Below are 110,224 nucleotides of genomic sequence, written 5' to 3' on the forward strand. Positions count from 1 at the left end.
CACTTCCCAGCAGAAGGGTTGGAGCCAGACACTGAGATAAGGGGCTTGTTTTCTAAGGGCCCGGAATTCGGTGGAGATTGAGGGTCAGGGCCGGAGGGCACTGGCGCTGGCAGGAGGAAGCGGGGCGGGGTTAGGGCATAGTGAGCCTTTCGTTGGGGCCCCAGACCCTATGGGGACTTGCAATTTCCACCCTTTCGGGATGGCTCTGCAGGCACAGGGGGAGAGGTGGAGAGCTCCAGTTGTTGGGCCCCATCTCCACCCCTGCTCCCTTCTCCTTCAGGGCCTCAAACGTTCCAGCTGCCTCCTACCCCAATCCTTTGCCCATGCTGTTCTCTCTGCCCAGAACACTCTCTCCCCTCTGCCTTTGTCTGATTAACACCTTAATGTCTTCAAAGCTCAGCCCAATCACTGCTTTCTCCAGGAAGCCTGCCCTGATGCCTCAGCCAGGTCCAATGCAGCTTCTCCCAGCACCAACAGGCAGCATCCTGTCCCCATCCCGAGGACCTGACCTCCAAGGGCAGGCTGCTTTGCTCTCCTTTATCCCCAGACCCAACCCGGAGCAGACACATGGCAGAAGTCCGATGAAGGTCAGTGTCTGAGAGTCCTCTTTGCTGAGGGGTGCCCTGATCAGAGGCGTGGGTGCCTCTTCTGGTGACCTTCAGCCCCTCAGGACCGACTTCCTCCTGTGAGGAAGAGACATCTGTGGCCCACACTCTGGGAAGGGGAGCTGCTGAGTGGGGCTGGGCACTCAGAGGGAGGCCTGTCCTCCCTGAGTGAGGGAAGGTCACCCTGCAGGAGGCCCAGTCCAGGCTGTCAGGCTGCACCCCACAGCAGCACGAAGGCCCAGGGCCCTGGACTGTGACCAGTAACCATGGTAGAGCAGTAGGAGAGCAAGCACGCATACACGGTACCCACTACCAGCCAGGCACCAGGGCCAGCAGGAGAAGCCTTAAGTCGTCAAATCCTCAACAGCACATTTTGCATTTAAGGAGACTGAGGCACGGAGAGGTTAACTGAGCTGTCCAAAGCCACACATCTGGTAAGTTGGGACTTGAGTCAGTCGGGTCCTTTTACCACTACCTCGCATGGCCCTGGGTGGAGGCAGTCCACCCGTCAAGGGCCGGGGGTATGGAGAAGGGGGTTCTCCAGGCACCCCTCTAATTCCACCTCCATCTGAAGTCGGACGCTCAGATGGGTTGCACCATCTTTGTGTCCCTCTGCCTGGCACCTAGGCGATGCCTGACACCAGTGGGTGCTCAATAAATCTGTACTGAAAAAAGTAGATAATGGGAAGCTAGTTTTTAGGGGCAACGTAACACAGTGGTTCAGAGCTGCACGCTCCTCGCCAAGTTCATTAGCTCTGTGTGTCTCAGTTTCCCCATCTGTAAAACGTGATGAAAAGAGTACTTGTCTCCTAAGAGCTGTCTAGAGACTTTACTGCGTTCACACTTGTAAAGTGCCTGGGACAGTGCGGGGCACACGGTAAAAAGCACATGAGCGTCTGCTCTATAAAAACTTGCCTGGTTTCGGTTTCTTCTTGGGTAAGCAGAACCCTTCCTCGCCCTCATCCCTGGTTCGCGCGTCGCAGACCGCGACGAAGGTCGTACTACAACTCCCAGCATGCCGCGGGGGCCCTCTCCCGGACTTGCGCGGTGCCGGCCGTGACGAAGGCCGAACTACAACTCCCAGCGTGCCGCGGAGCCGTCCCGCCAGCCACGGTCGGCCGCGGCCGAATTTCGGAAAGTCCTGCTGCTCGGATCCCGCCGCTCCCGGTCGCCTTCGCCGGGGAGGTCGGGGCGGGGGAGCCGAGCGCTGCCCCCGCCATGCTCCGCAGACTGGCCCGGGCTGCGACCTAGCAGCAGGGGGCCCTCTGGGCGCGGGGATCTGGGAGCCAGGCGGGGATCCCGACGCACGTGGTGGACCTGCGCAGCGACACGGTTACCAAGCCCGGGCCGGCCATGAGGCGCTCCATGGCCGAGGCGGTTGTGGGGAACGACGACTACGGCGAGGACCCCACCGTCCGCGGTGAGCCCGGCGTGCAGGCCGGGGCCGGGGGTCCTCGCGGCGACCCCAGTGCGCTGTCCATGGTGCTGGCGGGGGGAGAGGTGGCCCGGGACCCGGGGTGGCGGCTCAGCTGCAGGCTAGGCATTGCGCTTGGCGTCCTTGCGGCTCAGTCTGACGCATCACTCGAGAGCCTGTTAGAAATGTAGATTCTCGGCCCCCACACCGGACCTCCTGAGCCAGAATCTGCAAGTTAAAACAGGATCGCCGGGTGACTTGTGTGCTCATTAAAGTGTGGCCCCACTGCCCGATGAGATGGGTGTTATCTCATCTTGCAGAGGAGGGCTCCGAGCAGCTGAGCCAGGCACTCAAGTTCCCATACCGAATAAATGGCAAAACAGGACTTGAACCCAGGTCTTACTCTAGCACCGTTAGCTATTGTCCTGCACCCACCACCTTCCCACATGAAGACAAAGAGAAAACCCACCTAGAAAAAGGGATTCTCCACAGGCTGCATCCCCCCGCCCCCCAGGAGTGGGTTCTAAAAACCTAGGGAGTGTTTTCAAGATGGTGACTGGTGCCGCCACCCTGGGTTGAGAGTTGCTGCCTTAGTGAACCATTGCTATTGCTGGAGTGTGTAGGACCGTCAGCTGTGCCAGGGGCAAGCCTGAGGGTTACCACTTGAGCCCTGAGGGCCTGGATGTGGGGTCAGGTGGTGATGGGGCTGATCATGCATCCAGCAGACACCCACTTTTGCCTGGAACTTCAAAGATGCTGACCCACTGCTCAGCAGGCCACCTGATGCATAGACAGTCACCCCCACTGAAGTGAGGGAGGTGCTGGGGTTAACGTGCATCCACAGAGAGTGCCTTGGGGACTGGCAGGTGGGGACATGGGACTCACAGGAAATGGAGACTTTGTGGAGGAACCTCTTAAAAGATGAGTGAAGTGCTCCACCCCCAACTCTGGGCAGGGAAGGGAGTGCTGGCTCACCGGGCAGGGGAACTGCAGAAGCAGAAGCAGAGTGGTGCAAAAGGTGTCTGGGATATGGATGGGGAATGGGGCTGGAGTGGGTGTGCAGGAGAGCATTCCTGTCCCTGGAGGGGAGGCAGAAGGCAGATCCCCCCCGGTCTTGAATGTCACGGCAAAGGCTTCATACTGTATGCCACAGGCAGAGGGAAGCCACAGTGAGCTGTAAAGCCGGAGCCGGAAGTCCCGCCCCCTCCATCCCCCCAGAGTCTCCTCCAGTCCTTCTGTTCTGGGAGAGGAAGTCAGCAGAGAAACCGCAGGGCCCCACCTGCAAGGGACTGATGGGAAAGGAAGTGAGACAGGTGTGAGGTCTGGGTGGGACAGGAGGGTTCAAACCACAGAGTTTCAGTGTGTGTGGGGAGAACATGGCCCAGGAGGAGGCGGGGTACAGAGGGTCGACTGAGGGGCCCCTGGACCCAGATGTGCAGCCACCAAGATCACAGGCTGCAGCTGGCAGACCAGGGCTGGCGTCCTGCTTGGGTACTCACCACAGCCTTGGGCAAGATGCCCTCATCCGGACAAAGGGCTCATGGGATCGGCAAAGAGAGGAATTTGAAAAGTGCCATTGTTGATGTGACCCCCCCCCCCGCCACGCCCCCATCCCTTCCCACCTCAGAGCTTCAGGCCACGGCTGCGGAACTGCTCGGGGTGGAGCGAACCCTGTTCGTTCCCACAAACACCATGGCCAACCTCATCTCTGGTGAGCGCGGGGCGACTTCCATTTGCCCTCCAGGCCCTCCCTCCATGCTTCTCCCTTTTGTGCTGGGGGCTGTGACAATGTCAGTGGGGCTCTGAGCCATCTGGAACCTGTAACCACACCCTCCTCTCACCCCTTCCTGCCTGGGGGGGTCCTGCACTGAACTTCGTGACTTCCCAGCATGCTGCCACACCTTTGTAAATTGCTCCTTTATCAAATACTCCGGATTCCCAGGGTGCGTGTGCCCTCTGTTTCCTGCTAGGGCCTGACTGGTGCCCGTGCCCTGGGCTGCTTATTCCCCAAACAGCAGCATCGTGGCTGGCTTCCCCACGCAGGAGATACCCTGCAGGTGGGCTGCAGGGCACAGGGGTGTAGGGTGTGCAGCGCCCAGTGATCCACAGGGTCACCGTCTTAGACTTGTGGACTTAGTGGGATGGTTTTCCAGCACATGGCAGGAAGGTGTCTTGAAGGGGCGCTCTTTCCTAACTGGCATAAGGCACTTGGGAGTTAGCTGTGGCCTTGGGGGTCAGTCCGGCTGAGCTGGTTGGGGACAGATGGGCCCCATGGGACTCGGTGCCAACGCTGTCCCCCACCCCATCTACCTTAGTGATGTATCACTGCCAGCGCCGGGGCTCCCCACTCCTCCTTGGGCAGGAGTGCCACCTCCACGTCCAGGCGCAGGGCGGGGTGGATCAGGTAAGGGCCCAGCACCGCTCGCCCGGGGCCAGCACAGGATGCTCAGCAGGTGGGGTGAGAACCTGCCTCCCAGGCACCAAGTTGGGACCTGCAGAGGGAGAAATGGTGGCCTCTCCAGGGAAGGCAGTAAGGAGAGCCATTCCCAGATTGACCACACAGGGGCGGGCTCGGCTCAGGCCAGTCGGTTTGCTGGCTGTGCTTGTAACCCTGCTGCCCCCTAGTGGGAACCCAGAGCACTGGGCGCTTAGGGAGGAGGGACTGCAGCCTCTCAAGCAAACATGGTGCCTTCAGTCCTCCCCCACCCTTAGCTGGGATGTCTATGCCCACGTCCACAGCACAGGGGGAAGGCTTCACGGCCCAGAGCTGGGGAGGAGCAGACAGGACAGGGGTAGGAGGTGCTGCTGGACCCCTGGACCTCATCCTTTGCACGCCCACACCCGCAGATCGCTGGGGCGCACTCCCACCCCCTCCCAGACCTGCCCCATGGTACCCTGGACCTGGCTGAGCTGGAGGGGCTGGTTGCACGGAGCCTTGGGAGCCGCTCCCACCCGGTCTGTGAGCTCATTTGCCTGGAGGACGCCCACAGCAGCTCAGGGGGCCGGGTGCTCCCCATCGAGTGCCTATGCCAGCTAAGCCTGGCCCCGCCACTGTGCCCCCACCACTAGCCAGCTGCTGGCTTTCTGTCCCTCAGGCCCCTCTCCTGGGGTTTAGTCCCCTCTGATACATGCCTGGGTGCCCATCAGTGGCCGGAACTGCTGTAGGAGACATAGGTGCGGTTCTAGGCGCAGATGCAAAGGGAATTATTGCCCCAGTGCCCAAGCTTTTCTCCAAAGAGCAGAGACCCAGTCCTCAGGGAGGCGAGTCCCCAAGCAGCACCACCTTGGTCGGTTTTAGGGCCAGGGTGCGAGGGCTGGGCTCTGCCGCTCTCCCCTGCGAGAACTTGAGCACTAACTAACCCTCCAGACCTATTCCTCACCTGGGAAACGGGACTGAGGGCATCCTTCCAATAGGGTTGCGGTGAGGCTTCAGTAAGATGAGGCATTCATCGCTTGGCCCACAGTGAGCCCGCCATAAACAGGAGATAAAACCCTTATCCTCGGGCTTCCCTGGTGGCGCAGTGGTTGAGAGTCCACCTGCCAGTGCAGGGGATGCAGGTTCGTGCCCCGGTCCAGGAGGATCCCACATGCCACAGAGCGGCTGGCCCCGTGAGCCATGGCTGCTGGGCCTGCGTGTCCGGAGCCTGTGCTCCGCAACAGGAGGGGCCACGCAATGAGAGGCCCGAGTACCACCAAAAATAAAAAAAAGAAGAAAAGAAAACCCTTATCCTCGACCCCCTTTCACAGAGGACAGCCTCAGGCCCAGGCCCAGAGTGACTGCTCGGGTGCCAGATGGCCAAGCTTGTCACCAGCCAGCTCTCCTGACTCAAACCCCTCATGCTTCCTCAAGGACACAAGCCCAGTGATCCTCCAGTGATCTGGAGACCCATCCTCCCTCTGCCCCTCCCCCCAGCCTGGCCCTCTGACCCCTCCTGCCTCTCACCCCCAGGTGCACCTGCTGGCCCAGAGCTATGGGGTCCAGGTTCACCTGGATGGGGCCCGGTTGATGAATGCCGCGGTGGCTCTGTGCATGCCCCCTGCCCGCATCGTGGAGCACTGTGATTCTGTGTCTCTCTGTTTCTCCAAGGTAGGGAAGCCGCTGGGCCGCCCCCGAAACAGGAGGGTAGAGATGCCCACAGCAAGAGGCCGAGTTGGGTCCCCGAGCTCCTATGTTGGCAGCTGCTCACGCTGGGCCCCTCTAACCCCCTCCCCCTGATGAGGCCACAGTGTCGCCCATCCCTGTCCCTTTTGCCCCCTCCAGAGCCCCGAGGACAGAGATGCACCCCCATGGGCAGGCAGGCAGGACTCTCCTCTCTTCCCCCAGGGCCTCGGCGCACCAGTGGGGGCCCTGGGTGGGGGACCCAAGGGCTTCACTGAAGAAGCCTGGCGCCTCCAGAAGGCCCTGGGTGGGGGGATGTGCCAGGCGGGGGTGCTGGCCGCAGCTGCCCTGGTGGGACTGACTGATGCTGAGGAGGTGTTGCTGAAGGACCACCAGAACGCCCAGAGGTTTGCCAGAGGTGCCTGGGCACCCCCCACTTCCCTTTGGCCCCAGGGGTGTGCCTTGGGGGTCCCCTGTAGCCGGGCCCAAACCCCCAGCAGGTGTGCATCCTTCCAACTCTAGAAGGTGAAGGTTAGCCGCTGAACCAGCAGGGGTGGGATCCAGGTGGTCTATGCTTTACCAGGCCACGACCGTGCAGGTCCTAGACCAGTAGGCACCCAGTGCGTGTTAGTAATTTTCTACAGGATCCCGCAGAATGTAGCCTTTAACTTGGGTTGAGTCCTCACAACAACCCCACGATGTCCCCACTTTACAGATGAGGAAACCTAGACCCCAAGAGGTTAACGGATTTGTCCAAGGTCACGGAGCTGAAAAGTAGCAGAGACAAGCCTGCCCATGTTAGGAATAAGACTCCCTCTTTTCTTCCCACTACAGTTGGGCTGTCCTCTGCCTTTCCTGGGGTGACATGGCTGGAGTGGTAGGGATAGTGGTGGGGTACTGGGGTCGGGCTCCACTTACCACAGGACCTGGGCTCAGGAACTGGCATCCCCTGTCTGCTCCGTGGATCTCACCACCGGAGGTGAGGTGAAGGTGGATGGGCTGCCGCCCGAGGAGCTGTGCCAGCGCCTGCAGACCATGAGCGCTGACGAGGTGGCCCAGACTGGCCACGCAGTGCGTGTGCTGCTGTTCCCTGGACTGAGCGGTCAGTGCGAGCCGTGCGGCACCGCGACATCTCTGCACAGGACACCAAGCTGGCGCTGGGAAAGTGGGCGTTCGTGCTGAGGGCCCTGAGGATGGGGTGACGGACCCTGTGCCCTGGGTGGGACGGAGGGAGGTGGGGAGTGGAGGTGTCCCCAGGGAGTGGGTGGGAAGAGAGGCAGTAAAACAACACCCCTGTCATCCACTGGTCTCCTTGGACCCCTTCACTTCCATGACACATGGGGTGAGGCCTTCCACCTGTTCACCCAGCAAACCTCGCGTACCCCTGTGTCCAGGACAGGGGCCCAAGCATGCAAGGACAGGTGGGACCCCATGCTGGCTCTCCCAGCACAGCCCAGGAGGCAGCCACATGGCTCATGAGAGCATCTTGGGGACTTGCAGGAGGAAGCATGAGAGGACACAGAAATGGACACTGGTATTGGGTGGCCTAGTAGGGGGCTGGGGCTTTATCTTGCAGTCATCTCATCTGTATTTACCTTTTTTTTTTTGCGGTATGCGGGCCTCTCACTGTTGTGGCCTCTCCCGTTGCGGAGCACAGGCTCCGGACGCACAGGCTCAGCGGCCATGGCTCACGGGCCCAGCCGCTCCGCGGCATGTGGGATCTTCCCGGACCGGGGCACGAACCCGTGTCCCCTGCATCGGCAGGCGGACTCTCAACCCCTGCGCCACCAGGGAAGCCCCTGTATTTACCTTTTTAAACAGTAAAATTTTTGTGCTTATGAAATAATATGTCATTGCTGCACATAATTTGGGACAGGATCTCCTTTCTAGCAGCTCCTGGGGTAATTTAATTTAGGCAGACTCAGTGGTTAAGACCACCGTCCTGCTGAAGTCAACAAGAAAACCTGGACAAAATATATGTTTAAAAACCGCCTAAGAATAACCACTGTTAACATTTTTGCGTATTTCTTTCTGGATATATACATACGTATGTATATATATGAATCTGTGAATGTGTGTACGGATTTTTTTAAATAGGGGAAACAGGCCATCACATCAGTGCTGTAGAAAGCCCTTAGTAGGAATCATAGGAGGAGGACTAGCTTTGTGAGGGTAGAGGATGCTTCAGTTTAAGAGTGGTGTTTTAGCCCTGGTGCACAAGTAGTTAGAAGTGGTTGGAAGTGTAGGCATGGTGCTCAGGAGAGGGCCTGGGCTGGAAGCATGACGGTGAATGTGAGTGACATGAGGAGAGAAGGCATCTGGCGGGCCAAAGAGGCTGAAGCTGAGGACCCTCCTTCTTTGCCTCCCTCATTTAAAAAAAATTAATTATTTATTTATTTATATCGTTTTGCCACACTGCACGGCACGTGGGATCTTAGTTCCCTGATCAGGGATCGAACCCAGGCCCCCTGCAGTGGAAGTGCAGAGTCTTAACCACTGGACTACCAGGGAAGTCCCTGCCTCCTTCCCTTAGAAGAATCTAGATCTATGTATACTCTGGGAGATGCAGCTCCTGGGGTTCCCCAAGGCCCCAGAACCACTCTCCTGTGCTTGAGGGGTGACAATAATACAGAGAATCAGAAGAAAGCCAGCAACTCTAAGCCTCTGCAGGGTCTCCTGCCCTGCCCTGCAAAATGTGTACTGTAGTCGTTACCCATTGCTTGGTAACAGACTACCCCCAAACAGCAATAATCCTTCATTACTTCGCATAGTTTCTGTGGTCCAGGAATTAGGGAGAGGCTTAGCTGAGCAGTTGTGGGAGTTCTTGGAGCTACTCAGGAAGTTGCAGTCAAGACCCTTCCTGCCAATGCAGGGAACACGGGTTCGAGCCCTCGTCCGGGAAGATCCCACATGCCGCGGAGCAACTAAGCCCGTGCGCCACAACTACTGAGCCTGCGCTCTAGAGCCAGCGAGCCACAACTACTGAAGCCCGCACGCCTAGAGCCCGTGCTCCACAACAAAAGAAGCCACCACAATGAGAAGCCCGCGCACCACAACGAAGAGTAGCTCCCGTTCGCCACAACTATTGAAAGCCTGCGCGCGGCAACGAAGACCCAACACAGACAATAATTAATTAATTAATTTAAAAAAAAAGACCTGGGCTAGGAGCTAGAGTGAACGTGAAACACCCATTGTGGACTTTGGCCAGTCAGAGACTGAGGCTTGCCTGGGCTGGCCTCACTGAGTCATGGACAGGTCTGTTCTAGAAGCAGGGGAGGGGCAAGTGCCCCTTCTCTCCACCCTCCCTCAGGGAGTTCTAGGATCCCAGGGCCACCCATGTGTGTCTGTTCCAGTGTCCATGCCTGGAGCCCCAGCCTGTCTGCAGTCAGAGAGGCCCAGGGTTAAACTCTCCCACACCCCGACCCCCAGCAAACCCACACGAGAAGCCCTGTGTGAGAGGATGGAGAGGTCAGGTAAGAGCCTCCCAAGCTGAGAGGACCTGCCCACAAAGCCAGACCCTGGATCCAACATGAGGCCCCAGGAGTCATCCCTGCCTGTGCTGACCAGAAATAAGAAGGAGCTCAATGCGTCTGCCGAAGACGACTCTGGATGGACGGACACACAGACCACACACAGGATGTCTCTCTCTGGATGGATAGACAGACACATAGGATGTCTCTGGATGGACACACAAACACACACACACACACACACACACACAGCTGGTAACAGGGTTTCCCTGCACTGTTTGTAAGCCATGGGCATGTATTATCTATTCTAAAAAGTTTTAAGAGAGTAAAGGTTTAACTGCACACAGAACGAGCTGATTTCTTTAAGGACAAATTGACACAATGTTAAATGCTTAAAACACCAGTAGGAAGGGAGGCCCCCACTTAACCCCCAAGCTATTTGTCCCTCAGTGGGACTCCCTTGATGCCCCCAGAGCTTCCTGTAACTTCCCAAGCAATAAAGGGAGACGGGGGGGAGGGGGAAGACCGAGGCACAAGAGAGGCCGCTGTGGACGCCCCAGCACACACCCCAGACTCAGGAGGGCCCTGAACCTGAAACGAAGGCCAAGGAGGGCTTCAGGTACTGCCCAGCATGGCAGGAGAGGAGCCTCAGCCTCCCTAGACCACGATGACCAGCGTGGGCGGGCCGACCACCTTCCCGTCTGTCTGGCCTCAGAGGAGCACCAGGCCTGGGTGTGCCTCCATTCAAGGAGCCTGCAGTCAGAACTCCAGGCTCTGGCCTCTGCCACCCTGGGTGGCCCCCACCCCTCCTGGCTGAGAAGCCCCTCCCTCTCCACCCTGGCATGGCTCCCCCGCCCCATAGGACTTCCACACCTGCTTGTTCAGGGGCCCACACGGCCCTGGCAATCACAGACATTCCCCAGGGAGCTGCAGACCAGGATCGGGTCCTGGAGCGCCGGCCCCTCAGAAGGAGCAGCGGCACCAGGGCGGGGACAAAGGCCTGAAAACAGGGGGAACAAAGGCATGTCCAGCCCCCTGAGCTCCCCCTGCACCTGCACATCCGAGGGGTCGCCCCAGTCCTCAGTCCCCTCCCCAGCAACGCCTGCCCTGGGGAGGGGCAGGGAGAGGACAGAATAGAGGCCCGCGTGGGCACGGGCTCTGCTATCTGCTCTGGGGTGATCTGGGCCTGTCTTCCTTCCGTGAGATGGGTGAATGGGACCTGCTGTGAAGGGTGATTGGGAGACTGGACGAGCAGAGTGGACGAGCGGGCAGCACTCAGCACGGCGCCTGGCACGGGGGGTGTCTGCCGGGTACCTGCTTCTCTCTCGAACTGCCCCCTCCTGAGGACTGGGGTAGCTTTTCCGCCTGACTCAGGTACCTAGGAACGGGGGCAGCTGTGGCACACCAGGACTGACAGGGAGCGGCGAGCACAGGCCATGGTCTCAAGAGGCCAGGAGGCCCGCTGACCTCCCAGGAGCAGCACCCTCACACGACCACCACAAGCCGGCCCTCGGCCCTTCGCTGCTGCTTCTTTCTGGGACTCGACCTTTCTCACCTCTAAAAGGAGGCTAAACCACTTAGGCCCTAAAGAAACAACAGAGCAGAGGAGCCCCCCAAACATCAGGCAAGAGAAGTCTGGATTCTCAACTCTGCTCTCAGCCCCCTGCTCACCCCAAGGCCACCCCTCCCAGCCAGGACTCCAGCCAGGCCTTCAGAACCGAGCCCCCAGCCTCCTTCCCGGGGCCTCTCAGGGCCGGGCTCTGACCACCCAATCTCAGGAGATGCACAGGGAAACCGAGCCCCTGTGCCATGACCTGCCTGCCTGGGACTCAGACGCCCACAGAGTGGGGGGCGCCCGGCTGCTGGCTTAGGCTGAGGGCTCGAGCCTCTGTGACCAGGAGGATGCCGCTGAGTGTCTCTAAGGGACAGGAGCCCCAGGCCAGGGCCACAGACCAGCCAAAGCTGATGCAGATGTCCTGCACGTGTCGGGGGCCGTCCTGGCGGGCCGTCTCAGCAAAGGCCAGGTGTGAGTAGCTGATGTAGGTGCTGACCCCTGTCAGGGTCAGGGCGCCTGGGGGTGCAGAGTGACCACTCAGCGCGTCTGCCTGCTGGGGGCGCCTGCCCTGCCTGGGCCCCTGGCCAAGGTGGGTGTGCAGACACAGCCTCGGAAGCTTCTGCCCACTGGCCTTTGGGGAAAATGGAGGCTCCGATTCAGTCCTCAAACCTCAGGACCTCACTCCACAAAACCGCCTTGCAAACAGTACAGCCTACACCCCCAATACATGGTCCCTACTCACATAACTGCTTCCACATATACAGCACCCTCCCATACCCCCTGGAGTTCCCAACACACACACACACACACACACACACACACACACACACACACGTACGTGGCCAGTGACCTGTACTGGCAGCCGGGAAGGGTTGGGGGAGCTCTGAGCCAGGCCCCTGACCTGCACTTCCGTCCCCTGTTCCTCACAGCTCCCCCTCCCCACTTTACTGGGCCCCAGCCTCCCCTCCTGGCCCTAGCTCAGTGTACCTCTTTCCAGAGGCCCTCTCCCCTCCCCAGGTCTGAGTTTCAGCCCCTTCCTATAACTCCTGTTATAACCCCTGTCCTTCACCAGACGGGGATGCCCTCCTCCTCCGACCCTGCATCTCCGCACAAAGGAAGAAGACTGGCTTTGCACATAGTGCCTGGTGACCCTGGAGGGTCAGGGGCAAGCAACGAGCTGGGCACTGGGACACCTGCCTGTCCACCCAGGCTCAGAGGGACCAGCCCAGAGAGTCAGCCCCTGTCCCACAGCTGCAGGCTGACGTCAGGGCCTGCCCTTGGTGCCCACTGTAGGGAATGTACGGTGCTCCCTCGGGACACTGCCCAGCCACAGCAAGAGGCTGACCAGATCTGACCTTCAGGGCCAGGTCTGGATCTCACTGGGACCCAGAGAAGGGACAGAGCCTGGGGTGATGGCTGTGGAACTCATCACCCCAGGCCCTGTCCGTCCCCAGCTCCCTAGCTCAGGACCCAGCCAGTGTCATGCGGGAGCTCTCTGTGTCCCTCCCTTTTCTTGCAGTGATGATGGTGATGGGGAGGGTTGGGGTGATCTGGCCTCACACAGGTCCCCTTGGTGTGACATTCCTGTCTCAGAGCCCCCAGAGCTGGTGCATTTGCCAGCACTGGCCTCACCTGGGCCACCTGTGCGGGCTCCTGACGGTGATGTCAGTGATGTCAGATGATCCATTTCCACCGGGTGCCCGCCATGCAAGGAAAGCAGAGGTGCAGCCAGTGTGGCCTCTGAGCAGTGGAGCAGACCGGGTGTTCTTGGAACCAGGCCCACTGCCGGCTCGCCCTCGGAGCCAGAGGAGCGCCCCCTAGCAGCTGCCTGCAGACCCTCCCTCCGCCCACCGGCCAGTGCCTTGGTTCCAAGCGCAATACCAATTCAATACAAATTCCTCCTGCTCTCATTCTCTACACCAAACACCCAGGCTGCTGGTGCCCCTGGCAACTGGCACCTACTCCCTCCTGACCAAGGCCTCCCAAAGGGCCCAGCAGCCCCTGGGGAGGACGCAGGCCTGCCCAGGAGGGAGCCCCAGGCCGTTGTGTTCTGGTCCTCGTGCCACAGCCCTGACAGTGGAGCTGGCCCAGGACATCAGACTCGGCTCAGGGCTGGTCCTGGATGGAAGGGGTCACTGAGGACTGACCCTGAGGAGCCTCCAACCCACGGTCAGCGACAGCCAGCCGTGGGCAGCTGGGGACAGCGGGTGGGTGGCTGGCTGGGGCAGACAGCACCGAAAGGCAGTGAAGAGGACTCCAGGACAAGCTTCCTGCTGAGCTCGGGGAATCCTCGGACATCTCAGCAGGAAGATGCGACCCGAGTGCCTGCAACGCTGTGTCCCTGAGGGAGGGCTCGGCCCAGAGCCTGTGGGCTAGATGTACGCCAGCTCATGCACTGTTACTAGTTGCAGTCTGGGCCTGGCTTGGGGTCACTGCCAAGGACTCCAAGGTCCCGTCTCACCCTGTCTGGCAGATGCCAACCCCCCTGCCTGCACTGCCCCCTCACCACGGTGATCTGGGAAGGACAGGGAACAGGTGCGGGTTGGTCCGCCACCCCTCGTGCAGGTCCAGCGGGGCAGTTCCTGGGACCCCTCAGAGATCCTCGTTCCTCCTGCGCCTGGAAGCTCAACCCTGGGGCTCCCTGGCCCCAGTCCCTGGCTCTGGGTTCACAATCAGAATCCCTGCCCCTACACAGTCTCCAGCACCACCCAGGGCGCCCCCACCTGCTGCAGCTCAACGGCCAGGGTGGGCCCCCAGGCTCAGAGCAGCGGGGTTGGGGGCGTAGGGGATGGGGCAGCAGGAGAGGCAGCACCCCACTGCCAGGAGCTGCGGCCCTCACAGCCCCCAGACTCACCCCCCAACAAGAAGCGGCAGCCCATGAAGAGCAGCCGGGGGAGGCTCTGGGCCGGGGAGCCGAGGAGGCCACGGATCCGGCCGCACACGACAAGGACAAGGCTCAGGGGCAGGACCACCACGAGGGCTCAGCACAGCGCTGCCGGGAGAGGGGGTTCAGGGAGCAGGAGGGAACCCGGACCGGCCCCCCAAGGAAAGCCCAGCTGAGTACTGCAGAGCCTTGTCTGCCTGGAGGTCCTCCTTCGTAGGACGCTCGGGACTGTCTTGGCCTTGGCCAGAGGAGGAGCTGGGCCATCCGATTCCCTCTGATGTCTCCACGGTAACCACCTGACCCTCCCAGGGGCCACCCCTTGTCCTGGCACAGCCTTCCTGAGGCCCAGGGCGAGGGAGGCTTCCCAGTACCCTCCCCAACCTCCCAGGCTTCTCTGGGGCAGCAGAGACGTGCCCCCAACTCACCAGGTGGGAGATGCCCACCGGGTAGACCCATTTGGAAACATAAAGGAGAGTCAAGAAGGGGCATAGGGAGGGCAGGACAGGCTGGGGGTCGGGCGCCTGTGGTCACAAGCCAATAGCAGAGCATGGGGGCTGAGGCCAGTCATGGGGTTTTTCAGATACATATGGCAATGTCCTCTGGGCAACAAAGGGTCCAGCTGGAAGCAGTTCTGTGGGTCTAGGATGAGGGGGTTCTGAGCCTTGCCTGGAGATTAAGGAAGGATGGGGAAATGCTTGCCACACCAGCACTCACAGATGAGGTGCCGCACCAAGGTCGAGGCATCCAGGCTCTCAGTGGCAAAGGGGTCAATCAGGGGGATGCAGCTGTTCTGCCCTAAAAAGCAGAAAGAACGCAAAACCTGGTGGGCTGGACCCACCCTGTACTTCTCAGAGATAGGTGGCCTGCAGGTTCTCACCCCCAACCAGAGCCGAGGGCCCCGAGAGGTGGCCACAGGGCCCCATCAGGTTCTCTCCTGCCACTTGGAGTTGAGGCCCCAAACGGGTTTGGACGGCTCAAGACCTTTTGTTTGTTTATTTAATGTACAAATAAGACCTACGTGGATGCCTGTCGAAAAGTTTCAAACACTGCAGAGAGGCTGCCCTCAGGCCTCCCTTGGGCCTGCTCACACGTGGAAGCCAGGCTTTGCCTGCACAGGAAAGGGGCCCTCTGACTCTCGCACACACGGGCACACACGCGTGCACACATGCAAGTCGGGAGAGCCTCGGAGGCTTAGGCTGCCTGTGGGGCGGCTGTAAACTGCACTGTCCTTCCTCCCCGGCAGCTCCGAGGAAGGCGCTGTGTCACACACACACTGACCTTGCTCACATACATGTGCACACTCGTTTACTCATGCTCACGCACATCCCTGCCACCCTGTGCACGCCCTGTGCAGGGGAAGGTCCCCAGGCTGGCCCCAGCTTGGCGAGGCCCGCAGCTGGGGTGCGTGTGGAAGCCCACTGCCTCTCCCCACCCCTCGCCGAAGAAAGCCCTCCCCGCTCCTGCCCGGGTCTGAAGCCACGCGGTGCTCCGGTTTTCCGCCCTGTGTGTCAGGCCATCGGGGGTATGGGAACAGGGGCCCTGCGCCACAGCCCTGGCTGTGCCTGACAGGGACCGGGGCTGATGGGGTGACCAGACCGAGCCCTGGACGGTAATAAAGAAACAACTCCCAGTCACTGGGTTGAGGAACCCTGTCCTTGCCAGGGCCCCAGCTCCCCACACCTGGACCTCCCTCCTGCACACTGGCTCCCAGCTCAACCCCAGGACCCCTGCAGACAAGTGACAAGAACAGCAGCTGAGCACCCCTGGGTGCTGGGCCTGCCCGTGTCTCCCCTCCCTAATTCCTCCCACCCCGAGCCCTGCATCCAGAGAGGCATCATTTTCTCCCCATCTGACAGATCAGAACTTGGAGGTTGAGGGACAAGGTCCCAGGTCACCCAGCAGTGTCCTGCCATCTACCAAGTGATGTGCCATCACTTCTAACGCAAGACAGGCCCCCAAAGGGTGAGGCCAAGGGACTGTCAAGGGTTCCTGCTCTGGAAGGCTCTTGGGGTCCTTATGGGGCCACCCAGTGCCCCCCTTTTCACTTCCCACCCTTGGCTAGGCCCTGAGCCAGAGTCCCTTCCTCCTCCGGCCAGACTGTCACCAAGACAGTTGGGGGAAAGGTGTGCCCGAGAGACCCCCTTGTGGGCAGACAGGCAGGGGATGGGGCAGCCTCTCAGAGCTGCTCTGGGAGGAGGGGGTGTGGCCCCTGGGTCTGAGGGGAAGGGGTCACACGGGGGAGGGGCAGCCGGTACGGTACCTTCGCAGATGCGCCAGAGCCGCGGGTGGGAGGGTGGCCGCTGTGGTTGCCTGCGTCCGCCACCTGCAGGAGGTACTGGTCGCTGGCCACGGCGGCACCAGCAGTGCAAAGCTGAGCAGCGCGCCCAGCTGGGCCTTGCGGGTCCGGGGTGCAGGGACCGGAGCGGAGTCGGGTATGGGGGAGAAGAGGGAGCCAGAGGGTGAGGGGGAGCACGGGAAGCTGGCACTTAGGGGGTGGAGAGAGCCAAAAGTGGGGGGAGAGGGCGTTCTGGAACCTGGGGGAGTAGGGCCAGGGAGAAGGGCTGGGGGGCACTTGGTGAGCAGGGCCGGGGAGGGGGCGCTGGGAACGGGGAGTGGGGAGCCGAGCGGCAGGCGGGCACTCCCGGGGCTCTTTTGAGTGCAGTGCCCCTCCAGTTCGTCGGGAACTCCCACCTGTCGGTGATCGCGTGATAGCCCGCCCAGCTTGCCCCTGAGCTGTGTTCAAACGCCAGCATCCCCAGCGAGCTGGCTGCTGGCTGTGGGTCCCTGGGCAAATTTCTTAATTTCTCTGACCCTCCGGTTCTTCAGCGCCCAGATGGCCGGCTGAGGAGGGAGGGTGGGGCCTGAAATGGCCTGCGCGGGGGCTCAGCAGGCGGCCTGAATGGTGGGAGGCAGCCCGCCACCACCCCGTGCACACACATACTGGGGCACTCGGCTGCTGGTTGGCCCTGCGTCCTGGTCTTCATCAGTCTCCATGACCAAGCACCAGAGGTGATGATGAACTGGGTGGGCTGGTGAGGGGCTACAGAAGGAAGGTGTCTTGCTTCCTTTTAGCTCCAATTACAAATGCCAAGTGAGGCAAGGCCAGCCTCTGCCTGTCCATCATTCACGCACAAACATAAACGAAGCTTCTCCTAGGACAGGTGTCAGGTGCTAGTGGGGTGGCAGGCAGAGGGGCCCCCACCAGAAGCATGCCTGTGACATGTGTGGGACAGACAGGCCGGGGCTGTCACAGTGAGGCTCTCGGGTTCAATCTTGGGAGACGGGAGGGCCTCCTTCCCAGGTCCCTGGACTGTGCATTGCTGTCCCCCTCCCCTGATGCAGGGCAGAGACGGGGGTCAGAGGCCTCACTGAGGGTGAAACTTCTCAGACGAGCAGCTTCTCGACTTAGGGTCATCCCAGGGCTCTCATTTCCAAGTGTTTGGTTTTCTCAGCCCCCTTTTCTCTACCAGGTTCTTCTAGGTTTGAGGAATATAATCAGGAAGTGAAAGCGGTCCTAGCAAAGTTACTGAAACCATACTTCCATTCAGACAGAGAGGCATGCAACAGTGTGGTACCATGCAGGCCACGCGTCATCCTCACGCCACACCCAAGACAGGCTTGGGGCACGCGGCGGGGTTGGGGTGGGAGTGACCCTAGCTGTGGCAGTCTCAGTACCCTCTTTCCTGACAGCCCTCCCCCAGCCCCTGCTCCGGAAGCTGGGTGCCAGCCAGGGGCCCTCCTCTCTCAGGGGGTAGTGGGCCTGGAAGGTGAAAGAATCCAGGAGGCAGACAGAGAAAAGCAGGTGCTCAGGGAGTAGCAGCCATCTACAAAGGCAGGGCGGCAGGTGGTGGTGGGAGTGGGGAGGAGGGGAGAGTGGGGTGGAGCTGGAAAAGCAGGTAATGACCCTAACACACACCTCACAATATGACAGAGATGGACACTGCTTCTGTGTGTGTTTAAGCTACGATCGTGACTGTGTTTAGGGAGAACTAGAGGAACCCTGTGGCTGCACGCTCCACACGCTTCCTCCCAGTGCCCCTGCCTCTCTGCCCGAGCTTGTTTGAAAGGGTCTCCTTTGCACCCATAAAACTTAAACAGAGCAGGATTCAGCTGTCAGGGCCAGCGACAAGTGCTGTTTGAGGCCACTGTGCCTCCAGAGCCCCATGTCTCTGTAGAGGAACAGACATGTATCCTGCTCACGTTGCAGTGTAGATGGCCGGGTGAGCAGTCTACTCCCTATTGCTTTAAAGCCCTGGTTCAGGGTTTTAAACCCTAGATGTGTAAGTCAGAGCCACTGATTGCATTGTCCCCAGACAGTGGGTACTGGTCCTTGAGAGGCTACTTGGATGAATTCCGCCAATCTACTTCTCTTGAGATGGATCCAAATTATACCGTAGCCCAGTGAAAAGGTACCGCTTAGAATGACCCACTATTTTTCATTATTCATCCTCCTTTCATCAATTTGCAATCCAGAACTTGTGAGCACCAAGCCTGTCACCAGGCTGTCAGGACCTCTTCAAAGCCAGCATCAGACCACTACCACCAAAATCAGGGGCAGGCGTGATCTTTGATGGAAGAAATCCCAATTACATGTGACAAAAGAGGGCTGCAGCCAAGCCTCTTTCCTTTAAACTTACACTGAACTAACTCACAGAAGCTGAAAGAACAGGATGCCGGAGTCCAGTGACAGGCTTCCTGCTCCAGGCCGACGACGCCATAAATGGCCTCCATCGCAGGACTGGGAAACAGCTGAAACCACTGGCGAAATTACTGTGAGAGCAGCTCAGCACCAGCTATACTACAACTAATCTCACCACATTTGGCAAACATCCTCCAACAGAAAATGAACTTTCCTAAGTCACCCTTCCCGACAGGTCAACTCCTTCACTCAGGGTGCATTATGAAGCGAATTCATCCTGGTAGACTCTTCCGGTCAAAACCAATCCTTCTAAAGGGTTCTCGAATGATTGGGGTCACAGGTGGGAAGCACTGATGTGCGGGGCGGCAGCCGCATGGCTGGTCGCACTCATCCCCCAGGACTCACAGGCCTATGGGGGGCTCATTGTGGCCGCCTTGACAGGCTTTGCTAAGAGGGAAACGGGAGCAAGCCACCCCTCCCCCTCATCACAGAATGCACCTGCTGTCCCCAGAATGGACCCTCCCGTCCCCTCTGCCTGGCACATCTTTCCCTTCCTCATCCATCTGGCAGCCTCCTCCTCGTTCCTGACAAGCAGGATGCTCTGATAGCTCCTTGTCATCTTCTTGGTGCTCCACGGACACACTCATATGGCTACCAGGTGGCCTGTATCTTCCCACCATTCAGAGAACAAGGAACCCGTGAGCTCACTGCAGGAGGCTTCAAGCCCTGGACATAGCACCTGGCGAACAACAGGTGCTCAAGTGTCTGAGTGAACAGATGGACAAACGTCACCACCTTGGAGATCAGGTGGAAAACTGCCACAGAAACCTAGGCCCCAGTTTTGTCCCAGCCAGCTGAAAGCCGGCTCAAATGCTGTAGGCTGGGCCAGTGGAGAGAAAACCTACAGCTCAGTTGGCTCTTTGCTTCAAGAGCTAGATTCACCCAGGGCGAGACAGGAACTCCCTGGCGATGGTAAGCCTGGCTCAGAGTTCGCTGGGCTGTACCGCTCACCTCCTCTCAACTCAGGCCTTAGATGCCAAGCGACTCCAGACGCTGTACTGTAGTTATGACAGGAGAGGTTGGGCAAAGAGTACACAGAAACCCTGTTCTAGCTTTACGACTTCCTGTGAAACTTAGTTCAAAATAAAAAGTTAAAACTTGTACAGTGAGGATCCATGGAAGCCTCAGCAGGCAGGTGTCAGTTTACATGAGGGCCTTTGTGACAAAGCTGTCTGAAAAACGGAATGGGGACGGTTTACAGCACTAGCCGCCTGGGGTCAGGCTGTTGCCAAAAGCCATCCCCCGCTGCACCCCCTCAAGGCTGGGCACTGTCATTAGACAGTGAGGGCCCAGCTTTGGGGATAGACAGCCTGGATTCAAATTCCAACCTGAATGCTTACTAGTTGTATGATCTTGGACAAGCTATTTCACCTCTTTACAAATCTCCATTTCTGCATCTAAAAAATGGGGGTAAGATCACATGAGACTTTACTGGCAATTGTTATTTCTTTTTAAGTGAGTACAACCTGCAAAGGATGGTCAGCATCCCAAGGGAGTGGCAACCTGCAGCCAATGGCTGACTGGCTGGCGCTCCATCTTTCCCAGCGCTGAGAATGGAAGATCCCCATTCCCCAGGCTGCCCACAGGCTCTGACCATGTCACACCTGACACCATTAACCACCAGTTACAACCCTTCCAGACTCCCTCCGACGTGGAGAACCTGAGAGGCAGACACATATTCGAGAGAAGGTTGAGGCTGTTGCCCTTAGCAAGGGTCTTAGACTTCATTAATAGATGTCTAGGAAACTTCCTGACGCTGGCGGCCATTAAGGTCCAGCAATAAATATGGTTTTTAGAACAAAAGTTTCTAGAAGAGGAAATGTGTAAGATGGTCTGAGCGGTCGGCCCCAGCTTTGCCTTGCTCCACAGCACAGCCCGACAAAGCCGAGAACTGCAGCAATACCCACTGTGCAAAGGAAACTGAGCGCAAAAACATTTTCTCAGCTTCTCTACAAAGCCAGTTTGTAAGGACCAGTTATTAAAGTGAAGTATCCATTTACAGATTGGCACAAATATCAAAAATAAGCAGCTGAGATGAATATAAAGGCGGGAGTGCTTTTTCCCCCATAACAAAAACCTCTGCAATATTCTCCAAACTTGGAGGGAAAAATTCATTTTACTCTCTGACTGAGATGTGGCAGAAAAACCTAAGTCTGAGGTGCATTTTTCATAGCCGGTTTATACATGGAATGAGTCCAGATGACACAAACAAATGGTTCTGGGTTCAAGTGGCTCTTGCAGAGGAGGCCAAGGCTGGCTCTGTCTCTCTGCGAGGACTCATTCCCCCCTGCAACCGCTGGGGCGGGAAGGATCAGTTGGCAGGCTAAGAAGGGACCACCACCAAAAGCCAACAATATTTTAAAAGCCCAGTAGGGTCTGCAGTGTTTGAAATGAAATAGTTTCTATCCTTGGCAACTACCAAGATGACCCCCAGAGGTTTCCAGTAGGACAGTAACAATCCACCCTGCAGCTTAACTTTGTGAAGGAGGATGAAATTAGATCTATCATCTTAACATCAGGCCTCAGCCCTGTGTGAGCCGGCCTCGGGGAGGAGAGCAGGGTACCCGTGCGGAGGTGGTGATGTGGAGAATGTGGCACAGACGTGGAGCAATGGAGACACAGCCATTCAGGGCTGACAGACCGCCTGCAGCGGCCCACCAAGTCTCCACAGCTCTGAGCCAAGTCATTTAGAAGGGATTCAGGCCACTGCCCTGTTCTCGGGGAGGAGCAGCCAGTGTGCGCCCTCCGCCTCACCAGAGCTGGCTAACTGTGCAGCGATTTCGTAAATGACAGTTGCTGCTAGATATCTCCTGCTACTTTACTTTGTCTCCAAATCCATCTCAAATTCACACTGGTGCCCCCAGTGACTAAGAAAGGCTTTGTGCTTACTTTTAATTGTAGTTTGTCCTGTTCTGTGAAATAATAATTCAAACAAACAAAAAAAAGAAAACAACATTGCAGAATGCTGTGCAGAGGGGCTGAGGGCTTTGTCTCAATTCCTCTCCTCCTCAAATGAAAACCATGTTGCTACAATAAAAAAAGCCAGCTGAGGCAACAAGGTTCTAGGATCCCCACATCACTGGTGAGGAAACTGCAGCTCCGATTCAACAGGCGCCAGTCCCAAGCCCACAAGGCAAGCACACCGCTGGAGGGCACAGTTAGGGCCCGGAGTGGGTGTCCCACATGCCTTTTTTACAACTGCTCCAACCCTCTGCTTAGTCCGTGCTGGTGTTGAAACTCAAGTACCACTGAATTTGTGATCTTGCAAGACTGCAGACAACATAAACGACTCATCTATGTTTTTAAGAAGTTTCCCCCAAAGACGTTTTCCAATCCACTTTTTAATTTATTCCTTTAGGAAGATGCACATCAGAGAGAGACAGTGGAATTATCAGCTGCCTAATCCACATCATTAATGGGAAGTAGCTATTTGAAGAGTATTAGAAATATTAAGAACAGGAACTCCTTCCTTGGATTTTTCATCCCACCCCTGCCTGCTGTGTCCATGGATGATCGCTGGTCCAGAGCAAAACTTCCCAGGAAGAATCCCCTCTGTGTGCCCTGCTAACTAAAGAGGAAGAAGCAGTGAGCCAGGCTTCTGGAAAGTTCCTTGTCTGGCACAAAGGACAACCTTCTCCTCGTCTACTATAGAGAAATGTTGCAAACTTTCCATGTGCCACTGGAGGTGAAGAAGTACCTTCAGCTGCCCTCAAAAGCAGGAGGCCAGCTCTACTCTCAGACATCAGTCCTTCTGCATCCCCTCCACCCCCAGCCGCTCATGCTACAGTCATGGAAAGGGCTCTTACACAGATCAAGTCCAGAGGCAGAGTCTAGGGTCTAATCCCATAGCTCCCCCTTGTAAACCTGAAAATCACAAGATGGGATGGCGAGGGACACCTCACACACAGGGCACTTTCAGAGGCGTGGCAGGGATGGGTCTGTACAATCCACCTGGGAGGAAGGGAGCTGCTGAGACACCACAGACCTGATGGGGTAAAAAGGTATGGTCACAGGACCTGCAGACGTCAACGTGAGATAATACAGAGCACCTGGAACATGAGAAGTGCACACGATAAATGGAGATTATTATGCAAATGAAATTTAAAATGGCATTCTTAATCCTGTTTGTCCAGTCACAATGGACCAATGATCACATTCACACATCGCATCTCAGCTGGACAGCCAGTCGTCAGTGTGAAGCCCAGACAGGTCACTGTAAAAGGGCTCTACCCACGTGGACAAACTTCTCCCCTCACCCTAAGTCCGGGAATCAGTAAAGCAAACACTACCCAAGAGAAAAAGAGAATCCATCGCTGTGCTTAGCACCAGCTGTACAACAGAAACAGCCCCCGGGCACCGCCTTCAGGAAAAACCCCAAAAATACAGGTGAATATTCTAATTTCAAAATGCTGATGTTCTCCTTTCCTAAGGCACAGTTAAGAGGCCCCAGAGGCAAGCTGGTCATGCTGAGGGCTGTGCCTTGGAAAGGATGTGTCTGTGTCCCTGCGGGGCAGTGACGGTGGGGATGGCGTCACTCCGAGGCAGCTAGCTGCTCAATGGCACAGCGGACTTTCTTTGCAGTTTCTTCAAATTCTTTCTGTTTATTGTTGGTTTCCTTTGCCTGGAAATAAAGAATAGACAAATGAAACTGAAGCTCTAGGCATGCTCGAATAGAGATGCCCAGCTATATGGGGTAAATGTCCTCATTCACCTCATCTGCCTCTCTCTCTCTCTCTCTTTTTTTTCGGCCATGCCGCTCAGCTTGTGGGATCTCAGTTCCCCGATCAGGGATCAAACCAAGGCCCCAACAGTGAAAGCGCCGAGTCCTAACCACTGAACCGCTGGGGAATTCTCCTCAACTAGCTCTAATTTGAGCTGTCCCACAATAATTATAATAGAAAACACTGATGGACCGCTTTGCTTGTACCAAGCACCATTCTACCTGCTCCACACACCCTAACTCACTCACTGCTCCACGTCCCCATGAGGTAGGTGCACCTTTATCCCATTACACAGATGAGGACACCGAGGTCCACAGCAGCATCCAGCTCAGGGGTACCAGCTAGTCTGTGGCAGAGCCCTGCTCTTCCCCACTCCTCTACGTTGCCTCTGAAGCTCGCACAGAAAGTCCGAAGCCCTCCTCTTGTTCACTTCAACAGACGCCGCCAAGCATCAGTGTGCTCCTCAAACAGAGAAACCTTCCCACCTGCAGCAGCTCTCTAAACCTGGCTTCCAACCTTTCATTCTGCTAAGTGTTCTCTCCAGGGGGACAAAATGACCATCACATCAACAAATCCAGAAACCTCCTCCCTAATTTTCACTCTCCTGATTTCTCTGCCACATTAAAAAACAAACAATAGACTTTTATTGGGTTAAATGTTTTCTAATAAGAAAAACAATAGAGGTAACTTGTTTTCAAAAGAAGGTGGCAGCGATGAAGTAGCAGGAGCAGAGAGCACGTGGTGCACTCCAGGGTCACACCCTGAGCCCCGGCTCTACCTCAGCCGCACACGTGCCCAGCGTCAGGCTCAGGTGGCTGCCTGACCAGTGGTCCTGTCGAACTGACCAGCAGCATCTCAATTAAATGCAGGGTCTCAGAAATTCACAGCATCACGACAAACAACACTTGTTCCTCGTTTTCAGTATTTGTAAACTGCAACACGTAATTATCTCACCTGGATAAACGTTTGCCTTACAGCTGTGTGCTGCAATCCCATAGCTGACTTAATAAATGGTTTAAAAGTTCAGCTCCCAACTTATTTCCACCCCGTGGTACAGTCGAGGTCCGCACGCCATCCCACCCCCAGGAGCGATGTACCCTAGAGGGGCCATCCAGGAGCTCTAGCAGGAAGCAGACAGGCCTCTGGTTATGCCCATTCCCTGCACTCTGACCCCAAACCTTACTGTCCACATCCATTCACATGCAAATGTGCCTAGGGACACAAGGGGACCTGAATTTTTATATCAGTGATAAATTATTTGCAACAAACCTCAAAATTGGGTGTCACTCTAGAGCAGCCCTGTCCAACAGAATTTTTTGCAATGATGAAAATGTTCAATTATCTGCACCGTCCAGTAGTCACTGGCCACATGTCGCTAATGAGCAGATAAAATGCTGCTAGTGCCACTGAAGGACTGAATTCTAAATTTTCTTTGATTTCCTTTTCTTTCTTTTTTTCGGCTGTGCCGCGTGGCTTGCAGGATCTTAGTTCCCCGACCAGGGATCGAACCTGTGCCCTTGGCAGTGAAAGCACAGAGTCCCAACCACTGGACTGCCAGGGAATTCCCCCCAAATATATACATTTTAAAATGATCTGGGGGACTTCTCACAGCTTTCTCACAACTGTTCCTGAAGTACACAAAGCTTGTCTTTCACCTAGAACAGGACTGGCAAACTACGCCCTGTGGGACACATCCATCCAGCCCATGACCCGTTCTTTTTTTTTTTTTCCATGACCCGTTCTTAACCCAAGGCTAAGAATGCTTTTTACATTTTTAAATACTTGTGGAAAAAAACAAAGAAAGAATAATCTCTAACAGAAACTCTGTGGCCCACGAAGGCTAAATACTTACCGTCTGTGGCACTTCACAGAAAACGAGCTGACCCCTAATCTCGAAGGCCCTCCCTAGCCCCCTTCCCAATTCCAGCCCTGCAGTTCCCAAGACCTCCATCGAATACACCGCTTTACTGACCACTGATTTCTTCTCACTTCCTGAAAAAATTTTCAATTTTGTCCTTAGCATTTAAAAGGTACCATATTACACAGAATTATTTCTATTGATCTCTAAAAAGGAATACGATTTTCAAGCGGAAAAGGACCTCAGAAACCACAGGAGTCTATCCTCCATTTTACAGCAAGGAAACTACGACCAAGACTGGCCTAAACTCACAAAGTCTGTGAGTGGCAGAGACAACTGGTACATCTGGACTCCCTGCCCAGGGCTTTGCTAAAAATAGATTAAATACCTGAATATTTACTCTCTGTAGAGCTGCCAGATTTAGCACATAAAGATAGAGCCTGCTCAGTTAAATGTGAACATCATATAAACGAGTAATTTTTTAGTAAACAGCCATACAAAATGTGAGATATACTAAAAAAATTACTCGTTGTGTACCTGAAATTCAGACTTAACTGGGAGTCCTGGTTTTCTCTGGTAACCTTAATTCTCTACAGCCCGGGCTACTTGGGAGCTGCCTCTTTGTGGACTCACTGTTTCACTCTTCCAACAACCCAGTGCAAGAGCCTAAGCTCGCCTGCAGAAATCCCTTCAAGGTCCAGCAGGACTGGTGCCTCTTTCTCCCAACACACAAAATGCCCCTTTCCCAATATGCTCTCTACTCTGTGTCCCCAAACCCTCTGTTCCCACCAGTGCTAACACATGAACACACCCTGTATAAATGAGCTACCATCTCAGTTGTCACTAAAGGCAGAAATGCCAGCCTAGCCATCACATGTCCCACCACCAGAGGTAACCGCACACTGAGGACACCTCTACTCAGGGGATACGTTTTTCTCTCTGCACAACCCCAGGGCCACACTCCAGGACAGATGCTTTTCTATGCTGTTATATCGACACACACACACATCAGAGGGGCTCAGAAAGTGCTTACTGAGGAAAAGCGTCTATGCAGTGCTTGTGACGGGCTAGGGAGTTTAGCACTAAAGATGCTGAACGGGATTTGCGCTTGCTTCTTATTCCCAGTAATACATACAATTTTGTTCTTGGCTCTTTCTTTATCCAGTTTTAAAAATTCGCTGAGGGTTAATTCTTCAAACTGCTTCTTGACAGAAAGGAAAGCACAACCAGATGAATGCTTTTTATGTTCTTCTCTAGAAAAAGCAACACACGAGCACGTCAACAGAGAAAATTCAGGTGAAGGGAGAAAGGCAAGTTTGTTACCACCAGCCCCCTCCCCACCTCACAGACACACACTGCTCTGCTTCAGGAGCAGGGTGTGAAGTCTGAAGTGGACGGAACCAGGGCAGGACCCACATTCCCACACAACTTGTCTCAGCACCTTCTTGCTCTGTGGACTCCCCCCAGCCCCACCCATATCCTGTGGCTGATGTAGTCTACCTGGAGTCTTTTAGCAATTAGAAGGAAAAGTGTTACAGAGTATAAATCCAAAGGTATCACATGTCAAAGCCCTTAAAATCCTTCAGGAACCATTTGCAGTTGTCTCATTTCACTCGAATTATTACATAATCTGTTGGTTTGGAAAAAGGGCACCACTGACCCAGTTTCTCCAGTGAATTCCTCTGCCTCATACCATCATTCTGTGCATTCGGAATTATCCCTGCTAGCGGACAGCACTATAACGAGAACAGTCTGGGGAATTCCCTGGTGCTCCAGTGGTTAGGACTCCACACTTTCACTGCTGAGGGCCCAGGTTCAACCCCTGGTTGGGGAACTAAGATCCCGCAAGCCCGCGCGGCACGGCCAAATAAAAACCAAAACAAAACCAGAACAGGCTGGAAGAACACCCAGCCACGCAAATTCCAAAAGGACAGCCAATAGTAACTATAATCTGAAAATATTATAGCACTTGGAAATTCACTCCCAAGAATACAACCAATATTTCCCCAGTGATACCTGGTATGATCACCATATCATCCCAGTCAATACTGGGTCATGAGAGCAAACACATTAGGGAAAACAGCAACACTCTTCTTGCCAAGAAGAGAAACAACTCCGGTGATTCTCTACGGGGAAAAAAAGTTCAAGCTGTGGAAGCAATTGATTCTGACAGGAGAGAAAACGGTGCGGGGAAAATGTGGCATTACATTACAGGAATATTGTTGTCTGTATGAATATATGCACACAATAAAAAAGAAAACTAGATGCCCTAAAGAACAAAATCTAAAACAAAACTGAGTGTACTATTTTAAGGGGTGGTTTTTGTGCTGTATGAATTAATAGTTCAATAAAGCTTCAGGGATTCCCTGGTGGCACAGTGGTTAAGAATCCGCCTGCCAGTGCAGGGGACATGGATTTGAACCCTGGTCCCGGAAGATCCCACATGCCGCGGAACATCTAAGCCCGTGTCGCACAACTACTGAGCCTGCACTCTAGAGCCCGTGAGCCACAACTACTGAGGCCCACGTGCCACAACTACTGAGGCCCACGTGCCACAACTACTGAGCCCACGACCCACAACTACTGAGCCCGCCTGCCACAACTACAGAAGACCGTGCGCCTAGAGCCCGTGCTCTGCAACAAGAGAAGCCACCGTAATGAGAAGCCCTCACCGCAACAAAGAGTAGCCACCGCTTGACGCAACTAGAGAAAGCCTGCGTGCAGCAACGAAGACCCAACACAGCCAAAAACAAATAAATAAATTTATAAAAAAAAAAGCTTCAGATTTAAAACCTCTTAACAAGAAAGGCACCTGGACATCCCTAGGTCACAACAGGATCTGCTCCAGTATTTCTGTCTAACCGGAAAGGTATCAAGCACCTACAAGAATGAGCCTTTCTTCAACACTCCACCCAGGAGGACATTCGGCCAAATCAGATTTGATTAGGTTGAAAGCTTCACCAAGGTGCCAGCAGAGACTCATCCTTTACAGCAGCTGTTTAGGGCACAAACGAGGCTGGAAAGCCACAGGTCCTTCAATAATACTTCGAAATTTAGATGTTTTTTTGTGGGGGCCCAAGTCAAAACAAACGGTCCTATGGACATATATACACTACCAAACGTAAGGTAGATAGCTAGTGGGAAGCAGCTGCATAGCACAGGGAGATCAGCTCGGTGCTTTGTGACCGCCTGGAGGGGTGGGATAGGGAGGGTGGGAGGGAGACGCAAGAGGGAAGAGATATGGGAACATATGTATATGTATAACTGATTCACTTTGTTATAAAGCAGAACCTAACACACCATTGTAAAGCAATTATACTCCAATAAAGATGTAACAATAAATAAATAAAAACAAGGAACAAACGGTCCTGATGGAACTGGGGAACCCCGGAAGCCCAGCGAGGCTGGCCTGAGGGACTTACATAGGGTCGTCATCTGGCTCCCAGCCTTCCAACTCCTTGAAGCAGAAGAAACACTGAGCCAAGTCGGGCTCGTTCTCAGTTGGACAGTGGATGAAGCCGGCCGCGGCCATCTGCAAAGGAGAGCTCGGCTCAGGCCCCAGTGCGGAGAGGTTCCCCCGAGTTCCGGGAGGCCACAGAGGGGCTAGAGCCCGCAGAAGGGGTCGCCCCAGGGGCCCGGGAACCCACAGAGGGACCGGAGCGCGCGGGAGGGGTCGCCCTGGGGGCCCACAGAGGGGCCGGGGCCCGCGGGAGGGGTCGCCTCAGGGGCTGGGGCGGGGCTCTGGGGGCGGGGCGGGCTTGGGGGCTCCGGGAGGCCGCGCGGACTCACTCGCTCCGGGGTGCAGGCGCAGCCCTCCAAGAAGGGCCAGTTCTTAAATGTGGAGACACGATGGTCCTTGAGGTAGAGCTGCCAGGCCGGGGGCAACAACGGGGTACTCATCCCGCCGCCGCCGAGCGGTGCCGCGATTCAAATCCGGCGGTTGTCAGCCGCCGCGGGGCATGTCGGGAACGCGCCGCCCGCGGCCTTCTGGGAAATGGGAAGCTGGGCGGCGCGGGGTATGCTGGGAGTTGTAGTCCTCCCGCCACATGTCTCTGCTTCTGCTCACCAGGCACCGACCCAACACCGCCCCGCGCTTACTCCCATCCCAGCTGCTTGCAAACAGTGGTAGGAAGAGGAGTGGAGAATGGGCCGAAGTCCCTGTGATAGTTTCATGGAGTGGCACCTGCCGAGCACAAATGGATTAAGCCCTTTCAGCGTGCAAACTGTTATTGTTTTTGTGCCAGCTTCCTCAGCCAGCCCTTGTGCCGTCCGGGTTGGAACATGTGCTGAGGCACGTCCATCTAGAGGCCACGCATCCATCCTCCAGGGGAAAGATTTCACATAGATGAAGTACACAGCTAAACCTCCACCCTTGCTGGAGTGAGCTGTTCACTCGTCTCTTTTATCAAGTCTTTTCACTGAAGCTTCCTGGAAGTCCAGAAATTGACCCTTGGAGCTTTGTTCTTCCTTTTCCACCAGAATTCCTCAGGAGTTAGATATCCCTTCTAAGTCCCTGCCCCAAACAGACGTGCGGGTGGGGGTCAACAGAAGTGAAGCAATGTGTGGAAACAATGCCCACTGCCCTCCAGTCAGGAGACCTGGGTGTCCTATCAGGGAGGTGGATTGTTATGTGACTCCAGGAAGTGAACAGCCCTAGGACAATCCGCCTGGATAATAGAAATGAGAGCCCAGGGAGCAGGCACCTTCCTGTAGGCACAGCCAGACTGGGTTCAGAGCAGGCCTGTGTAGCTGGTGCCTAGCCTCATGAGACGCCCCAGCCTTCCAGCTCTATGAACCTGACTTTAAGTGGTTTTTATAGAGGTTTCACAGGCTTGGTTGATCAAATCATTGGCCTTTGGTGATTAATTGAATCACCAGCTCCTCTCCACTCTCTGAAGATGGGGAGGGTGGGGCTGAAAGCTCCAAGCTTCTAATGAAGGCTTGGTCTTTATGGCCACCAGCCCCAGCCAGAAGCATTTAGGGGTTGCTCATTAGAACAAAAGACACTCCTATCACTCTGGAGATTCCAAAGGTTTTTTAGGAGCTGTGTGCCAGGAATCGGGGACAAAGACCAAAAATATATTTATCACAAAGGCAAATTTGCATTTTTATGTGAACTTTCTGGATTTTCAAATAGTTGGCAACAAATCCTGATGGATAGTGTGATGATCAGACAAAACTGTTTTGAGATCATAAAACATCAATGCTAGATATTACCTTATGGCCATCTAGTCTCACCAAAACTTTTGTGAACACATTTTTCCTCTACTGTAAGAGTGACACATCAATGCTGTAAAAGCAAAAATCATGCAATGGGAAGGAAGTCTTCCTCTCCCCAAAGACCTCTAGCAGAAAGAAACTTTTCAGCAGTTTCTATGTATACTTCCAGGTGTGTGTGTGTGTGTGTGTGTGTGTGTGTGTGTGTGTGTTCATACACCACTTGGCATCCTGTCTTTTCAGGTAACAGCACATCTCAGCTTTATCAGCACCTAGAGATCTCAACATGTTTTATAATATCTGCATCGTGTTTATTGGATGGTCTACCCTAATTCCAATTAACAAATTTCCCATTGGGTATCTCCATTTTTTTTTTTTTTTTGCTATTACGAATTGTACTACAGCAAACAGACACACAAACATGTACAACTATGCCTGTAGCATAAACATCTGCAAGCAGGATTGCTGGGAAAGTGTGTGTGTGTCTTTCAACATTTTTTAATATTGCCAACCTGTCCTCACAATCATCAGACCAGGACACGGTTTGCTCTGCCATCTTGTCTGGGTGGATGTTGACCCTGCCTTTTTCATCCTAGGATATTTTAATCAGAGTTCTACCAATACTGATAGCATCTGCATAAAAATATATATCTTCCAGGGAACTCCCTCGCAGTCCAGTGGTTAGGACTCTGCGCTTTCACTGCCGAGGGCACAGGTTCAATCCCTGGTGGCGTGGCCAATAAATAAATAAATAAAAATATATATCTTCTGGATCAAACACCATCAAGTCAACGTATTTCTGTGATTCATTTTCTATTTGGCACCAACATATACCAACTTTTACCATTTAAATTTTTATTTTACTGAAAACTTCAGCTGCTTAGGTCTTTTCCATAAGGTTTTTTTTTTTTTCCAATTATCTATTTTTGTCTGCGTTGGGTCTTTGTGGGTTTTTTTGTTTTGTTTTGTTTTTTGCGGTACGTGGGCCTCTCACTGTTGTGGCCTCTCCTGTTGCGGAGCACAGGCTCCAGACGCGCAGGCTCAGCGGCCATGGCTCACGGACCCAGCCGCTCCGCGGCATGTGGGATCTTCCCGGACTGGGGCATGAACCCGTGTCCCCTGCATCGGCAGGCGGACTCTCAACCAGTGCGCCACCAGGGAAGCCCCAGCTTGTTTTATACATAATAGTTTATACCTCTTAATCTCCTGCCCCTATCTTGCCCCTCTCAAATTCCTTCTCCCCACTGGTAACCACTAGGTTGCTCTCTAGATCTGTTAGTCTCTTTTTTTAATATTAACTAATTTGTTTTACTGTTTAGATTCCACAGATAAGTGATAACACACAGTATTTGTCTTCCTCTGACTCATTTCACTTATGCCCTCCAAGTCCATCTATGTTGCTGAAAATGGCAAATTTTCATTCTTTTTTTATAGCTGAGTAGTATTCCATTCTGTCTATGTGTGTGTGTGTATATATCACATCTTCTTTATCCAGTCATCTGTTGTTGGACACTTAGGTTGCTTCCATATCTTGGCAATTGTAAATAATGCTGTTGTGAACATTGGGGTGCATGTATCTTTTCGAATTAATGTTTTCATTTGCTTCAGGTATACATCCAGGAGTGGAATTGCTGGGTCATATGGTAATACTATTTTCAGTTTTTTGAGGAATCTCCATACTGTTTTCCACAGTCGCTGTACCAATTCACATTCCCACCAACAGTGTAGGAGGATTCCCTTTTCTCCACAGCCTTGCCAACATTTGTTTGTGGTCTTCTTGATGATGGCCATCCTGACAGGTGTGAGGTGATACCTCACTGTGGTTTTGATTTGCATTTCCCTGATGATTAGTGATGTTGAGCATCTTTTCATGTGCCTGTTGGCCCTCTGTATATCTTCTTTGGAAAAATGTCTATTCAGTTCTTCTGCGCATTTTTTAATAGGCTTGTTTGTCTTTATGATGTTGAGTTGTATGAGCTGTTTATATATTTTGGATATTAACCCCTTACCCATCATATCATTTACAAATATTTTCTCCCATTCAGTAGGTCGTCTTTTCATTTTGTTGATGGTTTTCTTTGCTGTGCAAAAGTTTTAAATGTAATTAGGTCCCATTAGGGTTTTTTTGCCTCATTACATTCTTATCCTAAAAGATCCAAATAATCCAGATGAAGCCAAAACACCCCCTCCTTGTGTTCCCGACGCCACTTCCCTCCCCGGAGGGGAGCAGAGGTGTTAGGTGTGGCGCCTCCCCAAACTTTTTCTCTGCATTTACACACTCGTGTGCACACACAGAAACATGTCATTTTGTGAGTATTAGGTAATGCTGTTGAGATGGTACTATATTGTATCGTTGAGCATCTTGCTCTTTGTCAGGTAACAGTATGTCTTGGAGATGTCCCCCATTATAAACACAGACCTCGGACTTCCCTGGTGGCGCAGTGGTTGAGAGTCCGCCTGCCGATGCAGGGGACGCGGGTTCATGCCCCGGTCCGGGAAGATCCCACATGTCGCGGAGCAGCTGGGCCCGTGAGCTATGGCCGCTGAGCCTGCGCGTCCGGAGCCTGTGCTCCGCAACGGGAGAGGCCACAACAGTGAGAGGCTCGCATACCGCAAAAGAAACAAAAAACAAAAAACCACAGACCTCTTTCTAATGATGGTCGGCTGCTCGGATGTACTTACTCCCTACTGATGAATATTCAGGCTATTACCTATTTTCGCTATAATCAATCATTCTTGAACTGCTAGCTATTCAGAGTGGGCGAGAGAGGGGTGTGGTGGATGGTGGGTGGACCCAGCTGGCTCCTTGGGAACTGAATGCACACACACCCCTGTGTGTGGGGGGGAGTGGCAGAGGAAGTGTGTTCTACCTGTGGATGTCACTGTCCTGTCAGTCAAGGTGTTAACCCCAAGGATAAAATCCCAGGGCTTTCCGGGATGAATCCAGACGTCAGGTAGAGCCCAGGACAGAGTAGACAAAGGAGTGAAACAAAAACACAGAACAAAAACTGGTTTGGGGAGCTCTTACTCTTCATTTTGGTTGGGAGTTGTCACTTTTGTTTCACCCTCTCAGCAGACTGTGGGCCAGATTCTGGGTATCACACATGGCGTGGACCTGGGCCAGACTTTCCCTGGAACCCGCTCGATCCAGGCCAGGGGCAGGCCATGGAGATTTGTACTCGTGTCCAGAGCAGTGAGGGGAATGGACCCTGGCCGGGGTGGGTGGACAAACAGAGGCGCTGCTGGGCACAGGGAAAACTGAGGCCGGCAAGAATGGGAAGCAGTCGGGCTCTTGGGAGAAGTTTCACAAGTCGGGGTGCATGCTGGTGGCGGGGGTTCTGGTGTCATCAGGACTCCTGGAAGATTGTTTTCAAAATAATCTGCAGCAGGAGGGAAAAATACAAAAGCTCCAGAGTTGGAGAGGCTCTTGTGAGGATCTCTTGGGAGGAATTTGATTAAAGAAACAGGCTACATTTTCGATCACAGAAACGTAATTTAAATGAGTCCTTTCCCACCTCTCATTTGAAATGTCGCCCACTCATTGACCGTTTTTGTATGACCCATGAGCTGAGAATGGCTTTACATTTTTAAACAGTTGGAAAAAAAAAATCAAAAAAAGAATACTTTTGTGACATGTAAAAATTCCATAAAATTCAAATTTCTGCATCCATAAGTACACTTTTATTGGAGCAAAGCCACATTTAGTCACCTGTGAATTGTTTCTGGCGGCTTCTGAGCAACAGTGGCAGAGTTGGGTAGTTCTGTCACAGACCATATGGCCCTCCAAATCTAAAATATTTATTAGGTTTCTTTAAGAGATGTCATTTATTGGGGGCTTGTTTTTCCCCAGTTAAAAAAAAAGTAATACATGTTCATGGTACAAAACTGATTTTTTAAATCCATTGTAACACCACTGGTAAACGTTTTTTGCGGATGCATATATATGCCTCTAAGGGCCTAGCTACCTATGTATCATAAAACTAGGAAGATACTAGGCCAGTTAATTTTTGTGGTTTTGCTCTTACCTCTGAAGCAATTTGACATGTCCTAACTAATTTTCACAAACTTCACTCTGTTACCTGATTATATCATAATTTAACCTCATTAGACATTTAGGTGATTTCCAAGTTTAGAACATTAATAGAGCTACAGAGACTATCTTTCTGTGTTTCTCTGATTATCCTGAAGACAAATTCCAAGCAGCAGAATTACTGGGTCAGTGGGTTTGGGTCCACATTGCCAGGCTGTACTCCCGAAGCATCAGGCCAACGTGTGCTCCACGGGATGGGGGAGGCCCACTTCACTGTGTCTTCACCAGCATTAGGCACTATTATAACTAGAATATTTCCCGTGAGAGGTGGGAAAGGACTCATTTCCAGTTACATTTCTTTCTTTCTTTTTTTTTTTTTAAAGACTTTTTGGATGCGGACCACTTTTAAAGTCTTTATTGAATCTGTTACAATATTGCTTCTGTTTTATGTTTTGGTTTTTTGGCTGTGAGACATGTGGGATCTTAGCTCCCCGACCAGGAATTGAACCTGCACCCCCTACATTGGAAGGCGAAGTCTTAACCACTAGACCACCAGGGAAGTCCCATTTCAGTTACATTTCTATGATCACTAATGCAGCTTACTTTTCCCCCATGTTTACTGGCCATATATATTTCTTTTTGAATTATCACTTATTTTTTGTCCATTTTTTCTATTTATTTCTGTTCTTAAAGAGAAATAGACATGCTCTTATTAAGTGGTACAAACTATTGACACTATGTATAAAATAAATAAGCTACAAGGTTATATTGTACAGCACAGGGAATATAGCCAATATTTTATAATATCTTTAAATGGAGTATAGGCTATATAAAAATATTAAATCACTATGTTACACACCTGAAACTAATATAATATTGTAAATCAACTAAATTTCAATTTAAAAAAAGAACTGTTCTTATTGATTTGAAAGTGCTCTTTGTGTGGTAAGGATATTAACTATGTGAATTAAAACTGAACGCTATAAAAGCCTAATGGAGGGACTTCCCTGGTGGCACAGTGGTGAAGAATCCACCTGCCAATGCAGGGGACACGCCTTCAAGCCCCGGTCCAGGAAGATCCCACATGCCGCGGAGCAACTAAGCCCGTATACCACAACTACTGAGCCTGCGTTCTAGAGCCTGTGAGACACAACTAATGAGCCTGCATGCCACAACTACTGAAGCCAGCGTGCTACAACTACTGACCAGCGCGCTTAGAGCCCATGCTCCACAACAAGAGAAGCTGCCACAATTAGAAGCCCATGCACTGCAACGAAGATCCAATGCAGCCAAAAGTAAATAAATAATTAAAAAAAATATTTTAAAAAAACGTCCTATTGAGGTGGCAGCTAATTGGGAGTGGGGGGAGGGGGAATTGGAGGAAGGTGGTAAAAGGTACAAACTTCCAGTTGTAAGCTAAATAAGCACTAGGGATGCAATGTACAACATGATAAATTTAATTAACACGGCTCTATGTTACATATGAAAGTTAAGAGTAAATCCTAAGAGTTCTCATCACAAGGGAAAAATATTTTTTTCTTTTTCTTTTCTTTTGTATCTGTGAGATGATGGATGTTCACTAAACCTATTGTGGTTCATTTCATGATGTTTGTAAGTCAAATCGTTATGCTGTACACCTTAAACTTATACAGTGCTGTATGTCAATTATATCTCAATAAAACTGGAGGAAAAAGAAATATTAAAAAAAAAAAGTAAAGTTAATCAGGTACCCACTTTCCCAGGAAAAAAAAGTAGTGACTGTATATTTTCCGGGTCCATGGCAAATATTTTCCCCAATCTAGCCTTTGACTTTTTTCAAATAATTTTTTCAGTTGAAGTATAGTCAGGACTTCCCTGGTGGGCCAGTGGTTAAGACTCCATGCTCCCAATGCAGGGGGCCCAGGTTTGATCCCTGGTCAGGAAACTAGATCCCACATGCCGCAACTAAGAGCATGCATGCCGCAAGTAAGACCTGGTGCAGCCAATAAATAAGTAAAATTTTTTTAAATAAATAAATAAATTGAAATATGGTTGATTTACAATGTTTCAGGTATACAGTAAAGTGATTAAGTTATATATATATAATATATATTTTTTTCAAATTCTTTTCCAATATAGGTTATTACAAGATATTAAATATAGTTCCCCATGCTATACAGTAGGTCTTTGTTGGTCTTCTATTTCATATATAGTAGTGTGTATAGGTTAAACCCAAATTCCTAATTTATGCCCCCCGCTTCCCCTTTGGTAACCATACGTTTGTTTTCTATGTCTGTGAGTCTATTTCTGTTTTGTAAATAAGTTCATTTGTATCATTTTTTCTTTTAATTTGTTTTTTTAATATAGTTTTTGGCTGCGTTGGGTCTTCATTGCTGTGCACAGGCTTTCTCTAGTTGTGGCGAGCGGGGGCCATTCTTCGTTGTGGTGCGCGGGCTTCTCATTGTGGTGGCTTCTCTTGTTTTGGATCATGGGCTCTAGGCGCGCGAGCTTCAGTAGCTGTGGCACATGGGCTCAGTAGTGTGGCGCATGGGCTTAGTTGCTCTGCATGGGCTTAGCTGCTCCACAACATGTGGGATCCTCCTGGACTAGGGATCAAACTCCTGTCCCCTTCATTGGCAGGCAGATTCTTAACCACTGCACCACCAGGGAAGTCCCTGTATCATTTGTTAAGATTCCACATAATAAGTGATATCATGAGATATTTGTCTTTCTCTGTCTCATTTACTTCAGTTAGTATGATAATCTCTAGATCCATCCATGTTGCTGCAAATGGCATTATTTCATTCTTTTTTATGGCTGACTAATATATATATACCACATCTTTATCCATTCATCTGTTGATGGACATTTAGGTTGCTTCTTGGCTATTATAAATAGTGCCGTTATGAACACTGGGGTGCATATATCTTTTTGAATTATAGTTTTCTCCAGGTATATGCCCAGAAGTAGGATTGCTGGATCATATGGAAACTCTATTTTTAGTTTTTTAAGGAACGTCCACGCTGTTCTACATAGTGGCTGTATCAATTTACATTCGCACCAACAGTGTAGGAAGGTTCCTTTTCATCCTTAGACTTTTTTTTTTTTGCGGTACGTGGGCCTCTCGCTGTTGTGGCCTCTCCCGTTGCGGAGCACAGGCTCCGGACGCGCAGGCTCAGCAGCCATAGCTCACGGGTCCAGCCACTCCGCGGCATGTGGGATCTTCCCAGACCGGGGCACGAACCCCTGTCCCCTGCATCGGCAGGCGGACTCATAACAACTGCGCCACCAGGGAAGCCCCATCCTTAGACTTTTAAAAGGATTCTCCACATTAAAATTGTAATAAACATGTGGCCAACTCCATCCCTCCTTTCCCAACGGAGTTGGTGTTGCTTTAATGCTTACACACAAACAAGCTAATACTTTCTTGTACCTGCCTGTCCCCATCCACACCAGAGCCCCATGCAGATCCCACCTGTGTGCCCAGGACCAGCCTCTGCAGATCACCTGGGGCTGTTTCAGAGGGAGGTGAAGTACAGGAAGCAAGCGTGGCATTCAATCCCTATCGTCAAGTCCCCCAACCTCCTGGATGCCAAAGAGCCAGCGAGGTGACTCCCCATGCCCCCTGCCTGGCCACCTCGCCTTATGTGTAGGGGCTACAGCAGGATGCATTCTGTCCACGGTGAAGGGATGCACCCTACCTGGGTGAGCACGTAGTCCTTCTGGGTTAGGTTCCAAAGGATTTCAAAGTGATCCACATCATGGAGCTCTTCAAAGGAGGCTTTCCACCCTCCTCGGCGCAGAGTCTGAGTAGGAGAAACGAGGGAAGAGGAAGCATTAGCCTGCGGGGGGTGGGGGGAGAGGGGCTCTCGCAGCTGCCTGGCACATACCAGGTGCTAAGTATTTATTGAAGAAATGACTGGTACCGTGGGGTCCGTTTGGGTGAAATAAACAGGAAGATAATAAGACTGCATGACCCTCAACCTCGAGCCAAGAGCGGGGTGCTGGGGGTACCTGATAAAGTTCCCTGGACTGTCGGTGGAATTCGGGGCTGTCGTGTTGGCCCACAGTCACCAGGATGCGGCAGGCTGGATCCACAGGCTGTGTCGGGGCTGTCTGCAGGTGCCACTGTGGGCTGTTCCTTTGAGCAACCTCCCTGGTGCAGGGAGAAAGTGTGGTCAGGACAGGGAGCAGCCTTTGCTGCACCCCTGGCCCTCCTCGCAGGCTGCAGGCCAGCTGGGGGACGAGGAGACAAGTGACTCACAGGGTTGTGAGGAGAGAGGCATTCTCAGAGGTGTGCATGACAGGCTCCAGGTCATAGATCCCGCTCACCAGGAAGAAGCCTGTGAAGGTAAGGAACAGTCACAGAGCCAGGCTGCGGGTGGGGCAAGGTGGGGCCAGCCCGCCTCCAGGGCCAGTGGGGCAAGGCCAGGGTAAGGGGCAGAGAAGAAGCAAAGCAGGCCCTGCTCCCCAGGCTCAAAGCCCCGAGGTCAAGCTATTCACAGCTGTTGAAATTTCAAGCAGCTGTTACAGACCCTCAGGCCCATCAGGGGAGGGTGAATGCCACCCAGCCAGGCTCAGTCCCCGTGGAAACCTTTGAGGTTGGGCGTGACCCCATGCTCGGTCCAGTTGGCCAGGAGCATCATGGCGGCGAGGTGAGCCCCAGCTGAGTGTCCGCACAGGTAAATTCCCCTTGAGTGGGTCAGAGCAGAGAGCTGGGTTTGCATCCAGTATAACCAAAGCAACAGGCCAGTATAAAGGAGTCCCAATTTGCCTTTTGCTCCAAAGCCAGAGGGGGCAGTTGGGCTGCATCCAAGAAGCTTAGTCCACTGTCCTCCCACTCAGTCTGACAAAAGGAAAATCTACAGCGATACCCACTGGTTGCCTGGATACTGTTTCTGGACAAACACGATGCTCTGGGTCACCTGGTCTACCATCTGGTCCAGGGTGCCTGTGCAGAGGGTAGGAGCTATGTCAGTCTCCGCCAGGGGCCCTCTCCCCTCCAAAGCCCACCAGCCCTTGCACCTGCAAGACTACCCTCATTACCTTTGGGGGCAATGTCATAGGCCACTATCACCACAGCCACTCCCTGTGCTGTCAGTGGGCTGACCATGAAGGCTGACGAGTCTTTACTGCAGAAGGAGACAAAGACATGACAACTGGAGGCCACTTGGCCACTAGGCTGCTTCTGTGTCCTGTCCACCCAGGGCACTATCGCTCTCTGACCTGGTGCAGTAAGGGAAGAAGGGAGGCTTTGTCCTTACGACATCACGTGCTAGCTATGGGACCCTAGAGACTATATTTAACCTCTGAGCCTAATTTCCTTCTCTGTAAAATAGGAACAATTATGTTTTTTCTCTTAGGGTGCTGTTTTTGAGAATTGAAGGAGGTGAGACATGTAGAGAGCTTCACAAAGCAAAGGGTAAAAATGCAATAAATGTAGCATGAAGATGATATGCTTGAAGAGCAGTAGATCCTATAACAGACAACTCCTTAGTAAGATCCTAGGGAACAGCAGTGTCCCTGAAGATCCCAAATTCCCCTCTGCTTACCTTAGGATGCCCCGTGGTCCCAGTTTGCCTGGGACTCTCTCTTTTTTTACCACTGAAAACCCCAGGTCCTGGGAAACCACTCACTTCTGAGCAAACAGGGATGCTTAGTCACTGTGGTTTTCCATTTGATTAGAGTAGACTGAACAGGCTTTTCACTGGGTATAGTGGATCCAATAGTGTCCCCCCAAAAAACGTGTCCAAATTCTAAACCCCCATACCTGCAAATGTGACCTTATTTGGAATAGGGGCTATGCAGATATAATTCAGAATCTTGAGATGGCATCGTCCCAGATTTAGGATGGGCCTTAAATCAAATGACTGGTGACATTGTAAAAGAAAGGAGAGGGAGGATTGAAATACAGACACACAAAGACCCTGTGAAGATGAAAGTTGAGGTTGAAGTGATGTGGTCACAAGGCGAGAAAGACCCGGACACCCCAGAAGCTGCAAGAGGTAAGAACGGGTCCTCCCCAGAGCCTTCAGAGGGAGCGTGGCCCTGCCCACACCTTGATGAATTTCAGATTTCTGGCCTCCAGAACTGTGAGGTAAGACATTTCTGTTGTCGGAGCCCCCAAGTTTGTGGTAAGTTGTTGCAGCAGCCCTAGGAAATGAAGAGTCCAGGCAAAGATGAATCTCCCTTTTTCTCCATTCATCCAAATCCCCCGACTCACCTTCCGCTCTGCCAGTATCCTCCATGAAAAAACATGAGGAATGGCAAGGCTGTAGGACAAAACAAAGGGCGTGTGGGCCGAGGCAGGGCTCCCAGCTGAGATCCATGGGGGACCACTAGCCCTGGCTTACCTTCAGACACTGCCTCAGGAAAGTAGATGTCCAGTTTCTCCCCTTCGCCGTCTCCATAGGGGACATCGAGCAGGTTCCTCCCGGTGGCCTGGGCCCTCTTGGTAGCTGTCTCCAGAAATGGACAAGTCGCTGTCAGCACAACCTCAGGCAGAACCTTTTTGCCGAAAGCCCCTTTGGGTTGACCAGTTAGCTCCAGCTATCAGTGCTTCCCCAAGTCCTCATGGTAATCGGGGCTGGGGTCTGAAGCATCCCACAGGTGCATAGTTACAAAGAAATCAGACTGGCCCATCCAAGTGGGGGCCAGAACTATCTGTGACGTCTGTCTCTGGTGAGCTGGCAGTTCTGATGGGCACCATTTCGACCACTACTTTATTACATGCTTATTATATGTGTTACACTTGGCTATGTGCTCTGGGAAGTATAAACTTTTCCAAGTATTTGGAAAAATAACCTTCTAGGAACTAAGATATAAAATCACTTGAAACAAATAGATAATAAAGCAATATGAATATATAATTGAGCACCATGATGGGAGAGGTCAGAGGGATGTGAAAATTGGCTAGGACTGGGGTCAGGAGAAAGGAGGAAGTACATTTACGTAATTTACCGTAAGTAAATTAAATACCAAAGGCAAAGGCCTAGAGGTGGGATGGGACTCTGTATGTTCATGTTGCAGTGAACAATGTCCCCTCAAGGCCCCACTTCGATCACTGAAACCCAGGAAGCTCAGCTTCCTCTATCACTGGGTGCCAGAGAGTGTAAACTGGTAATTTCTTCCAGGGGGGCAACTTGGAAATATGTATCAAAGCCCAAGAAGATCATATTCCTTGATGCAGAAGTCCTTATCTATACATTTATTATAAGGAAATAATCAGAAATATTCTTAAGGACTTGTTTTAAAGATGCCCACACTAATGCTATTTATGACAGCAAAACATTGGACACAGCCCAAGTGATCTACAATAGAAAACAGGTAAAATACATTATGGTATATCCCCTTTCTCTCCTTTATTTATTTAAAATTTTTTATTTTTATTTTTTAAATTTATTTATTGATTTTTGGCTGCATTGGGTCATCATTGCTGCGTGCGGGCTTTCTTTAGTTGTGGTGAGCGGGGGCTACTCTTCGTTGCCATGCATGGGCTTCTCATTACAGTGGCTTCTCTTGTCGCAGAGCACGGGCTCCAGGCGCGCAGGCTTCAGTAGTTGTGGCTTGCGGGCTCGTTGTTTGTGGCTCACGGGCTCTAGAAGCACAGGCTCAGTAGTTGTGGTGCATGGGCTTAGTTGCTCCGAGGGATGTGGGATCCTCCTGGAGCAGGGCTCGAACCCATGTCCCCTGCATTAGCAGGCGGATTCTCAACCACTGCGCCACCAGGGAAGCCCCTCTCCTTTATTTTTTTATCCCAGCATTCATTAATCCTTCATATATTTTTTACTTGTTTACTGTCTGTCTGTCACCCTAACTAGAACATGAGCTCTGAGAAGACAAGGGCTTTGCTTTGCCCACCTCTGTACACCCAGGACCTGGTACATCATAACCACTTAAAAGAAAATCGTGTAGGGAATTCCCTGGTGGTCCAGTGGCTAGAACTCGCACTTTCACTGCCGAGGGCCTGCGTTCAATCCCTGGTCAGGGAACTAAGATCCCACAAGCCGTGTGGTGCAGCCAAAAAAAAAAAAAGAAAACTGTGGTGCTCTGTGGTGACCTAAATGGGAAGGAAATCCAAAAAAGAGGGGATACATGTATATGTATAGCTGATTCATTTTGCTGTACAGCAGAAACTAACACAACATTGTAAAGCAACTAGACTCCAATAAAAATTAATTTTTAAAAAGAAAAGTGTGTAAAAAAATAAAAGAAAAAGAAAATTATGTAATGAATAAATATTTCAGTGAGTAGTGTCGGGTCAACTAAATATCTGAAGGAAGAAAAAAATAGTTTCTTGATCCCTACCTCACACCACACCAGACCAATTCCAGACGGACCACAGCTTTAAATGTGAAAGCGAAGACAATAAAGCTTTTAGAAAAGGAAATAGGAAATCCTAATGACCTTGGACTAGGCAAAGATTACACAAACAGGACCCAAAATGCATTAACCAAAAAGGAAATACTGGAGGGAGAGTATTTTGCCACATAAAGAGCGAAAGCAGGTTACACAAATACCATACAGCACGAACACTGCAATCTTTCTGATACTGAAGATTGGTGGCAAGAGACCTTCAACTTGGGATCCCTGTCCCTGGAAGCCTCCAGATCCCCAACCTCGGTGGCCACGGTCCCCCCATCCACCGGCCCCTTCCCAAAAATACTCACCAGGGCTCCCTTGGGTTGGGTGATTCTGCAATTCCAGAAAGGGCAAATTAGGTAAACGAAGATAGTTTGCATAGATTGTGTTTATGCAAGTGTGAATAAACTGTTAAAATGGGCCGCCTCCATTTCTGCTGGACTGCTCAAGGTCAAGAGAAATAAAAATGGTGGCAGATGCCAAGTTTCCCACGTGCCTAAAGCAGGGACCAGGCTGCCTCTGCAGGACAGGTGAGGTGGCTGAAAAACCGATTTTGCCATCACCAACACCCCACCCTTGAGTGAGGGAACAAGGCCAGGGGGAGGCTTCTTAGGAAAGGGATGAGGCTGGCTGTGTTCTGTGGGTTCCCACTCCCTCTCTCATGGAGGGGTGGAAAGGGGCTTCCCATCTCCTAAAGCTTCAAGCGACCAACTGCTCAGAGCCTGATGTGTGACTTCTACAAGGATCAGACCCAAACAGGCTTCACCTGCCCCCAGGTGCCATGCTGGGTACAGACCACTCCACAGGACACACTTAACTGAATCAATCCATTATTAAATAGGTACGTTTTACTTGATTAGAACCATGAGATTCTGTTAAGCAAATCAAATGCATTGCATCTGCGATTATAATTTGAAGTGCTTTTTTCAGAATTCCATCACATCTTGTAAGTTGCGTTGAAAAGTTGACGGGAATTTAATCTGAGCTATCTGAGCATTAACTTAAAAAATAAATGAAATGCCATTCATTTTTCTTTTGAAGAAATAATATGTTTATATGGTTAAAAAAATATACGACAGGCATTTGCATGAAATATCCCTGCCAAGGTGACTGTTATTATTAATATGGATATGGACTCTCTCTCCCTTTAATCCAAAGGGCAGCGTATGAAATACATTTCTGCCCTGCCTGTTTCACTTCATATTTCTTGGAGAGCTTTCCCAATCAGTACATAGACAGCTTCCTCGTTCTTTTCTTTTTTTCATAAACAGTTAACTTTCTATTCCATCCTATGGCTGCACCTTAATTTATTTAACCAGTAGTGACACTTTTTTTTTTTTTTTTTTTTTTTTTGCGGTACGCGGGCCTCTCACTGTTGTGGCCTCTCCCGTTGCAGAGCACAGGCTCCGGATGCGCAGGCTCAGCAGCCACGGCTCACGGGCCCAGCCGCTCCGCGGCATGTGGGATCTTCCCGGACCGGGGCAGGAACCCGTGTCCCCTGCATCGGCAGGCGGACTCTCAACCACTGCGCCACCAGGGAAACCCTGGGTTAGAAAGAATTTTTAAAATTGAAGTGTAGTTGACTTACAATATTATATTAGTTTCAGGTGTAAAACTCAGTGATTCAACGTTTTATAGATCACACTCCATTTAAAGTTATTACAAAACAATGGCTATATTTCCCTGTGCTATACAATATATCCTGTTGTTTCTCCATTTTATACATAGTATCTCTTCTAGAAATAATTTTTAAGGCTGTTTATGCTATTAAAAACAAGATTGCACATTATAAGTACAGAACACTTTCTCCTAGGAGAAAAAAAGACTATAAGAAATGATATCACAGTGTTAACAATGGGTGACAATTATTGATGGTTTTATTTTCTAAAATCCTTTTCAATCAGCAAATGCTCCTTTTGTAATCAGAAAACAATTGTTGCCTAAAAATAGCCAACCTCAGAGAGTGCAGAGCAGGGCTATTATAACGTGGTCTGTGGACAATGGGTGTCCCACACGGCTTGCTACTGGTCCATGATGAACTAAGTAAAAAGTTGGAGGTAAACATTTGGAATACATGCAGTTTGGTAGAATGGCTGTGTCTATTGAACTTAACAAGAAATTAGGGCTTTCAAACAAAAACTTGTGCATGAACGTTCACAACAGCACTTTTCACAATCGCCAAAAGGTGGAAACAGCCCAAATGTCCATCAATGGATGAATGGATAAACAAAACGTGGTCCATCCATACCATGGAAAATTATTCATCCATAAAAAGGAATGAAGCACTGACTTGCTACAACATGGTTGGACCTTGGAAACATTATGCTAAGGGAAAGCCACCAGACACAAAAGACCACACCTTGGAGGATTCCATTTATACGAAACGTCCAGAATAGGAAAATCCATAGAGACAGAAAGCACTCAGTGGTTGCCAGGGGGCTGCTTAACGGGTAGCGGCTTTCCTTCTGGGGTGATGAAAATGTGTTGGAACCAGGTAGAGGAGACGGCTGTACAACATCGTTAAGGTACTAAATGCTGCTGAACTGTACACTTTACAATGGTTAAAGTGGTACATTTTATGTTATGTGTATTTTATCACAGTAAAACAAAATTGGGGCCTGTATTTTGCGTACCTTTGTTTTCTTCTTTTGGTTTTTCTGATGGAGAGGAAAAAGCACAATCTCAGCCTTGAAAGGCAGGAGGGGACCTCAGAGAGGCTCTCAGTCGCAGGGGCTGTCAATCACGAGGCCCCACCCACCTCGCTGGTGATTGGTGCTCCTTGGGCGAGGCGTGGTTTGGGGGAATGGGAGTTTGGAACTGTGCCCCAAGCCGGGTTATACATATACCTCCTTTAGTTTCTTGTACAATGTGTTTTTACTGAGTCTTGTTACTCAAATTTAATAGCTACTGGTAGAGGAAACAGTTCTTCAAACCTCCCTCTGCCCGTGCTCACCCAGCTGTCCCCAGTTGCCCAGCCTGAGAGAGGCCAGGCCTTGGTGGAGGATAAAAGTGACCTACTCGGGCTTCTCTAGTGGCGCAGTGGTTGAGAGTCCGCCTGCCGATGCAGAGGACACGGGTTCGTGCCCTGGTCCGGGAAGATCCCACATGCCGCGGAGCGGCTGGGCCCATGAGCCATGGCCGCTGAGCCTGCGCGTCCGGAGCCTGTGCTCCGCAACGGGAGAGGCCACAACAGTGAGAGGCCCGCTTACCGCAAAAAAAAAAAAAAAAGTGACCTACTCATTGAAAGAGGGCAGTCCCCACTGCAAGTTACAGGTCGACGCTGTTAGAATGAATATAGATCAAAAGAAAAACAATTTCATTCTCCGTAGTGCAAAAAAGGAAAAGAGAGTTACCTTCCTCCCTTTTCTTAGAGCATTTATTTTTAGGAGACCTCATCAAATATCCTTTCTCTACCCCTTTGGGAATGTGTGTAAATATTTTATCTCTCTACCTATCTATCTGTCTATCTATCTATCGCTGCGCGGCTTGTGGGATCTTAGTTCGCATACCAGGGACTGAACCCCGGCTCTCTGCGTGGAGTCCTAACCACTGGACTGCCAGGAAATTCCCCATATGTAAATATTTTTTAAAGCTAAAAGAGTCTCTTGCCAGTTTTACAACCTAGGAACGTTCTTTTCAACGACCTGGGAGCTCTCCCTTTGAAATATAATTATCAAGCAAGATACCCCATGGGAGAGAAGGACCCTAACTTCTGAAGGCACCTGGCTCCAAGTTGCAAAACCACCTCTTGCCTTAAGGATATGGGAATTTCTCGTCTTCCTCTGGATAAAGGCAATTTGCAAGCACAGATGGCCACCCTTATGGAATTAGGATGGACTAGGGCAGTAGATAGTGCCCTCAGGTCCTCTTGCTTGAACACAGGCATGCTGATTTTGAGAACAGGTATGCCCTAGGGATATAAGCCTGGCTGTATAAAAGGGTGAGGTTTCTTCCTGGTTTTGCAATTTCCTTACTCAATTAAAAATCATGTTTTCTTTCTCTTCTACCTCTGTGGAGAGGTTTTCTGGGTTGGCGGGGGATTCCACTGTTCATTTTTTCCACTATACATTCCTTCGCCATCTTCTGGGAGTTTGACTCCAAGGAGGCAATCTGCAAGTCCAGAGGTCTGGGGAACTCCACCAAGAGAGGCAGCTGGTGGGACTCACCAACACCACCTGACTGTCATCACCCCTTGTCAGCCTGCTCCCCTCTTACCTGGCAGCTCAGCTCTGGGAAGTGGTGGCTGTCCCTAGCCACATGCGCTTGGGTGAGTTGTTTAACCTCATCATGCAGGACTAGGATGGCGTGAGTGAGACACCTCAGGCACAGCATGGGGCAGGGCACCAAAGACTCAGTAATGAGGATGGCTATGGGCTGAAGGCTTGTGCCTCCCAAAAATTCGTACCCTAATGCGATGGTGACTTTGGGAGGTAATTAGGTTTAGTTGAGGTCATGAGGGTGGAGCCCTTGTGATGAGACTAGTGGCCTTATAAGAAGAGGAAGAGCAAGCGTTTCTTTCTCTCTCTTTCTGCCATGTGAGGATGCAGGGGAAAGGGGTCTATCTGCAAGCCAGGAAGAGTACCCTCACCAAGGAACCAAATCACTTGGCACCTTTTTTTTTTTTTTTTCAATTGGCACGTTGATCTTGGACTTCTCAGCCTCCAGAACTGGGAGAAAGAGATTCCTATTGTTTAAACCACCCAGTCTATGGCATTTTGATATGGCAGCCTGAGCTGACCAATACAAAGATAACATTTAAGTGCAGTATTTTTAAAAATCAAAATTAATGCCAAAAAGTCCACGATGAAAGAAATATCAACATTTCCAATAGACAGCCTCCAACCCTGCGCATGCATGGCTCCGCCCACTCGCCTGGCCCTAATGCCCCCCCTGTTGTCGCACTCACCTTCTTCACCAGTGAAATAGGGCAGACGCACCTGCGGCACCTCTGGGCCAGCTGGAGCATCGAAAACAGGAAGGGAGGTAGGATGTGAATGTAAAACTGTCCACAGGGCTTCTCAGGAGGGATTGCTAAAGACAGTCTCTGAGGGCAACAGCCTCAGAGTCTCTTTTAAGCCCTTGCTTCTTATGAGAGACTCCCTTTCTCTACAGGGCCAGCTCTTTTCTCCCTCAAGACAATTACAATAGACAAACGGGTTTTCTACCAGCTCATGTAGGTTTCTCTGCACACTCAAATATATATTGAGTATATAGAGACACATTTGGTGCAGAGCTAGGCACAGTAGGGGACTCTGAAGAGCCCAGGACACAGCTCCACCCCCTATCAGGACAGGGAGGGCGCTGAAATGTGCTGGAATAAACCCCCACTAGCCTGTCCCTCCAGCTGGGTTATCTCAGTGTAGAGAACCACCAACCCTGGGAGCTCCAGTCAGCCTGCTGACACAAAGCTCATTTGCCAACATCCAGTTTTCCGACTTGGAGGAGAGGCTGGCTGCTCCCTCACCCACACGTCCCCCATGGAGCCCATCTGCCCAACCCAGCTCAAAAGGTTCTAGAGACCCGGGGCTGGGATGGGAATTAACCTTGAGACTTCACTAGCTTACAGATTCCCAAGCCCTGATTTCTCTAAAGAAAAAAAAAAGACTTCTTTGCTTTTCGTAGATAGCAACAACATCCCACATTCAGCAGCCACATTCCTTTTTTCACTCCACTTCCCTGGGCCACTGTGGCCTTAGGGCCTGGGCATAGTTGGCAGGTTGGCTGAGCAGGAGGGGAGGTGGAGCATGGTCACTGCCCCTGCCCTGCCTCCGGCAGTCCTGCAGAGAGGGCTCCGGGGCACCTGGCCCCGAGTAGATGAGGTGCCTGGACTTTGGGAACTGTCCCGAGAGGCTGGGGCTGGGAGGCCCCTCCTCCCCGCCCCGGCATCCTGAAACACTGCCACATGCTAAAGTCCACCTGAAGCAGCCACAGAGAGAGCCCCCGGTACCTTCGTTTCCTATCTGTGAGTAGGTCCTCAAGGCCTCCTCTGCTCCCAGTCGGACGACCCATCTGCTCGGGGAGTACTGGTTCTCCAGCTCCTACGGAACAAAGACACGAAGTTCCATAAGACCTTTGACCTCCACACAGACTGTGCTCCTGCCCCTCCGTGTGCCTGTATGCTCCTCTCGGCCTGGAGAAGCCCCTTCCCTGATATCTCAGGCTCTCATAGATGCCCTTAGCTTCCTTCAAGCCCCCCAGTCTCCAGCCTGGCAATCCGCCCCCCACTCTCCCCCCACTAACTAATTCGGCATTTCAGATACAACACTGCAGGTGCTGCCAGATCCACGGTCTAGAGCAATGGCCACGCCTTTAACCAGCAGGACAGCTTTACAGGGAAATGAGGTCCCATAGATCTGTCCCAGTTAATGCCATCATGGGTACCACTTCCACAGCGGCTAAGACCACAGGAAGCCAGGGAGCTGGGGTGGCCACTGCAGAGAAAGTGATGTAGAGCTGATATTCCCTGAAAAGGTATGATTCTGACTGCAGGTGGACGCAGCGCAATCGGTGAAACAGAGGTGAAGAGGAAGGAATCAAAGGTCAGTTTGGAAATGTTGACCAGCCAGATTGTGGAAACACAGAGGTGAGGCTGGGAGGCGGGGCCCGGGGGGTGAAGGGTCTTGAATGTCAAGCTAAGATGTTCAGACTTAACGCAGAAAGTAATAAGGAACCAAGTTTTGGAGAAAGGGCTCAGAGGCAAAACAACAACAAAAAGACAGGTGAAGGCTGGACTGGGAAATTTGAAGACAGGTGGCCTCATGGAAAGGTCTTGGGCTCTGGAATCAGATGGGCTGAGTGCCAGCCAAGCTCCATCACTTGCAGGCTCTTTTACCCTGGGCAACTTACTGACAGTCAGTTCCCTCATCTGTATAATGGGCAAAACAATAGTACTTTACTTCATTCACATGACTTATAGCTTTCAGCCTTGTGAGGCCATATACCTTGTGAGGCTGAAAGCTATAAGGCATGTAAATGAAGTCAAGCTAGCCACTCAAATGTGGGTTTCCCCCTCTTCGCATTGAACAGGGTTCTTGGCCAGGGGTCTTTGGATCTGTACAATCTATGCCCGTCGGATGTCTGCAGTCATACCTTGCACACTCTGTGACTGCTATCATCATCATCTTTTATTATTGCTATTATTTATAATAATGATAATGCAATGGGTTTCTGAAAGTGCTCTGATATTATAGGGGTGTGGGTGTGTGTGTGTGTGTGTCTATGTGTGAGACAGAGAGAGAGACAGACAGACAGACAGACAGAGAGAGACCGAAAAAGAGAGGTTAGGATTTCTTGGGGGCAGTATCTGTAACTGTCACCACATTCTTAGAGGCGTCTGTGACCAGAGAAAGAACCACTACCTGAAATGTAGGAAAACTAGTTAGGAAATTATAACAGAATGATAAGCATAACAAATGCTTTGCATATGTGGTTTCTAACCCCCATAACCGTCCCTCAGTAAATACCAGCCCTCCGGTATTTACTCCTTCAGGTCTGACACATCCTCCAAACATTGCACAACCTCAGATTAAGGTCCGGAACTTCGGCCCCAACCTCATCCCGGTTTATGGGTATTGACATAGCCAGGGCTGGACTTCCCTGGCGGTCCAGTGGTTAGGAATCCGCGCTTCCACTGCAGGGGCACGGGTTCAATCCATGATCAGGGGACTAAGATCCTGCATGCCACGCAGTGAGGCCAAAAAAAAAAAAAAAAGTAGAAAAACATAGCCAGGGCTTCCATTTCCTCTACCCTTAAAATCAGGCTAGCAAAAGCCTACCTGTGGCGAGAAGTAAAATATCAATAAATCACAGTGCTAAAGCTTTCGGGAGCTGGCACACAGTAGGCTATCAACGGCGCCCACAGGAGTGGTTCTAAACTTTTTTCTCAATCCCCATCTCATCTCTGAACCACACTCCTCAGCCCCAGCCTCTCCCAGTGATCCGCCTACCTCTTTAGACATCCTCTTCCAGGGAGCCCCGCGCTTAGGACCTCCGTCCAAGTCGTCCATCCCGCTGTGTACGAGCCGACAGGTGCCCGGGCCGCCTTTTTATGCCAGGAGGGCGGGGCTCTGGTCAGGCCCAGTCCCTGGGAGCCGCGCCCACCGCCCTGGTGAGCTGAGCCTGGTGCGCGCGTTCCCGGTCCCTCCCACGAGGGGGCGGGCTTAGGCCAAATCTCCCGCCGGTCCCACAGCCGCACGCTGATTGGCTCCGGGCCGGCGGCGCCGGCTCCCGATTGGTCCGCGCGCCGGGGATAAAGCAGCACGGCGCGGGAACCGACGAGAGCCTGCAGGAGGGCGGCGGCGGCGGCGGCGGCGGCGGCGGCGGCGGCGGCGGCGGCGGCGGCGGCGGCGGCGGCGGCGGCGGCGGCGGCGGCGGCGGCGGCGGCTCCTCCTCCTCCTCCTCCTCTGAAGGCACCATGAGCTGCATCAACCTGCCCACCGTGCTGCCCGGCTCCCCCAGCAAGACCCGGGGGCAGATCCAGGTGCGGGCCGCGGGGCGGGGTCGGAGTCGTGATCGGAGCCCGGGTGTCCGTGCGCACCGGGGCCCAGTGACCTCTCCTTCTCTCCTAGGTGATTCTCGGACCCATGTTCTCAGGAAAAAGGTAATGGCCTCGCGGGACGGGGGTAGGCCGGGACCTCTTCCTCTACTTCCCTGCTTCTCCTCCAACCCCCAGGACCCCGTCCTCCTCCCATGACGCCCCACGATCCCGAGCCTGCCGCCGCTCTCAGAGCCCCGCTTCTAGAGCAGCCCGCACTGCCCGACCCCGTGCTCGCGCCCAGGATGCCTCTCCTCCGTGGGATCCTACCGGAGGAGAAGCGCCTCCCCTTCCCGTCCGGGTCGGAACCTCTTCCCCTTGGGGTCATTCAACCACCGCTCCTTCCGGGAGCTGGTCAGAGCTGCTCACCGTTTAGCCCCTCACTAAAGCCCTCTCTGAAGGGTGCATCTACGGTGGCCAGGCTCTGTGCGCCCTGCAGTATCTGTGGCTTCCTTGCAGTGTATGATTGTTTCCTTAGATGGCCCAGAGGCGTAGTTACTCTCCACACTGAAGAGTCAAGCGCTGGTGCCTTTGCTTCCCTGAAGTGATAGAACCAATCCCAGTGAGCCCCCAGTAACTCCCCTGGCCCCCCTTCCTATATGGCGCTGGGGAATCACTCCGGCTCAAATCCCTTGCCCACGATGGTGAGGCTCAGGGTGGGCTCTTGGACTCAGAGACAAAGCGCTTCCCTTGTTGCACCAAAAGGTTCTGTGAAGTTAGTTCAGGCTATGTGAAGAACTGTGGGGTGAGATTACTTTGGAATGGAATCTGAACCCCTCTCCTGTGCATGTGGTCTTTGCTTTGCCTCCAACAAAATCACTCCTCCAGCCCTTCCCTGAATCACCTGAGGGCCCTTCTTTGCCTCCCTCCCCATAGAGAATGACTGTCAGCCCAGGCATGCTCCTCCCTCCTGGGTCTAGACTGAACTCTCTGTGTGGGCCCTTTCTGTCCTCACTGGTCCACGCTCTGCCCTGCAGCCTTCCCATCCATTGGTGGGGCTCAGGCTGTATACCCCTAGAAGGTGGTAGGGAGCCCGACTTGTGCTGATGGGGTCTTCCTCGCCCACACTTATGCATGGGCCTTACCTTGCAGTACTGAGCTGATGAGACGGGTCCGTCGCTTCCAGATTGCCCAGTACAAGTGCCTGGTGATCAAATATGCCAAGGACACGCGTTACAGCAGCAACTTTTCCACGCATGACCGGTCAGTCCCTGCCCCTTCTGTCCTGTCCCCACACCTTTTGTGAGAAGCCCAGTGGCTGTCAGAACTCTTTAGAGAGGATGGTTAATAATGCTGATGCCGGGCAATGAACCGTTCAAATCTGCAAACTTTCCAGGTTGCTTGGCAAGGTACCCTAGAACTTGGCCTTTCTTGGGGCTCTAGCCCAGTGGTTCCTAGCGGGACGTGATTCTGCCCACTAGCATCTATTTGCAATGTCTGGAGACGTTTTTTAGTTTTCACAACAGGAGGAGGTAAGGGCATGATGTCAACTAGTGGGTAAAGGGCAGGGATGCCGCTACATCCTACAATGCACAGACAGCCCCATGACAAAGAATGATCCAGCCCCAAATGTCAGTAATGTCTGGCCAAGGTTGAGAAACCCTGCTCTTGACCTATGTGGAGGTTGCAGACTGGTTTTGCTGGCCTGCAGGCTGAATTTTATTTAAGTTTTTAGTTGGCTTGTCCTTGCTGACTCCCTGTCTCGTGGCCTTTGTGCATCCCCCTTTTATGTTTATCTGCCTGTGTCCTGTGGACATTTCAGCCTGCAGCCTGTGGTTGGGAGGTTAAATTTAGTACCACGCCTGCCATTCCGTACAGCGTTTAGGGCCTGATGGTTTGGAGGCTGAGACACTTTTCTCGTCTTCCAGATTCATCCACCTGAGCCCCCAGCATCAAGGCTGTGCTGTGTGTGGCTTCAGGGTGGGAGTGCGGCGGGCTCTGAAGCTGGGCAGGTGGGTGAGGCGGAGAGGGCCCAGGACTTGGAGTTAAGTTAAACGTTGAGTGACGTTTCCTGGACATGTTGCCTGATGCAGGTCATTTACGTCTCCAAGTTTGCTTTCTCATCCCTAAAACATAGGTGTCCGCTGCTCAGGACGCGAGAAGTGTCAGGGGAAGACAGTGAAAGCAGTGGAGAAGATCAGAAGTGCAGCTTCTGGGTCTGTCAGATGGGGGTGGAATCCAGGCTCTGCCCCAGTGTCACAAATCCTCTCTAATCTGGGCTGTAGAGGCCCAGACGAGCTGCAGCAGAGGCCTAGCGCTTGGCAGGGGTGACAGTGCTCCAGAGACGCTGCTCTTGCTGAAGCTGGAACCGGCTTCCTGCGTTGCCTGCAGGATCAAAGCAAGATAATCACTAAGGAGTTGTAAAGTTTTACATGAATATATAGCTGCAAAACCACAGAGCCGTCAGGAAGCTCCTAGCTCCTTGGAGGGGTAGTTCAGAGGAGCAGGCAAAAATGGAAACAGAAGAAAATAACATTGCAGAAAAACAGAAACTAGAAGACAAAGAACAGCATTCCTCTTCCAAAAGGCCTGGCTGTGGGGCAGGGTGGGGTCCACCGCGTCGTCATTTAATGCACTGGAGCTCTTCCACACGCGGCCTTTCACTTTCAGACTCTGCTGGGTGGGAACCTCCCCTCAGGACCCACGAGGCAGCAGTATGAATGCAGATCTGAATCCTGACTCTGCCAGTTAATAGCTCTATGATCTCTGAGAAATCCTTTAATCAGCCAGAGGAGTCAAAAGGAGGGAATTCTAGGTCACTGCACTGCTGGTTGGTGTTCGTGGCTTCTCTCTCCTGGGGCACGGGGACGCCTAGTCTTAGATTCTGGTGCTAATGGTCTGCCCGGGGCCATGGTAGGACTTTCATGGGCCCCGGGGACTTTCTGCCTTCATGGGCCCCTTCCTCTATAAAGAAAAAAATTAAAAAAATATAATTTATGACTGCATTGATATGAAGACAAAGATAATCCAGACTGAGTTACATTTATTCTGATTTTTAGAAGAAATTAAAATGTTTCATTCGTCCCCAAAGCATCATGGGCCCCAGGCACTATACCTGATGAAGTAACCCTGTCTGCACCCCACCCCACTACACACACACACACACACACACACACACACACACACACACACGCAGAGCAGAGAAGAGCTTTGCATCTGGGTTGAGCTTTACATTGAGCATTGCTAATTTCCGGTCCAAAGCGTGAAGTGAAATAGCTCTTGTTGAATAACTGGTTTTCCAAACAAAGGCCTTTACTCTTCTCCCCAGATGCCTTCCCACAGGTGCTAATTTCTCAAAGCTCTGGGCAGACATCTCAGCCTGCTCTGCAGCTAGGGGTTGCTCATGAGACCATTTCCCTGGCCCCTCATTCTGGTTCCTGGTCTCCTCTGGCTCCCTTCTCTTGCTCACACTCTGGCTTTCTGTCCCCAGGAACACCATGGAGGCCCTGCCAGCCTGCGTGCTCCGGGATGTGGCCCAGGAGGCCCTGGGCGTGGCTGTTATAGGCATCGACGAAGGGCAGTTTGTAAGTTGACTTGTCCTGATAGCACTCTTCCTGTGAACTCAACTGTCCCCCTCTTTCCTCTGCTAATTTGGAGGTTATTGGTTCAATTTCTGATATTTTTATAAGGTAAACATTGTTAACTTGCTTTAACTAGTGTCTGAATACCCTTTGAATTCCCTTCACTGCTTTCTGTGTTACTGTTATATAGAATTTATTGTACCTTAAAAAAAAAAAAAATTTACAGGACTTCCCTGGTAGCACAGTGGTTAAGAATCCTCCTGCCAATTCAGGGGGCACGGGTTCAAGCCCTGGTCCAGGAAGATCCCACATGCCATGGAGCAACTATGCCCACGAGCCACAACTACTGAAGCCCGTGCGCCTAGAGCCCGTGCTCCGCAACAAGAGAAGCCACCACAATGAGAAGCCAGCGCACCGCAACGAAGAGTAGCCCCTGCTCACCGCAACTAGAGGAAGCCCGCGTGTAGCAACGAAGACCCAACACAGCCAAACATAAATAAATAAATAAATTTTTTTTAAAAAAAGAAGCAACATTGAGCTAAACAGAACCAAACCCTCCCTATACACCAGTGTTGAGAAATCAAATTCTTTGTTTACTGTAAAAATAATTTTTTAATATATATAGTTTATTTATTTACTTATTTATGTTTGGCTGCATTGGGTCTTCGTTGCTGCGCGCGGGCTTTCTCTAGTTGCGGCGAGCAGGGGCTACTCTTCGTTGCGGTGCATGGGCTTCTCATTGCGGTGGCTTCTCGTTGCGGAGCACGGGCCCTAGGCGCACGGGCTTCAGTAGTTGTGGATTGTGGGCTCAGTAGTTGTGGCTCACGGGCTCAGTAGTTGTGGCTCGCGGGCTCTAGAGCGCAGGCTCAGTAGTTGTGGCACACGGGCTTTGTGGAATCTTCCTGGACCAGGGCTCGAACCCGTGTCCCCTGCACTGGCAGGTGGATTCTTAATCACTGCACCACCAGGGAAGTCCGCTTTTTTTTAATTTATTTTTTGGCTGTGTTAGGTCTTTGTTGTTGCGCGGGCTTTCTCTGGTTGCAGAGAGCAGGGGCTACCCTTCATTGTGGTGTGCGGGCTTCTCAATGCAGTATCTTCTCTTGTTGTGGAGCATGGGCTCTAGAGCGCAGGCTCAGTAGCTGTGGAGCATGGGCTTAGCTACTCTGCAGCATGAGGGATCTTCCCGGACCAGGGATCGGACCCGTGTCCCCTGCGTTGGCAGGCGGATTCTTAACCACTGCGCCACCAGGGAAGTCCCTGCCCCACAGTTCTGTTCCCTGTTTCTATGGCTACTTCCTCCCTGGCCAGCAAGTCAAACTCGAGTTCCCATAACTAGTGTTTATTAAACCTACTGCAGAAACATCACCAATCTTCTGTTCTGCCCTCGCCCCTGTGGGTCTTGCTCTGCAAGAAGTTCTGGGGCCCAGAGGTGGCTGCCTCGGTTGCCTCTCAACATGGGACCTGACAAAAGGACTGCCTCTTCCTCCCTTCATCCTTCCCTTGGAGAGGGGTACATCTGAAGACCCCACGCTATAAGCTGAGGGTGCAGTGGTAGGTGGGCCGCTGGATCCTGGGCATGCCAGCCTCACAGTGTCACTCCGAGTGTTGGTCTTACCTCTGTTTCTTTTTAATTTTTTTTTTGTCTGTGCTGGGTCTTAGTTGCAGCCATGGGATCTTCGTTGCAGCGTGCGGGATCTTTAGTTGCAGCATGTGGGATCCAGTTCCCTGACCAGGGATTGAACCCGGGCCCTCAGCAGTGAGAGTGCGGAGACCACTGGGACCACCAGGGAATTCCCTAGGAGAGGTCTGGTTTTGTCTTGACCATCACAGTCACAGAATGGCCTTGCCGGAAGTTCGTATTTATAGATCGGGCTCATATCACGTGTTGTGACCATTTTTTCCTCATCAGCAAATACCTATCCTTATGAACGTAGCATGTCTTACATGAGCTGGCCCCTTGGGTGTGGCACTTACAGGCTGTGATGGACGTGTGTGCGGACATCCTGGCTATCGTCCGGTGTATTGGGGTTTATCTACTAAGTAGAATCACTGGTCAAGGGACCGATCTCATTCATTCAGTAAGTGTTTGCTGAGCTTGTGCCGTGTGGCAGCGATGTTCTAGGTGTTGGGGATACAGCCAGGGTCTCGCCCTTGCACTTACATTCTAGTTGGGGGAGAGAAATATGCAAAAGGTGGTGGCAACCGGGGGAGAAAGGCACTGTGAGGGGGTAGAGCTAAGGTGGGGATGATGCTTTTTGAGGACGGTCAGAAAGGGGCCAAAAGGAAAGTAGGGTGAAGGTTCCCAGTCAGGAGTGTGCTTTTGGGCATATCTCAGGAGCAGCCAGGAGGCCAGGGGCTTTGGCCAGGTCAGTGGGAAAGACTTTGGCGTTAACCCTGGGAGAGCCTGGAAGCCGCCCAGGGCGTCTCCTCTGCTGGAGGAGCATGGACAGCGTTGGGGGGTGGGGGGAGAGGCATCTGGGTCTTTGCGGAAATCCCCGGCGGTGGAGGGCAGGGTGGTGGCGGCTGCAGACACACATCCTGTTCCAACTGCCTTTCTCTTTTCTTACTCCGGTGGCTGACATCATTTTCCCTGTGTTTCTACTTTTGTAAATTGCCTCCTTCTCTTCGTTGATCTTTCCTCTACAGGACATGATGTAATCGGTGCCAGTTTGTCACATGCTGTAAATATTTCTTCCCCGTTTATTTGCCTCTGGATTCGGTCTGTGCATCTCATTTAGTCTCTACCATTCATGGTGGAACGGTTGAACGTTTCAGTGTCACATCCTTCGTTCCTGTCCTCTGTGGCCTTTGCGCCTTCAACACCAGCCTGGCTGCCAGGAAGCCGGGCCTCCCCCGGGGCAGGGCCGGGGTGCTTCCCTCGTGCATCATGAGGGCGCCACCTCTCGGCAAGATAAGGACGAGGGTGAAACTACTTCTTGGCTTCCTGATCTCCCCTTTCGGTCCTCGCCCCTCATCAAACCTTGTTCAGGAAGTGGCTCACGGCAGGCCAGCCCAGGTGCTGGATTGCCAGGTGAACCAAATGGGTAGACTTGTCACCATCAAGAAACCCCCCGTTACTTTTCTACCTGGATCCCGTGTGGCAATCATTTTTGTCTACCAAGAAAACCCTACGTTTACTAGGTCCTCTGAAGTTCCCCTTTGAATGTAACCTGTATTAGAGTCTATGGCTGCTGTGACATGTACCACAGACTGGGCGGTTTAAACCACAGACATTTACTTGCCACAGCTCTGGAGGCTGGGAGCCCAAGGCCAAGGTGTGGGCAGGGTGGGTTCCCCCTGAGGCCGTGAGGGAGAATCTGTTCCAGTCCTGTCCCCTTGGCGTGCAGGTGGCCATCTGCTCCCTGTGTCTGTCCCTCTCTGTGTCCAAATTTCCCCTTTTTACAAGGACACCAGTCATACTGGAGTGTGACCCTACTGACCTACTTTATAACTGGATACCTCTGCAAAGATCCTCTCTCCAAATAAGGTTCTGCACTATTGGGGGTGAGGGTTTCTACGTATGGATTTGGGGGGTGGGAAGGGACACAATTCAACCCATAACATAACCTAAAAAATTTAATGGCAATAAAAACAAACGTCAGTAATGTGGTCGGTTACCAGTGGGCATTCTGGGATATTGCAGACAGCTCTGACCTTACCTTTGATCACTCAGGAACCCCAGGTGGGGGCCCAGGGTTCAGTGTTTGGGTGGGGGCGGGGTGGCATGTGAACAGGGGACAAAGTTTAAGTGGAAGAACTGAAGTCTCTGATGGTGGGCATCGCTGCAGCGGGCAAGGCGGAGGACCCTGAGAGGTCCCCAACCCTGGTGTGGAAGGACCCACATCTGATGAGGCCTTGACAGGGAGAGTGAGACGCAGGGGGTGCTCATCCCAGGGCGGTTTTGCCCCCAGCCCCTACCCGGGGGATGTCTGGCAATGTCCGGAAACCATTTTGTTTGTGACAATGGGGGTAGGGTGGAGGGCACTGGCTGACAGCTCCTTGCAGGCTGGGGGCTGCATTTCTGTGACCTGTGATGAGTCCTTTAGAGAAGAAGAGGGGCCTCACCTGGAGCCTCTGGGTGGGAGGGGCTGTTTCCGTAGCTCAGGCTCGGCAGCCCTGCAGAGGCCGTCAGATCTGGCTTCGGTGAATCCCGCTGGAACTGATCCAGGTTTTCTAACCCCTCTCCTGGACCTCGTCTTGCTGAGCCCTCAGGTCTTGGTAACTTTGTACCTACATGAGCGGCTTGGAGAGACCCTTTGCCCAAACACAAGAACTCCCCACTTCACCCAACCCAAAGACCAATCTAGACAGATGATTGACCAGTGAAAGTTCACCAAAGAATTTAAGTAGCAGTCTTGCCCTGGGCCACTTGAAATTTGATTTACCAAGTAAGTGACCTTTCTGCAGGCCCTGTATTTAGAAGGGTGTGCCGTGCCATCCTGCTCTAAGTGGCCAGTGGAACCCTCACCCCTTCTCAAGGCGTCACACGGGCACATTATGTTTTTTAAAAAAGGCAAACACACAGAGCCTGCCTCTCAGGCAAATAGCATATGTCATAAATTATTCGAGGGTCCTTAATCCCTAAACACCACCAAGGGCCTTCCTTGCCTTTTCTTGGGCTCAGAAACGTGAAGTCATTGCCAAGGTCACAGCTAATGGGTCCAACCAAGACCACGGTTCAAGCCCAAGGCAGCCTCTGGTCTGGGCTTTTGACCACTGCGGTAGCAGACTGCCTCTCCTGGTGACTGTTCCGGGTGCTTGGCTGGAAAGCGGGCAGGATGCTGGAGTGACGTGGGGCCCGGTTCTGCCATGGAAAGCGGGCAGGATGCTGGAGTGACGTGGGGCCCGGTTCTGCCATGGAAAGCGGGCAGGATGCTGGAGTGACGTGGGGCCCGGTTCTGCCATGGAAAGCGGGCAGGATGCTGGAGTGACGTGGGGCCCGGTTCTGCCATGGAAAGCGGGCAGGATGCTGGAGTGACGTGGGGCCCGGTTCTGCCATGGAAAGCGGGCAGGATGCTGGAGTGACGTGGGGCCCGGTTCTGCCATGGAAAGCGGGCAGGATGGTGGAGTGACGTGGGGCCCGGTTCTGCCATGGAAAGCGGGCAGGATGCTGGAGTGACGTGGGGCCCGGTTCTGCCATGGAAAGCGGGCAGGATGCTGGAGTGACTGGGGCCCGGTTCTGCCATGGAAAGCGGGCAGGATGCTGGAGTGACGTGGGGCCCGGTTCTGCCATGGAAAGCGGGCAGGATGCTGGAGTGACTGGGGCTGCTGCAGATGTGCAGGCAGCGTGCCGGGTGTGGGGGGCTGGGGCCACCCTATTCTCGCGCCCCACGCCGATCCAGGTGGCCAGAGCTGTTGGGTCCAGCCACGTGTCCGTGGCTCCTGGAAGCTGCTGCCCAGGGCGGAAGCTCACTCCTCCTCTCACCCTTTCCAGTTCCCTGACATCGTGGAGTTCAGCGAGACCATGGCCAATGCCGGGAAGACCGTCATTGTGGCTGCACTGGATGGGACCTTCCAGAGGAAGGTAAGGCGTCTGGTCCACGTCTCGGGATGGGACCCAGGAGGGAGGAAGGGGCCGGGGCTGTGCACAGATGGACAGCTCACCGCGCCCTGGATGACCAGACTGTGCCAGAGCCCAGGCGCTCAGGCAAGCCAGACCCAGCTCCCTGGTTTGCCCCAGACTAGGCCGCCTGCTGCAGGGGCTGGTGCTCTGGGGGAAAGCAAGGTCAGGGCCCAGTTTCCTGGCTTCGGGGCTGTGAATCAGAGGGTTTCAAGGAAAAGCCCACCCGGTGAGGTAAGTGCACACCAGTCTTTCCATGGGAATACAGGCTTTCGGGACCATCCTGAACCTGGTGCCCCTGGCGGAGAGTGTGGTGAAGCTGACGGCGGTGTGCATGGAGTGCTTCCGAGAGGCCGCCTACACCAAGAGGCTGGGCGTGGAGAAAGAGGTGGCCCCTCCTGCCTTCTCCAAGGGGTGGAGGGGAGGGGGTGGTGCTGTGTCCCCGCTCAGTCCCGGCGCTTCCTGTCCCATGGCCAGGTCGAGGTGATAGGAGGAGCAGACAAGTACCACTCCGTGTGCCGCCTCTGCTACTTCAAGAAGGCCTCGGGTCAGCCTGCCGGGCTGGACAGCAAAGAGAATAAAGAGAACTGCCCAGTGCTGGGAAAGCCCGGGGAGGCCACGGGAGCCAGGAAGCTATTCGCTCCTCATCAGATCCTGCAGTGCAGCCCGGCCAACTGAGGCACAGGCCCCACACCCAGGACGGGCGCTGACCGGCCACCTGCTCCTGTGCCTGCTGCTGCCCCCTGGCGGACGCCTGCCCCCTGCGTGCTGCCCGGCCTTCTCAGAGGAGGAAGCGGGGGTGGGGGGGTGAAGTTTCACCAGCGCCCCTTCCCCGGCCAAGGGCCACGGGCCGGTGGTCTGCACGTCACACTTCCCTCCTTGCCTGCCCGCCGGCTTCCCTCAGTTCCCTTCCCAGACTACTCACAATCCACCCCAGGCCGGTGCGGGGCCACTGCTGACGTGAGTCCCTCCCTCTCCAAGCGGTGAGGCCGGAGGCGCAAGTTCCTGTGGCATCGGCGCTCCTGGCTTCTTCCCCTTTTGTGGCTTTTGCTGTTGAGTTTCTGTTCTCACTGGGAAGTCAGAGCACCAGCACCTCTGGCTCAGCACCGAGCCTCCTCTCGTGCAAAGACTTTAGTCCCCCTGCCTGGGACGGGCTCCTGGCCCTTCTGAGGATGGCTGGACTTGTTCTCTCTTACTTCCCTTGGGGCCAAAAGCCCTTCCTGCTCTGGCGATCATTTTCTCCAGAATTACAGCTTCTTCCATGTGGGTGACACCCTGCTGGGGCTCAGATCCCAGGGACTTGTCTTTTAAAGCAGGGGCTGTGATTTTTCTGTTGTAGTGTGTGAAATTAATAACTAATAGTAAAACTTACTGGTTGATGAAAGCGTATTTCTCTTTAACTGTCTGGGATTCCCCGGGTCTCACTGGAGACAGCTCTGACCTGATTTAGGTGTGGGGATTACTTTTCAAATCATTTTCTAGTACTACTGATCTCTTAGCCACAACGCTTTTTAACTGAGAAATGATCGTGAAGTGTGTCCTGAGAGGAATGTTTGCCTGCTCTTCTGTCTGGGCAGGTTTCAGGTCAAGATGGGTGGATGAAGGAGCCTGAGGCCCAGGTTGGAAAGATGAAGCTTTGGTCTGTGCTGCCAGGTGGGGCTGTGAGGTCAGGTTTTGTTTGTGAAACAGACACTTGACAGTTCAGGAGCCAAGAAGACCAGCTCTGCTGTGCCTCAGAAAATACGCTGTGGGCAGCTTACACGGAGGCAAGAGTGCGCCAGGTCGGGTGTGGGTGGGGTGAGCCTGGGCTGTAGGTGTGCCCCATGCAGATGGGGGTCCGGGTTTCCCACCCTCGCCCCAGCTTCTCCCTCCCCTTTGCTCGCGGTTGGTCCCAGGTTACAAAGGTGCAGTACAGTGATGAGACCGTAATTCCCAAACCCTATTAGTTTTTACTCAGGATTTTGAAACTGTTGTGGCCCACCTTTGACAGCTCCCTGTCTGGGCTCAAAAGGGGAAGCCCCGAGTTGCCCTGGGGGCCCGGGCCTCCTGCCTGAGCCGGGCTTGTTCCCTGGGGCGGGCTGGGCGGTCAGGCCGGCCCCCTGTGTGTCCGGAACAGGCTGCAGAGGTGCTGAGCCCTGTCTACGGGAAGCAGAGGGCCCCTGCCCCTCCAGGGGCACGCCAGGACCCTGGCAGAGCGGCCCAGAAAAGCCATGTTGTTTACAGGCTGAGCACAGTTACTATTTTAAGATGCTGATGGGAGGGCAGCGTGAGCAATGAGACCCTGGGTCGGTGGGGGGGTGGGGGTGGCAGGGAGCTGCTAGGCACGCTGGAGGGCCAGACTGCCACAACTCTGTTCAAAATACAGGTTCCATAAGACCTCGGCCAGAGGGTGTACCTCAGGGTGGAATTTCTCTTTCTCCTACCCCTAGACAGAGGCTCCACCCATGACAATGGAGATTATGAATGAGAAAAACATTTATTCCATCTCCAAAATTAGTCAACAGAATCCAAGGGTGCTGTGCATCTTCCCCCAAGGCTCTGCAATACATTCAGAGCAGCCTGGGGGCTGTGGGTGTGCTCCACGCCTCCCAACTAACGGTGGTGGGGTATTTACATAAAGCTGGGTGCTGTCGTCAGGCAAAGCCCCTTCCTGTGGCTAAGGGGTGGGAGCAGAGACAGTGCTGCCCGCCCGAGCCCGCTGGTGGGGGGCGGCACCAGCCCTGTGCCTAGGCTGTCAGGAAGGTGACCCAGAGGCACTGGCATAGAGCCCAGATCCAAGCGAGCAGACACTTCAGCAGTCAGCACGGGCTGCCGCTTGCAGAGCAGGCAGGGGGCAGGGGGCTGGGGGCAGAATGAACCTGAGTGAGGAGGAAAGGAGCCCCAGCCCAGTGCCAGCAGCAGAGCAGGGGGAAGGCCCCACAGCCTCATCTTTGGCAGAGACCCCCAGATGGCGGTGGCCACCGAGGCCTGCACGTGGCCCGGCTCCTTCAGGCTGGGGAGAAGCTAAGGCACTTGTCAAACCAGCACATCGGGCCCTTGGAGCTACTTCAGGTGGGGTTGGGGATCATTAAAAGCAATGACAAAACCCATCCAACCAAAAACCCTTCCCTAAAAAATGCCCTCGAGGAGTGGTGGGTGAAGCCCCCTGGGGCACAGGCCGAGGCTCTGAGGCCAGTAGCCAGGACGAGGAGGCAGGGGCTCTCTCTCCAGGCTGTGCGTCAGCTCCGACAGGCGCCAGGTGGATCGAGCAGGGCCGGCAGCTCTGGGAGACCAGCCTCGGGGGAGGAGTCCGGGAAGAGGGGAGGCCCCCCCAGGCGCCCTCCATCCTTCCCTTACCATCCCCGGCCGCAGCTCAGTACACGGGGGGCGGCTGGTAGCCCTCTGTGGTCTCGGCGTTCTGGGTGAAGGGCGGCTGTTGGTAGCTGTCCACAGGCGCGCCTGGGTAGGAGGCGTAGGCCGTGCTGGGGTCCAGAGTGGGGTCCACGTAGTTCTGGATGAAGTCGTCCACTCCGGCCTTGTAGCGCTGGTAGGCCAAGGAGGCCAGCACGCCCTGCAGAGAGCCCCGAGGTTTGGGTTCCTCAGCCCTCCACCACCCTTCACCAAAGACACAAGGACCCTGGCCCGTCCTGGTCCACTTACCCAGGAGAAGACAGAAAAGAAGCTGAAGGCGATGGCCGCCCGGGCCGAGTCGGCTCCCACCAGCACATATTCCGGTTTGGTGGCTGCCCACTGATTGGCAAGGAAGCAGAAGCTAACAAACCACATGAAGGTCCAGAGAGCTGGGGAGAAGGCCAGGAGGGCAGGGTTAGCTCCACGGAGTAGGCAGGAGGGCAGGCACCTCCTGGAGGGAGAAGCCTCCGGGGGTGTAAAGGGCACTGATGCAGAAGCCAGGGTGGGGACAAGATGCTATCCTGGGAGTCCCTGCTCCAAGTCCCACTCAGCTGCGGAGGGTTTCAGCAGATGGTGAGAAATCCTTCCGTGACAGCCTGTCTGCTGGGAGGTCTGGGGACCTGGAGCTACTCCCACCCCTCCCAAGCTCTGTAGTCACAGCACCCTAGAGCTCTTGGGACCACTGCCGCTCCTGTTCACCCCAAGATCAAACGGAGGTGCAGCCGGCAGATACCTGAGAAGAGCAGGTCGCTGATGACCAGGTACTTGCGGTCAGTGGCGTTGCTGATCTGGGGGAAATAGACGTCGACCACGAAGAAGAAGGCCGAGGCCAGGAAGGCCAGCACCCCGATGGCGCTGCCGAAGCGGCACGCGTCCTCGTTGCGGTTGAACACGCAATACTGCTGTCTGGACTCGTGGGTGTTGCTGTAGCCCTCACCGAAGATGCACGAGAACACGATCAAGGCAAAGACCTGAGGGGGAGGCAGGGGAAGGGCTGAGTGACTGCTACCCTCGTGGGACAAACCCCCCAGGTGGCACACAGAGTGGGGCCTCCTCTGCTCCTGCTGTCCCCCCTGCTCCAGGTCGGTGTCCCAGCCCCTCCTGAACTTGGGGAGCGAGCCCCTCCCTCTCCCTTCTCCTGGGCTATCTCCAGACACCAGTCACAAGTCACGAGGGGCATGGCCGGGGATTCCTGGACTGGGGATGGTGGGGAGTGAAGGGGATCTCCTGGGAGGGGACTGCCCGCCCAGCTGTCTGCCTGGAGGATGGGTACTGGTGGTTAGGTACTTGAAGGTTAACGGCAATCGCCCAAACTAAAGCACTCCCACTTTCAGTGAGTTTTAAACAGGATGGGTCACAAAGTCATAAAAACCCAAGCTTGGAGTCTCACCCCCATCACCTGTCTGAGTCACCTCTACAGCACCCAGCCTCTGCCTAAACACCCAGTGATGGAGGGCTCCTCCCACCTCAGGAAAGCCATGCCTCCGAGCCGAAAGAGCGTCCCCAGACCCCCACCTCCTGGAGCCCCCTCCACCTCTTCCCTGCTGGGCTCCCCAGTTTGGCCAGCTTCTTTCCTACAAGGAATTCTGGGCTCTTTGGCATCCTGGCCCCTGCCCTCCCAGGGAACCCCAGCTGGCCTCCCGCTCACAGTGGGTCCCACCCACACAGAGCACCTCAAGCTGGTCTGCCCAGCAGGCCTGTGGACACAGCTCTGCACGCAGACCCCTGGATGTACTGGGGTGGGGGTCGAGGGGGTGTACCAGCCAGAACGCTGGGAGGGGCTCCAGGCCCTTGCGAAAAGCCTCACGTCACCCGTCTCCGCCCCAAACTGAAAGGCCACCGCTCACCCCTGCCTTATGTCAGCAGACCCGGGACAGTCTGGATGCCTGGCTCCCTCTGGGACCGGCCCAGGCCTCTCCCCAGCCTGCCCTGCCTGCCTGCACAGGCCCTCTCAATAGGCTCTGGAGCTGGCAGTCACAGGCCCCACCCCCAGCTGGAGATGAAGCCGGAACTCTGGATGCTGGGAGCACTGTGCCAGCCTGACTCCTGGCACTGCCATCCCGAAACGTGGGCATCTGCTCCTGGAGTCAGACCCCACAGTCAGGCAGAGCGGGGGTGAGAGTGTCACCAGGGCAACGCGTAGGGCTCCAGTCCCAGGCAGGGGCAGGTGTGGTGTGGGCGCCGCATGCCCAGCCCTCTGCCTGCGGGCTGGCTAACAGCTTGTTCAGCTTTGGGCTCTGGTTGTCCGAGAGCACGGGACCTCCCACCAACGCCCCACCCCCGGTAACCTGGTACTGGAGCGCTCATCCAGCTCACATGGAGGGGAACATCCTGGGGTCACCTGATCTTGGATGGGGAAGCAGACCCATGGGCTGCTCTTGAGAGACTCTATTTCAGGGCGCCAGGCTGCCCCCCAACCCCACGCACCCCACGTGGCTTCGGAAAGCCCCTTCCTGATGAATTCCCCCAGGGTGGGAGTCGCGGCGTGCCGGCCACCTGTCCTGGAGCCGCCTCAAACTCCTCCCACTGCCAGCAGGGCCACGGGCCTGCTCCCCGCGGTGCCGCCCGGCCATTCCGCGCCCGGGCTGGGAGGTGGGGGGTGGCGGGACCCGGGTTCGGGGGGCGGCGGCGCCCGGGGGTTGAGGGGCTGGAGGGTCCCGGGCCCCGCTCGCCCGCCCTACGCGCGCCGCTCCCACCCCCGGGCCTCGGCCGCCACCACCTGTCGCGCTCTCAGGCTCGCAGCGGCCCCACTCCCCCGGCCTGGCGACGAAGTCGGTTCCCCGAGGCCCCGCACCCCGGCTCACCAAGCACACGGCGCGCACCACCACCTGCGGCTGCGTCAGGAAGCGCCTCAGGTCGAAGGAGCCGCCCGCCTTGGCCGCGCCGTAGGCCCCGCTCTCCATGTCGCCGTCGCAGCCGTCGCCGCCGCCGCCGCCGCCACCGCCGCCACCGCAGCCGCGGACTGCTGAGGAGCCAGCCCGCCGCCCCGCCCCCGGCCCGGCTCCTCCCCAGGGGCGTGGCCAGCACCGCCCCAGGGACCGAGGGCAAAGTCCTCCCAAGACGAGCGGCGGTGCAGGAGCGGCAGGGTTACCCCGACATCCCGGCCTGCGCTTCCAGCGGCCGACATCCGTCCAGCGGCCGCGGACTCGTTGTCCAGTCCACCTCTCGGCCGGAGTCTCGTCCCTCTGCTCTGCTGGTCCGCAGGGCGACTGGAAAGGGCCAGAGAGTTCCCAGGAAGAGAGGGTCGCAAGGAGGGCCCGCCCCCCTGCTCCATCCACTCTTTGCCCCTGCACTCCCACCTCCGCCTCCAGGAAGCCCCGCCAGACGCCGTCTGGGCCCCATCTGCCCAAGACCCAGGCTCCTACGCACCTCCTCTCTTCTCCCCCATTCTACTCAAACCCCAGGCCACAGCCTGGACCCCTCCCTGCATGGCCTGTCACTCTTTCCTCCTTTCTGGAGCTAAGCCTGGGATGTGGTCGAGACCACCGCCCCTCCCAGTTTTTCCCGAGCCGGGCCCGGCCCCAGGGCGACGTAGGGCCGTGCGTAGGGCCGACTTCCAGGCTCCAAGATGGTGTGCAGACAGAAACGAAGTTCCCAGGGTGGCCGGCAGGGGGCAGAGTTTAATACAATTCTTTCCGGAAATGGTTCAGAGCGTCCAAACTGGGATGGCTCTAGGTGTGTGTGGGTGGGGAGGGGGGCTGGTTCTCCAGGAGCCTCAGGCTGATTCGGCAGGGAGGAATTCCAGACATCATAGTTGCAGGTAAGGATTAATGAGGGGGTGCTGGCCAGGTGGGGCCCAGAGTCCTCCAGGTGAATGGGACGGTGACAGGTCAGCAGTGGAGCCAGAGGACTGGGCCACCAGGAGATGGGGTGCCACTCCAGGGAAGAGGGGAGCAGGGGTGGGGGAGGAAGCAGTGGTCCTGGGTGGGCTGGTGCCTCTGGGCCTTCACATCTACCCCACCGTCTCCCCAGACCTGGATGGACGGTGACGAGCTGCTGAGCGGTGAGGAGAGGGGCCCTCACAGAGCCCCGTCCCCCTATGGACCTCTCCTTCCCCCTACAGCTCCCCCCATACTAAATCCCTCAAACTAGCACCATGAGTATTTGATGAAGAACACCAGCGCTTCAAGAATCCAGGCTGGTGGGGCTTTTCTTCATTCTTTTCTTCATTTCATTTCTTCAAATGGTGGGTCCTTCTATAGGGGACAAGGACCAGGGCTCTCCTGGGGACTCTGCCCAGCCTGCATCTTCTGGTCACGACCTTGATGACAAAGGAGTTGAGACTCCAGGTTAAGCCAGCACACCTCCCAGCCACCCCCTCCCAAGGCCTCCAGGAATTTTATTGGTGGCAAGTGCATCAGTGCCCTGGGCAGGACGAGGGGCGTGAGGCTTAGTCACACCACGAAATAAGGTGGGGGCACTGAATCACCTGGAGGCCAAGTACTGGCCCCTGGTCTGTATACCCCCTGTTATAGAAGGGGAAACTGAGGCTCAGAGAGCTGACATGGCTCGTCCATGAGCCTAGCCTCTGGGACAGACTTGGGAGGGAGGGGCGCAGAGGTAAGACAAGGAGAGTGCCAAGGACTCCTGGACAAAGCCCACCAAAGAGGCTGGCCAGATGTTAGTGAATTGGTCGACCAAACCCACACTGGGGTCCTAGCTCAGGCTGAGACCCCCTGTCTCAGCCAGGGAGGTTTGATTTGCTCAGTCAATAACAAAACGGATGCTGAGACTGGAAGAGCACCAGCTTTCTTCAATGGCCAAAGAATGGAGAAGCAGGAACCTAGTTTGCAAATCAACTCAACCCAATTCAGTTGGAGACACCAAATACATAGGAGGGTTGGAGTAAAAGGGAGGGGTTTGGAATGAGTGGGAGGAATATTCATGAGTTATCAAAAAACAGGGGTGTGGTTTGGACCTGGAACTGATGCAACTCTCCTTTTCAGTTCTCATAGGGGCTTTTCTGGTTGTCATCATGGTGATCGCCAGCTGTCCAGGTGCTGGTGGGTGTGTCATTTAGCTAACGTATAGAGCGTGTAGTAAGGCTCTAGATCTATTGGAAGTCGAATCCTCCGCCATCTTGAGCCTAGTTGGTTCTAATTGGTTCTTGTTTTTTTTCTGTTTGCTGCTTCCTCCTGAAACTTAGATAAGAGTAATTGGTTTCTCTTCGAGGGAGGGACAGGGGTGTGATTCTGGGGAGACAGCTTTGGTACCAGAGGGGCGGGGAGGATGACCAGGAGACAGAAGTGTCTTAGGAACGAGGGGAGGTGCGAAGTTCGGAGGCAGAGGTGACCGCTGCCAAAGGCCAGGCAGGTGGGGCACACAGAGGCCTGCGTTGCCCAGAGTTGGACAGCACAAAGGCCCTGGTCACTTTACAAGTCAGTGAAGTAATAGCCTTAGAGAGGGGACCCCAGGAGGTCCGGCCCCTGCCTCCGGTCACCAGCTGGAAAGACTGACGGGGTTTCCATGGAGGGCAGAAGCCCCTGGCCCACCCTGGTGCCCCGGAGGCTCCATCCTCCTCAGACCAATAGGGAGTATTGGAGAGAGCCCCACCCAGAGGCAGTGGACTCCACGACAAGGCGGCTAGAGCATGGTCAGGGTCAGATAAAGCTGCCAACGTGCTCCATGGGCACTTGGCACACGGTAGGCCCTAAGTAAACTTTTGCAAGTCATGCATAAGCCATACGGCCCTTTCTTTGCCCTGGTGGTGTTACCGAACTCAAGTTCATGTGCCCAACACACTGTGAAGCCAAACAAAACAAAATGTTGGAGTTTGGAGCACAGAAAGTTTTACTGCGGGGCCATGCAAGGGGGACGGGGCAGGGGCGCTCGTGACCCCCCAAATTCCGAACTCCTCGTGGGCTTTCAGCAAAGCACTTTTATTGGCCAGGTGAGGGAGGGGAGCCACAGGGTATGTGATCAATTCTCTGATTGGTTGGTCTCACAGAGGTTAACATTATCAATCCTTAGGCACCAGAAGGCCCCTGGGCTACGAACCCATGATCATCAAGTAGTTAATTTCTTCCATTGGGTCGTGGGTTTTAGCATCTGAAAAATTCAGGAAATATGCCTGAGATACTGTTATCTGGGTACTTCAGAGAGGAGCTACAGCAGAAGATATGGAGGAGGGGTCTGTCCTGGGAAAGCCCCATAGGGTCCTGCTTGGTTCCAACGGCAGCCCTGCCCTACCAAACCACCACCGGCTCTGCCAAGCCAGGGCCCCCGTTGGTCCGCATAGGCCATCAGCAGTTCACTCCTCCCCCACATCCAGCACCCTTTTCCTACCTGATCTGCTTGGTCCAGCTCAGTTTCCAAGAAAAGATGGCTATGATGGAGATGAGGCAGCCAGCCAGCACGAAGGTGGGTCCCTGGGGCAGCTCTCCTGTGAAGGAGGCGGGGGACAGCTGGGCTGGACTTCCGTTAGGCCAGGCCAGGGTAGGCAGGGCTGCGTCAGGGCACCCGTCCCTGCTCTTGGCACCTCCCACTGACCTACTCAGAAGCGCCAGCTGCCCCTCTGGAAACCAAGGGGCCCTCTCACCTGGGGGCACCAGTGTGAAGGGAGTGTGCTGGACGCTGATGTTGTTTTCAGCCTGGCACCGGAACCAGGCCGACGTCTGGTTCAGTGGGAAGGAGAAGTTGGCTGGCTGCCCAGGGTTCCGAGTCTGCTGCATGTGGATGTGCCCGTTCCTCCTGACCAGTCTGTAGGTGATGGGTGGGCTGCCCGAGGACGCCTGGCAGAACACCTCTACCCTGAGGCCTGACCCCCTGTCCAACAGGGTGAAGTCAGCTTGCAGCTGGGACACCGGCTCTGGCAGGGTGGGAGAGGGCGGGAGCACAGGTGTGGCTGGGAGACTTTAATGCCCTCCCCCTAGCCAGTTCCCTCCGTACACATGCCTAATGAGCCTAGGGGCCTAACTGACTGATTGCTCCTCCAGGCAGCCTCCTGGATTGCTCCCTCCGCCTCGCGTCTGAGCTTCTACCCTACTTGCAGTGTATACCATACAATTTCATACATGTATTTGGTTTTATTTTCATGTGGTATATTCTGGGTTGCCAGACTTAGCAGCTAAAAATACAGGACACCCAGTTAATTTTGAATTCAGATTAACAATGAATAAAATTTAGGCAGTCTCTTAAAGATGAGACAGTCCAAAGAGGAAGAAGGAAACCAACATTTAACAAGCACCTTAAGAAAATGCAATTCCTCAAAAGGTTAAAGAATTACCACATGACCCAGCAATTCCACTCCTAGCTATATACCAAAAGAATTGAAAACAGGGACGCTAACAGATACTTGTACACACATGTTCACAGCAGCACTATTCACAACAGCCAAAAGGAAACAGCCCAGATGTCCATCAATGGATGATGGATAAACAAAATGTGGTCCGTCCACATAACGGAAGAGTATTCATCCATAAAAAGGAATGAAGCACTGACACCTGCTACAACATGGATGAACCTTAAAAACATTATGCTGTGGCTTCCCTGGTGGCGCAGTGGTTGAGAATCTGCCTGCTAATGCAGGGGACACGGGTTCGAGCCCTGGTCTGGGAAGATCCCACATGCCGCGGAGCAACTAGGCCCGTGAGCCACAACTACTGAGCCTGCGCGTCTGGAGCCTGTGCTCCGCAACAAGAGAGGCCGCGATAGTGAGAGGCCCACGCACCGCAATGAAGAATGGCCCCCACTTGCCACAACTAGAGAAAGCCCTCACGCAGAAACAAAGACCCAACATAGCCAAATAAATAAATAAATAAAATGTAAAAACCAGAAAAACACATTATGCTGAATGAAACACATCAGACACGAAAGGCCACATATTGTATGATTCTATTCATGTGAAATACCCAGAATTTTTTTGTTTTGCGATACGCGGGCCTCTCACTGCTGTGGCCTCTCCCGTTGTGGAGCACAGGCTCCGGACGCGCAGGCTCAGCGGCCATGGCCCACGGGCTCAGCCGCTCCGCAGCATGTGGGATCCTCCCGGACCGGAGAACGAACTCGCGTCCCCTGCATCAGCAGGCGGACTCTCTGCGCCACCAGGGAAGCCCTCATACTATTTTTTTTTTTCAAACACTCCTTCATGCAAAATCTTTGAAGTTAAGTAAAGCTCTATCTAGAGTTTAATCTACTCTCCGGGGCTCCAGTTTGCAAACTGCTACCAACAATTTCGTCAACGTGACTCTGGGGCCCAACAGTCAACGGCTCTTGGGGCCAGAATCTTCCTCCCCCACCCCCCCCAGGGAAATGTGGGTCCAGGCTTCAGGGTGATGACACTTTTGCTCCCTTCACTGTGGGGAAATGACCTTGACTTAACAGAAATGGAAAGAAAAAGCTGGCCCACCTTCATTTCCATTTCGATGGCCATTAATAGAAGCCTGATTTACATAAGTTCACAGACAGGAGCCACTTTCTTTTTTAGTGCCCTACAGGGTAGAGCACTCAGTTTTTATTCTAACAAGACTTGTGTGGGTCTTTCCTTTTGATTATTTAGTTTATGCATCTAGCCCACCCATAACGAGGGGTCTATCATTTAATTACAAATTCATCATCTGTGTCTGAACATTTGAAGATAGGATGGCACACTCAGAATTTGATGAAGCGACAAGGACACCCTGGGGACCGGAAGCTGAGCCAGGCCAGGGCTGGGGTGATCGAATGGCTGTGCAGAGCCTCCCACTGTCACTAAAGAAAGAGCGAGCGGCTTAGGGCTGTGCCCAGGCTGGGCAGTGGATTGCCGTCCAGCTGGGCTTGGAGGCCCTTCAGGATCGCCCCTACCTCTCCCTAGCTTGTTTCTGTGATAACCCAGAAGCTTGGAGATTGGAGTCCCAACCCTGGAGGCCCAATTCATTAGACCTGAGCTCGGGCCCAGGGATCTCATGAGGGTTGAACAAGCAGCCCATCTATTGAGAGTTGAATTGTGTCCTCCAAAAAGGAAGATGTATTCAAGCCTTAACCCCAGGTACTTGTGAATGGGACCTTATTTGGAAATGGGGTCCTTACAGATGGACTTCAGTAACCCATGCTGGATTAGGGTGGGCCCTAAAGAGAAGAGACAAAGACACACACACACACAGGCCATGTAAAGACAGAGGCAGTTTGCAGTGATGCTGTCACGAGCCAGGGAACGCCAAGGACTACCACAGCCCGCAGGTGAGGCTTCAGATGAAGCCTCCAGAACCAGGAGAGAATCAATTTCTGTGTGGTACTTCATTAGAGCAGCCCCAGGAAACTAGCACAGCCCCCTTACAAGTGAAGCGGGTTTCAGGAGTGAGGGGGAGGGGACAGTTATCAAGATTCCTTTGTACGCACTCACTCACACTCTGAATCTGTCCTTCGACCGGCCGCTCCCCAGCCCCCACCCCGAACATTGTCTTCTTTCATGGCAGCCCCACGGGAGACCCCAGGCTCCCAGGTCACCCTCATCTTCCTGCCCCACCTTTTCTAGGGCTCTGAAAGTCCCCCTTTACGTCCCACCTCCCCCTGTGCCCTCTGGAAGGCTGGTAGGCTCAGTTGGCACCAAATCCTGGAACCCTCAAGCTTTCCTCTCACATCTCACCTTCTACACCTAATGGAAACCAGCCTCCCCTCCCCCGCGCAGTGCCTGCACCAGTGGTATTTCAGGGGGCGGGGGGTCCTCACAGCCTTCCCAACACTGGCGTGGGATGGCGAGGGCGGGCATCCTCTTGCTATTCCTGGACCACTCTCCCTCCTCCCTCCCTAAACAGCAGACTTGAACCTCATGTCTTCAGACACTGCACCCTGCCCCTCTGGGTTACAGTTACCGAGAAATGCCCACCATCCCTTGAAGATTCTTGTGCCTGGTTCCTGCTACACGCAATACTGCACTTGCCATGATTCTTGGGGATTTCAAAATACACAGAGAGAAACGTTCCAAAATCTTGGCTCTTAACACCCAATATCTCAGGCCCAACCTCTCGTTCCCATTAGTAGTAATCAGTTGTAAGGCTGCCCTTGACTTCGCCAGTTCCCAGCTGCTCAGACCAAAACCCCCCGAGTCATCTTCCACAGCTCTGTCTTTCCCATCCCAACCCATCTATCAGCAAAGGCCTTCAGAATATACCTTGACCACCTTGCCAGGCCTCCTGGCTATCACCCAATCTCTCCTCTGGATCCCGGGAACAGTCTAAAGGCTCTCTGGGATTCTACCCTTCATCCCCACCCCATCTCTTCTCAACACAGCAGCCAAAATGACCCCAGGAAGAGTAAATCAGGTCAACCCTTCTGCTGTAAACCCTCCCATTGCTATGTCCACAGGGTCCCCCCCTACTCAACACTGCCCCCCCCCCACCTCATCCAACACTCCCCTGCCCCTGCTTCCTGTGCTCTGGCCACGCAGGCCCTTGTCCAGGCACATCCTGCTCTACCACCTCCTTCGTGTCATTGCTGGCGTGTCCCCTTCTCAGTGATGACTTCCCAGTAGATGGTGCCCTCCCTCCCCACCCCCAACCCATGTTCCCTTCCCTTCTTCCCTGCTTGCTGTTCTCTGGGACCTATCACGTTCTAGCACGCTGTAGAATGTGCTTATTTTTATTATCGTCTGTCCCTCCGGCCCCACTAGAATGTAAGGTACATGAGGGCAGGGATCTCTGTTTTGTTTCTGCACCCACCATCCTGGGGCCTCAAGCAGCGCCTGGCACCAAAGAGATGCTCAACCAGTAATTACTGAACGACTGGATAAATGAATGAATGAATGATTTGTCAGTCGGCTCCTTAGGAGTTCAGTTAGCAGGACTTGCTGGGCAAGAGTCTGAGCAGAAGTCAGGGGCCGGAGGGGGGTGGACCGGCCCTGCCCAGGTACTTCCCGGAGACCCAGAGGCCAGGGCCCTGCGCTGTTCCCCTTTTAGCGGAAACACCATGATGTGTTTGTTTTTAAAGCAAATAAGGAAATGATAGTTGAGCCCGTGCGGCACTCAAGTGAGGTCCACCCTTAAGTGGAATAGAGGCGGCTGCAGCTGCAGCCCTGAGACCAGGGAAGTTACAGGTCCAGACGAGACCAGAGGAAGGGCAGCCGCCCTTGCAGAGATGTGGAGAGGAGGAGGTGACTGACCACCTTGACTTTAAGGGTAACAGGGTCGGAAATGGGGGCAGGGGAGAGGGCAGGAGAAGGAAGGGGAGTGGAAAGACGGAGGCGGCCAAAGCTGAGGGGAGGAGGGACGGCCACCGGGAGCCTCCCCTCTCACCGGCTCTTACACCAGGCGGCTGGTGGAGAGAGGGGCCCTGACACCTTCCTGTTGCCTCTGAGAGTCAGGCAGTTTCCCCTTTGCTGGACCTCAGGGAGGGGGGAGTTGGGGGAGCCCAGACTTCCTCATTCTCTCACTCGCCCTCCTCCTGGGCCAAGGCACCCCACCAGAATGCCCCCAGCCTGCCCTGGGGTCACACCCACCCCGAGGGGCTTCTGCTACAGATCAGGCACTCAGAGTGATTGGGGTACACCTGCCTGGGACACGCCCTCTGCCCGCCTCCGCTGGTAATACCCGCCCCCCCCCACCACACACAGCCCAAGGGGAAGCCAAGCACTCTCCTTGCCCCCACGTCACTGTCCCCACCGGCTGCCTGTTGTCCCGCCCACTCCCACCTCCTGCAGAGCTTTCTCTTCTCCAACCCTCCGGGGCCCTGCAGGGGTTGAGGCTGGGGTCCAGAACCTTCCAGTGGTCTAGCAGCAGACGCCACTCACCCGCAACACCCTTCCCCCCGGCCGGCCAAGGCCTCTACCGTGGGTGGGGCCTCTGACTCCAGGGTCCCCATCTGGGGGTACTCCGCCCTCCAGCATGCTGGGAAACTCACCTTTCTCCTGCTTCGCGGAGCTGCTGGTGGCTGTAAGAGAGGGGAGGGCGGTTAGGAGAGCCCAGGGTGGAGGGGAGGCCAGAGCCCACCCAGAGAGCCTCGTCCTGAGCCCAGAAGGAGGCCCAGGACTCCACAAGCACCTTCACTCACAGGAGCTCTTTGGCGCCTGGAGCGTTTCGTACCATCAGCCCATTCCGCAGATGGGTAGAGTGGGCCCAGAGTGGTGACGCAATAACTGGCTGCTCTGAGACTCAAGCCTAAACCTTCCCCTCTCTGTCCTGTGCTTCCAGAGGTGTCTCCTGTGCTCCCTAGACCCCTGGACCCTGAGTCTGCCACCTCAAGGCCCTGGCAGCAGCCCCCTTCCACCATGTCCCTGGGCAGCTCACCTAGCGCAGCCAAGCAGAGCAGCCGCAGGACTCTCATGCCTCTGCCGCGTGGGACCCTCAGCCAGGAGAGCAAGAGCTTCCTCGAGCGAGGCCACCTCCACTCCAGAGCCTCTGGGTACCCCCTGGGTGGGTGCGTGCCTGCAGCGGGGAGATAACCGGGATGCCACAGCGCCCCAGGGCTGGGCCCAGGACAGCGACTCTCCCCACACCCCCAGGGAGTTAGGAGGGGCCAGGAGCCAAACCAGGGCTCACAGTCGCCGCCACTGCCGAGCTGTAGGACCCCCGGGGTAGAAGATGTCCGTGTCCTCACCCTGGAGTCCTCACCGGGACCCCGCCCCCACCCCAAGGTGGAGGCACTGGTAGCCAGCAAGGGGGAATTAAGCTTGCTAGCCCACTGATTTTGAGATGAGAGGATTATCCCAGATTATCGAGGTGGGCCTGATGTAATCACGAGGGTCCTTCTGAAGAACTGGTGGGTTGGACCCCTCAGGGCTGGGGGCTCAGGGCAGAGAGAAGAGAGGGAGCAGGTAAGGTGGGACTAGGACCCATCCAATCCCACAGAGGCTTTTTTTTTTTAAATGAATGAAGAGACTTTATTGAAACACTCCCTGTTTCTACACTGACACAGCTGCATATGTGTTTTTCTCCTGCTATCACAGAACGTGGAGCTTTGATTTGTACACAGGTGTCTTCCTCAGGGAGGATGTCCCACCCCCAGGGAACAATTTGCTTCCTGTGCGGGCTCTTCTCTCCTACAGAGCCTCACAGGTCAGTGGCACTCACATCCCCAGCACAGCCCGGGAACCGGCACCTGACCCAAGGCAGGCCAGTTATAGCCCTGCCCTGGGGCCCCTAGGCCCGGCTCAGGGGCACCCACTGAGGCCTGGGCGTGTTGGGAAGCTGGTCTGGTGGGATGACCCTGCCCAAGCCTGGGCACAGTGTCCTGGAGCTCCCCTGAGGACTAGCTTTGTCAGCTCGGTGGTCCCTTCTCCTCAGTGGGCAAGAATCAGCGTCTGCCCCTTGCCACCCGGAGTCCTGACTCGCACCCCTGGGGATGTGCTCTGGGGACCCACCTACCTCTCTGCATTTGGGCAAAAGCTAATCTTCTCTTAGTTTTCCTAGCGAAATTCCCTTCCAGAAAGTCTGTTCTCACTCTGCCGGGAGGGGTGTGTGGAAGGAACTGACGACTGAAGGCAGTCAGAAGGGTCCCCTCAGCTGTGGGCAATCTGTTGCCTGAAGTCCCAGAAGCTCGAGGTTTTTCCTCTACGTTGTGCTCAGGGCTTCTGATTCGAGCTGAGGCAGCTCATGAGGAGCCTCCGCCTTTTATCGGTGTGTCTGGGGAGCCAGAGTCGGAGCAGAGAATGGTGGGTGGACTTGAGGGACAATTCCCCCAGGCCTTGGTGGGACCGGGGGCATCTCTACTGCCTCACCCTGACTACCCGTCTCCAGCCATCACCTGTGTGCCCCATCAAATGAGGGCTGTTTCTCTGAGCTGTTCTGCGCCTCTTCTCCACAGGCTGCAGGTGTGACAGCACTGAGTAGGTTGCCCCAGGTGAGTCCAGGTCACCTAGATGGAGCGGAGTCAGGGTGTCCTCAAAGCTCCCCTGTCACCCACTAGACTGACATTTCGTGATTCCTGCCCACCGAGGGCCAGTCTCCTCTATGATAAATGGCCTTACCAGCACCTCCTTGCGTCACTTTCCTGGGAGGGTCCCCTGGGTGGGAATCTGTGCTGGGCTGCCTTGGCCAGAGTAGCTGGGAGCCCTCTCAGGGCTGGGTGGGGAGAGTCCGGGACCCCCCCGCCCAAGGTGGAGGCACTGGGGCTCCTGCACCTGGAGAGACCCTGGCTTCACTTACTGCAATAACCCCACGGGCCTCTCCCTGCCCACGTGTGTCTTCTTTGCTTCTGGTAGACGCTCAACGTTACCGGACCCCCGGGCTCTCCAAGCCCAGCCATAGGTGTGCTGGTTCCGCCTTCACTCTGGTTGTCCTCCTGGGCCCCAGAGCCCAGTCTAGAGGCCTCAGAGTCCCAGTTTTCACAGCTCAGGCCCGCCCGGCCCGTCTCTACACCATGGCTCAGGCCGTTCCTCTGCCTTCACCTCCTGTCGAGTCCTCCATCCCCCAAGGCCCCGCTAGTCGCCCACTCCACGAATCCCTCCTGCTGACTGCGACGGCTCCCCCCTGAGCCCCAGGTTGCCTCGCTGGGCCAGCACGGTCACAGGGCCATCAGGGCCCCTTCCCATCTCCCACTTTGCTCCTTTAGGCCAATGACCATGTTGTAATAGGGCCTCAACTGCTCTCCTAGGAAGGACACTATATAAGTAACTGCTCATTCAATCCTCACAACCACGCAGAGGAGGGTGGTGTCATCCCCAGGCTTTGGTCAAGCAAACTGAGGCCCCGAGTTTGAGTTCCTCAAGGTCCCGAAGCTCGTCCCCCTCACATCCGGTGATGCACTTGGCGGGTTCTCTGAAGGCACGTGAAGGTGATGAGATGGACCTGGATGCCTCAGTGCTGCAGGTTCTCCCGCTTCGCACCCAACAGCCTCACCCCCGGGGGCTCATTAAACCACATCGCTGGGCTCCACCCTTAGAGGAGGTGCGGTGGGGCCTGAGAACTGGCTTTTCTAACAAGTTCCCAGGTGATGTTGGTGCTGCTGGTCCGGGACCACACGTTGACCCTAAGCTGCTAATTAACAACGTGTGTCGCCTTCTTTGGGGCCAGACTGGTTGCTCTCCCCAAGCTGAGCACGTAGCTCCCCGTGCCTCCTGCAGTCTCATCACCAGCCCCAGAACAGGGCCCGGCACTTGTTGACAGGCAGATGGGTCATGTGATGCTGGGTGAGTGAGAGAGAGGGACAGCGACAGGAGGAGCTGAACCAGCCAAGACTGCAATGACCACGTGAAGCCCCTGGACTGAGGGCGCCGGGCCAGAGCTGCCCAGATGCCGTGTCTAGGCTGGGAATCCAGCCAGGCGCTGGCCTCCTGCTGCTGGAAGTAGAGCCTCATCAAGCACGTCCTGGGGTTTCTCCTGACCTTCCCTCCTGACGGCTCTTTAGGCCAGCAATCCTCAACCCTGGCTGCCGGTGGGAGTCACCTGGGAGCTTTAGAAAGTCCAGATGTCTGGCTGCTGGCTGCACCTGGACCAATTGCGTCAGAATCGCTGGCACAGGGCCAGCATCTGACGGGGCTTCTCAGGAGTTCTCCGAGGCTGAGAACCACAGATTGAGAACCTCTGCAGCCTCGGCACCGGAGGCTTGGGAATCTTGGATGCAGCCCTGCCTTCCTGGGCAGCGGGCTCCGCTACCTCCCGGGGCCCACACTCGGAGTGTCTCCTGATGCAGGTCAGATCTGAGCTCTGCCCCTTGCTGACTCATAACGTCTGTGGGTCTCAGTGGTCTCACAGGTGAAGGAGGAATTACAGGAGGTTGTGTAGGGTGCCTGCAGTCAGAGCACAGTAAGCCCCCACTGTTTGCTCTCACTGCGGCCAGGCCTTCCCCTTCCCGCAGGTGGAGGTCTCTGGACTTTTATAATGGTACTGCCCAGGATAAACAATTCCTGAGCACTGCCAACGGGTGTGTATTTATAAACTGCATTCATGGGTTACTATACTAACATATTATGCATATTATAAAACATTCAACAAAAATAGAAACTTTTAAGGATTGAGATAAAAATATAAATACAAGTTCCCATATTTTCTTCTTGACGCCCCTAGGTATATGCACCCCACCTTGGGGCACCCTGCTGGAGGGCCCACTGAGAGAGGCGGTGGTCACCTGGGGTCACGAGCGTGGGGCGAGGGGTCAGGAAGTGGGGAGCTGCACACGGGGCCCTGGGGAAGCTCCGGGCGGTGGTGGGGGTCGGTGCTACAGCTCCGAACCGCTGGGGAAGCGGCAGCTACGGACGGGGACCCGGACACCGCACAACCCGGCAGGATCTTCAAGGGAGGGTTCCGGCCTGGGGGCCCTGGGTCCCGGGGAGCCCGGGCACGGGAATCCGGGGCAGAAGGATCTCGGGCGCGAACCTCGGGAGTGAGGGGACTCAGGCCCCAGAGAGTCGCCGGAGCCCGGCTCCGAAATCAGCCGCGACAGGTCATCCACCAGGTGCCACTTCTCCTGCACTTGCTGGGGCGGAAGAGGGGAGCGAGCGGCCGGTTTACGAGCGGCGCCTCCTCTCACCAGCTGCCGCGGGAGAAGCGGCCACCTCGCAGTAGCAGCCCCGAGGCCCCGCCCCACTAGAGTTTCCCCTCCCCGCCCCCGCTGCGGCCCCGCCCCACTAATCTCCCGCCCTATCCCTAGACCCGCCCCGCCGGGCCAGAGACCACGCCCCTCCCGATCCCGCCCCAGCCCAAGGCCACGCCCCATCAGGTCCCGCCCCAGCCTGGCCAGAGACCACGCCCCCGCCAGTTTCACCTCCTACTTCGGCCCAAGCCCACACTCCCATTAAACCGGGTCCCCAAGCCTAAAGCCACATTCCTGTTGACTGGTTCCCGGCCGGAGGCACCGGTTCTCTCCCTCCACCTTCCCCGCTTCTATCCGCGGCCTGAGGCCACACTCCCGACAGGGTCTTGCCCGGAGTCCGTGACCCCTCCCCAGTCCGGCGGACACTCACCCACACCAGTTGCTTCCGGAGCCCCCGGATGGCCCTCGCGCTGGCCTGGGACTGGGAGACGCACACGGTCAGGACAAGGCTTTGGATAGACGGGGATGCTAGGTCAGTCAGCCCCCTACTTCCTCCTTCCCCACCCCAGTCTTAAAAACCACCTCCCGGGGTCTTCTCTCTTCCAGGTTCCTAGACACCGCTTTCTCTCTCCTCTCCTTCCTCCCACTGGTCGCTCAGCCCCTCTCCTCTAAATGGTAGTAAGAATAACAAGCGCGGCAGGCTCACAGCGTGTCTGCACCAGGCAACGTGCTTCCCCAGTGGACACTTAAAGTGCCCGCTTTACAGGTGAGGGCCTCCAGGGGCTGCCCAGGGGCACAAGGCAACCCCCAGGACACGTGCCCTTGGGCCCCTGGCTCCCTGCGACCTTGGGCTCTCCTTGTCTGGCCCCCAGATCCCATGAGACTGGCTGGGAGTGCCCCTCCCTCGGCCCCTGCTGCCCTGAAAGGCACCTGAGCAGGATGAGGAGGGGGAAGCTGAAGGCGTGGGAGCCCAGGTAGTGGAGGATGCGCTGGCTAGGGGGTGGGAGCCGGAGGGCCACCAGCTCTGGGACCACCTGCCAGGGGGCTGAGTAGTTGGTGAAGAGGCCACAGTCCCAGGAGGAGCGGATGCTGGGGAGAGACCGCCAGAGGAGGGCCGGTGTCAGTGCTCGGGTGACGAGCTGCCGGCCCGGCAGCCTCAGCCCGTCTGCTCCCCTCACCTGCTGACCACATAGCCCAGGGGCACAGCGGCCAGAAGCAGGCCCAGGATGAGCACCAGCTGGAAGAAGAAGATGGAGCTGGAGGCGCGGAATGGCCGAGGGGATGCCCTGGAGTTCCTCAGCAGGGTGTACTAGGGAGCGAGCAAGGACATAGGGGCCTCAGTGCAGTGTGCAGATGGGAGGTGCCCGGCGGGGCAGCAGCAGGAGTTGAGGGCTGCTCTGCTGAAGGCGCTCGAGGTGCCCACACAGGTGCGGCCCTGCTCCCTCCCAGCCCCTGAGCCCTCACCTTCTTGATATAGAAGGTGAGGAAAACGAAGATGCTGTTAAGCAGGGGCAGCAGGGGGCAGTAGAAGAGGCCCATCCAGGTGACCGTCTGTCCCTCCACGATGTCCAGCACGTTCTTGGGCAGCAGGAACTCCTCCCGGTCCAGCCAGGCCCAGAACCGGCCCGAGAACCGCTCCACCAGCAGCCTGGGGGAGGGGAGTGCCCAGGTACCCACCACCCAGAAGTGTGTGGACCTCGTCGGTCCTGGCTGTGGACCATAACACACTCACACGGTAACAGGCATGTAGAAGCGCTCACCCCTGGCTGTGGCCACTGGCCACCCCCAGACACGCCCACTCCACCCCCGTAGTGTCCCCACGTGGCTCACCTCCTAGGCAGGCTGACAAGGAAGGTGAAGGCCACCGTGAGGAGGAAGTTGAAGATGCTGAGTTTGTACAGCTCCACCCCCACCGAGTTCTCCCAGCACTGGTCAGAGGGGGCATCTGTCACTACCCTCGGTCCCCAACCGCCCCTCACCCACCCGCTGGGGGACTCTGTGGTCTAGGAGCCTTGCCTGGAGTCTGATATGATTGCCTAAGTTAAAACCCGGGCCTGGGATAAGATTTCAGCAGACAACGCCCACAGTCTGGGCTGCCTTTCTGCACAGCGCAGAATGTGATGTGAATGACGCCCCCTGGAGGTGACTGCTGGGTGGGCAACTCTGCCCACAGCCTCTCACAAAGGTGAGACCCTGAGAAGGACGAGGAGATCAAAGAGGTGGGGCTTTGCAGAGGACAGGAGGGACAGGCCCTGATGGAGTCACCGGCCACCTGGTAGTCACATGCGTTGTAGCCGTAGGACTCACAGCTGGTCTTGTTTCTGCCAAAGCACAGCAAGTCTGGCCCAGCGAGAAGGAGAACATTCCCAGGCTGGCCAGCTTCAGCACCACACACCTGGGGGTCAGGGGAGGGGGCGGGGACTGTGTCAGCGGAGGAGCCCAGGTACATGGCACATCTACTCGGGACACAGGTGTGGCTGACATCTGCATGAACTCAAGTCTCTCCCGGGCCCCAGCCCCCTCGAAACCCAGAGTCCAGCCTCCTTCCAAACTGCTCCATGCGTGCGCAATATTTCCCAAAGTGCGTTCCCTAGAATCTTGGTCTCTAGATGATTCACAGGAGAAAGGTTCTGTTTACATCAGTTTGGGAAACACGGCAGTCCAGCCATCCTCCCCCCACACCCAGCTTGGAGATTCACAGGCACATACGTGCTTTTATATCATTAATGCAGGTGAGCTCTCTCTTCTAAGGCCTATTAATGCCCTAGTCTGTTTACACCGTCCATATATCACAAACACGTGCATGCATACTCCTGAATAATATGTAACTGGATCACACAGGTAGGGTGGCCTAACCCCAAACGATTGCCTGCACGTTATATCAAAGTGTGGACTTTCTTTTTTTTTTTTTTTTTTTTTTTTACTTTTTGTCCATACTTTGCAGCACGTGGGATCTTAGTGCCCCGACCAGGGATCGAACCCGCGCCCTCTGCATTGGAAGCACGGAGTCTTAACCACTGGACCGCCAGGGAAATCCCATGAAGTGTGGACTTTCAAGGCTGATACACGGCCGGAGCCTGGCTGGGAACAGTGGTTCTTGTGTTGAGGAAGCAGGGGTGGTGGGGGCTTATTTTTATCTTCCATCCTTTTGAGCATTTTGAATTTTTTTTTTACCATGTGCACGTGCTATTACCCACTCCAAAAATAAAATTTCAAAGCAAACACAGTCTACCTCGGAATGGGTAGATACGCAGAATGGGCTCCGGACAGCTTCTGTGCCAGGGAAGCCCAAGGAAAAGCAGACCCTGCCAAGTGAGGGGTGGGTGGCAGACGGAAAGAGAACCTGGGCTGGAGCTGTTGTGTGTGTGGGGTCCTGTGGGTGGGTGGGTCCAAGGCAGGACCCGAGTCCTGGGAGAGGAGACAGAGCAGAGCCTGGGGGCGGAGGACGGCTTGAGTTTGAAACCTGCACCCAGCAGGCATGGGGAGCCTCCCTTGGCCAAGGCGCTTGACCCTTTCAAACCTCAGTGTCCTCATCTATCCAGTGGCAGTGAGGATGGTCCTAACTTCACAGGTCACGTGAGGGTGTCAAGGTGAGGGGTGTAAACCCTCAGGGGCACATGGGAGGGAGCTGTGTTCCTAGGTAGGTGACTGTGGTACCCAACGTGCCCTGGCAAAACAGTCACTGGCTTGCTTTGGATGGTGGGGACTGGAGAACCTTAGACCGGGGCCCCCCAGACTGTGTGTGGGAGCAGCTGCCTGCCTTCCCTTGCACCGGGACCCCTGATGCCAGGTGATAACCAAGGACAGGCGGCAGGACACAGCCCTTCCATGCCCTCCACACTCCGTCCCACCTGTCACCCCCCCAGGTGTCACTCACCAGATAAGGGTGAGGTTGACCTCAGTGTTGGGAGGGTAGTTTTCCAGCTGCACCAGGAAAACAAACAGCAGGGACCCAGAAAGTTGACCAGGGCGATGGACCCCAGGGGGCAGGTACTGGAGCAGCAGAAACAGGACTCCTGTGGGGAGAAGTGGATAAGGGGGTGCCGTCGGGCTGTGGGGGCCCCCAGCGGCTCCCCACATCCCCTACGACCCCTTCAAGTGTAACTCTGGTGCAGGCCCGGAATCTGGAAGCCCACGGATTATTCCCAGTGGCAGCAGGGGGTATCCACAGGTAGAGCCTGTCTGACTTGGTTATGACTTTGGGCAAATTGCTTTAACCTCTGTGAGGCCTCGGTTTCCTCTTCTGCAAAGCGGGACCATCCCGTCTCCTCCCCAGGCCTGGCCAGATTAAATAAATGCATGTCAGTCGCCTGGCACCTCCTTGTTGTCCTGCGAGTACTTGGTGGCCCAGAAGATAGCACTGATGGCCCCAACCACCAGAAGCCCGATGAGGATGTTGACCCGCAGGTAGGTGAGCAGGTGGCAGGCCCTCTGAGCCCGGGTCTGATGCTGTACCATCAGCAAGTGACGCCCCTCCTCCAGCTCCACCTGTCATGGGGGCAGGGGCAGGGGCACAGGTGGGTTATGGCTGGCCCAGGGGGAAGGGGAGGGGGGCTGGCAAACAGCCCCAGGTCGGTGTGCGTGGGGAGAAAGGCTGCCAGGCTCTAGGCGAGGTTGGGGTGACGCTGAGGCGGGGACAGGACGGGCTGGTTTGTCCAGAGCACCCCCAGAGTACCGTGCAGGTGATGCGCTCACCACCCAGACACGGCACAGCCCCCGCCTCCAGCTGGAAAACCGTGTGCGCACACACACACACAGACACACTCAAGCCACACACTCATTCACTCTCACAACTCACACTCATGCACATCCTCACACACACCTTGAACTCGTTGCTGATCTCATGCTTCTTGATGGTGGCTGCCTCCTGCCCCTGGATGCAGAAGTCCCAGGAAGAGAAGACCTTGGCGCTGAGAGGTGACCTGTAGTCCTGGCCCAGGAACATCTTCTGTGGCAGCCCCTTCACCATCCTGGAGGGGGCAGAGGCCAGGGCTCAGCCTCGGCTCGGCTCTGATCTGGGATGGGAAGTCCCAGGCAGCCCTAAGTGCAGCCTCTGGCCTCGGCCTGGGTGGGGGGGTGGGGACACAGGAGCGGTGGCCCCGCTCCTGAGGTCTGCAGCTGGGGATGCAGAGTTCCGGCCCTGGAACCTCCATTGGCAGGGACTCCCTGCCAGCTTGGGGGTACCACGCCAAGCAGGGGTGATCAGGGAAGACCCCCTGGAAAGGGGTGGAGGCAGGGGCTCTGCTCTCACTGCCGTAGAATCCCACAGAAGCAGAGGAGCAGGCAGGCCAGTGGGCTCAGTAAGTAGGCCAGGCGGATGCTGTATATTGAGCTGCTCTCAGGCCCCGCTCGGTACGCGCCGTAAAAGAGATAGGTGTTGTTGAAGGCCTGGGGATGTCAGACAATGACAAGTGAGCCAGGCTGTGTGCTAAGTGTTTTCTTGCTGTTAACACATTAGTCCTCACAGTGACCCCATCAGGTAGAGAATAAGAGTATCCCCATTTCACAGAGGCTCAGAAGGGTTGGGCAACTTGCCTAAGGACACACAGCTTAGAAGAAGAGCCAGGACTGGAACACGGGAGCCCGCACGGTAACCACCCAGTGGCTTCCAGGGATGAGGGCAGGGTGGTGCTTATCCCAGAATCCTGGACACTTTTTCCCTTCTTGTCCTTCAAACCCCGACCCCAGCTGGGCTCTGAGGGCCGTGGGCACATATCCATGGGCCTGGGCTGTGCACAGTGGCCTCAGCCTCTCTCTGACCCCACTGCTGACCCAGCCAGCCTGTCTGTGGAGGATCGTCTCCCTAGAAGCTAACGTGCCCTTGGAGGGGTGAGGGTCCTCTTAGACTGGGGTTCCCTGAGGCTAGATCACCAGGTTCCCCAGCCTCCCTGGTCCACAGCCAGTACAGACCCACTCACCCTGCCGGTTAAAACATTCCAAAGTAGATTGTTGAACTTGGGAACACCAGTCTGGGGTTGGTGGCCACCAGGACACTGGAGGGCTGTCGAGGAGGGAGAGGGGTCCAATAGGCAAGGGTCCCCAAGGCATAGGTGAGACTCTGCCCCTCTCACTCCATAGCCTCCAATCTCAGGAGGCCTGAGCAGGGTCATGAGGGCATGTCAGGAGGCCTGTTATGCAAAAGGCGAGATCGAGTAGAGCCTCATGGCTGGACCCAAGCAGGACGATGCCCAGGGTTTGGACACAGAGGGTTGGGGCTGTCCCAGTGGACCAGGCCCCACAGGGTTCAGGTGGGCTCGGGGGGCACTGTTCCCTCCGTGGGCCAGGCACTCACTGAAGTTCAGAGCAGGTCCTCTGTCAGGGGGGCGGAGCCAGGTCAGGGGGCAGCAGGACGAAGCTGTGGTCAGAAGAAGGGTCAGGAGGTTAAGCAGCAGGCAGGAAGCGAAGGAAGGTGAAGTAGGACTAGGATTCCGTGCCGAAGAGGCCTGCGGGGAACAGCAGGTGGGTCCGGAGGCGCCGAGCCGTGGGCCCAGCTTATAATCTGAGGGTTGTGGGGTGTGGGTGAGCAGCCTCGCAGGGACCTCAGTGTAACGGCCAGTCCTGGAGGCTGGCCTAGCAAGTACCTCTAACAGCCACAGGGGTGCCATCATCCACCAAGGTTTGAAGGGAGGCTCTGGGGGCAGAGGGGGATGTGTGAGGAAGGCGGGGTGGGTTGGTGCGGGTGGAGAGGTACAATGGCCAGGGGGATAATGCCCTCCTCTGGTTTCCAAACTAGACATTGAGACTCCAGAGAGGGGAGGCAGGAGGTGGGGATTGGGGTTCGGGTCCTACCCCGATCTCGTAGAGAGCCCCCTCCCAGAGACCACAGCCCCGGCCAGCCGCCGTGCTGCCTCCCCCAGGCGCCGTCCTGCAGTCTGCTGCCTGCGACGCCACTGCTGCCAGCACGAGGTCTTCACCCCCTCAGGCTCCCGCAGCTGCCTGGGATGGGGTGGTGATGGGAGGGGTCCCTGAGTCACCCAGCATGCCCACCTGGCCAGGCAGAGCATGGGCCAGGGAGTCTTCCCACTGCTGGTGATTTCCACCCCCCCCAACCAACAGTTTGCATCCTCTCCCCACCCCCACTGCTCCTCCTCCGCTGTGTTCGGCAGGGTGTTCGGGCACCCACCCGGATGAAGCGCTTGTCCACCATGGCGTAGGGCAGCACCCGCACAGGTTCCTGGGAGGAGCACAGCCGCTCCATCTCCTGCTCCCACAGCTCCTCGCCGGCCGGCTCAGGTTCTGGCTCCCCTGAGGCCTGCACCGACCACTGCCTCAGCATCTCTGCGATGGGGTTGAAGTTGGGGTTGTAACGCTTCCCCCTCCTGGGAGGGGATGCTGTTGGAGGAGATCTGGCTCAGTCTCCAGCCACATCTCAAAGCAACGTATGGCCTCAGTTTCCCCATCTGTCAGACGGGGAGAAAGGTCCAAAGGGCTCGGAAAGATGGGACGTCACAAACAAAGCCAAGGCCAGGTGTGGGCACAGTTAAGTGCGGTGGAGCCCAAGGCCCGCTCTGCCCCACCTCAACCGGTTACCAGCGGCCGCAAGCCCTTCCCCATCGCCCCCTGGCAAGGGACAATTCCACGTGCCGATTTCTCCCATTGGGAAGACCTCTCTGCCGCAAACCCCGCAGTTCCCTGGATTCAGCATACTGCAACACCTCGAATCTGGACGTGTTGGGACCTCCTCTGTCTTCTACCTGGTGGTCCAGATCCCGGGACTGGGTCCACCCCGGCCCCCATGGAACCCAAATGGGGAAGCGTGGCTACAGCCCCGGCCGTGGGAAAGGAAGGAAGGGACCCCTCTGCCCCTCAGCAGCGGTTCTCACCCCTTCCCCGCCAGCTGCCAGCAGCTCCTCGGCCTCAGTTCCCTCTTCCACCCCCTCACGATCCCCCTCCCCTCACTCTGCACCCAACTCACCTGGGGACAAGGGACAGAGAGACCGTCCTCCGACTGGCTCCCGCCACTCCCGGCGGGCTGCGAGAGAGCCGAGGGGAGGAGTCACATGACAGGAACCCCAGCAACCCCTAGCCGTCGCCTCCCAGCACCCCTAGCGTCGCCTCCCCGCACTCCTCTCACCCCGCCTCCGGCACTTCCTCCGCGCTCCACTGAGGCCCGCACTTCCTGAGGGGGCGCGGAGCGCCAGCAGGCAGGGTGAGGCGCTGCGCGTGCGCGCTGGGCGGGGGGTCGGGCCCTTCCTCTCCCCACGGGGGACCCGCGGCTCCTGGGCCGAAGGTCTGACCCTGCGGGGCTGCGGTCGGCTGGGCGCAGGCCCCGCCCCTTATCCGCCGGTAGCCCCGGCTCCTCTCGGCTCAGAGGGGCGCGGTAGTGCAATAACTTAGGGGGTGGGTCCGACCACTCAGGGCTGCTCGATTTTCAGAGGCCCTAGGCGTTATTTCTCAACTTCCCGCCTCGATCTTTGGCACTTAAGCCGAAGCGGCCCAGCGCCTGGCCTATAGGAAGCGCTCAGGAACCCGCTGCACTCATGCCCCGCCCCGGCGAGGTGTCTCGGCCCTTTCTCTCTCTTGGGACCCCCTGGGAGGCCCCGCGGTCCTGTCCTTCCAACTCCCTCTCCGCCTCCCCCCTCATCCCTAAAGAGCTCCAGTGTTTTTTCTGCCTCCCTGCCTGCTTCCCCTCCTGATTTTCCAGACCGCCCCGCCCCCCCGCCCCGCGCCCCATGCCAGGCCCCAGGCTGGGTGCTGGTGCTGGGCACACAGTGAGCATAGAGATAGAGACGGAGCGGGAGAGGGGGACGGACTAGTAAATGTACATGTCACTAGGAAGTGGCACATGCTCCAACAGGGTTCAATCCCGGAAGGCTCCCCAGAGGAGGTGACTTTCAAGTTGTGCCTGGGATCATGCAAGTAAAACGTGACTGGAGCATGGGTGTGGCAGGGCAGGGAGGTAGTGTTCGGGGAGAGGAGGGGGCTGGGCAGAGCTAGTTCTCTAGGCTGAGGTGCCTGTACCAAGATCCATCCTGAGGCAATGACTATTGGACATCCTGGCTTGGCCCACCTGTCCTCCCCTCCAGGAGGGCCCTCCCCTTCCTTTCTGCCTTCCAGCTCACTTTTACCCTGACCGCCTCTCAAGTCTTCTCCCAACCAGAAATGGCTCCCACCACTGTCCAAATCCCACCCTTTTCTCAAACCCAAGGGTGACTCTCCTCTGGCCTGCCGGGCTTTTCGAGGTCAGGTTTCTAGGTAGAGCTCCCAGGTGGACAAGACTTACACCCTGGCCGATGACACCCTGGAGGCTGACTGACCTCTCGGCCCGTTTCCTCATCTGTGAGCTAGGGTCATCAGTGCCCCCCTCCCTGGCTTGTGGGGAACAACGGAGCAAACAGCAATGGGGACAGCCCCAAGTGTGCCTCCCCTCTTCCCCACCTAGCACACAGGAAGTGTGCCGGGACTCTGCTGGGGAAACCACGCCCACATCGGGAGGGCGGAGATAACCCCGGGTTCTACCAGCCAGTTTGGGGCTAGTTGTCGCAGGAGGCTGTGCTGGAGGAAGGGGTTACCCAATGTAGTCCTGCAAAGCCCGCCGTATCCGTGTGGCTTTGCCGCATGGTGTTATTTTGATAATCGCCCTGGGAAGTGGGAGGGTCTGGAATCATTGTCTCCATTTGAAACTTGGGGAAACTGAGTCCCACAGAAATTGGCTTCAACCGGAGATTGGAACACTTCCAGACACTCGCCGCCTTCATCTTGGTCAGACCTCAGGGTGGGGTGAGAGGAGGGGTCGGAAGCTGGTGGGGAGAGGGCACAGTCGCCGAGGGCTCGACGGGGAGGGGAAGCAGAGGAGCGGGGCGCGCCCCCCCAGCCGGGTCACGTGACTTGTCCGAGCCCCGTCGCCACGTGGGCCGGGCTGGGCGGAGCAGCACTCTGGCCCAGCCAGGCCTGATACGCTCACAGGTCGCCCCAGGGCCCTTGGCCACACCCTCCCTCTGACCTCACGACCCCTCCCGCAGCTGGTGGAGCCCAGACACAGTTTCCGGCGGCCCTCGCGGGGGACAGGTGAGCCGCGCGCTGGGCCCCTCCTCCCCAGCGCCTCCCAGGCCAGTGCCGGGATGCGGATGCCGGGTCGCGGGTGGGGGTCGCAGCTCCGGGGCTTGGGGACCTCGCCCTCGTCCTCCTAGCCCCATCCAATTCCCCTGCGGCCACCAGCTCCACCCCCTCTGAATTCCTTTGGGCCTCTGGGGCCACTGGGCACTGAGTTGACTCCTCGGGTTCTCTTGGATCTCCCTGAGTTCACTACCGGAGTTGACTCTCTCAGGGGTGTCCGGGCGGGGGACGTGAAGATCTCAGCTCACCGCAACAGTCAGGTGGCGGGCGTCAGGGGAGAGGGCGGTGGTGTGTGTCTCTCGGGATGGGAAAGGGTGGGGAGGCAGTGTTTGCAGGTGGGTACCACTGGTGGAAAGTGGGCGTGTGGGAGACTGGCAGATGAGGGGTCCAGGGTCTCTCGGAGTTCCTGCCTTCCCTCGGCTCAGAGGCTGGGCCGCGGCTCTGACTGGGCAGTAGCTGCTCCCAGAGGACTGGCTTCCGGCTGGGGTGGGGTTTCTGGAAACGGGCCCCACCCTGCCCCTCCCTACCTGGCTCACGGCTCAGGAATGGTGCACCCTGGGAGCTCCTGCCCAACTTGTCCCTGCCTGGGCAAGGGTGCCAGGGTGCTGGGTACCAGCCGGACAGAAGTCTTGGGCAGTGCCCAGATGCCAGTGCCCAGGTGAGCCCCCATCCTCCAGGCAGCCTCTGAGCACCTTCCATCTCCCTGCTTCTCCCTCCTGGAGAAGGGGTGTGTGTGAGAGGCCTGTAGATCTGAACCTGGGAAGGTCTGTCTTTCTAGGAAGGAATTCCAGCTCTAGGGACTGGATTGGGGGGCACACCCTCAGCCCCAGCTACTTACCATTTCAGGCAGAGTTAAGAGTCCACCTCTGACCTCTCTCTGCTGGTTTCTCCACACTGTGCTCCTTGTGAGAGAGAAGGGGAGGGGGCTTGGACTCTGTGCGGCCTGGGCTCAGAGACTGGACACCCCGAAGTGAGGGCACTGTCTGGGTACAGCCCTAGTGGGACCTGCTCTGTCTGGACACCCTGGCCTCGCCTCAGGAAGCCCCTTGAGCTGAGCCAGCTTTCGTCTGTGCTGAGTTCCCTGGGGGTGAGGGTAGCGAGGAGGGGTGGACAGGGCAGACCGAGGGCTGGGCCCCATCTTGCTGGGGCAGAGCCTGCGGGACTCAGTGGGTGGTTGGGAGCCTGCTGCCCTTGCCCCACTCCCACGGGCTGAAGAGCCTGGACAAGGCCGCCCTGGTTCAGTTGTCTTGGGTGATGGCAGAGCCCGGACAAAGGCTGCCTGTTCAACGCCCAGCACCCCTCCCCCAGCCAGCTGCCCCGGCCTGCGGGAGGTGATGGAATATAGGGGAGTCTCCCAGGAGGGCTGTCAACATTGCCGCGCCCAGGGTGGCGTGGAGTGACTCCTGTGGGGGGGGATGCAGGGTGGGGCGCAGCCGAGGAGGCCATCCTGTCTGCCGTTCTGTCAGGCGCTGGTGAGGGTGAGGGCCCAGGCTGCTAGCTGTCTGTGGGATTTCCGGCCGGGAGGAAGTGCTGTGTGGTCACGGGGCGGGCGCAGGGAAGGTCTCAACTGCTCTGACCTTTCCCACCAGAGGGCGGCATCTCTGGGTCAGAGCCCTGGGAATGGAGATCCTATCTACAGGCACCCCACCCCGCTCCCCATCTCTCAGGGATGGCGTCACTGAGGAAGCCGGTGGGGAGCTGCCCAGACTCCCCTCACTTCCTTCCTCCTTCCCTCCGGAAGGAGCTCCCCCTCAATCCGTTCTGGCCTGAGGATTATTTGGGGCCACTCACTTGGCCACGCGTTTGGTGTTTGTGTGTGGATGGGGGCAGGATGGGGGCTCAGGCAGCCTGGGCTGGGAGTGGCACCCCCCATGGTCCCCAGGGAGTGGGCAGTGGAGCCAGGCTAACTTTGCTGTAACGCTTTCTGTCTCATCACATGGGCAGCGGGAGGCTCCTGAGGCTGTGTCCAGGCTCTGAACTGCCCTAGGTTGGCAGACTGGCTGCGGGTGGGCCGCAGATATGTCCCGGTCGCTGGCTTTTGTCCTCAATGTCCCTGAGACCCCACAGGACCCAGAGGAGTAAGTGCTCTGAGGTGGGGCTGGGGGGCTGGGATGTATCACCCCCAGGGAGGGGTGGTCTGGACCTCAGCCCTTCGGAGGGGTTAGGCTGCTGGGGCGAGGACTGGGTCAGCCGCAGCCTGAGCTCCTGCCCCTTCCCCCATTCTCACCACAGCAGCCAGGAGCCCAGCCCCTACGATGAGAGCGAAGTGCACGACTCCTTCCACCAGCTCATCCAGGAGCAGAGCCGCTGGGTGGCCGAGGAGGGGCTGGAGCTGCAGCACAGGGCGCTGGGGGCTGGAGCCCTGGGGGCCTCAGGTGAGCCCGCCTGCCCCGGCCCAGGCCGGGTGCTGGGATGTGTGGGCCGGACACAGAGCCTCTCAACCTCTCAGGAAGCCCCTCCTAGCAGCCTGGAGCAGCTGGTGGGCAGGGGATATCTCCGGCCAGTGGTGTCTGTAGAACCTCTGGACGAGTCTTTCTTGCTGGGCAGGCAGTGACCACCAGGCCTTGCTGGGGCCCGAGGGCGCCCCTGTCTACAGCACGGCCACACTCCACATCTTGGCCAGCATGCCCAGTCGCACCATTGGTGAGTGGGACCCTCTGCCTTTGGACCCTGGGCTGGGCTGCGGTTTCTGGCGGGGATCTGTGTACCTCAGAGCCAGGCCTCTTTGGCTCTTACCCAACCCTGTCTGCTGCTTGGAGGCCCAGCCCAGTCCCATGCAGCCTCGCCGCGGTCTAAAAACGACTCCGGAGTCGTCACGGGGATAAAAATATGCTCTTGGGAACCCGGTGGTGCTTGAGGTCTCTTGTGAAAGAACTTTCATGGGTCCTGGGAAGGAGCGGGGGGGCAGCCCCTGCCTCTACATAAGAGGGGCGCGTCCCCCCCTGACCAGCGGCCTCCACAGGCCGGAGCCGCGGCGCCATCATCTCCCAGTACTACAGCCGTACGGTGAGGCTGCGCCGCAGGGCCGGCCGGCCTCAGCTCAGAGATGTGGGCCGCTCAGCCCGGCCCAGCCTCCGCCTGTACGACCTGGAGCTGGACCCCGCGGTCCTGGAGGAGGATGGTGAGTGAGGGGGGCCCGGAGCCTCGGTGGGGAGGAGGTCAGCAGGCTGGGTCGGGGGACTGGGGTGCAGTGGGCTGTCTGAAGGCCCCCAGCGGTGAGGTCTCTTTGCAGGGGTATGGGAGTGTCTCGGCGTTCGGCCACTGGCGTAGAGAAGTGCGTGCCTTTCCAGCTGCACAGTGTTTGGCTCATGCAGGCACGCGCTCCACAGCGTCTGTTGAGTGTTTGTAGTGTCGCAGACGCTGGTGTTGGCTTTGGGATGTGATGGTGGTAAGCAGACCCAGTCAGCTCTCATGCAGCTTATCGTCTGCCTTGTGAAACAGGCAGGAACCAAATAAATGGATAATTGGATGGTTGAAGCTCAGATAAGGGCAGCTGAGGAAAGGCACGCCGCAGGAGAGTGTCACGGAACCTGTCTAGCCTGGAGCGACCCAGGAAGGCTTCCTGGAGGAAGTGACACTAGAGTCAATGGGGCATGGGCAAAGGCCCTGAGGTGGGAGCCTGCCGGCTTGCCTGAGTATCCGGGAGGCCTGTGTGGCAGGGCTGGAGAACAAGGAAGAGTGGTCGTAGGAGGGAGCAGGGCCCAGCTCACAGGTTGGTCTTCAGCCAGGTGATCTCTGGCATCAGTGCCCAGGGGCTTGGGTACTTCCTGGGGCCCTGCCTGTGTTTCCTCTCCCTGTTTACCCAAGGCCTGCAGCTGGTGGGTGACGGAGCAGTGCAGGGTGGTGTGGGCTCTGAGGTCAGGATGGACGTTCCAGTTTCATTGTGTAAACTACGCCAGGTGTCTGCTTTCTGGTCATTTTTTATCTGTAAAGTGGGGTTAAAACAGCACCCCCTTTCCAGGGTGGTTGTGAAGATGAAAGGAACGAGGACATAGGGGAGGGGCAGATCTCCAGGTCCCGCCCTCCCCTACTCACCCCACCAGGCCTTGGCATAGTGGGATGTGGTGGGGGGACAGTGGGGACTGCTGAGTGGGGGGTGGACGGGGCTCAGGGGCATTGGGGGGTCAGAGCAAGATGCGAGTGGGGACCCAAGAGGAGAGTTTGGTTCAAGGCAGAGGGGCCCCTGGGCTGGGCCTCAGAAGAGGCTGGGAGCTTGATCGTGTCCTGGGCTCCAGGGGGCAGAGGTGACAGAGCGACGGCCAGTGGGGGTGTGGGACAGGTGAGCAGCACAGGGTCCTAGCAGAGAGGAGCCGTCGGGCCCGGCAGGGCGGCAGAGGCCTGTGTTGCCGGGGAACGGCCACAGTTGTGGGAGGGAGGGAAGGATGCTGCTTGGAACCTGCAGGGCTCCCTCCTGCTCCTACAGAGAAGCAGGGCCTCCTGGTGAAGGAGCTTCAGGGCCTGACGGTGGCCCAGCGGGACCACATACTCCGGGGGATGCCGCTGAGCCTGGCCGAGAAACGCTGCCTGCGGTCAGTGCCCCTTGGCCTCGTGCGGACCCCAGCCCCTCTTCCTCGGCTGGGCGTGGTGGTTGGTGAGAAGGGCCCTGAGCCTGCGGTGGGCGGGTGGTCCCTGGGAGGGAGTGGACCAAGCTCTGACGCTGCCTCTGCCCCCAGAGAGGAGAGCCGGCCCCCGAGGGGCAAGCGGAGGGCCCAGGGGCGCCATGGGCTCCTCTCCTGCTGCAGCCGGCTGCGTGACAGCTGTATCCTGGTAGGCGCCTCTGGGCGGCTGGGGGCGGGGGCACTGAGGGGGGCCACGTGTTCTCCCTCCGCGTGCCGCTCGTGGGGTCCTCTAGCCTTCAGCCTGGCTCTGGGTGTGATCGACCCCCCCTCCCCTAGCGGCTGCCCCTCCACTGCCCCTGCGCTCTAGGCCTGGCCCGGGGTCTGGTTGGGGGCCGGCTCCCCTCTCCAGCCTCGCCTGAGGGCTGTCCTGCTGCTGGCCCCACAGGCGTCGCACAACCTGGGGCTCGCGCTGCTCTCGGGGCTGCAGGCCCTGATGCCCTGGCATTATGCCCTGAAGCGGATCGGGGGCCAGTTCGGCTCCAGCGTTCTCTCCTACTTCCTCTTCCTCAAGACCCTGCTGGCCTTCAACACGCTGCTGCTGCTGCCACTGCTGGCCTTTATCGTGGCCGTGCAGGCAGCCTTCCCGCCTGCGCCCTCGGGCTCCGCGCCCGCCTTCAGGGGCCTGGAGCTTCTCACGGGCGGGGTGAGGCTTGGTGGGGGCGGGCAGGCGCCCCCTTGTCACGGCTTCCTCCAGGGATCCCCACCCCACCCCTTGCTGCGACTCCGGGAGGGGGGTGCCCTGGCAGCTCCAGGGTGGCCGCGGCCCTTTGCCCACCTCCGTGTTCTCCTCACTGCCCCTGCCCTGGCCCTTCCCCTTCTGCCTTTCCCCTCGCCCTGCCCCCTGGGTGCCCTCCATCTGCCTTCCAAGCCTGAGGGTGGGTCAGGTGCAGGGAGGGGGAGAGTCCCTGATGTGGCCGGGCGTCCTCTCTACAGGGCTGCTTCACCCACACCGTCATGTACTATGGCTACTATAGTAACGCGACGCTGAACCAGCCGTGTGCCTCCCCACTGGATGGCTGCCAGTGCACGCCTGAGGCGGGCGGCCTGCCCTACAACATGCCCCTGGCCTACCTCTTCACCGTGGGGGTAGCTTTCTTTATCACCTGCATCACTCTGGTGTACAGGTAATAGCCCTCCACTCTATGACCCTGGCTCTGAGCACCATTGATCCACCCATGCATCCATCTGTCCATCCATCCATCCATCCATCCAGCTACCCATCCATTCATCCGTCCAGCTACCTATCCATCCACCATCACTTCATCATCCATTCATCCATCCAACATCACTCCATCCGTCCATCCATCAACCGTGCATCCATGGATCCTGCCTTCCTTCCATTCATCCATCCACACTTTCATCCATGCACCCATCCATTCCACAAACATTTGCTGTGCTCTGCTCAGGACGGGCAGGTAAGTGAGTTTGGTGCATGTCCTTGAGAAGCTTGCTGTCTACAGGAGAAGACAGGCCAATGAGGAGGCTGGGAAACTCCTGGTGTTATGTTGCCCCGGTGTTTTGGAGCATAGGAGAGGAAGTCAGACCAGCTCCCCAGGGCGGTGGCACTCATCCCAGAGAGGGAGGTTAAATAAGGGTGGGCTGGAGAAAGGCCGGGGAAGGTGTTTTGTTATCGGGAGAGGCAGTGCAAAGGCCCTGAGGTGAGCCTGACCCCTCTGCAGCCACGTCTGGGTGGGAGGCAGCCGGCCGTGTTGGTGGGGAGTGGAGCCTGACCCCTCTTCTAGCCACTTGTGGCTGGCGGGCACCCTGTTGGTCAGGGCTGATCTAAGAGTGGCCGGCAGTCCACACCAGGAGGCTGAGAGCTCTGGGCTAGAGGTGGGGCAGGGAGAGTGGCCGGAGGCCCATCCAGCGCTGGGAGGGCTCCCCTGAGTGGGTGGTAGGTTTTGGCTGCAGGGAACATCCCATCTGTCTTCTCCCGGCCTCTGCGCCTTCTGCCCCATCTCACCCTCTGCCTGCCTCTGCTTCTCCCAGCATGTCCCGCTCTTTTGGGGAGAGCTACCGGGTAGGCAGCACTTCGGGGGTCCATGCCATCACTGTTTTCTGTTCCTGGGACTACAAAGTGACTCAGAAATGGGCCAGCCGCCTCCAGCACGACAACATCCGAACCCAGCTGAAGGTGGGCTGCCCAGGGGCCCTGGGGCTGCTGTCCCCCACCCCGTGTCCAGGGAACACCAGTCAGGGCCTGCTCCGGTGGGAGAGGGTTAGGGCTGCTCTCGGGCCCTCTCCCCGGAGTCCCCGTGTCCTCCGGCCCCCGCGGGCAGAGGCCTGCAGGGTGCCAGCTGGCACGTGTCCCAGTCCCCGGAATAGCCCTGGGGTACACGAGAGGACACTGCCCAAGGCCTCAGGGCTTGAGGGTGGCTGGCCTGGGCCTCGCGGAAGGTTCTCTGCCTGTCTGGGGTTTCCCGCTGCGGGATTCGGGTCAGGGCAGCTCACGGCTTTGAGCCGGCTGATGGGCACCCAGGGAGTGCCCTGGGGCTCCGGGTCAGCGAGGGTACGGCTGTCCACAGGCAGGACAGCTCAGGAGGCAGGGCTGGGGAGGGTGCGTGGGAGCGGCTGGGGCAGGCCTCAGCCTGCGGCCCCGTCCTGGGGTCTCCTGGTGCCTGGAGGGGCCCCAGAGCAGGGGGAGCGACGGGCCGTGGCCCCAGGGGTGGGCGGGAGGCGACCCCCGGTGCTCCCCGAGCCCCCCTGTGTGTCTGCGTGTCTCCGGGGGTCTGTGCCGCGGGTGACGGGCCCGCTGCCGCCCCCAGGAGCTGCTGGCCGAGGGGCAGCTGAGGCAGCGCCCCCGGAGGGCGTGCGGACGGCTGCAACAGGCGGCCGTGCTGGGGCTCGTTTGGCTGCTGTGTTTGGGGACCACGCTGGTGTGCGCCCTGGCCGTCTACACCTTCTCAGAGCTCGTGATCCAGGTGCGGGGAGGGCGTGGGGGTCCCCGCGGAGGCTCCGGCCGTGGGGTCAGATGCCTGCTTCGTTAGACTGGGCCCCCTGCGGCCCCACCGCCTCCGCCCGGGCCCTCCCTGGAGGCCACTTCCCTCACGAGCCTTGCTCTCATTCTTGTTCTGTCTCAACACTCTCCCTATTTTTCTGTCCTTTTGTTTTCTCGTCTTCTTTTGGTTTCTCTTTTCTTCCCCCACACCTGTGTTCCATCCCCCGTTCTCCCCCTCCCACGCCCCTTCCTGTGCGGTTTGAACACGGGGCCTGGGGCGGAGGGTGGCGTGCCTGCCACTTCCACCCCCTCCTTCCGCCCCGGGAACCCCTCCTCCGTCTCGGGCCCATCAGTGGACCTGCCTCTGTCCTTGGGGCGCTGACCTCTGGCCCTCCCCCTGCCGTAGCAGAGCCGCGTGTCTGCTGAGCGGGACGGGGCGCTGCTGGCCCTGCCCCTGGTGGTCTGCCTTCTCAACTTGGGGGCCCCCTACCTGTTCCGCGTCCTGGCCGTCCTGGAGCGGCACGACTCCCCGGTGCTGGAGGTGTACGTGGCCATCTGCAGGTGCGTGGTCGGATGGGACCGCCAGGTGGGGCTTTCTGGGGCGGGACCTCTGTCTCCCAGGCACCCCTCCCTCAGCCTGTGCACGCCCTCCCCCCTCTTTCCGCAGGAACCTCATCCTCAAGGTGGTCATCCTGGGGATTCTTTGCTACCACTGGCTGGGCCGCAGGGTGGGCACCCTGAAGGACCAGGTGAGGGCGGGCCGGGCGGTGCTGGCAGAGGCGTGGGGCTCCCCGGGCCCCTCAAGAGGGTCTGCCCTGGTCCCAGGTTGGGGGTGGACGTGGTGGCCCCTCACAGCAGCCAGCCCTCACCTCATCTTACCTGGCCCGGTCTACAAGCGTATTGGAGGCCCCCAGGTGGGCATGGGGAGCAGGGGTGGGGGGCACCAGGGCACTGGGGGCTGAGGCCGCGTCCGTTTCAGTGTTGGGAGGACTTTGTGGGCCAGGAGCTGTACCGGCTCATGGTGATGGACTTCATCTTCACGCTGCTGGACACGCTTCTGGGGGAGCTGGTGTGGAGGTGAGGCCCCAGGGGCGGGTCCCTGCGCTCACCTCCTGGGCACCTGGGCTCCCCCTGTGGAAGGGCTCCTGGCATCCTCACCTGTGTGGTGGAGGTGAGGGTCACTCAGGCGGTTCTCAGGCCTCTGAAAATCAGGACCTGACCCCAGATTGGGGCCATAAATCTCTACCCATGACGGCTCTTCTGTAAAATATCGATAAACTGAGAAAAACATTTAGGAGACAGGATGTAACCTATTTTGAGATTGGAAAGGAAAACAGGTTTCAAAATGATGCATATGGTATAATCTGTCTCACACAAAGGAAAAAGGGGTGGGGAGGAAGAACAGAAAGTAGAGGAACGTTTTCAGATGTCCTGGCTACGAGTGCTAGCATTGTAGGTGTCGTTTCCTTCTTTTTGTGTTTTCTTTGAGAACATATGAATTTAATAATAATAAGATTTTTAAAAAGCCGTAAAACAGGGACTTCCCTGGTGGCGCAGTGGTTAAGAATCCGCCTGCCAGTGCAGGGGACATGGGATCGAGCCCTGGTCCAGGAAGATCCCACATGCCGTGGAGCAACTAGCCCGTGCATCACAACTACTGAGCCCGTGCTCTGGAGCCCACGAGCCACAACTACTGAGTCCACGTGCCAGAACTACTGAGCCTGCGCTCTAGAGCCCGTGCTCTGCAACAAGAGAAGCCACCGCAATGAGAAGCCTGTGCACTGCAATGAAGAGTAGGCCCTGCTCGCCACAGCTAGAGAAAAGTCCACGTGCAGCAACGAAGATACAATGCAGCCAAAAAAAAAAAAAAAAAAAAAAAAAAAAAGGCAGTAAAACATTTGATGCTGACGTGCACATTTATACCCGGGTGTATCCGTACATGCTTAGAAAAAGGATGGAGATGAAGCTGGCTGCAGTGTGGACCCTTCAGGGTGGGACCCCAGGCCGCCGTCTCCCCTCTGCATCACTGGGCACTCTGGTGGGGCGGGCAGGGTCTTCAGCTTGGCGTGCGGGTCGGGGTGGGGACGAGGGTCTGTCTTGGGGATTGGCCCTCCTGCGTGACCCCAGTGGTTCTTCTGCCCAGGCTCATCTCTGAGAAGAGGTCTCAGGAGAACGGGAAGCCTGAGTTCGACATTGCGGGGAATGTTCTGGAGCTGATTTACGGGCAGACCCTGACCTGGTGAGCATCTCCCACTTGTGTCCCAGTGCCTGGCCCTTGGGGAGGCTGACCGCTTCCCCCTGGGCCACAGCAAGACCCAGCCCTGGGAATCTGGAGTGACCTGACCCTCACTTCCCCGGGGACCCAGTCTCAGCTCCACGGGGTCCCGACGCCGAGCCAGGCCCGGGTGGCCTTTCTAGGCCTGGGGAGCCACACAGGGGTCAGGACCCAGCCTCTGGGGTGCAGCCCTCTCCTCTCCTCGCTCTCCTCAGGCTGGGGGTCCTCTTCTCCCCGCTGCTCCCCGCCATGCAGATCATCAAGCTGCTGTTCCTCTTCTACGTCAAGAAGGTAGAGGTGCCGCCGGGTCCTGGGAGGGCGGCGGGGCCTGGTGAGACTGTGCAGCCAGGGTGGCCGCTGGGCCGGCAGATGCGGAGCCCTGACCCAAGTGGTGTGGGGCTGGCAGCCCAGGGCCACCCTCTGGGGTCAGTCCCACGGGCCACAGCTGACCCCCGCCCCGCCCCTGCATCGCTGCCTTTGTCAGGGTCCGTGGTCACTGCCAGGTGCCCATGTGCACGGGCCAGGGCTTAGGGCCGGGGGGCTGGGAGTGCTCGGGACCAGGTCCTTCTCCCCGGTCCTGTGCTTCCTCCTCTGTACAACGTGGATGCTGCTCTGGGGGTGCTGCCGGAGATGACGTTCACAAAGCGTTGGGCACGGTGGAGGTGGCTTTTAGTATCAACCCTTTCACGGGCGGGTGACCTGGCCAGCCTGCCCCCCGTGAGCCTCAGTCTCCCCTCCATAGACCAGGAGGTAGCCCCGCTGGCCCTTTCCAGCCTGTGGGCTGAGATTCTGAGTGTCTGCTTCTCTGCGGGGCTGTCCTGGGGGATCGGCTCGGGCTCCCCCTGCAAGCAGAACACCCCCAGCCCACTGCCGGCCTTGCCCCCTTCCCTCTTGGAGGCCCCACCAGGCCTGGGGGAGGGTGGGTGGCAGGGTGGTGGCAGAGCGCAACCTTTGTCCCCAGACCAGCCTGATGGCCAACTGCCAGGCGCCCCGCAGGCCCTGGAAGGCCTCCCACATGAGCACCGTCTTCATCTCGCTGCTCTGCTTCCCCTCCTTTCTGGGCGCTGCCGTCTTCGTCTGCTACGCCATCTGGCAGTGAGTGGGCCCTCGGCCTCCGGGGGGGCGGGATGGGGAGCTGCCCCCTGGGGCCGCTGTGGCCGTGGTTTGGGTGGTGTGGGGGTGGCCTTTGTCCGGGCTGAGGGGTCAAGCCGCCCGCCCTCTTCCCCCAGGGTGAAGCCCTCGAACATCTGCGGCCCCTTCCGGACCCTGGACACCATGTATGAGGCAGGCAAGGTGTGGGTGCGCCACCTGGAGGAGGCGGGCCCCGGGGTCTCCTGGCTGCCCTGGATCCACCGGTACCTGGTGGAAAGTGCCTTCCCCATCTACTTGGCATCGGCTCTGCTGCTGTGAGTGGGGGACAGGCTCGGGTGGGGGCCCTGGTCTCCCTCCCCCGGGGCTCCTGCGCGGGGGGGCCCAGCCTGAGCGGCCATCTCCCGCAGGGCCGTGATCTACTTCAACATCCAGGTGGTGAAGGGCCAGCGGAAAGTCATCTGCCTCCTCAAGGAGCAGCTAAGCAATGTGAGTGCCCCTTGGGCTCCCACCTCGGGAGCCCCCCCCGCCCCCCCCGCCCCCCGCATCCCCACTAGAGGCTGCCCAGCCTTGCCCGCAGGCTGTCCCTCCCTTCCTGCGCAGTTACTGGGCCTCCCACCACCTTTGAAAACAAGTCACTACCCCGTAGGTCAGAGTCACTTGGGCTGGCATTTCCCCAGAGAGGAATGGCCTTTCACCTGGTCCTGTCCTCCCGGAGTCTGGGCTGGCTGCTCAGGGGCACCTGTCAGTGACAGCGGGTCTCCCCTGAACACTTGGTGGGCCCTGACCTCATCCCCAGGGCCCCAACCTTGCACCCAGGGCCCTGACATCACTCTCCCCACTGCTGTTTCTTCTTTTTTCCTTTTCCTTCCCAGTGTACTTAATGCTTGAGCCCACCTTGGGGCCAGCTGGTGCCTGTGTCCCCTAGGCGGTCACATCAGGGCTGGTGGCCACCAGCCACTCTTCGTTAGAAATGACTTGGGGGTCAGCTGCTGGGTGTCAGCTGAGGCAGGACAGGGCTGGGGTGCAGCTCGCCTGTGACTCTGCTGCTGGCTAATTGGTGCAGGGACTCTGGGTCAGGTCTTCTTGGGTGGAAGGATGCCCTGGGGACAGCTCCCACTTTTTATACGGTTATAAGTAAGGCGGTACAAGGTAACCCCTCTCCTCCCCTTTCACAAACCGAGGGCAGGGCTCAGGCTGGGCATTTTGGCTGAGGTTCAGGTATTGGAAGTGGGCTTTTCCCAACCGGCTCCTGCCCTACCTTGTAGAGTTTTGGGGCCTGCGGTGTCCCGTGGTGGTGGGACGCACAGCAGCGTCGGGAGGGGAATCCCAGCTCCACCCGCCGTTCCTCTAGGAGCTGAAGGACGGTTCCCCAGGCGGCCCTTGCTGCAGGCTGGGTCCTCCCAAGGCCGAGGCTGGCCCTGGTTCTGAGTCTTTGGGGCCACACTTCTGATCTCAGCCTGCGCTCGGAACATCTTTTCCCTGGCCTGGGCAGGTGGCTTACTCAGGTGCACAGCCCTCTGTACCCACCAACTCGATGGAGAGAAAATGGGGAGGTCTCTTAAGGAGGTCCCACCTCGTAGTGTCTCAGCGCCTTCGTGGGTGAGCCAGGGTCCCCAGCGCCCAGAACACATCCTGACCAAATTGCTGTTTTCCCTTTGTGAAGACTCCCTGCGAGGAATCCAGTCTGACCCCGGGGTTCGATGGGCCCTGAAATCCGCCTGATGTTTACTGGGTCCTAGACTTAAAGCTTTATGTGCGTTTTCACAGTCACTTGTCCAAAGAGCCCTGGGTTGGCCAGTACCTGCCCCAAAGACGTCTTTGTCCTAATCCCAGAAGCTGTGAATATGCCACGGTTACGTGGCATTGGGGTTGTGGGATTAGGTTCGCAGATGGAATTACAGTTGCTAATCAGCTGACCTGGAGGTGGGAGATTATCCTGGATTATTCGGGTGGGCATGATGTAATCGTAAGGTCCTTAAGAAAGGAAGTGGGTGAGTCACTGTCAGAGAAAGAGGTGTGAGAAAGACTGGACTGGCCATTGCTGGCTCTGAAGGAGGCCATGAGCCCAGGGATGTGGGCAGACTCAGAAGCTGGAACAGGCAAGGATAGATTCTCCCCAGAGGCTCCCGAAGGAACCAGCCCTGCTGACTCCTTGATTTTAGCCCACTGAGACCCATTTTGGACTTCTGACCTCCAGAACTGATGTTACATTTGTGTTGTTTTAAACCACTAAGTTTCCATAATTGATTAGGTCAACAATAGCAAACTAATAAAAGCCCCATGACACAGACATTTGTATCCCTCTTTTACAGATGGTGACCGAGGTCAGAGGGGAGGTAATTTGCCCAAGACAGACTAAGTGTCAGGGCCGGTTGCACATTGAGTCAGGCTGGGTAGGCAGCCCTCACTGTGCAACTGATCACATTTCCCTTTTCACCTTGGCCACTAGGAAGCTTAGATGCATATGTGTGTGTGTGTGTGTGTGTGTGTGTGTGTGTGTGTGTGCGCGCCCACTACTTGGCTCTTGGTATTTCCTTGTCCTTGTTTGGTGCCTCTGTCCCCCTTCTTTAAACTTTTTGTGCTTGTGATGTCAGACACTCTTTATGAGCTACCCCAAGTGCAGTCTGGAACAGGGCACTTCTGGACGGACACGTGATGGCTGTTTTCTCAGCCTTTGTGTTCTGGCATTTCTAGGAGGGGGAAGACAAAATCTTCTTAATCAACAAGCTTCAGCGTATCTATGAGAGGAAGGAGAGGAGCAGGTGAGGGGCCCTGGAGGGGAGTGTGTGGGGGAGAAGGAACGGGTGCTGCACCAGGAGGCCTCTTCCCGCCGGCGGTGGGGAGGGAAGTGGCTGCCGGCGTCCCTGGGTGGCCTGCAGCCTCTTGGGACTCCCCTACCCTCTTTCCCCACCTTTCCTCCTCAGGTGTGTGGGGCATTTGGGGGAGGAAGAAAAGTTTGCTGAGAAAGGAAAAAAAAAGAAATGAAGGAACTGTGTGCAGGGGGCAAGGTGGAGCTGGGGGTCTCTCACGCCCTTTCCCTCCTCTCTGCCACCCCCGTCTTTCTTTTTTTAAATATTTATTTATTTTATTTATTTTTTGGCTGTGTCGGGTCTTAGTTGCGGCCCGCGGGATCTTCGTTGAAGCATGTGGGCTCTTTTGTTGTGGAGCGTGGGTTCCAGAGTGCGTGGCCTCTGTAGTTGTGGCATGCAGGCTCTAGCTGAGGCACGCGAGCTCAGTAGTTGTGGCGCGTGGGCTTAGTTGCCCCACAGCACGTGGGATCTTAGTTCCCCATCCAGGGATCGAACCCACATCCCCTTCACTGGAAGGCGGATTCTTTACCACTGGACCACCAGGGAAGTCCCTCTGCCACCCGCGTCCTGATGGGTCGGGGGTCAGCCTGGCTGGCCTTCTCAGACCCCTGCCCCCATTCTCCCCGTGAGGTGAACACCCCGCCCGGGGGCCCCCCCCCCCCCCCCCCCCCGAATGCTGCTGCCTCAGCCCCGGCTGCCCTGGCGCAGGGCTGGGGCTGTTCCTGCGGCCGCACATCTCACCCTTCAACTGTTACCTGCGGCTGAGCCCAGGGAAGGGGAGATGAACTCAGACATCGTCCTGCTGCCTGGACAGACAGGCCACCCACGGGAATGCACACACACCCCTCCTCAAGCCCCGCCCGGCCAGGTGGGCCAGCTGAGGTCTGCAGGTCGAGGCCCCTGGGGCTCCCCCGCCCCGACCCCAGGCAGCAGGAGCCCCCAGAACGAGCCATCTAACAAGATCCCCTGCCCACACCACTCCCTCCCTTGCCAAGGCCTACCGGTGGTGAGTCCCGGCCTCGTCCGGCTCCTTCCACTTCTCTCCAGAGCCTTTCAGCCCTGGGAGGCCTGGAAACAGCTCCTGAGGAAGGCTGCTGGGGATCCTCTGGGATGACCGTGGGGCTTCTCAGCCTCCCAAGCGAGGCCCGCGCTGCCCAAGGCAACGGGGCCCCTTGCCAACTCCCCTTTCTGGCAGGGTTGGTAGGACCGAGGAGGCCGTGATGCCCCCAGCCGTATTCACAGACGACTGGGATGCCCAGTAGGACAGCGCTGGGCCTGGCAGCTCGGGAACCCTGTCACCCTCGGTTCCCATGGACCTGCAGACACAGATGCCGCCTGGAGATGGCCCTGCTGGGACACGGGGAAGGTGACGGGAGTCTGCAGCCCGTCTGAGGCTGGAGCACCCCCGGTGGACCCTGCCCAGGACTCTATTTATTCTGATTAAACACATTTTGCGAAGTGGGCTTGTCTTGTGGGAGTCCATGCTTATGTTCAGGCCTGCCCAGGTGCCCAGGGCTGTAGGTACAGCCCGTGGATGACCTCCAGGCCGAGGTCATGGGAACTTCGGCCTCGTGCATGTGCCGCCCCTTCAGTTTCTCCCTCTGGTTCTTCAAGGCTGCTCTCCTTGTCAGGCCAGGGCCCTGTGGCCTACCAGATGCCCGAGGGGCCTCCCCTGGTGCCGGGCTCCCCATGAAGCAGACTCTGTGCGGCTTCAGTGTTGAGCGCAGGGCGCCCTCTTCTGGCCCCGCCCCCAATGGCAGGGATGGACCGCGCTGCAGCTTCAGGTGCTGCCCTGCCAGCCTTGCGGGACAAGAAGGGGGGTGCGTGGAGGGTGACGAAGTGATGCTCTAGTGGTTACTGGGGTGGGGGTGGAGGGAAAATATAGGGCGGGACCGGGGTGGGTCATTTGCTAGTAACTAGCCGTGGCGAGAGGAGCCTGCAGGCCGAAGAGCAGCCAGCGCCCAGGCCTGTGGCAGGAGCGGGGTCTGGCTGCTGTGACTGGCGGGGGGTGACCCCGGGTCCTGCCAGGCTGTGCTTGAGGAGCCTGTGGGGTGCCGTGGACCAGAGGGTGCGGGGAGGAGGGGACGGAGCTATCACAGATCCAGTGCCCGCTGTCCACAGGAGCTGGGGCAGCGGCCGCCGTGGGAAAGGATGGGAGAGCAGCGATGGGCCCACGTTCCTCATCCCAGCAGGGAACCTGGGAGAGCAAACCTGGCCTGGGGGGGCCAGGCCAGCCCCGCAGTGAAGATGCCACTGCCGTTAGCAGTGCTCCCAGCTGGGCCCACGCTAACCCCGAATGGTCCCTCTTCTGAGGACGGTCCCACGCAGGGTGCTCCTGCATTTGGCAGACGTCCAGGGGCAGACTGTCACCTTTCTCTGGCGCCCGACAGATCAGGCAGGATTCCTGGGCCTGTTGTGGCTGGTCCCAGCCAGGAGGTGCTTAAGGACCTCTACGAGTAGTTGGCCTGGGCTGTGGCTCCGGGCATGAGTGCCGCTGGGTGAGGTCGGGTGAGGACACTCACCTGGGCTCTAGGGGCCAACACCCCCGCAGATGTCTGCCTCTGTGTGAAGAGGATGCACTTTTGGATGGTTGGATGGATGGACATAAACTGACCACATCAGTCTGAGCTGGCACTGCCACCAGCTATGACTGGGCCCACTTCGCCTGCCTTGCAACAACTATGAGGTCAGTCAGGATGAGCTACTGACGACAAATAGGCGAAAGGCCCGCGGGTATTTCTGCAGAAGCCACGTGTGATGGTCATTTGGTGGCCCTGGCTGTCGACTCAAGCGCCAACTGAGGTGTTGCTGTGAAGGCATCTTGTAGGTGCTCGGCACCCAGTCAGCTGGCTTTAAGGGTTTTATCCCCAGTGACATGTGTGGGCCTCATCCAATCAGTCGAAAGTCCTCAAGAGCAAGGCTGAGGTTTTCCGGAGAAGAAATTCTGCCCAGGGCTGCGGCACCACCCGACCTGGCCGTGTACAAACTCCAGGCTCGCCAGCCCTGCTACCGCTGGAGCCAGGTCTCTTTACAGGCACACCTATGGCCCATCGGAGCTGTTTCTGATACACACGTGGCCTCAAGGTCCTCCAGCTGGAATATTCCGTGGTGGATCCTGTGTGGGGCTGACCCAGCGAGCGATGGCCGTGGAGTCAGATGGGCCTGCATTTGACCCTCATCAGCTCATGGCCTCGGGCACATTCTGTAACCTCTCCCAGTCTCAGTCCTCACCTCATGGGGCTGTTGAAACAACAGACACAGTCCTACACAGTGCTTAGCACCCTGCCTGGCACATAGGAGTTTTGCTAAAAAAAAAAAAAAAGCAAAGAGCTAGCTGTGACTGCCAAATGAGACGCGCTGAACTCTTGGAAATGGCTATTCCAATGGGTAGGCGGCCGACAGTCTCAGCCTGACAGGCTTCCTCTGACACTGCCTCTGCCCTGGCTGCTCGGTGGAACCAACTGGGGAGATGTAAAAACTCGGGGGCCTGGGCCACAATCAGAGATTCCGGTTGAATGTGTGAGACGTGCCCTGGCACTGGGATTTTAAGAACTTTCTGGCTAATTCTAACACGCAGCCAGGGTGGAGAACCAGTGAAATGTCCCTTAAGCCTGAGGCTTCTGCGCACTTAGGGAGCATCTGGAAATGTGCTTCTGGTTTTCAGGATGACTGGGGATCCAGGCTCCGGGGCCAGGCCTGCCACACGGTCTGCCATTCAGGGGACGGTCCCACACAAGCTAAGCTGTGAAAACTGATGTGTAAAGCCAGTAAGTTAACTACATGTTTCCACCACGACTCTTATGTGGTTTCTCCTTGATCCACCCCATATGTTCTATTCCTGCAAAGAATCTTCTCGAAATGCCTTCCTGAGTGAACGCGTGCTCAGCAACTCAGCTCCTCGGATCTTGTCGTTTATGCGGTTAGAATCAGTGCTGGCCAGGACGGCTCCCTCCTGGCCTCTCCTCTCCATTCAACAGTCCCTTCTTCGCACATCAAGCTTCTACCCACTGAGCACCCTGCCTTCTTTCTTTGCCTTCTCCCACGGTATCGCCACAATGATTTTTTTTTAAAAGTGCAGCTCTGAGCCTTGATTTTTCTCTTGATCCCAGACACCGAGCCTCCTTTTCACCTGCGGGTACCAGGAGCCGCCTCCACTCCAGGCCATGAGGCTGTCAGTTGGCTTACCCTGTGTTCCCCACCTGTCCCCTACTTTCCCCGGGCCTGGGAGGAAAGTGCCACCTCCTCCATGAGGCCTGCCTCAACCTGGAGGCACTGGGCTTGTTCTCCTAGGAGCAGGCACGGGGCCGGCTCGCTCCCTGTAGCGATGCTGGACTCACGGGCACTGAACGAACACTTGCAGAAGGGCTGCTCACAGCTCCGGCAGGGTCGGTGCCTCCAGGTGCGTACAAGGGTAGGGTGTCAAGTACATTCCACTGTCCACATTCTGAGTTCCATGAGTTTCGTTCTAGCCTTTTGCTTCTCCTCCGGATGGTGGCTCTTCTGCGCTTTCCTCCTCCGCTTTCTAAAGAGGCCAGTCAGAGCCGGGAGCTCGCCGTCTCGCCTGCGGGGGCCAACCCGGGTCCTATCTTCTCGATAAAACGTGGCCGAGGCGCCTAAGAGTGGAGAGAAAAAGACACTCACTCTGCTGGTCTCTGAGCGGGGGTCACAAAGGACATTCTGGCTGGTTTTCAAGAGGCTGTCTTTACAATCCTGACGTGACAGGAGCACCGGTGCTGAACTTACTTAAGGTCATGGCAGGCGACCCAGGGGTGGACCTGAGAGCCAGACCCGAGTGTTCTGACTGCCGCCTGAACCCCGTGGGGAGAAGGCTGCTGCTGCTTTGCCCAGTGCCGTCACTTCAACTGTGCTTGTACAAGACGCTCTGTAAAGTTAGCTAAGGCTACTTTACCGAAACGAATGTCTAGGAAAAACAAAAGACCTTTTTTTAAAAAAAAAAAAAAAAAAAATTTATTTATTTTTGTCTGCGTTGGGTCTTTTTTGCTGCACGCAGGCTTTCTCTAGTTGCAGTGAGCGGGGGCTACTCTTCGTTGCGGTGAGCGGGCTTCTCATTGTTGTGGCTTCTCTTGTACGGGCTCTAGGTGCGCGGGCTTCAGTAGTTGTGGCGCACGGGCTTAGCTGCTCCGTGGCATGTGGGACCTTCCCGGACCAGGGCTCGAACCCGTGTCCCCTGCACTGGCGGGAGGATTCTTAACCACCGTGCCACCATGGAAGCCCCAAAAGACCTTCACTACTCTCTTCTCTCCGAATATTTCTTATGCCCAAACTGGGTCATGGGTGAGAGGGAGCAATGGTCCTCGGCTGGGGCCACGTCCCACGGCTGCCCCAGATGACACCGGTTCCCACACGGAGCGGGTGGGTCCAGGCTCTACTGCACCTCTTGAAGACTAGTAATAAGATTTCAGTGTGGACTGCAAAACCACAAAACAAATGATAAGATCACAAGTCAAGCAACCAAAACTTGGAGGGTATCTGAATATATACGTGAACTCTGAGGACGGCATAAGACGACACAGGGAATTTCTTACACACAGTAGGACAACTCTCTCTCCCAACACATACAAAGTGAATTTGGATGACATCCGCCTCTGAAAAATAAAAAACACATTTATTTGAACAGCCAAGAAAAAAAATTGCAATTTATTAAGATTCAACAAAGCGTTGTACTTTTGAAAGCAACTTTCGGTGCATTTTCTTCAACAATCACATTCTATGAGGAAAAACATTAAAAGCCACAAACTTGTCTTTTAATCTCAGAGTTACAGACATCTTTAATTCAAAATAAAAGGTCCAAAGGAAAAAACCAAACCCACCCCAACAAAAAACAAAAACAGAGAGAATCTTTACTTCCATCCTCGATTTAAAAATATCAGTTTTCTACAACTCGATGCTAAATGCAGCATGGGAAGCTGTATGTCTGGGTGCACACGGGCACGCACGCACGTATATTTGGTGTACATACATAACGCAGGGACGTGTACATCAAATATACAGAACGCATGTAATGGCAATGAGATGCACTTACTCTGAGGAAGGTCTGTTTAGCTAAATACACTACTGAACTTGAGAAAAAAGTCTTGAACCAGTTTGTGCATAGTTCATGATCCTCTATAAAACCAGCTTTTGTTGATCTGCAATTT

General features: G+C 55.9%; 9 protein-coding genes across 24 annotated transcripts; 3 read left to right on the top strand and 6 right to left on the bottom strand.

Annotated features, from left to right (window-relative positions):
• The first annotated feature begins 1,085 nt into the window (after nucleotides 1-1,085).
• On the top strand, nucleotides 1,086-7,347 carry LOC116746211 (probable low-specificity L-threonine aldolase 2). The gene is given in 11 exon segments (XM_032617508.1): nucleotides 1,086-1,126; nucleotides 1,589-1,790; nucleotides 1,857-2,025; nucleotides 3,647-3,730; nucleotides 4,335-4,423; nucleotides 4,867-5,041; nucleotides 5,270-5,280; nucleotides 5,969-6,106; nucleotides 6,344-6,544; nucleotides 7,055-7,202; nucleotides 7,205-7,347. Coding segments are annotated over 11 exon segments (1,374 nt in total). The 3' UTR covers nucleotides 7,321-7,347.
• Nucleotides 7,348-10,162: 2,815 nt separating this feature from the next.
• On the bottom strand, nucleotides 10,163-17,021 carry TMEM235 (transmembrane protein 235). Its single transcript, XM_032617509.1, is given in 11 exon segments — nucleotides 10,163-10,179; nucleotides 10,462-10,588; nucleotides 10,903-10,966; nucleotides 11,411-11,439; nucleotides 11,442-11,659; nucleotides 13,998-14,135; nucleotides 14,742-14,822; nucleotides 16,288-16,317; nucleotides 16,320-16,385; nucleotides 16,388-16,512; nucleotides 16,969-17,021. Coding segments are annotated over 11 exon segments (948 nt in total).
• Nucleotides 17,022-22,809: 5,788 nt separating this feature from the next.
• BIRC5 (baculoviral IAP repeat containing 5) lies at nucleotides 22,810-29,266 on the bottom strand. Its single transcript, XM_032616091.1, has 4 exons — nucleotides 29,095-29,266; nucleotides 28,728-28,837; nucleotides 26,441-26,558; nucleotides 22,810-23,347 (listed from the first exon to the last, which is right to left on the bottom strand). Exons 1-4 carry the CDS (start codon nucleotides 29,203-29,205, stop codon nucleotides 23,258-23,260), a joined length of 429 nt encoding a protein of 142 aa, XP_032471982.1. The 5' UTR covers nucleotides 29,206-29,266; the 3' UTR covers nucleotides 22,810-23,257.
• Nucleotides 22,810-51,087, bottom strand: AFMID (arylformamidase). 3 transcript variants are annotated; one of them, XR_004347413.1, is made up of 14 exons: nucleotides 50,839-51,087; nucleotides 48,840-48,930; nucleotides 40,885-40,989; nucleotides 40,755-40,803; nucleotides 39,578-39,663; nucleotides 39,410-39,482; nucleotides 39,126-39,223; nucleotides 38,796-38,874; nucleotides 38,546-38,687; nucleotides 38,233-38,337; nucleotides 29,095-29,488; nucleotides 28,728-28,837; nucleotides 26,441-26,558; nucleotides 22,810-23,347 (listed from the first exon to the last, which is right to left on the bottom strand). XR_004347413.1 is itself a non-coding variant. In XM_032616086.1 (12 exons), exons 1-12 carry the CDS (start codon nucleotides 50,896-50,898, stop codon nucleotides 33,870-33,872), a joined length of 972 nt encoding a protein of 323 aa, XP_032471977.1. In that variant the 5' UTR covers nucleotides 50,899-51,080; the 3' UTR covers nucleotides 33,191-33,869. The 3 variants fall into 3 exon arrangements, 2 of the variants coding, with proteins under 2 accessions (XP_032471977.1, XP_032471978.1); XM_032616086.1 differs by lacking the exons at nucleotides 22,810-23,347; nucleotides 26,441-26,558; nucleotides 28,728-28,837; nucleotides 29,095-29,488 and adding exons at nucleotides 33,191-33,902; nucleotides 47,799-47,849 and having other exon boundaries at nucleotides 50,839-51,080; XM_032616087.1 differs by lacking the exons at nucleotides 22,810-23,347; nucleotides 26,441-26,558; nucleotides 28,728-28,837; nucleotides 29,095-29,488 and adding an exon at nucleotides 33,191-33,902 and having other exon boundaries at nucleotides 50,839-51,079.
• A 129-nt stretch (nucleotides 51,088-51,216) lies between these two features.
• Nucleotides 51,217-61,885, top strand: TK1 (thymidine kinase 1). Its single transcript, XM_032616092.1, has 7 exons — nucleotides 51,217-51,371; nucleotides 51,460-51,491; nucleotides 52,518-52,628; nucleotides 54,856-54,949; nucleotides 60,381-60,470; nucleotides 60,775-60,894; nucleotides 60,984-61,885. Exons 1-7 carry the CDS (start codon nucleotides 51,306-51,308, stop codon nucleotides 61,182-61,184), a joined length of 714 nt encoding a protein of 237 aa, XP_032471983.1. The 5' UTR covers nucleotides 51,217-51,305; the 3' UTR covers nucleotides 61,185-61,885.
• A 1,078-nt stretch (nucleotides 61,886-62,963) lies between these two features.
• Nucleotides 62,964-67,072, bottom strand: SYNGR2 (synaptogyrin 2). 2 transcript variants are annotated; one of them, XM_032616088.1, is made up of 4 exons: nucleotides 66,701-66,885; nucleotides 64,630-64,867; nucleotides 64,146-64,285; nucleotides 62,964-64,056 (listed from the first exon to the last, which is right to left on the bottom strand). In XM_032616088.1, the coding sequence occupies exons 1-4, from the start codon at nucleotides 66,797-66,799 to the stop codon at nucleotides 63,859-63,861; spliced, it is 675 nt and encodes a 224-aa protein (XP_032471979.1). In that variant the 5' UTR covers nucleotides 66,800-66,885; the 3' UTR covers nucleotides 62,964-63,858. The 2 variants fall into 2 exon arrangements, with proteins under 2 accessions (XP_032471979.1, XP_032471980.1); XM_032616089.1 differs by lacking the exon at nucleotides 64,146-64,285 and having other exon boundaries at nucleotides 66,701-67,072.
• A 424-nt stretch (nucleotides 67,073-67,496) lies between these two features.
• C20H17orf99 (chromosome 20 C17orf99 homolog) lies at nucleotides 67,497-77,337 on the bottom strand. The gene is made up of 8 exons (XM_032616090.1): nucleotides 77,171-77,337; nucleotides 76,512-76,592; nucleotides 76,094-76,231; nucleotides 75,708-75,737; nucleotides 70,435-70,704; nucleotides 70,182-70,278; nucleotides 68,815-69,037; nucleotides 67,497-68,157 (listed from the first exon to the last, which is right to left on the bottom strand). Exons 1-7 carry the CDS (start codon nucleotides 77,178-77,180, stop codon nucleotides 68,983-68,985), a joined length of 681 nt encoding a protein of 226 aa, XP_032471981.1. The 5' UTR covers nucleotides 77,181-77,337; the 3' UTR covers nucleotides 67,497-68,157; nucleotides 68,815-68,982.
• A 2,406-nt stretch (nucleotides 77,338-79,743) lies between these two features.
• TMC8 (transmembrane channel like 8) lies at nucleotides 79,744-88,322 on the bottom strand. Its single transcript, XM_032617510.1, is given in 19 exon segments — nucleotides 79,744-80,219; nucleotides 80,707-80,785; nucleotides 81,207-81,365; nucleotides 81,455-81,585; nucleotides 81,741-81,924; nucleotides 82,107-82,204; nucleotides 82,549-82,613; nucleotides 82,616-82,671; nucleotides 84,154-84,292; nucleotides 84,587-84,764; nucleotides 85,099-85,246; nucleotides 85,528-85,664; nucleotides 86,195-86,277; nucleotides 86,569-86,668; nucleotides 86,670-86,721; nucleotides 87,067-87,109; nucleotides 87,112-87,208; nucleotides 87,400-87,608; nucleotides 88,192-88,322. Coding segments are annotated over 18 exon segments (2,160 nt in total). The 5' UTR covers nucleotides 87,553-87,608; nucleotides 88,192-88,322; the 3' UTR covers nucleotides 79,744-79,961.
• A 28-nt stretch (nucleotides 88,323-88,350) lies between these two features.
• TMC6 (transmembrane channel like 6) lies at nucleotides 88,351-105,529 on the top strand. 13 transcript variants are annotated; one of them, XM_032616073.1, is made up of 22 exons: nucleotides 88,359-88,424; nucleotides 90,239-90,284; nucleotides 92,277-92,410; nucleotides 92,565-92,707; nucleotides 92,880-92,975; nucleotides 93,283-93,453; nucleotides 94,756-94,861; nucleotides 95,006-95,099; nucleotides 95,337-95,594; nucleotides 95,885-96,075; nucleotides 96,941-97,085; nucleotides 97,717-97,872; nucleotides 98,296-98,450; nucleotides 98,557-98,638; nucleotides 98,869-98,966; nucleotides 100,033-100,128; nucleotides 100,380-100,455; nucleotides 101,126-101,259; nucleotides 101,394-101,570; nucleotides 101,664-101,742; nucleotides 103,951-104,018; nucleotides 105,262-105,529. In XM_032616073.1, the coding sequence occupies exons 3-22, from the start codon at nucleotides 92,352-92,354 to the stop codon at nucleotides 105,326-105,328; spliced, it is 2,451 nt and encodes an 816-aa protein (XP_032471964.1). In that variant the 5' UTR covers nucleotides 88,359-88,424; nucleotides 90,239-90,284; nucleotides 92,277-92,351; the 3' UTR covers nucleotides 105,329-105,529. The 13 variants fall into 13 exon arrangements, with proteins under 13 accessions (XP_032471966.1, XP_032471964.1, XP_032471968.1 ...); XM_032616077.1 differs by having other exon boundaries at nucleotides 98,299-98,450; XM_032616080.1 differs by having other exon boundaries at nucleotides 95,463-95,594.
• Nucleotides 105,530-110,224: the final 4,695 nt, after the last annotated feature.

Source organism: Phocoena sinus, chromosome 20 (genome assembly GCF_008692025.1).
Source record: "Phocoena sinus isolate mPhoSin1 chromosome 20, mPhoSin1.pri, whole genome shotgun sequence".
NCBI lineage: Eukaryota > Metazoa > Chordata > Mammalia > Artiodactyla > Phocoenidae > Phocoena > Phocoena sinus.

Bases quoted from the DNA above. Each gene is read 5' to 3' on its own strand.
- AFMID (XM_032616086.1), bottom strand. From the start codon at position 50,898: ATGGACGACTTGGACGGAGGTCCTAAGCGCGGGGCTCCCTGGAAGAGG. The intron at 48,931-50,838 runs GTAGGCGGATCA...TTTGTTCCGTAG, and splicing joins GGAAGAGGATGTCTAAAGAG to GAGCTGGAGAACCAGTACTC. The intron at 33,903-38,232 runs GTAGGGTGCATC...CTCCTGCTGCAG, and splicing joins AGGACTACGTGCTCACCCAG to ATTATTTTGAAAACAATCTT.
- TK1 (XM_032616092.1), top strand. From the start codon at position 51,306: ATGAGCTGCATCAACCTGCCCACCGTGCTGCCCGGCTCCCCCAGCAAG. The intron at 52,629-54,855 runs GTCAGTCCCTGC...TTCTGTCCCCAG, and splicing joins AACTTTTCCACGCATGACCG to GAACACCATGGAGGCCCTGC. The intron at 60,895-60,983 runs GTGGCCCCTCCT...TCCCATGGCCAG, and splicing joins GGCTGGGCGTGGAGAAAGAG to GTCGAGGTGATAGGAGGAGC.
- SYNGR2 (XM_032616088.1), bottom strand. From the start codon at position 66,799: ATGGAGAGCGGGGCCTACGGCGCGGCCAAGGCGGGCGGCTCCTTCGAC. The intron at 64,286-64,629 runs GTATCTGCCGGC...CCTTCTCCCCAG, and splicing joins CAGCGACCTGCTCTTCTCAG to CTCTCTGGACCTTCATGTGG. The intron at 64,057-64,145 runs GTAAGTGGACCA...GGCTCTCTGCAG, and splicing joins TCTTTTCTGTCTTCTCCTGG to GGCGTGCTGGCCTCCTTGGC.
- C20H17orf99 (XM_032616090.1), bottom strand. The intron at 76,232-76,511 runs ATAATCCTCTCA...TCCCCGCTGCAG, and splicing joins GCCCACCTCGATAATCTGGG to GCACGCACCCACCCAGGGGG. The intron at 69,038-70,181 runs GTAGGAAAAGGG...CTCTTATCTAAG, and splicing joins AGCTGGACCAAGCAGATCAG to TTTCAGGAGGAAGCAGCAAA.
- BIRC5 (XM_032616091.1), bottom strand. From the start codon at position 29,205: ATGAGTACCCCGTTGTTGCCCCCGGCCTGGCAGCTCTACCTCAAGGAC. The intron at 26,559-28,727 runs GTAAGTCCCTCA...TGCTTTTTCTAG, and splicing joins GAGCCAGATGACGACCCTAT to AGAAGAACATAAAAAGCATT. The intron at 23,348-26,440 runs GTATGTATTACT...CTTTATTTCCAG, and splicing joins AAAGAGCCAAGAACAAAATT to GCAAAGGAAACCAACAATAA.
- TMC6 (XM_032616075.1), top strand. From the start codon at position 92,352: ATGTCCCGGTCGCTGGCTTTTGTCCTCAATGTCCCTGAGACCCCACAG. The intron at 92,708-92,879 runs GTGAGCCCGCCT...CTTGCTGGGCAG, and splicing joins TGGAGCCCTGGGGGCCTCAG to GCAGTGACCACCAGGCCTTG. The intron at 92,976-93,282 runs GTGAGTGGGACC...CCCCCTGACCAG, and splicing joins CATGCCCAGTCGCACCATTG to CGGCCTCCACAGGCCGGAGC.